Here is a 143,841-nt window from a genome sequence, read left to right as displayed (position 1 = left end):
AAAGTGAGTCATTACCACACAGTCGTTACATACAGGTCGTCATACAACGGTCGTCACGGCCCGAGTCAATCATCAATCCAAGTTTTCGGCATCTCGCGCAATCATCGTCCGAACTCACTCGCATCAAAACTCATCGACCAGTAGTCGAACTGTTAACCGCTAATCGCAACCGATATTAGTAACCGCGAGTTCTGCGCATCAGTGTACACAAAGAATATATGGTTAATAAATATTTATTGTTAAATATATTCGAGTGTTCCTTGGACACCTATCACGACCTAATCACCGCACTTCTATATGATTGATATGTGCTTATGGAATTCATATTGTCTATACAAATTGGAAACGAACAAAACAATATCAATTGCAAAATTTCAACTGAAATTAATAGATAAAATTTGAAAGAAATATCAGAAAAAACATCCCGTCATCTTATTACACCCGGAAATAATTACTTATCAAGACTCAACGGAAGACGTTTTCCTTCACTTTATGAAGCTACAGGAAAAGAAAGATCACGAAGGTGTGTTGTGTGTGCGAAAAATAAAACAATAGGAGATGAGAATCTCGTTATTAATGCCAAGAATGTGATGTTGGGTTGTGCGTATTTCCATGTTTCAAAACATATCATATTAAATTAAATTATTAATCACTGTATATTATTCTTTCATTATTTTCAATTATTGGTCAGACTCTTTATACCCATTAAATAAGTTTATATCTTTTATGTAGAAATTATAAGTATATTGTTTTAAAGAAAAGTCCCTTTTCTTTCAAGATGAACTGTCCACGCGCAATGTGTACAGTTTCGGCGCGGCGTCCAGTTCAGTGGCGGCGCTACGGCGGACCGAACCGGCGTAGCGAAAGGATTAATATTCAATACTTATTATCACAGCATTATAGCGAATTTTTCCTTAACACTTTGACTGCCACGCCAAAATCACATGTTTTGCTCAGGACGCCACGGGAGTATTTTTATTATTCATAGCAAATAATGGCAAAATAATAATAAATTGATGATGTAAGACAACATTCTTCCCCAATGGACCGTTTATCTTATTGGTGGTCGCGGGTGACGACCGTGGCGCCTTGGTAACAGTTGATAGCGACATATTATAACAAGGCTTCGTTTATTTCAACAAACCATTCGCATTCGTTATTTCATCGTAAGCAAAACGTCCAGAATATATTGTTGAAACGTGTAGAAGATATTAGTAAACGGTATTTGCTCATTCTATACATAATAATAAAGTATTTTCACACTTCTAACTTCAATTATATGATTATAAAGCAGCATTTACGATTATTTTCTAAGGTATGTTTATAATAATATTTGTAGTGAGGTGTAATATGTTTGTGGTGATAGTGCTACTGCCGGCTGTAGATGTCGAGATAGGTCCTGCTGCTGGTGTAGATGTCGCTGGGGTACGGTTGCTTTTTTTCTTATTTACGTATCGTGGAAGAAAAATTGGACTCCGGTCGCCGGGATTTGAAACCCGGGTTGCGAACGTTCGTAACTTAAGGCGCTAACCACTGCGCTGCCGACGTCCGACAGTAGTTGGTGTCGAGTGCCGCTACAGTAGATTACCCCTCAAAGATATGAATACAAACACAGGGCACCGTCAGATGCAAGATTTGTTGTCATTTTTTTTTATTGATATTCTAATAAAAATGTTTAATTGTTCAATGGGGTACTTCTTGTTTCAAAGTATCTCATCTGTATCGGTTATATTCAAAATGCCCTAACTGTCAATTTTCATTCAATTTTTACAATTGTAAGAAGTTCAAGCGCTCCGGTCACCAATGACCACCGTGGCGTCATAGGAGATACCGTGGCCGGTCATATATGACCAACATAGCAGTCAAAGTGTTAACATAACAATTGAATGTCGAACGAAATTTTGAACATCGATAAAAAGCGACATGTTATACGTGTGTATGTATATATAAATTGCAAAATATGTTATAGAACTCTATTACCAATAACAAATGTTTTCTATTACTTTATATAAATAAGATATAAGGCATAAAACAATACATAAAAAAAGAAAATACGAGTATAATGAGGGAAGATCCTAAACCTGCTGCTTTTTTCACTCACTTTTTACAATTGTTTTAGATCATAATGGTCCGTAAAGCAAAAGATTTATAGCTTGGGAATGTCATAGAATTAATATTATACTTACTCATCAGGATACTTATCATTGCACATTACATGTAGATCAATTTGTGCATACACTTTAGCTGGACCTGACATGCCTTTCTGAGGCATCAAAGTGATTACTATGTCTAATGGTTGCCATTTCCGTCTATTTTTTTCATGACGTAAATCGCGAAGTTCATCTCCAAAAATACTCTATAAGAATATAAACCGCCGATTTTAATAAAACTTAAGAATGATACATTTTTCGAAAAATATTTGACACGTATGTTTTTTAGATGCCAGCATTTATGTAAGTAGCCTCCAATGTTGGAGATTGGAAATATATTTCATGGGTATCTTGCAAAATATTAGGTTTAGGACAACTATACCCACGTAAACATTGCTCGTATTTAAATAAGAAATTTATCTACGTAAACAACATTAAAAGGAGTATTTGTTTGTAAAATATAATAAAAATTATATTGTTAATTTTTTTTGTAAAATACTGATACATTTTCATGAAAATTTACATACCGTACTCCAAATTATTGGTACAACCCGAATCTTTGTATAAAGTTCTTTGTAAATCTGTAAAGAATGTGATTCCCTGTTTAATTTGTGTATAAAATATAACCATCGACTCTAAAGTTTATGTATATCATAAATCATAAATTTTTAAAATAGTTATAATAAAAAAAAAGTAAAATGCACATAACGGTCCGTTTTCGGTGGAAAAAAGTGCACTTACGATCTTGTAGCATAAATTTGTTATAACATTTTATTTAATATTTATTGTGCAATCCTTTCTTTTATAAGAACTTTCAGACGATTATACATTGAATGTACTAATTTTTAGATTCTTCTTTTTTACATTCTTCAAGGAGTAGTTTCTTCAGATATAGCTTAGACGTAATATGATGTAATAGGATTTAGGACTGAGAACTGTGAAGGAGTCATTCAGATATGCGGCGTATTAAAATTGATCCATTGTCTAGCAATATAAGTTGTGAGTCTGAGATTATTATCCTGTTAAAAATAATAATCTTGTCCTAAATTTCATTTTCCCACACTTTTACTTTAAAATATTTAAATAATCATATTTGTCCATGGTATTTTCAATAAAAAAAAATCTCTCCTACATCAGATAAGTGCTCCACTATCCCCGTGTTTGATGGTTTGAACAATTTTTTTCATCTAATCTAGTATTCGATTTTCTAACTAAAACCCGTTCATCACATTGAAAAATAATAAATTTATTTTGGTATGTATTTTGTCGGAATGCTGTATTTTCGTGCATATAATTAATAGCGAACTCTAACAAATTTTTTTTAATTAATTTTACTAATCCATGGTATCCATCTTGCAACTCTTAGTTCATATCTAATAGTTTTGAGTGTTCTTCGAATTATTACGGGGTGCATTTCCGTATTAGATTCGTTTTTTACTATCCCAGCTATTTCCGAGAATGTAGTTTTAGGTTATTTTTTTATTATATTTCTATATTCTATATTCTATTTCTGAATAAGATTTTCCTTGTTTGTATAAATTTAATACAATCTTCCTTTCAGCAGTTTTTCTTCTTTTTACAAAATATTCTAACTTTAATAAATGACGATCAGTTTGGATGGAAAAACTTCCTGCGATATAACAAGTGTGCTAACATTGGAAATATTTAAGTAGAATACATGTTATAAAAAATTTTTAGTGTGTCAATATTTTACTGAAAATTTCAAAATTGTTTCAGTCAAAATGAATGTGTGTGTGTATTTTATTTTTTCTTTATTATAACTATTTCTAAAATTCATGATTCATGGTATACTTGAACTTTAGAGTCGACAGTTATACTTTACAAAAATATTAAATAGAGAATCACATTCTTTACAGATTTACAAAGAATTTCATACAAAGATCCAAACTGTGCAAATACTTTTATTTGACACTGTATATAAACTTCAAACGTTTTATACAAAATACATTTAGTTTTACCATATGTTTTGTGTGCCAAAATATGTAATAATGTGCTCTGAGACATGTGAAAGCCATAAATATTAACATTAAATGTAAATACATAAAACATTGATCAGTACTCTGATATTCAAACCATAGGAGTATTAACTTTTACTTTTAATCGTTACTTTAAACAAAAATTGAATTTTATATCTAAACAAATCCATATAAATACATTACAGTACAGGGTCAAATGCATTTAAAAAGAAAATGTGGCTTCTAGTGGATTTTTATATTCTTAACTAACTATTTTAATGGCTTTACATAAATCAATTATAACTTCTAATTCCCACAAAATAATCCAAACTAAATTTTCATGCTTAAACTAGAAGCAAAATTAGTAATTTTAAATAAAAACCAATAAATAAACATGATTTATATTCATCTTCATTATTTATGTTCTTTATTAGCTTTAAAGATACTCTTGAAAAATATGCTATAGAAATAAAGGCATTGATTTCAAAATATTTTTCCATGTTAGTATACAAAACTGTAATACAATTGACTATTCATTTTAAAAATTAAATTATCAAAAATTATTTATATAAATGATATTATTTAACTTCATGTAAAGATCAAATGATTTCCTATCAGTGTATATGTGTGTATAATAATCACAGTTATGTATATGTTATAAATAATATAAACAATATATAGACAAAACTTAAGCAGTATAAATAAAATTACAATTCAGAACCAATTATATTAATATAGATATATATTCCTTCTCCAATTTTATTTGTTATAATGTAATTTTATTTACTATATCATATTAATCCATTTATGTTTATATTCATATTAAATTCGAACATATTCATACACTACACTTATCGGAATACATTTATATTTATTATACATCCTTCATTTAAAAAAAAATACGAACAATTTGTAGGTACATGCATAAAATACGAAAATCTGAATCTTTATCTATTCATAAATTACATAACAAGTCATATAAAATTTAATTTACTAGAAATAAATGTGTATATTCCACTATGATACAAAAAACATACAACATTAAATAAATAAGTTCTTATCTATTTATATCATGACGTACCTTCAGAACCTCGATTTCGTTTTTCTGCCGATCTTTAGACGACTCACAGGACATATTTTCATTATTTAATTTTTAAATACTCTTCAAGAATTACGGATAGCTTAGTTTAACTCATTGTTTAACATTTAACCTCAAACTTTATTACAGTGATCTCAGCGTACAATTGAAACTAAACACTAAACACTCACTGTTTAAATGTTTTCACATTACTATTCACTGAAAATTCTGTTGAAAATATGATTCCACATATTTTATAACTTAAGAAAATACCAAATATAATCTCATGTTTTGATTGTGTCGGTATTAAACAAGTAGTTTAACTTAACGACAAGAATAAAAATACATAATACAACTGCTCAGTGTTCACCAATGAACCACAAAACATATAACCTTTTAGTAGAATATCGAGCACGTGATTACCATTTCAGTATTGCGCGAAATTTGAAATATCATAATTTTTGTATTTCAATTATGTACATACATATATTATTACATATTAGTAATTATATATATATATATATATAGTAATAATATAAAATCCAGAATAGACATAATACTAAATTCAGAATACATTTTCAAAGAACTATCGTTTTTTACTCTATCTATGTAATTGTTGTGTTCATATAACATTTATATGAATGGATATTTGTGGAAATAAAAATTTATAATAAATTTATATAAGACCACATGAATTAACAAATAAATATAATCCCCAAACCAGTATTTAGAAAGCACAAATTTTAATTTTATTATCTGAACAAGAAAACAAATTCAATAGTATAAGGTTAATTGTATCAGATTTCACCTATACTGTATATTAATTATGATTTAACTGTTGTAAATATGTATATCATTCTAAAATTAATTTTTGTAAAGTACTTTTTCATAAAATACAGTTTATAAACAAAATAATTCTCAAAATTTTACAATTTAAAGTTATAAATGTTGATAATATTAATTTATATTTTAACAGTAATTTAATTTATGGTTTATAGCTTATATTCTGAATGTATACATAAAAACTTATAAAAATATAATTACATTATAAAATCATGATGTTAATCATCTATTCGACATTAATCATTAATGACCAAACCTAACATAACACAACCTATCTTTTTCTCCTTCATTTTGTGGTTTATGTAGTGTGACAAGAAAAGTATTCTAATGTCAAGAATCTTCCAAAACCGTGTCCTCTTATGCAAAAATAAAAGATCTAAAGTTTTAAACAAATACATATAAAAATTTTGTTTAATTTTGTATCAGAACCCGAATGTGTCACTATAGTGCGTTGGCAAAATTTGGATAACGATTGTTCTATAACGAGGTTGTGTACCTCGTCTGTGATATAATTTTCCTTTTGTTTACGTAAAGGTTGAATAGTCGTAGCAAAATGGTTCTCGCAGATTTAGGTCGTAAAATAACATCTGCGCTTCGATCCCTCAGCAATGCAACTGTCATTAATGAAGAAGTAAGTATTTCCACAGTAACATAACCTTCAAACTCATTTCTATACATCTAATTAAAATTGTAACATATGTTAATTTATGTTATTCAATAAACGTTACATTATAAACATTTCCCAAATATTTTCTAAATGTAATAATTTCTTAATTTTATAAACTTGAAAGCTTATAGCATTCAGTTTACTTAAAAGCCAAAATAATAATTATTAAATTAACTATTAGTCAATAGAAATACCTCGACATTTTATACTATTATTTTATATTATGTTTATGTTATATTAATTCAAGAAATATTTATGTACATATTTGTATGTATATATGTGTGCATATATGTATTTATTTGTGTAATATTATTGTATTTACATGTATTGTTTTGAAGTAAAATATTGTAGATAATAAAATTTATATATACATGATTATATATCACAAATATGGGTTTTATATTATGATTATGTATTAAATTTATAATTTATATGTTGAAAATATTTTTAATAAAGCAGTATTTTTATTTTTTGTGTGTATAAAATTTTTATAAAATAACATTTATAATGTTTCAATACAATAAATATTTTGAACATGTTAAGTCATACATTTATATAAATTTGAAACAATGAATTTTTAAATAATTAAAATTTTTTAAATTAAAAGTTTTAATTAAATTGTCCAATCTCGTGTTGGTTGACATATTTTATTATATTTAATATTTACATAATTAAATAGAAGATTACAAGATTGTATCATTTTTAGGTCCTGAATTCTATGCTAAAAGAAATATGTGCAGCATTACTTGAAGCAGATGTTAATATCAGACTTGTCAAAAAGCTAAGAGAGAATGTACGTCTTGTAATTGATTTTGATGATATGGCTGGTGGCCTTAATAAGAGGAGAATGATACAGAGTGCTGTATTTAAAGAACTTGTAAAGGTAAGTTGAATGATTTATTTATTATTTGAAACACTGAAAAATGATTTTCTTCTCTATTGTTGTAATTAAGAAATATTGAAAGTGTATTCAATTCATTTTGTTACAGCTCATTGATCCTAGAGTAAAAGCATATCAGCCTATTAAAGGACGCCCAAATATAATAATGTTTGTTGGATTGCAAGGTTCAGGAAAAACAACTACTTGTACAAAACTTGCTTATCATTATTTAAAGAAAAATTGGAAAGCTTGTTTAGTTTGTGCTGATACTTTCCGTGCTGGTGCATATGATCAAATAAAACAAAATGCAACAAAAGCAAGAATTCCATTTTATGGAAGGTGGGTAATAATTTAAAAATTATTTGTTACTGTTCATCAACAAATTAAGTATAAGACACAAGTAAATAAATTAGTTTTATGAGATATAACAGTTTTTATTTTTATACATACTTTCTATGTATAGTTTCTAATTTTATTCCTTCAAATAATGGATAATTCTACAAAGATTTTAATGTTACAAAATAAATAGTGTAATAGGACAAAACAAATTTATTATTTAGTTATACAGAAGTTGATCCAGTTACAATAGCACAGGATGGTGTGGAAATGTTTAAAAAAGAAGGTTATGAAATTATTATCGTTGATACTAGTGGTAGGCACAAACAGGAAGAGTCTCTGTTCGAGGAAATGCTTCAAGTTGCAAATGCAATTGTAAGTAATTTAATAGTTCTTATCTCTTGCAAACATTTTCTAATGAACAAAAATTAGCAATAACTAATTTATGAAGTATCTATGTCAATAAATAAAAATTGTTATTATTTGTAGCAACCAGATAATATAATTTTTGTAATGGATGCAACAATAGGTCAGGCTTGTGAAGCTCAAGCAAAAGCTTTTAAGGAACGTGTTAATGTCGGTTCTATCATTATTACAAAACTTGATGGACATGCAAAAGGTGGAGGTGCTCTTTCAGCGTAAGTTTTCATAATTTGTAAATAGTTTTTCTAAGTTTTTATGAAATATGTTTGAAAAAGTTCTTTTGTAGTACCTTCATATATTTACTTATTCATATCATATACTTTTCTTTAAGTAGTATTTAAATTATATTTACATTCAAATAATACTATGGATAAACAATGTTTAATTAAGAATCAGTAATATAAGTAATAATTCTTAATTATTTAATAAAATGCAATTATAAAACTGATATTTGTATTACTTATAAATTCTCCATAAAACAGTTAATACTTATAAAAGAATGTATTATTTTATACTAGTGTTAAAAATCCTTTTTCAATGTAATGAAACTTAAATTTTAATGTAATATTATAATTGAATTTGGGGATCAAAGAAGATTTATCTTTGTAACTATTAAAGGTTTTTGATATTATGTAAGTATATTTCTATAGGGTCGCTGCAACACAAAGTCCAGTAATCTTTGTAGGTACAGGGGAGCATATAGACGACTTAGAACCATTCAAAACAAAACCTTTTATTAGTAAATTATTGGGTATGGGTGATATCGAAGGACTAATAGACAAAGTGAATGAATTAAATCTCGATGATAATGAAGAACTACTAGAGAAAATCAAACATGGACAATTCACTTTGAGGGATATGTATGAACAGTTTCAGAATGTTATGAAAATGGGGCCATTCTCTCAGTTAATGGTAAGTTTTAGTTTCTTCTTTTTTTCTTCTGTCTATTTATAAATTTCTAATATTTTTTAAAAATTTTATTTAAATTTGTAAAGTGTAAAGAATGTAATTTATATATTTTTTACTTATAGTTAAAATATGTTATGGATATATATTTTTAATAGAATATATACTTAAATATTTTTTATATAACATAAAGGGGATTTTTTGTTAAACAGGGGATGATTCCTGGTTTCAGTCAAGACTTTATGTCAAAAGGTACAGAACAAGAGTCTATGGCAAGACTAAAACGCATAATGACTATTATGGACAGTATGAATGACTCAGGTAATATTCTTTTAATTAAATTCAATTATCTGTTTAAGTTAATATTATTGAAATATGAGATTTCAACATTCATGCACATTGTTATATTTCTATGAATATTTTATTTGTGATAAACAAATATAAAATTTGTCAAAAATGTTGAGAATAATAGAACTCAGATCTTTCTGATATTATGTATTCTGTAGCCATAGTTTTAATTATTTTTAAAGTAGTCACAGCAAATAAGTTTGTTGCATATAATTTATATGGATCCTTTTTTTCTCTTATATTGCTTATTTTCTTATATCGCCCACTGTATATTTTTTAAAAATATAATATTTATATTATAATATTTTATATTTTTTGATCATATTTCGATTATTTCTATATTTTTTTAAATGAGACACTTTATATTACAAGCATTATAAAAGCGCATATTTTTACTGCAAACAATAAATTGAGTTAATAATAATATTTTACTATACATAATGTACTCTTAATGTTATTTAACATATGAATGTACATTGTAGAAAAAATTGCTTTCAGCTATTTGTTTTTAATTAGTAAAAGAAATTGTTTCATCAACGAATCTGGGTTATATATTAACACAAATATATTTTATAGTTATACAACATTCAAATAAAAAATAAAAAAATATTAAATAAACATTTATAGAATTGGATAACAGAGATGGTGCAAAATTATTTAGTAAACAACCAGGCAGAATTATAAGAGTAGCACAAGGTTCTGGAGTGACTGAAAAAGAAGTCAAAGATGTAATTACACAATACACTAAATTTGCTGCTGTTGTAAAGAAAATGGGTGGTATTAAAGGATTATTTAAAGCAGGAGATATGTCCAAAAATGTAAATTCGATACAAATGGCAAAGTTAAATCATCAAATGGCAAAAATGATGGATCCCAGAGTGCTACATCAAATGGGTAAGTAATATTTTTATTAAACAGTGCTTAATAATTCATATAAAGTTAGCAAATTTTGAAAGGAATGTACAATTCATTGATTTAATGTTTATGTTTATTTTCATATTATTTTTTAACATATGCATATTCGTAATTTATGTGTTTATGTGTATATGTATTGTGTGTCTGTATTCAAGTGTAACTAAGCTTTACACTTGAAATATTTACATTATAGCATATTATGTTTGTACTATTTGAATAAACTAATTAAAAATAAATATATGGGTTTGAATATTAAAAAAAGCATATCTATATATATCCTTATTATATTCTTAATATAATAATATATATAAAATCGCTACATTTTTTTATTTCATTATTAAAATTTTTCTTTTCACAGGTGGAATGCCAGGATTACAAAATATTATGAAACAATTACAACAGGGTGCAGCAGGGGGACTTGGAAATTTAATGGGTGGCTTTGGTGGAAAATCGTGAAAAAAGATTTGTTAGGCAATGCTTTGATTACCTTTGATATAATTCTTTGTTAACCTATTAATTGCAGAAAATGATTTCATTCGTCATTCGAATAATAATTCCTTTATTTAGAGATCCTCCATCTTCTATCTATAGTTTCATTTTTGTTACAAATAAATTATCGTGCAAACTATCATGTTTACATTTGCAACGACTAAATCTGACGTAATTGAAATCAAATTATCTTCATTATTAATTTTAAATTTCATAATTATAGAAGTTTCCTGTTAAAGGACAAATCGTTTAATAAAATAAACATTATTTATTTATAAAAAGAAGGAAAAAGTGGGGAAGGAAAGAGAACAAAGAATTTAAAGCCTATTACTCTATGATGATGATCTCTTCAAAATTTTTAAAAAGTTTAAGAAAAATTTTATGTTTACAAATCTTTTTCAATGTGAAAGAAATAAAAAAAGTGATGTTCGTTACCATGTGTATGTTTCCTATTTTTTATTCTATGTTTCCTTTGTGTGTATGCTTCCTTTCATTTCATTCTTTGTTTTACACAGATATAGAGTCCTATTTATCTTAACACTTGTTAGTATCTCACTTGCTTTTTATTGTAAGCAGAAACATCAGAGATCTGACCACACGGAGGCTGCTGCATATGGGGACTGATGTCCCATCCACTCTCTTTTTATGTACAAAGATTAATTCATTTTTAAGCAATTCTCTCTTTGGTATGTGTTTGCAAGACATTTTCATGAACTCTTGATTATCTCGCAAACAAAGAGTAAAAGAAGTTCGAAAAAAAGCCGGTGTGGTAAACTAAGAACCGATATTGAAATATAAATTATTTTCATAAAATTTTATATTCTTATTTTTTAATTTTATGTATATTCTTTATATATATACTCTTAATTTTATATTCTATATTAAAAGTTTCTACTTGATAAAATGTTACAAATTATTTTTTTTATTGTTATAAATTAATAATTTAATTGTCGTTAATAAATAAGTATGTAAAAGTTTATTTTATTTCGATGTGTACTTTACAAGAGTTCAAGTAAAAATGAGCTCGAGCGAATTTGTTTTTTAATTTATCAGATGATTGTGTGTACGTGCCACGCTTGAAAATCTAAGCCTAAAATCTCCCCTTAGCGGTGTCATATATGGTAATAAGTAATTAATGGCTTTTTGTAAAAAGATAGATTAATATTAATTAATATTAATCTGTAATATAGGAAGGAAGATTTGCAAAAACCTTCTGGTGCAGAGTACAATACAAAACAATACTCAAACCGAACTATATGACAACACTGAAAAGAAAGAAAATAGAATCATTATCAAAATAAACGAAAAAGCAACGTACAAAGTATTAATATAAATCTAATGAACTGAAAGAAGAAATTAAATTAAACAAAAACAAGGAGGGGAGAGAAAAAATGAGGAGATGCTGAAGGGGAGATACTGGAAATCTTAAGTTAGGAAAAATAAATGAACAGCACTCCTCCGTTTTAAAACTAGAAGTACAGAAAAAATATCTCTTGCGATAAAGTATTGCTAACTGGTGGGAAGGAGATTTTATTTAAGTCAAATATACCGGTAATTCTTACCAACTTAGTCATCTCATGTTATATCAATCAAAGATTTAATAAGTGTCGAATAAGGGTAATTTTTGTATCTTGATATAGCTTGAGAGTGGAATACCTCCTCTTTCTACCTCTTATAATTTAAAAAATTCTATTTCAAATTATTTATACTCTTGTTTTGACGTATATTTAAAATAACATATTTAAAGATCATCCACCAGATCTAGCCCCATAAGCTAAACATTCGAATGCAGATTTTATATAAATTTTATCTTACCCCGAAGTTTAACTATATATATAGTATATAGCATATATATACTATACTATATATACTATATACTATATACTAAATATATATATTATATAATACAGAAAGATTTATTATTAATATAAAGGTGAAGAACTTTAAATGTCCTATTTATTCTGTCATTGATAGATATTCTTCATTTCATCTGATCATCCAATCGAAAGTAATCTCAAGATATTTTGTTTTTTCAGATCAGAGAAGCTGGTAGGACCAAAAATGTACAAGGTGGTATGCCTTTGACAAAGTTCGTCGAAAGTTAACGATCTTTGTCGTGAAAAATACTTTTTCCATTATAACACAACCGAATTTAATAATTTCTAAATTTTTATTGTAAATTTACGTTTTCGACAATTTATTACCATAATAATTACTATAATTCTTATATTTTTTACAAACTAAAACTATATATTTCTGAAGTATTAGTTTTTAACTTATGATTAGAACAGTGTTAATTTATATTAAATGCCAGTTTATGACAAAAATAGTTATACTATAGTAACCAAACATCAAGTCGATCAGTAATCAAAAATGATTATGCTGTGATGATACGTGCACATTCTGATTTTTATCTTCTCAAGTTAATGTCAACAATCTAAAGTTAATGTGAGCAATAACAGACTTTAGGTTTCCTAAAGGAAAAAGAATTTATACAATATTTCAAGTTGTAATAATTATATTAGAACGTCAATACATATAGATCGAAGAATGACGATTATTTGTTTTTGTACTTTTTATTATTGTATACTAAATGAATAATAAAATATTGCAGACTAATTGATGGATGTCATAGCGTTTCTTGACCGTCGCGTCGTTTAAGTTGCATGGACGTAAAATTCGACATATGTAACTTTTGTGATTACATATACATTCATATACACTTTCATGTTACAGTACATTAAACGAAAGCTTGTCTGACTAGGCTCTAAGTTACGTATCATTTTCCATGCGCCCTTAGCGCATTTTAGTGAGAAAAGGGTGGTTGATACCTAGACGAACATGAGGCTTCAAAATAATTAGAAACAGGTAACGGAAACTTTCTGAATTATCTGTTTTCATCTCATCTCTTATCGGCTACCGTTACGTAGTCTTTCATATAGATTTCTTACTTTTCCGAGTTGCATTCTTAAAATTTCATAACATAGATAATTTTTACACTATTTAACATACAATAATTACAAGAAAAGATGTTGTTATATAAAATATAAAAAATGAAAAATTATTTATTCTACGGTCAGGAAACAGAAGATACGCAACATTTATATCAGACATGATAATGATATGATAAAATATACAGTTAAGTTGAACATTTAAATTATTTCCACTGAAAGTAAAAAATAATGATTAAGAAGGATTTATATGATATCAGGACACGCATCTGGCAAACTCTCCCTAAGCTTGTTTAGAATGTTATTTCAAGATCATGATCATCTTACTGCATATTAATATGATTTGTCTTCTGTAACGTGAAGTTATCTTACATGAAAATAACTGTTATACGAAAAAACTGTTGAATATCGTATTATATGTACATATATATACATAACTATATATACATTTGTATGTTAATTTAAATATTAAAAAATTTGAAAAATGGCATTTCTTTCAATAATACTTTTATAAAGTAACGATATAATATTCAATGCAATATTTTCTAAATTTTGATACATAATATAGAAATTTGGATGTTACATCACGTATTTAAAGTTATAGAATGTTAATGTTTGTGCCATTATTCATTTTTTTAAATATTTTTTAAGCAAAGTAGGAAGATATTATAGAACGGCAAGTAACAAAAATGTACATTAAATTTAGTTTTTTTTCAAGTGAGAAAGATTTATTCAACAATCGAGAATGTAATAGAAGCGTTTAGCTTGTAGGTATGTACAGGGTGTTCAAAGATTATTTGTCTCGATCATTATAGAGTTATTCTACATCTCTTGATTGCTGAAGATCTGCAAAAAAGTAGCCGTAAAATTGACCTTGATCTTGCCAGTCAATCTCGAGAAGAAACTTGGCTGAAAAGTAGAAATGCGAGTGAGGCTGCTTAAATAGCAAAAAGGAAGAAAAGAAAAAAGAAAGAAAGGAATATATGAGTTATATTGGGTATAATGATGGATTTAGAGTATCTAAGTATGTGAGACAATAGATGCTGCCTCGGACTGCAAAATGTAGGTAAACACATTTGAAACGAAGTGAATTCGGAAACCAATGAAACTTTAACGTTTTATTTTTGAAAGAGCGTTTAAGGTACGACCCATGGTTCTTCTGCATTTTTTTATCTTCATAATGAGCAGACTATAATCCAGTAAACAAAAGAATTGTCCTTGAACTTCAAGATCATGGTCAATTTTACGACTACTGTTTTGCAGAACATCACCTATCCAGAGGTGTAAAATAACGTTGCGATTATCGTGACATATCATTTTCGGACACCCTGTATATGTATAAAGATAAGAAAAATCAAGCAAAAGATTGCGGAGGATGGACTTCGTAAAAAGTCACTTATTTTAAAAGTCAATGCCAAGAAACGTTCGGCTATACGACACATAGGTATATACATGTATATGCATATATATATATATGTATATATGTATATATATGTATAACGGATATATTTACATATAACAGACGATAGTTTGAAAAATGTACACCGACATGAGTCAACATTTAAAATTCTTGGTAATAATAGAGAATAATATTTAAAATTGACAAAATAGTTATTCTTAAGTAATTTGATATGTTAATGACGAATAAATATGCATATAAGATCTAATAAAAATTTAAATTTTGTGAAATTAGTACGGCTACAAATTGTTAATATGAAAGAAATATGTAATTTTTTTTAAGAATATAATGTACCTAATGTAAAATCGGAGAATCGTCCAAATCCGAAAGGACAGAACTGTGTAAAAATAAATAAATAAAATAAATAATTAGAATAGCTATATTTGTTAGAAATTATAATGTTTCTATCATCATAAAATTATGTGATTAATATAATGAAATTTGAATTATTACGTACGAGCATTATTTCTGACAATAAGAAAATACAACAATTTTATATCAATACCTTAAGAAACAGAGAATTAATAAATACTTACTAATAATAAAAATATTATTATTCATAAATAGTATAATAAATTTTGACAATAACTTATTTCTTTTATGTTTGTTTGCATTCTAGCTGTTGCAAAAGTGTAAGACAAAAAAAACAGATTTGACTTGAATTTTATTACTTATTTACTTATTTTATTGTACACACGTATGTTAACGAAAAGCAGTAGTCGTTTCATCCGAATATTATATTTTCGTGAATTACAGAAATAATTCAGATTTTTGACTAAAAAAAAGTAAGCGCATAAATATTTAGTTTTCAAGTGAATTAAGAAAATACTATTTTGTCAATTGTAAGGAAATTTTCGAAGAAGATAGTTCAAAGAAGGTGGGCACAAGGTTGCAATTGCGATTGGGATGGTAGGGAGATATTGAAGATTGGCGAATCGATATAAAAGAAGAACGAATACTAAAGCAGCGCCAGTTTTATTAACTTTCTTTTAGGTATCACGTGGAAAAGTAAATTCCATTTAGTGAATCGTACTCATCACATACGGATCTACCGAATAAGTAGGTGCCATTGTTTCTAATCTTGATCTACTTTTGAATATTCAATTTTATTTATATCAAATCAATAAAAATATAGAATTATAAAAATTTGGCTATTAAACTAATATTCAAACTTTTACCAAAATTATTTGCAAAATTTATTGGTTTATAAAATTAAAAAAAATAGTCAATTTTTTATAATAATATTCTGCACAAATAACATAAATTCTAAATTATGAAATATCTAAAATACCTTAATTATTACATTGAAAATAAGATTTATCTGTTTTCCATCTAAAATAATTATTTTCGTTTCTTTTATGCTATTTTGTATTTTGTGGTTAGTACCTTTCCTTGTTATATTAATTTTCTGTATATAATTTTTTCATTAATTTTTTGTAATTCTTCATCTTTACTTTGTGTAATTTGTTTATCTGTGTTTCATAAAAATATTAACGTCAACAAATATATCATCACGTTTTATACATTACAATTTTTTAGTGTATTTTTTATATAAATATCATTTTTTCTTCATCCTTTGGCAAAATGAAAGCTATTTATCGCTATCTTCTGTAATTTATTTTGACAGATATGTTATACAGATTTAACAACAAATCACAACGAACATATAAATTACCAACAAATTTTTGTTGCATTGTTCATTTAAAGAATATTATCGTCGATTAATATACAATATTTTATTTATTCAAAGTACTGATATACATTCTTTTTAATTAGAATTATTTTATAAGAGAATTGTTTATTTTTAATACACATACGGAAATTCCAGGATGAACAAAGAAACACGACGTGTATATTTTTCTGAATTTTATTTTCATAAATGATTATTAAATATAAGGTAAAACTAAAAAATATAAATTTATAATTAGCAATGAATGTGCATAAAATGAAGGTATTCTACGTTGATATATTTGATTGTAATAATTACTATTAATTTGTTAAAAAAATGATACATACATATGAATCTTATATTATGTATCTTAGATCAAAATTTTGAACGTCCGTGACATTTAAATCTTTTGGTTACACCGGCTACAGTTGTAGGAATCGAGTTTTTAATTTTTGTGATAATTTTTAAATAACTACATTTTTATAAAAATAACTACATTCTTGATACACGTTAATAGATTATAAACTAGTGAGGAAATTAGCTTTCCAATATAATGTTAGACAAAGAAAGCTTTTGGAAATTGAAATTTATTTAGTTTCTTCTAAATTATTCATATTTATGTACATAAGTTATGTTACAACATACTTGCAAATATCCGAAAAGGATATTAACGAAACTCCCCATCATCCATAGAAAGCAAATTCCATCAAATTAAAGAGATAGTTTAATTTATTTGTATCTGTTTGTTCATCGAAAAGATTGTAAAATTTTTTAAAATGGTATTTATAAATAGTAATTGCTAATAAAATAGACGAAGAAATAACTACGAGGAAGGGAGAAAGGGAGATAGAGAGGCAAAGTGAAACACTCTCGAGGTCGACGAAAGAATGACGTGAGCTCCAAAATATCATTCTTGGAATGTAGGACATTAGAAAAGTAAAAATCAAGAATCTCTGTATGTGTGTATTCCTTTCTCTTTCGATCGAGACGATGTGGCCTGGATCAGCTATTTCCGGGTGATGGGTCTTCCTTTTTCCATAAATTAAAATTAATGCTTTTCACCACTTTGCCCAAACGTCAGCATCCTTATACATATACAACATTTTCTTCGTATTTAGTCATGGAACGTGTCAGTCTTTTATATTTACTTTCAATTTTCTTATTATCTCTTTTATCTTATTGCATTTATTTATTTTTTTGTCTTCATGTTTATGTATCTTATATGTAATTAATTCTAACTCTATTTTATCTTTTATAATGTTAAAGCATCTTGACTAAAGATTACAATTTTTTGCCCTCTTACATCGCTCGTTTTATAATCTTTACAGACATACATAGAAGAAACACAAAGAAAGATGCTTGTCAGGTCATTAATATTTATTGCTATTATTTTTTCAACAAATGGATTGCCTTACTCGCCTCAAACCAAAACTCCTTACACAGGTCTGTACATCTGATATTTTAATATTTATGTAGTTCTATGCAAACTATTAAGGAGATATCTCGACAGGATATAAGCTTTCTTTCCTATATTTATACGTATTTATTTATTCAAAACAAAAATATTACTTTAGAAATTATCGTATCGATCAATAATGATTTACTAAATGATTTTCTTATACATAGCTATGTAAAATCTAATATGAAATACTAAAAACATGACTTTCTTGAGTATTTTTTTTGGCCGATTGTTTTGATATTTCTTTCAGTTTACAGAGATATCTCGTCTTTTCTCGTGTTAAATCACTTTTACTTAATGTAAATTTTTATATGAGATGAAAGTTAAGTTTTGTATTGCTGCTGTTACCAATCGTCTTTTTATTTGCGTAGCATATCAAAATTCTGAACAAAAATCCATATTTCAAATTCCCGAACAACCAGAAGTAATATTTCAACCTCCTGAACAACAACATGTGGTGTTTCAAACACCTGAACAACAAGAAGTAATATTTCAACCAGAGCAAGATGGTGTAATATTTCAAAATTCTCAACAAGAGTTGATATTTGAAAATCCTAAACAAGACACCAACCAAAACCAAGTTTATCAAGGTCATTTTGCTTCCGATGGTTTAAAATTCGCGGAACAAGACACTGATCTTATAATTAGCTGTATTGGATTGAATAGAATTTGCGTTAACAAAAAAGATTGTGTAAATGGTTATATTCACTCAAGTAAAAGTACTACTTACTCTTCATTCATCAAGGTAAACTTATTCGTGAACTTTTTCAAGGTATTACTACTATCTATAGTATGATGCAGTTCATTTAAAGAATTTATAATTGTTATTTTAATTACAATGCTTTCATTAATCTAGTAGAAAAAGTTGGGATACAAATATTCCTGTTTCTTTTTTAAACGTTACTCCGTAATCTTAGTTTTAATAATAACGTGATAGATCGTTTTCTTATTGCTTCAAAAATATGAGAAATTTAATTTTAGTCCATTAAAAGCTTTTAAAAAATTGTACAACAATATTTTTCGTAACAGATTTTAGATTTTACCTACATCAATCATTAACAGATATCATTTTCTTAACATTTCTCTTAATAGGCTCAACAATGCAGAGTACATGATCAAGTTTGTTGCACAATTACAAAAGAATTTGAAAGGAATTTGAAAACATCTGGCAAAAATGTAAAAGATAATTCTAATGATATAAATTATCAAACTGAGCAATCATCCACAAGCTATAACCAGGTCGCAGTAACTAAAGAAAGAAATGAGCCAAATATTTTTGGATCTTCTATACAAAGTATATTAATTTAACTTTCGATTTATTATACACAATTGATAACGATAATATGCAATAACAGCTTATATGTAATTTTAAGCTTGAAAGTGGCTACAACATATACAACAAACATATATGTACATATATGCACAATACCACATATACATATGTACACGATATAGAATTTTACAAATTAGATTTTAATTAATGAAGGTAAAACGAAAAATGATCTTGTTTTCCTTCCAACAGCAAATTACTTTTTACAGTAATTAAGAAAAAATATATTGTGAGATTATTAGCACAATCCGCTATTCGTTTAGAAAATATTTGCTGTCCTACGTAACTAAGAAATTCGAGAAAATAACAAATTTTATATCTAGTACAATAATAAACGTTAAAAATAACGTGTTTATAATGACATTGCTGAACAGGATCAGATACATCTTAAAAGAGATTTCTAACTAAAAAGCCATCAACCTTGATGCGTTCCATTTCTATTTCGAAATTCTGTCGATATAGTTGATATACTAAAATGCTCAAACTAGGATTGTCGCTATCCATATTTCTCGAGAAAACAACTCGTAACATGTTATAGCTTATTCTATATTCATAGTTTCCTAAATGTTATGCAACCAAAGAATACCTATTTTAGCAAACCGTATAAATTATTCAATTTCTTAATTTTCTGGTTGCTAAATAAAATAATTTGTATCATTAATATTAGTTGTAACGCAATGCATGAGATAACATAATACTACTATGGAATATCTTATTGCGACAACAATTTAATAACATTCTTCATTGAAATATCAAAATATTTAGGCGCTTTTGCAATTCCGACCCATGTGCAGCTTGGATGTGCAGCAGCGCTTATATGTGTTGAAGAGAAGTTCTGCACTATGGACGGAATGATCAGTCCAGAGCCTGTTATTCTGTCGGAAAAGCAACTTCTTCGACGTGTGCCAATGAGTGTGAGTAAAAATTACCGTGAGTAAAAATTACCGATTAAAAATACCGCGAATAAAAATAACAAATATTCAAAATGTAGAGTTCACAACGTCCAGTCTTAGGGTGCCCTCAGGTGATCAATAATATTGTCAATATTTCAAAGTTTTCTACGAAAATACAACTTGTCAATAAATATTGACAATATTGTATTGATAATACATATTGATTATATTAGTTGAGAACCTTGAACATATTGAACATATATTGACAAGATATATTGATAGACCGAGGACACCTTTGCAGATACAATCGTACTTTGACAATGACTTCAAGGAGTTATAGAAAAAGATTAAATATCAAATAGAGAAATGTAATACAATATATATAAATATAAATTTTGCATAAAAATTCTCTTGTCGAAATATATCTGTAAATATATTTAAAATTGAAATATACCGATAAACGCATTGTTTTAAAATTATACTTGCAACATAGTGGTACATAAGTACTACTATTATATTTCAGTAAATGGAACACCGATGTAGTATAAAATTTATACTGATTTTAAAATTATTTTCGAAGGTAAAAATATGTAGTAATATTGTAATAGTTGCATTATAATATAAATAAACAATACTCATTTGGATATAAGAACATTGAAAATACAAGTAAAAGATTTATTAAAGAAGTTTTTAATTTAGGCACAGAATATTTGAAGATAAATATTTTTATTGAATTTTCGAAACTTAGCTTACAAGAAACGTTCTTATACTTGTTCATAGAGTTGCAAAAATCCTGATAATGGAATAATTGGCAAATGTTGTCGGGATCCAAACTACGTAGATCCTTGGCCAACAGGGAATCTTCCGGCAAATTACTCCGGTGGATTTGACGAACAAGGATTTCCAACGTTTATGAATGTTGTAAAAGTAAAACTACCCAATACATCTGTAAAAACTACTAAAATACCTGCAAACAATCGCAATGTAGAGTATTCTAAAGAAGTTGAGCCCATATTAATACCAGAAAATTCTGATATTTCTACGAAAAAAGTATTTTTAGTTCCTCCAAATACGGGCACAGATCACAGAAGTAGTTTTAACACGCCAGAAACAAGACCAAGATGTGGTATTAGAAATAAGGTAAGTATCTTTAAATAAGTGTCAGTAAATGCGACAAATTCTATTTTCTTTGTGTCAATTTTTATAACGAAATTATCAAAACCGACTAAAAAATCAAATAGCCGAAATTTATATAATATAAAAATTAAAAAAATGGTAGTAACAATGTAAATCGAGTTCCTTTTCATGCCCGAAGGGCTGAAAAAATAAACTATTACTAACTATATAAACTATTATTCTTACTATTATTATTATTAAATAGAAACAATAAGTGTATATCATTTTATACATATACATATAATTAAATATACAATAATGTTATGACGTTATCATCGAAGGGCAGTGCAGTACGTGTCAGAAACAAGCTATGGTAAACTCACAGAATTTCTTACCAAAAGCTTTTCTTACTGAATTTCTTACGGGGAGACTTTTCACCACGATAAAACTCGAAATTTCATTTTGAAACACAAATTAATAAGATTTATGAGCTAGATGGCGACATTTAAATGTCAGGTGATTAAGTGTACACATACATACAAAATTACAAATATTTTTATAAGTGCACATTCAACTTGTTTTTGTAAACAACCAGCAGTAGATTGTATATTTTTGTGTTTTCAATATATTTTCACCTTCGAGAAAATAATGCATCGCACATAAAAACCATATATTTCTATTCTTATAATTATCAATCCGTCCCCTTGTCTCTTCTAATTTTGCTATGAACGAAAATTTATTTTGTACATTACAAAATATTTTTATTGAATTATCATTAAATTGTAATATCTACATAAATTATCACAATGTAGAATACTTTTATTATATAAGCATATGCCATAAAATGTAAAAGCAGTATATGTAGAATGTATTCCTATTTCAATTTTCTGCGAAAATGAAATAAAATAAAAGAAGAAACTTTCTCATTTTTATGCGAACTGCTTCGTAAATGTACAAGTACATATGTATCTATGCATACTACATTAAAGTCATGAAATTCAAACATGTGTAATATGTGTAATGTGCGAAAGAGTCAAAAAATGTTAATTGTTTTTTCGAAATATGCTTCACTTTATTTTCAACGAACATCTCAATTTTATTATATCGTATTTGATTGTAATTATAATGCTTCAATATTTACACACATTAATCGAGTCGTATCTTTTAAGAGAATGTAAATTACAATAATACAGAGAACAATAATTGGTGTAATAAAACATTCGAAAAAAATTAGGATATCAATAAAACAATTTAACATATTACAAGTACGTTATTTATTAACATAAGAAATTGAAATATGCAACAATATGAAACAATTAACGCTCTGAATATGAATAAATAGAAAATGTTTTAAAAAGGATTGTTCTCTGTTGTCAGGTATTAAAACAATCACAAGGAACGGACTCCAAAACAGTTTTTGCAGAGATTCCATGGCAAGCGATGGTTTTACATTTAAAGGAACGGAAAATTCTCTGTTCTGGTGCTCTAATTGGAACTCAAGATGTATTAACAGCAGCTAATTGCATCTACGGGTAAGCATACTAAATATAAAAACAGGCAATAATAATTAATTACACAGATCAAAATATGCCTAGAAATATTCATATATTTTTCTTGTATTATTTTCCCCAGAAATTTCAGTTTCACTTAAAAATTTTGTTTGGAAAATAGAAGAAATAAAAAAAAAATAATATTTTCATAAACTAATAAATATATATATATATATATTCGTTTTACTTGAATTTTTAACTTAAATTTATTGATAAAAATGAAATCTGTCAAAAAATCTCAATTTATTGTATATTTTCGATAATTTAGCGACAATTTGCTGTTACAGAACAATATCTCAATTAAACACAGGTTAACTTCATCATAACTTACAAATTACACATTAGGAACGGTACAACAAATCGATACTGTTATATAATTATATAATATAATAATATTATATAGAGTGTATAAGAGGGGAGGTAGATATATAAGAAAATAGAGATAGACAAGGAAAAAAGTTTAGATAGATATAAGGGAGGAGGCAATAAGGTGATAACGCCATAAGACTGATAGAATGTAAAAAGTGTAATGGGTAAACGAGATGTAAAACCGAAAGCTCGTCCAAAGCCAAAAGGCACGCACTAAGTAATAATAATAATAATATAATAATATTATATATTATAATAGAAGTTTATATAATGTATTATATATTATATAATATATTATATATTATTGTTATTATATTACATAATATATAATATTTCATATATTATTATATATTATATAATATATAATATTTTATTATATAATATATTACATTATTATATTATATAAAATTCTATAGGCCACTATACATCTTAGCAGAAAATTAGCGAAAGATTGAATATTCTATAGATTTACAAAAACTACTTGAAAGTATTCATAGTAGAAAAGGACAAAAAATTTTCCGAAAACGGATTTGTGAAGCTACTCAATAAACAGTAAAAAATCATCGAAAAAAAGGAAAGTGTATGCATTATTCAATAAAATGCAGATTTTATGAATCATGAAAATATTTTATCTTTAAAATTTTTTTAAATTTCGTAACGAAATTTCCGAATGATCCACCCACAAAATTTAAGCGAAGAATATAGCATAGTCACCATATTTGGAAAGGTGTACGCAACTTCTGATTAAAATCTCTAAGAATATAAGAACATATACAAATGATGTAACCTAAGATACTTATAGGCATTTAAAATTCAGATACATTTTTAGAACTATTATCAAAACATGACCGAATATTACAATATACTTTTATTAAATAAAAAGTATTTTTTCTGTTACAAATAATGACCTTTTTCATGGTACATGGATGTCGCGTTTTCTGTTGCAAGTGAAATTTATTTTTTACAGTAATTATATTTATTAAGATTCGTTATTTCCTGCATTTGATTATTTAATTTTAATATTACTGTTTGTAAGATATATGTAATTAGCTTAGAATAAACTGTTATCATTTTATTTTCTTCATCAAAATATTTTATATTATTATTAAAGTCTGCTGCCGGAAGATGTTTTGATAAAATTGGGAGAATGGAAATTGGGGTACGAATTAAAACATGAGGAACCATTGCCTTTCCAAATCATCAATGTATCATCCATCAGTGTACATCCTTATTATGAAGGAAAACCTGGAGAATACGACCTCGCAATGTTGCATCTAGAAAATCCCATTATTCTCGATCGTCATATAAGTCCCATATGTCTGTCTGATTCAAAGCATTTACTGCAAAATAATAAATTGTGCATTGCCACCGGTTGGGGAAAGTCCATTCTTCAAGGTAATTAAGCGAGGAATATATTATATTTAAATAAATAATTTACACATAAATAAAAAGTTTATCATAATAATGTTAAAATGTTTATCATAATAATGTCATTTCTTTCATAATTCCGATTCTGTTTTCGAGTACAGTCTTACATAAAAATGTTATTATTTTTGTATATATGTTACTGTATACATGTTATTATGATTATATTTATTTTTGAGAATCAAGATAACCCGGAACTTAAACCAAATTAAATGATTAAGTACATAAATATTTCTGTTTTAGCGCATTATGCTGGTGCAATCATGCATGCAATTAGCATGAACATACTATCCAGAGAACATTGCAAGGATATGCTATTACTAAGCACAAATCTTGGAGTTAATGTTACAAATGGGACTATCTGTGCTGCACCCAAAGAAGAAAAAAATAATATTTGTGACACAGATGTTGGGGGACCTCTTGCTTGTCAAAATGAGCATGGTGTTTATGAATTAAGTGGAATTTATAGTCAAGATACAGGATGCTATCCATCAAATCAAGTAAGATAATGATATTATCATATATTACTGAAGATATTACTATTCATATCTACATTAATGTTATTAATTACAATAATAAAGAAATAGAAAAAGATATGTTTCAAATACTGTTTTTGTATTTTTGTGTTTGTTGATATAATTACTCATATTAGTTATAGGTATTAATTAATATTCGAATATCATATGCTACTTTTATATTAAATTAATAAATCAATCTTAATATATTTTATTTATTTCTAAAATTAATAAATTTTAAAATCAGAAATAGATAAATACAAATTCTCTGTTTTATATTTTAGGTTGCTATGTTTGCTTCATTAGATGTAGCGTGGCTAAAGAAAATCATGTCCAACTCTAAAGTTGGAGGAAACAAAATAAATATCAAATATGATGCAAACAATGAAAATTCATCGTCAAGTGATTATAGGAAGAGCACTTTGGTTACAGATAATCAATATCTACCTCCACATTAAAATTTATTGACTAATATTTTTTTTCCTTAATATTTAATACCCTTTATCTTTTTGTATTATATAATAATTATTAATAAAATTGTTATCCTTGGGAAGTATCTTAGCATAAGAATTTACAATTACATTTTATTCTACTTTACAAATTACTGTTAATCTTATATATTGGGTAATAGTTTTAGGAAAAAAATAAAAGATTAATTCTGTAGCTGTTTGAATTAATACATTACAATCCTGTCATCCGAATCACCTCTAAATTGATTTACTAGTAACTTAATATATTTCAAATGACTAAGTGGACATTTGTTTCTTTGCTTTTTTACAAACTTCTATAATATGTATGAATTTCTATACAGGATAATGGATATTTCTAATCTTTCAAAAAATAGCTTATACCACCACTCAAGAGTTTTTCTCATGAAGGAATATGTTAAACTATATTGGTCTGCTTAATCAACACCATCCATAAAATTTTATGTAATATAGAATATTAAATTTTTCTACAATAAATTTAGTATCATCCTATAGTATCCTTTTGACAGAACTTGTTCCACCATTGTTCCAATTTGCCAACATTGCTGTAATCTGCTTATTTTCCAAAACCAGGATCAAAGTATTATTTCCTTAACACTTAGCCAACCGAACGGGGAGATCTCCCCTCTGTGAAGAACATCGCTGGGTGACTGAATGGGGAGATCTCCCTTTTTGACTTTAACAATGCATTTTCTCTTTTGTTGTTATTATTAGTCATTGTTTACCTGGAATTGTTCCCAATTAATTGCGCCATTTTTTCTGCTTTTATAAAGTACAGTATATAATAAAATACACCAATTTAGTGGTGTTAAAATTAATTTAAAAGTTACATTATCAATTATGACTAAATAAAGTTATAATCGAATGATGTCACACTGTAAAAAAATATTAAAATGCATTATGAATTTTTTATTTCACGTTCAAGTCGTGTTATTTATCTTTAGTCATCTTTAATGTTTTTAATTTTACCTATATTTTTTTATACTTTTAGTATATACTTTTAATTTGATGTTTCGTATAAACAATATATGAAATCGTTAAATAAAATTATTACCGCAAAATATAATTAACCAATTAAATAATTTTTAGACTTCTTTGTTTTTTAAGTAGTGAATATTAGTCCTTGATATTTGGAAAAATGCGCAGTAGACAGCGTATAGGTTAGCTTGTCCGAGGGCGGTGGAAACGCGCGGTGAAAATTGCTCACTATGGCGCGCGCGGTTGACTAAATGTTAACATGCTACTACAGATGTTTCATTCTATTTTATCTTTTATGGCAATCTTTTTCTATTTGTTTGAATATTTTCTTTAAATTTGTTTGGTTAAATAACGCTTCATCTTGTATAATTTTTTGGGCAAAGAACAGCTTATATAATAGTCACTGAACATATGGTATTCTTGAGAAACTGGGGCTTTATCCAATAGCGTTTTATACAAGAGTAAAAAAATTCTAGTTGACACTGGAAGATCAATTCTTATCAACTGTTCTGCTGACAACAGATTATTATCGAAGTACCACAGTAATGCAAATGTATCCTGTTTCAGAGTCTATTATTATTTTTATTTCTTATTTTCCATTTGATTGGCTCCTCTGGGTTCTAGGTAATAAAAGAAACTGTCTCTTTGTATTTCACAACTACAGAGATATTCTCACCCGGCACAAAATAAAGCAAAAATTTTGAGTTTATGTATTTCAAATAACAACTCAACTCTTCCCTGCAAACAAGTTCTTATGCTTCATCTTCCTTTTGAAACTGTCATCAAATGAAGTATCCAAAAAACTTAGGTGAACCTATCCTAGGTAAATGTATTGGAAGAAAAAATCCGACTAATATCATTTGTTAATCAATATCCTTGAATATTGGAACCGATGGCATTGTACCTATATGTATAATTACTCCAATGGGAATCCATAGATAAATCTAACCTAAACCTAAGCAATATCTAATCTGCATCAAAGAGCACAAAACAGTCATCCCGAAAACTAAAGCCGAGCAGCAGTTATATGTATAGGGAAAAGTTGTTCAAAATCATGATCCTGATAACATATTTGAAAATCATTGAACGATTACCATAATAATTATAATAGTTTAAAATACAATATAATAATAATAATAATAATAATAATAATAATAATAATAATAAAGTAATAATAATATTAATAGAACAATGCTGTACTATGAAATCTAAAAGAAACGACTGTTTATTTTAGAGTGTTTTCTCTTTATATACAAAACAGTGACTACTAGTGCAAAGTATAAGATAACCTATCTGGTACTTATAACAGCTACAAACTACAAGTTGCAACCTATCATTCTTTCCTTCGGTCTTAGTTACAAAACAAAACGTTAGATATCGAACCGTTGCTTTGTCTACAAGAAAACGTAAAACCAGCTATTGTCGCCTCTCGATTCTGGAATGCAAAGAATTAATACCAATCAAATGCGTAAAACAGTTTAACAATAAACGACCGAAATTATGATAAGAGACATTGTGACACATTGGTAGTTTAATATATATATCATAATTTGAATAAAATGTATATATGTGTATGTACCATCTTAAATAAAGCTATATATGTAATCACTATTGTAATTTATCATTGGATATTGATTTTTTAATTTACTAATTTAAACCTTTTCATTATTAAAAATCTAAATTTTCCTATCTTAACAACATTTCATTCCTTTATAATAATATTTTATGGATTTAGAAACCTGTCTTGTACATATATATGAAAACAAAATTTGCAGATATAGTATTTCCAAATAAGTAGCGATTAAGTTAAATATGCAGTTAACTGTGCGTCTAATTGAAATAATATGCACCAACAGTATCAAACTTCATTTATACTTCTTAAATTCATACTTTCAGTGGCGCCAATTTGGTGCAACTGTGTCCACTTTTGGTACTAAAATATTGAATCCTTTTCTCTGCTATCATCCGACACAACATCTATTCAAAAAGACGTTCATTTAATGACGAAAATCATGTACCTGTAATACAGGACGACGAAAGATTGAAATACTTAGTAAAAAATTAATTCTACTTTTCGTATCATCGAGTAACGCTACTATTAAACATGGATAAAAGAAAGATGTCGTGAGTACTTTACCACCCTTGCCTAAACTTTTGCGTTTTAAATTATTTCTTTACTTTAAAAAAATTACGTTGTTTTATTTCAATGGAAATTAACATAAATTTTTCCACTGAATTTGGTGCATATATTTTAGGAATTGAAAATCTTACAAAATTAGAAAAATTCTAGGTTATTCTTCTATTCATTCTTGTATGTTTTAATCTCTATTTATTTACTTTTTATTTTAATTTGTTTGCTTTAACGAAAATAAAAAATGATAATTCTATCAATTGACAGTTTATTCTTTAACGATAAAAATATGTATTTACTAGGTTAATTTGTTGATTTGTGCATACTATTTCAACATAAGTTTGAAGATGACTGTCATTAAAATTAATTTAGTATTTTATCTTCAAAAACGTCTTATATTTAACCAAATAAATTAATTTATTTAAATTTTAATATGAAAATTGAATGTTAATTGCAACTGTCAAATTTGCAATATATTTCTTGTACATTTGTAAAAATCAATATAGTGAAATAAAAATTTTAAACTGTGAAGGAAGTACAGGTTTTCTAATATCAAGAACAATTATCTGTTTTAAAATAAATTATAACTCATATTTTAATTAATTAAAATCTTTTAAAGTATATGTTAAATAAATTATATGTAATAATATGTTAATTAAATTTTTTTATAAACTCATCTATACAATTAGATTAATATATTAATAATAATATGATTTTTCTATGACAAGAACCTGGATATTTTTAAATATCTTCTTTATTAAAATTAAATTTCTATTACATAAATATATTATTTTATAAGCAAAAAGACTATATATGTCAGACTATCTTTTTTATTATTCCATATTATATATGGGCTACAATAAGTTAATCTTATAGTCGTAAGTTTAAACATTTTTCAATGTAATTTTGAAAATAATCTGTGCTAATTGACAAGTTATGTTTAGGATAGAAATTGATAATTAATTGATTCATTAACATCTTATTTGTTTTAGGACAGCAGGAGATTCCCTGTATCAAATATTAGAAATTCCAAAAACTGCCACTCCTGAAGAAATTAAAAGGACTTATAGAAAGTTAGCATTAAAGTATCATCCTGATAAAAATCCGAATAATCCAGAAGCGGCAGATAAGGTAGAGTTTGATACGATACATTAGAAAAGATTAATATTAATTATATCCATTTTATTTTAATAACAAGCATCTGTTTAACACTTATTTTATTTTAATTTGTCAATAAATTGCAATCTTCATATTTGTATGAAAACAATTTCTTCTTACTTTTCCTATTTTGAGGAGAAATTGCATCTTTTCTTATCATTTGCTTCCAATTTCATATAATTACAATTTTTAGTTGTGAGAATAAGTATGCAATTTAACTTTTAATAGAGATGTATATCTTGCTTTTCATATAATAGTTCTATAATTTCCTTAAAAGAGTTCATGTCTGCTCCATAAATTGAACAGTATCCAAATATTTTGTCATAGAACTAAATATGATAACATTTGTTTCCATCCAACTATGTTTTAAAGCCTATTATAATGACGTATGCATATTTAGATAAATCTTATAAATCGGATATGGAAAAAATTATAATTATTACTTTAATCTAACCCAATATAACTATGTAAAGTTCATCTCTTTGAACATAATTATGTTTCAGTTTAAAGAAATAAACAGAGCACATGCTATACTAACAGATTTAACTAAGAGAAATATATATGATAATTATGGATCTCTTGGATTATATGTCGCGGAACAATTTGGTGAAGAAAATGTTAATGCATATTTTGTAGTCACTTCTGGTTGGTGCAAGGTAAGTCTTTATTATAATTTCTAAGTTTTTCTATAAACTAAATATTATTTTAATATTAGCTTTGATTAGAATTTGATAAAATTTTATTAATAGTAATATATAATATGCAGATGAGTGACTACAATGTTTTTTATTTGTTCAAATTTATAATATTTTCGTTTAATTATGATATTAAGAAACTTACTTTTCGAATTCATAATTTAAATCTTCGATGTCAATATCGTGCAACTGATTATATGTTATAAGTTTATAATTATCACATTAATTAAAACTAAAAGGATTTTTTATTTGCAGGCACTCTTCATATTTTGTAGTCTGATAACTGCATGTTATTGCTGTTGTTGCTGCTGTTGTTGTTGCAACTTTTGCTGTGGCAAATTTAAGCCAACACCACCAGAAGATAGTGGAGAATACCACAATTTACAGGTAAGAACTTATGTTTCCATTTCTTAAATATTTTATGCCATGGACAATTATATTGTTTATTTAAAATGAAATTAAAAATATTCTCCATCCGTTTCAATTAATTATCAAATATTAATTGTAGTTTATGTTATCGTATATTTACTAGGAATCTACGAATATAAAAAAAAAGAACTTTTTAAAAAATCCATAGCATAATTATTATTTTTGATAAATTAAGGAAATTATTTTTAAATATATTTTATAATACAAAACATTATACTTTTTTAAAATAAATCAATGTTTATCAATTCCTTGAAGTTACTTAAATTAATGGATGATCAAAATAAAAAATATAATTTCAATGATATTTTTAATATATTTTAGCTTGGAAGAAAATTATATAAGAATTAAAATTCTATCACATACATAAAAATATAAAACATTTTCAATCTTTTAAGAGATTCGTATCTTTTTATATTTTGTTCATTTGCAAGAAAATCCATATGATGTCTCAAAGTAATTTACAAATGTTGTTGTACATAAAATTTGTATTTAAAATATCAAATTATATAAAACCTAATATATATATATATAATACATAATATATATAAACATAAATAATATATATAGTAAAGCCTCATTAATTAATCGTCACGAAATACTACTTAATTGATCAGTAGTTATCCTCATCTCTGGAAAATTCCCCCATGATTCTATCGATTTCGGTTACCGATTTTTTTCGGATTCGTATGACACACCCGGAAGCTAGATAACTGTGTTGTGTAACTTGATACGAAATCAAATGTCTATGAGATAATATATTAATTTAATAATGAATTTTTTATTTATGATCTTTTTTGAATTACATTTTTACTAACGTATATGGGAGATCTTTATGATTTTTTCCTACGCTTGGCAAGATAACGGACTGTATCTGTATTTAAAGTCAAGTCCTAGTCATGATAATTTGTCGCCGAATGGTGCCAATGTTCAAGACTTTAGTGCATAGACATATGTATATATCTATGAAAAAATAACGAAAATGCGTATATGATAAATAGAAGTATCGTAAAATTATGTTGTCTTTGTGACCAAGCATTCTAGAAAAGATTGATTTTTATTGATCGTATTTCATCTTTAATGTGACATTCTGTATAAACATAAAATCTGAAAATTAATAAAAATATAAATGTTTTGTTTGGATTGTATCAAGTATCCAAATATTTATGCATGATAGTGTACATCTGTAGAGCTATCCTTGGTGAATAAATATTCATACAGGGGAGGGATTAAATAAAATATTACATAACTTTTTAAAAATTCTTGCAGGTACCGATTTCATTTTTCTTTTTTCCTTTCTTCTTTCTTTTTTATTTTTTTGATTAAATGAAATGGAACAATCATCAATAAATTTTTTAATATTAAAGGGACAATTTTATTTAAAATACTTTTATCAACAACATAAATAACATTTAGTTGATGCACTCTTTCATATTCTGCACAATTTGAATTATGACGAAAAATATTTTACTTAAGAATTTTTTTGAGAAGGCAAACAAAGAAAAATATAGCTGAAAAACATGCACTATGTATGTATCCTGAATATTTTTAATTTGATTATTCTTCTTTTTTTTTTTTTTCTTTTCCATTCTGTTTATTACTTCATGTCATTTAACTTCTTTTAGAAAATGATGTGCCACATTTTAACATACTTATTAATCATATATGAATTATGTGTATACATATATAGTAAGAAGATATTGAGATAATATATAGAGTTTTGAATAAGCTCGTTTGCTCACTATAAGTACATATTCATTTCGGTTTGATTTATTAGTTTTCTCCTTACATACAATATTGCAAAAATTGCTGAAGGAAGGTGGAGTATATATTTATGTGGTTGATATGAACGCGACTTTAAAATTATATCCTTTGCTGTCAAACTTTTTCATCTCGCTTAAACAATAGTATATTATTTTTTACATTTTTCATAAAACTATCTAAAGCTTATTCTAACAAACAAATGTATTTATTTTGGAGAGATAAGTTAAAAAACACTAAAGTTTGCCATTTTTATAAGAAGAACCATTAACATGTTTATTTCAGAAATTATTATTATTTTTTATGTTATATTAAATTCTGAATGTAATTGTTTTGAAGTTTTATAGTTTTTCTGATTGTAATTTTACAAGGTGAAGTCGAACGGGGCAACCGTGTAGGTAGGGGCTGATTCAACATGAAAAAAATAAGTCTAAATATAGAACAGAATTTTTTCATAAAATGATTTGTTTTTGAGAAAAATAAATTTGGAAATGTATTATGTAGGTGTAATCAGACCAATTTTTAACTAAATATGTTTTCAATTTTTATTCTCTTGAAAATGATGCCATAAACAGAAAATTTCCATTTTATATTTTCAACTTACTTTTGCATGTAGAATAACGCTGATCGTTTACTAGTTGGTACTTAATTAAGTTTAAGTATTGTTGATAAATTTCCAATCTTTAGTTTCTCGAAAATAAAACATTATATGAAACAATTTTATTCTGTATTTTCGACTTATTTTCTCACGTGGAATTATCATCATCCTGGTTGTATGACCCATCCGGTCTTGCCTTGTAAATTCTAAAACTAAATGCCGATTCGGATTAAAAATGTACGTAGTGAATGTGTTAAACTTAAAAATAACTCTGAGTTTTTCCCCTAAATACTTTGTATAATTACAAAAAAAAAAAAATACAATGACAATTCATATAGGTACATGATGTTCAAATCCTGGTTGTAGATATATGCAAGGATTTTCATCATATACAAACAACAATTTATTAATTAATCTAGAAATTCAATCAATGAATGATCAAGAGAAAATATTATTAATTTATTAATATTTTTAAATAGTTGCCTATTTAAAATTTATCACTAACCCTATTAAAATTATCATCTGAAATATCTCTATCATATAATATCTGTATAATTAAAACTGTATGAAAATGTTTTTTACGAGAATTACATAGTTTTATGGAGTAATGGTATGATAGTAATATGGTAGTAATATCTTTACTCTATAAAAATTTATTAGCTTGTCCGAAAAGTTTCTTTCGTTTCATAAAGTGATAACAGATGAACAACAATTTCTGTTTTATATTATTTTATTGAATTAGGTATCATCCATTTCGTTATATTTCTACTATTATGTTCGTGCATAATTCAATAAACTAATATAAAATAAAAAATATTGTGCATCTATTATTTTCTTATAGAACGAAAGAAACTTTTCGGACAACCTAAAAGATTGTATAAAAATATTAAATCTTGATTACTACATATTTAATTCTAAGACTTCTAAGATTTATGTCACTATTTTATTGGAGTTAAGAACAGTATAATACGTGCCATTAAGAAAATAATATTTATCTTAAATCTGAAAACGTTCTACCCAAGGTCTACCCAATTGTCAACCTGTTGTTGTATAATATTTATAAGCAAACATTCTTATATTTCTAATTTGATCAAAGTCAAGTATGTAATAAATGTTAGCCAATTCTTGAACTCTAAGAACAATAAAGAGATAATATTTACAATATTCCTCTCTATATAGTTTATAACTAACTATCATATTAGTTCTTTAACCAACTTTTCATATTATTAAAAACAATGAAATATTATTTTTGACGGTCGCGTTGAATGGATATTTCATACAATTATTCTGTGTCTGATATTGAGTAGTTATTTAAACTTTGATGTAGAGTATGTTCCATCTGGAAATCAATTGATTATTTTGTTTCAATTTAATGGTGCAACATATAATTCTTCAACCATTCTCAATGTTTTTTAATGATGTTTGTATCGTTAATAGATTTTACTTAGATTTAAGTATACCCTTGTAAATACATGTTAAAAACTTTTGATCATATTTATTTTAAGAAATCTCAAGGATAGGTGTATTTTTTGGCTCTTTAGATATCTTAGCCCTCTTAAATCTGTGATAATATCTAGTAGAAATCATATACTTAGATATCACAATATAATTTAAGCATAGAATATTAGTTTGAGAAGGTTCATTAGTAAGAAGGTAAATTTATAAGATAAGCTTACTCTACATGTAAGTTTGCGTAAAAGTTTCTAAAAATGATTTTTAGAGCTTTACGATTTTTATCCTTAATTACAAAGTAAATTACATTATTTTATGGCACACAATTTACAGTTGCACTAAATATCTCTCATATAGTAATATAAATATAGTGATATAAGTTAAAGAGATGCAAAGAATATTATACAAAATGTTAGCGTGATTTAGTATCACTTACATCTTTTTTCAATAATTTACAGTATTTAAACAAAATTGATTTTAGATATTCTTCTAGATACAATTCTAAAAATGAAACGTATGAAATTTTTTAAAAACTATAAAGATAGATTTATTATTAAACATCATTATGTATAATATATTATTAAATTGTGGGATAAGTAATGTCGTTTTTAAACTGATCTTTTTCATGAAAGCTTCTGTTAGATAAGAAAATTTTGCAATATGAAGATTGATAGTAGATGATAAGAATTTAGTGGATTTCTATGAAAAGGATTTTTTGACTGTTGAGCCAAATGATCCCAGCATTCTTGCATGTGATTTATTTAATTATTAGCATTAGTTATAATTCGTGTTAGTTTAGTACAAATTTATACAAGTTATTTACTAGTATAGTACAAGCCTCTGTTGAAATATATTCATTGTTTCTTATCCAGTTTCTAGAAAAATTTTGCATGGTTTTTTAATCTTGCACGAGATTAGATATTATAATTCTTTAAATTGAAGCTTATTATTGTATAATATACATTATTAATGCTTGGCAAAAAGCTTCATTATTTTATTTTGACAATTAGAAGTATGAAAATTGGATATCTACATAGCTTATGCATTACACAACTGTGCCTTTTCTTCGCTAAGGGACGTATGATATATCTTTTTTCATATAGATTACATCGTCATCTTGCAAAGAAATGTTAGAATAAGGTGATAAAAAGTGATTAGGTGTTTTTGTGAGATGGTTTAATTAAATACGTTTACTAAAGAAAATCTATTTCCTTTAATAAATATTAGGTTATCCCAAAAGTTCCTTTCATTTTATAAGGAAATAATAGATGCACAATATTTTTTGTTTTATATTATTTTATCCAATTATGTATGATCCATTTTGTCCCAATAGAACAATTCAATAAAATAATATAAAACCAAAAGTTTTGTACATCTATTATTTCCTTATAAAACGAAAGGAACTTTTGGGACAACCTAGCACATCTATTTAAAATGTCAGCGAATTTCGATTTAAAGGAATGGTACAACAGTAAAACATACATGCGTAGTTACATTTGCAGAAAAAATGTAGTTTTCAAAATATAAATCATTCATATTTTATTCTGGCAGTTTTTATTTTACATTCAGAAAAGATGACTTGTTTTAGTTGTGCGGATACTATACTATACCTAGTATACTATAGTATGTAATCTTTCATTAAACGTTTGAATGTAGCTCATTTTCTTTGCTTTTCCATTTATCGTTTTGATATCTACAGTATACATATTGCAATATTTTTTAATGTAATTTAAACCGCTGTTAGCGAATCCTTCTTTCGAATGGCAGAGTATATAGAAAATATGTGTTAGCCATATTTCTTTCCCTCCTAATAAATTTTTTGTTTAATATGGAAACATTCTTAGTAGTTATTATCTTTTTTCATACTTTTAGCAAGTGATGTTCGTACTTAATCTTTCTGAACCAAAAAAGCGACATTACTTATAACTTATAAGAGCATGTAACATTCAGGAATTGTTATTGATTGTTCTTTTAAAGTAGAGCATAACAATTTTTAATGCATACGTTTTATTACTACAAATTAAAATCACGGTTTATTTTCAGATTAGCCATATAATGATATATATTTTATTAAATACATACAATATTTCAACTACAATATTATGATTGAATCATTAAATTTAATCTTTAACTTTTATATAAAATAATATATTATAAAATATCTTTTATTTTTACAAGATAGAATCTCAAACCTAGAGGTTAGGAAGAAATGAAGCTTATGAAAGAGAGACAAGAAAGACAGAAGTTTCGAATCCGTAATTTTTACGAAAATTTATGATAGTTATCAGAGGGTTACTATAATGTTTAAATATATATATATATCATACTTATGATAATTGTAAAATTATGTAGTATTATAAAGTTTTACAATGAATTTATTGATATTTGAATGTTTCATTAATTATTGTAAGAATTAAAAATTTTTTAATGTTCAGTTCTTAAAATTACTTTGTATAAAAATACAACAGCATAAAAGTACTTGGTTATTTGTTAATATTTGAATATATATATTAGCAATATTCAAAAAACACTTGTCAAGATCGCAACCCATTCTTGTGAGATCAAGTCTATTTTATAAATACATACACACCTATAATTGGTTGTATGCTTTTCATTTTAGGAAGGGTATAGAAACTATAATAACACGAGAAGTTTTATTACATATATCCAAATTAAAATATCGTTTCATCCTCCTTCCGAAATTAAGAAATCATGCTTCGTTTCGGAAATGTTGCACTTTTTTAATTTTCAAAAATTACGTCTTCTTATTAACACTGGTTTTACAGATTTACGAGGACAAGAAAGTAATATTTCTTTTTCTTTATTTCTCGACAATTCAGTGCACTTTTAATATAATTGATTATTTCCTTGATCAGTCATTTCATATTTGTCATACATCATCGATCTGTAATTTCTGAAATCTTTCTAATTTAGCCTAGCATGCACTTTTTATGTCTGCCTTTTTTTTTAGAATACGATAGATTAGCGGTTTTGTTTACGTTGTTGTTGTATTGTAGCGGAACCAGAACCCAGAGGCAAATGTCGTGATGAATCAGCCCAGAGGCCTGGTTAAGGTAAGTTTTTTTCCAGTATCAGTGGTTCTTAGTCCTCTAATTTTATTTAAGAAATGTGACTGAATTTTGTTTTAGTTGCGACAAATGTTGAGAAATCTTGTTGATAATCATGAAATATTAGAACTTTTTAATAGCGAACATAAGTTTTGTTCTTCATTAATCGTTAATAATCGTTTATGCTTGTTAAATGTTATTTTTTAATTAATTTCAATCGTGCAAATTGTTTTTGTCTCATGATACAGAATTATATGTTTTCCATTTTATATTTGCATATAATTTACGAAATTTAAAAATCGTGAGTTCGTTACGAAAACACAATATTTATAGTTCCATTTAGTACATTGATATGTTTTTATACTAACTTTTAATTTCTAGTGACTTATAATAGGATTTATAAAATAAAAATAAGATTACATCATAAAAAGAAAAAGAATATATTATGTATTATAACAGGAGGAAATGAGAACCATTGAGACAAACATTTACATACAGAATACATATTGTTCGTTTCTCGATCATTTTCATACCAGCTTCTTGAACATTTTCGTTTCTTCTTTCATCATTTTTTTCTGGTCTCCATACCGGAATATACAGAACGAGAATTGAAGGTTTGTATGCATTAACTAAAGGGAAACATGATGCTTTAAGTTTGATAAACAGAGTTTGTGACTGATATGAGTGCTTTTTTATTTGAACTGACTTTAAAATATAGACTAATATCAATAAAGAAATTCTAAAACATTAGGCATTTCGCTTTACAAAAGCTGGTTTTTTATGTAACATTTTAATAATTGATCATAATTTCACAATAAATGAACTTTAATACTTTTGCAATTAGATTACCTTCTCGTAATAATATAATTTATTTAATTATATCAATGTTTCAGTGATGTTTGTATAAATGATTGCTATATTCTGTACTCTTTTTATTTCTAGATGAAATTGTAAAAATGTTAATTACCCTACGATTTCAATGATTTTTGAATATCATGTAAAACTCAACATTTTGAACAACTTTTTCCTATATATATATAAGGAGTGTATATGTATATGTATAACTCGCTTAGTTTCCAAGAAAAACTTCCGGCACAATTACGATGTACTTTTACCTAGATGTGCGTTTGTGACAGCGTATGCATCAGTTAGTTGTTGGCCGCCGACCACTTATCTTCTATTTACAAACCAGAGTCGGGAAAGCTTAAAAGCCCCAACCACATATGTGAGACTGCAAAAATGTGCGTTATAACTCGATTAATTTCTTCGGCTGCCTAACTCCTAACCTAAACCCAATACATTCATAATATTTACTTTTAGTTGAGCTATAAACTATAAAATTATAACAGACTCTTACAGCCTCGCATATGTACGTTGTGTATAAGGCCTTTAAAATCGCCCAACCTTCGTTTAGAAACAGAAGATAAGTGGCCGGCGGCCGACAGCCGGCAACCAACATTGACGTATACGTTGCCAGAAGTGCACAACTATAGGCAAAATCCATTGTAGTGATACTAACAGTTTATCGCAAATATTTCAAATATATATATATATTTTATATTATAATATTTATATTATAATATTTATATTAATATTTTTTCTATATATATATATAGGAAATTATAAATATTATTCAAAATATCGATTTCTACAACTAATCCAAAAATCATCGAAATCGAGGGGAAATTAACGTTTTTACACAATGTATTTCACTTTACATAAGTTACATTTTCCATACATCTTTTTTCTGTTTTTGCAATACCGAAATTCTTTACAATTTATCTACGTAAACACTAGGTAAATTCTTATATTCCGTACGGGGTTAAATATTACGTAGACGATTTCTCCATTAAGGAAGCGTCTATGGTGAGCTCTATCGGTCTATCATGCTTGATGAGTACCATTCCTTAATCGAACTGTTAAATTACAACAAGATCTATTTTAACTTTTTTTATCACATTAGAGATTGTTGATTTACGTAACTAAAAATATTTCAATAGAATGAAAGCCGGGTAGTAAACCAGATAACTGATTTTAATTTAATCTGTCTAAGCCTTAATCTGTAATCCGAGATGATTTCTGATTATTTCTTGTAGAAAATGAAACAGAGACCCATAGAAAGAGTTTTAATTAGAATCTAATTGTAAGTGAAATAAATGACTCGCTAATTTACATTAAGTGCCAATCGATTCAAAATATCAATCATTTTATCTAAAACAGTTTTTGTGATTATTTCCTCATAAATTATAAACGTTAAAATTTTGAAATAGCGTAGTTTGATCGAGTCATGTTGCACGCTATACATAGTTTTTAACGATAGGAAATATCATTTATATCTATATATGATTTCTAATTAAAGAAAGTATAATGTATATTCAATTTTTATGTCTTAAAGGAAAAATTTTGCAAATAGTGACAATTTTCTATGAAAACCTACTGCAGTCTGAACTAATTAAAATTTGATATTCGGCGTAAAACCATAGTGACAGCTTCAAATGAACTGTTATTAACATCTCATCTTAATACATAGATTTATTGTATTTAATTAGTCATGAGTGTCTTAGAGCGTAAAGCGACCTTTATTTATCTCGGAGCATGCCTGTAGACGTGGTCTTATACGTGACAAACTAAGTATCGTGATATCAACTCACAATCAGCAGTTTTAATCCTTTCGTTCTTAACGTTAGCTATAGTCACCAATTATCACACATTCACTGTATTCTACCAGTGACTTTAGTCACTCGTTCAAATTTTGTATCAATTCACAATTTTAGTTAAGCAGAGCATAGCTTGTTTTTTTCCAAGATTTTCGATATCCTTTTTTAAAAGTTGTTTTGTTTATGTCATAACGATTGTGCGAATAACTATTTGAATAAGAAATTGTTAATTTACATGACATAATAAAGTTACACTTCAAATTTTACGCTCTGTCCGCGATGAAGTATACATTCACGTCTTGACTACTCTGTACAGTGATAGAGTGTTCGTCAAATCCGTTCTAGCGGAAATTTAAAGTAGTAAAATAACGTTTTAACATCTAGGTGTACGAAAAAAATGCAATTGTTAGGTACAGCGGTAGCTATATATATATATATATGTCGGAGATGTAGAGACATCGAGCATTTCTTTTGGAATACTTGGGCTCAAGGTGACGTAACTGGTCGCTGAACGTAGCCACGGTCACGGGTTGAACGTTTAACCTGACAGAAGAAGTTCCGATATTGAGGGACACGCTGTATTTACGGACAAGCCCCGGCTAGGAGCAATGTCGGCTCTATGCAGGACTGCCTAGCAACGGCGCCTGGAATTTTGTTGATATTTCTAATCAATATGTAATTGACAAATGAGATCCAGGCAGTCTTTTATAGAGATCTCCTTGGAGAGTTTACGGATATCGGGGAATCCGTCTAGAAGATACCAAGCGATACAGCTAACGCAATTTGCGATTAATTGATTGCTAGAAATAAATATCGATGTGGTATTTCATTTTTAAGTTCCACAAACATGGAAAATTCAAATATATTATAATAGAATCTTCCAGAAGGCACGATTTCCTTCAGAACTCATTTCAATTTGTTCGCATTTTCTTCGTGATGCCATTTCATGGTATTTATAGCTTATTAGGATATATATAGTTATTCTATAGTTACATATATATATAGTTATTAGGATCTCAGCCGACGTCAATACACAGGTACCAATTGTTGGGACTGGGAAGAAATTTCACAGTGTTGGAGGAACTACCTCCATAATTCCTGAGAACGCTTTACCTCCTTTTCATAAAGGGTGATTAATTATTGTTTTTCGGAACACAGGCTGATCAGCAACCTTAAAAATTCTCAATTAGGAGGACGATTCCTGGAGAGGGGGGCTGAGATTAGCAAGATAGTTTCGAGTCAGAGTTTATAATCAAAGTCAAAAGATCACCTGTTAGAGTCACTTATCTAAACCTCAATCAGACCGTGACTCTCAGTGGAGAGTCTTATGCAGTGCCAGTCAGTATTGGATGGTCCATCAAGTATAAACGGTACTCGTTATCAGTTGTCCGAGACCACAAAGAATCTGCTCAAATCCATCGAACTGAATAAGTTTCTGACTCTAGTACAAATTATGATTTAACATACTAAGCGACAGTTAGAATGACCAACATAAACATTGTATGACTATGTATATCGTCCGTTAATACCTTTTAACACATGGTCTTAATACTACTGCAATATTGTACTGATTAATACTGCTGTTAGCCAAGACTGATATTGATGAATTCTGGACTGTAAAATCTGTGCAGATGGTTTCAATGTAATCGAGTTTTGAGATACTGAGCAGTACGAAAGTACCAAGATTTTATTAATAGAATTAACTAGTGCAATTCCTTTTAAAAATAGTTCGCGGACAGTTGAATATAAGAAAGACATATAATTTAATCCGTCTTGACGTATATATAGGATGGTCCACATAAAGTGTTACAGTCGTTTTTTTGGAAATCATAACTGATATCGATTAATTTTCTTTTTAATTTCAATGATACGAAAGGGTTGATTATTACTTGGTGAACAAAAGATTTTTTTTGAGATGATTGCTAGTGTACTAAGGGGAGACACCTTCATTTTTTTTTTAAATGAAATGCGATATTAGTTTCTATCTATTTAGATAGTTCTTATGAAACTGAATAAATTTACTTGATGCATTTTCCGTTATTCTGTATAATTAGAGAGCTATGACGGGAAGAAGTAAAATTTATTTTATTAAGTGATCGAAATGATGATTGTTCACTTCTAAAGATTTATTTATTCTTTGTATGACATTATTTCGTACATCTGAGAATATTGTTGAAGTTATGGTTTTACAAACATATTATATTCTTCTCTTTATATCTTCTTTTGTGATAAATGTTATACTTATAACTTATAAATGTTTAAAAGTAAACGGTCACTTTTATTTCGAATACTTAATAAAATGAATTTTATCTCGGAATAAGTCTACTTAAGTTTAAATTACGCTTCGATGCCTCCGCGTAGAGTCTTTCTTTAGATCTTCCTTCCCTCGTAACTCTTTAATTACGCAGAATGATGAAAAATACTTCAAGTAAACATTATCTAATTCCTCAAGAGTTAGCTGAATGGACAGAAATTATTATTGCATTACATTTAAAAAAATGAGGAAAAAAACAATGTCCCCTTGATATATTAGCAATCTTCTCGGAAAAATCTGTTATTCTCCAAATAATAATCAGCCCTTTCGTACCATTGAAATTAAAAAGAAAATTAGTCGATATCAGTTACGGTTTTCGAAAAACCGGCTTCTAATGTTTTATGTGGACCACCTGTATATAAGTCTACTAGTGGAAATTATAATTTCTTACTGATTGTTGTTTTACAGGAAGAGGAGAGTGATGACGATGCGATTACAGCACAACCACAGGGTGGCCCGCAAAATAATTCGACGAATCAACAACCCATTTTCGCCATGCCTCCACCAGCCATGAGCCAACCGATCACTACCGTCGATGAGAATACAAATTTGAACAGGGGTGCTGAAAGAGTTATTTACACAACTGGTATTACAAGTACTTAAAATATTAATGCACGTTACCCAGCTGGTCACAATTTTTCTTATTCAGTTTTAGCTCTATTTAAATACTTTCCTTTTGTCTTTTGTCTTATTATTTCTATGCTTCTAGTGAAGCGTATTATCACATAATATGCAACAGAAATATAAATGTATTAATTTTAGAAAATATTGCTTGAATTCATAATTTAATTGCTGTGCAATTTGCAGAAACTTTTATATTATTATGAATCTTTCATCGCTAACACAAATTTATATTCAGAATCTTTTAATATGAAACATTAAAATTGTGGGGAATATTTGCATAATATCAAAATGAACTAATAATTTAATAATAAAACAAAATCTTCTTTCAACACAAAACGACTCACTTACAATTTTAAACAAACATAGGATTGTATTCGGTGATAATTGTTAATAAAATTTTGTAAATTGGTGATATATTCACCAAAGTACCATAAAACATAACTTTTACATTAATAAAACCCCGAAACTGATACAATTTATATCAAAACTCTAAATCTTAAAAGTAAATCTGTCGCTTATTCAAATTTCTTTATCTTAGGAAAATTTTCTATTCATTACGTAAGGAATTTGATTTTATAGATACAGAAAAACAAATTTCCATAAAATTTTCATTCCTGCGAATAATATTCTAAGGCTTTATTTTGAATGTTGACTTTTGGTCTGACAATTATAATCGTGATAGTTTTTGGCTGTTTTGGAAGAATCATTTACGGTCGTCTTTTGACGAGTGATTGGTCTTGAAATTACAATAATGTCTCAGAAAACGCAACTTTAAGGAAGCCAAGGAATTGTAGCGTTTAAAGCCCAAGCATGTTTTCTTATTTCTTATCATTCGATCATATGCCATATCGTCGACCCAAATCGGCGATCATATCATATTGGTGTATTCCATATTTATATAACTTATTGTATATTAATCACAATCATTTTTCATATTTCTTGTATTGTCACCTCTCGACTTTTTCCAGCGAAAAAGGTATAACTTTTTAATCGCGGTTCGTAGACGCAAGACGACTATAAACACAACTTTTAATCCATATCCCTCATACGTATGCGACTGATCAGTTTCCCGGCAAAGAGATTCCATTTTATTCCGAGGCGTAAGCAGCTGTATGGGCAGTATAACGGCGAGACGCCAAGAAAAGTCTTGAGCTGGGATGTTGTTGATGTGCACGCGGTGATAATTACAATTGGAATTGTCTCGTCGAACGTAGATCACTTCAGAAGGGATAGGCAAGTAAAAGATCTTAACAAAACGTCAAGGGAAGAGGTGGCCTTCCACCTTTCTATGTAACCGCGATTCACTTGACAGGTTCGTTGCGGGGTACATATACCGGGAGACTAATGCACGGCGACAGCAGGTTCGCGAAATTGTCAGAAGAATTTACACAACTGCTTTTTACGTCCCGTTTGCTTAGTCTTCGGTATGAAAACAATATCACACTTATAGTTTTTAGGATAATATAACGTGTTGTGATCCTTTATTATCGGGCGATCTTGTGCGATTCATCCTTACTATGGTTGGATCACTGGATTCTGGTTAAAAGATTTTAGTGAGCGCGGTAGATATCTGATAGATGTAAGGCGATTCTGAATGCTTTTTCAATTACGAAAATAGATACTAGTCTTATTGATACTTGTTGTAAACAGTACAACTATTGTTTGGTATATAAGAAGAATCGCAGTGTAACTTACTCATACGTTGCGAGTAGTGGCCATTTACGTTCTTCGTGTATTTCTCTGATTAAGGCCCGTAATCGTATCCGTGACGACCGTCTTTCTTTCTTGATTCAGAAGTGTATGTATTGTGTATGTATTTGACTTTGCCTTTGGACGTAGCGATGTGTCTCTCTCCAGAGTAAACACGCGTGCACGAACAAACATTCCCCACGATGAAATGCGATCCTAGAAACTATGACAACTCTGTCCGCTACAATATTTAATGATTTAAGAACAGCATTAAATTTAAAAATTGGTGTACAAAATTCTTCCAAGTACGAAAGCCGCATACATATAATGTTATACGTACATACTTTGTTTCACCTTGTGGAATACCAAGAATTTTATGCTTTTACCCTCAGCACAGCTTCGTTTACGATCTTTTCGCAATGACTACTTCAAAAACCTAGGAACAGAACTATAGCAAGTCCCGTGTTAGGAAACTAAACCTCTCGCAGCTATGATTTTACTTGTAGAGCTCATTAACCTCTTAGGCACGGCTGAATTTTGTGCGGGGCTGTTTCTCTGTACGACAGAGTTTGACGCGAATTACGCGTAAACGATATAAATACACAGTACTGCAATATGTTTCTTATTATTTAATTTATACTTTACAATTTGTCCAGCTGGACATTTGGTAAATTTTTCTAACTTTATTGCTAAATTGCATGTGGATGGCTACCCCCAGCGGGATACCATCTTCGAGTTTGTCTATTTTATTTCTTTAGTGAGATCAGTGGGTTGTTTCTTCTTTAGTCTTCTTTTTATGAGAGTTTTGCTCGCTTCAGCAGCCGGCTGGTTTGGATGTGTTGTCGTTCTTCCCTTGTATCTTTTTTGCGTATCTGCCGATTTCTTTTTTGACCGTTGGTATTTTTAGGTTTTTGCGTATATCCTCGTTTCTGACATACCATGGGACGTTGACTATTGTTCTGAATATCTTCGATTGTAGGGACTCTAGTTTATTTATGTGGCTCATTGTTGCTGTTCCTCATAGTGGTATTCCGTACATCCAAATTGATTTTATTATCGTTTTGTAGATTTTTAGTTTATTTTCCATGCTGAGTTTAGAGTTCCGACTAGTTAACCAATACATCTGTCTTCTTTTTATCCGTATCTTGTCTATAATTGATTTCGTATGTTGCTTCCGTATAAGTTGTGTGTCTAAATAGATTCCAAGGTATTTAACTTACCTTGTTTGTGTTATGTGCGTGCCATTCAATTGGATATTTGGTGGTTTCCATTTTTGTAGTGTAAATGTAATATGGTTGCACTTGCTGGGGTTTGCTTTTATTTCTTTATCTTGTACTGCAATATATAACGGATAATTCTGTTCCCTACGCAAACACATTGGAATGAAAATTTTGATAACTAAATTATAATTTTTCTTAAAGATATGTTGAATATACTGTAACTTTAATAATTTACTTTAATAATTAATAATACAATTTAGTGTGATATATTTTAAAGCACAGTATGACACATAGATTCACGTCACAATTTTCACACTCTAGCGCGAAAAATTATAAGGATACGGATCGGCATGTTAAAAAGAGCATCCAATAACGGTACATTTATATTAACGAAAAGCAATAATTGATACCTGATACTGGCGTATCAAAAACAAAGATTATATATTCTGTCTGTATATTGTTAACACTATTGTAAAACGTTGCGAGGACAAAAAAAGTGTGAGGCAAGACAAATGAAAAATACACTCACAAAAAATCATTTAGTTCAAACGGTGAGCGTATAAGTCAGTAGAGTGAACCACTGTAGTAGCGCGTCGTAATATAAGATGACATCCGTGAAAGCCGTTATAGTGGTGTATAGTGCCTAGGAGGTTAATGCAGATCCACACCATGTATAATTATTCTTAACTGTTGAGCTTCCATGAATTTATAAAATGTTTACTTCCTCGTTCAACCTTCTAAACATTCCTTCAGATTTTACAAGCCGGAATTTAAAGTATACGGTGTACAATTTCAATTATTAGTTTCAGTTTTAACTTACCGCTGCTCCAATGCTGGATTCCGGATGGTGGAAATTTGACAACACACATTGAGAAGTTAGAGGTTTTATTCATAACGGGTAACTGCGCGCGGTTCTTATAGCCTAATGGTTAGGATAAGTAATTAGATCAGGACAGCGGTCAGGGAGAAATGACGAGAAAAAAAGGGTTGAAGTTCGGGATAATTCAGGAAGGAAAAACAGAGATTAGGGTGTTTGTTGCAGTATGAATAAGAAGTTGATCATCCAACATCTCCCCCCTTTTTGTTTGGAGATCGTAGTTTTAATACTTAGTTTAAATTAATAGTGCTTTAAAAAAACTCGTAGAAAATTAGTAATCTTCAACTGTGTGATATCTTTCGTAACAATAAGGTACATGTAACGTAACTCGATATTTTTTACACCCCACGTTGTTTCATTACGTTTCTTATTTTTTGTACATACTTTACAAGTTTTTATTGGATTTTTTTTCAATGACGTGGAATCTATATGTTTCAGAAAATGACCTCAATGTTGCGCGTGTAGTCTCATTGGTATATCTCCGTTCGATAATTGTCCTCGTCTTTTATAATCTTGTAACGGTACGTTTTGTAATAATGCTTCGGCTATTTGAAGTCTATACTCGGTGTAATTCTGTTTCTTTTTCATATTGTTTTTGTTGTACAGAATATATGAATTAAAAAGTGTTATATCAAATATGTAAAAAAAGATTTTTCTGTAGCCTTTCAAGTATTTCCTTATAACAGGGAAGCACGCTAATATCTGATCTTGGCGATTAATACCAATCATTCCCCTGTCATAATCAACAATACATTTTGGCTTGAAAGTAGGGTTTAGTTGACTTCTGTTTTGTTCAGTCATTTCTACAGTTTCGTGCTTTGTAGAAATAATATGAACGTCTCGTATATCCTTCAACTTCAGCACTAATATGCCATTGCAGCTTTTCATTCTACATTCCCCTTTTTTTAATTTTGCTTTAACAAAATCTCCCGGCATATTTTTTCTATTAAAATATACTATCCCAACAGCATTTATTCCATTTTCAACTAAAGTTAAAAACAGTTTCGGTGAAGAATACCAATTATCTATATACAAAATGCGTCCTTTATGTAGTATTGACTTTGATAACTCCATTACGACACTTTCTGATGCACTGTAATCAGAACTTGTTTAATCCTTAGAGTACTGAATATTCGGAGCCTATGCCATCCGTACGGACGGCACGCTACCAGCGTTGACGATCGCTGTGGACTGAATACTTTTTCGCTATACTGAATTCTGTTGATTGACTATTCAAAGCGCAAATCGTAATAAGTTGTAGCAATTCTTTTGCGCGAGATTAGATGATTCAAGAGCGTTATTTTTTAGTATTAATTATTTATTATAAACATTGAAATTTACAATAAACTAGAATTTGGGTAGTAAACTAGAAAACAATAAACTGGAAAACTAAATTTAGTAAATATAACACAAGTTAATAATTTAGTTGTGCATGAAAAATTTCAAAACAATCATCGATACGTAATCCGACATCGCATTTTCTGTCGTTCCTTCTCTTATTTTTCACACAAACAACACATTTTCTTCTTGATAATTGTGTTGTGCCGGCACGATTATTCTACCAAATGTCCAAATTGGACAAATTGTGAATGCAAAGTATTAAATAAAAAAAAAAAAGAAAAGACAGTTTCTTCGAACGCAGCATTAACATTGAAATGCATTTATATTTATCTCACACAAACGTAGTAGTATTACTTCTGCGTAGGTGCTCGGAAAAATTGACAAACGCATATATGCGTCCTTAGTCCACACCGATGACTTTCGCCAGACGCATATATGCATCCATAGCACTCTAAGGGTTAATCATTACCTGAATATATTTTAAAATTATAGCAATAGGCCGATGATGACTCGCACAGTTTATAAAATTTTATCGCAAATCTCTTCGAGAGATTAAATTGTTTATAAAACATGCGTCCCTTAAATTTCATTAACGATTTATCGATCGTGATGTTCTCTTCCATTACATATACTTCCTTGAATTTTTTATTAAAATAGTTTACCACAGGTTTGACTTTATGTAATTTATCCATCTCGTCAGTCGTATCGTTATTTACAAAATGGAAAAACCTAGTGATTTGCAAAAATTTTTTTAGTGGCATAGTTTTTCTGAATATCGGTGTTTTTATAATAACTCTTTTAGATCAGTTCATCTGAATTTTTGGTTTTTTAACTTGAGCTACTACTATGCATAATGCAAAGTATATTTTAGTGTCGTTACAATTTACAGGGATCCAAGTCTCATCAATATTCTTTCTTATACTATTATGCGCACATATTGCGATGTGTCGTATTGAAACACTCCAAACAAAGAAAGGGTGAACCAGCACAATCTTCACAATATGTCACTACCTTTTTTACTACAGTCTTTTGCAGTCCTTCCTAGCTGTTTTGAGTTTTTTTGATAACATATTTTACAAAATCATCTGACAATTCTAACCTCTCCCGGCATTGCTTTTAATTCATGACGTGGTTTTCTCAATAAGCTTTCACGTGGAGAAATGAAAACCTCACTTTCATTATCATGACATTTTGTTAAATACATTATTACTTTCATTCTGAATTCGGGATTTCGAATATTTTTGCGAGTTATCTCTTCTATTGCTAATTTCTTATACCACTTTAAAGTTTTACGCAGTGGTGAACTACATGTTATCATTTGGTCAGATAAATCGACTGATGATTTTTCTAGATTGTATTCCACAACTATTTTTGGTTTCTCATACGAATAGAATTTTTTATGTATAGTAGTCATTTCTGCTGAATGTCTCGTAGAAAGCATCAATACAGTCTCTTGCTCTTTCACTTTAAATACTGTTATACCTTTTTTATTTTCGCGAGCAGTAACTTCCTCAAGCTTTAATTTTTGAGACACTACTTCTGTTGGACTTCCTCGCCGATTTTTTTGTACCCACTAAATGTGTGTTCATTGTGATTAATTTTCCCGCCAGATCAACGCTTGTATACCAATTATCTGTGCAGATAGTATGGCCTTCATCCAATATATATTTGCAAAGAGACAGTACAACCTCACATGATTTGTTTCCTGCTATTTTATCTCTTTTCTTCTCTTTTCCCGTGTATGTTTGAAAAGAATGAGTGTATTTTGCACCACCGCATAATTTAAAAACTTTTATTCCGTATCTGTGACTGTGTTTCAAATATCGTCGAAATGGCACTAATGATTCACCTACGCATAATATTTCATCTGGATTGTAATATTTCTTAAAATTACTGTTTCATATATCGATAATATAAATAATTTTTGACAATCTAATATTAGGATCATTTTCTTCGTTATTACTAAAAGTAACGAACCGCAAAAATCATTCTATATATATGTGGTGGATATCAAACGTGTTGATTCAAATGGCGAAAAGAATGAATACTTGTGATAGTCAGTATATTTAAAAATCACTTTAAGTACAACAATACAGAGTTAGTATAATACGTCTTAATCGTGGCTCGCTCAATGCTACTCGCTATAAAAATACTAGATAATAATTGTCCTAGAGAGCATTTTCGTCTATTTACTATACTGGTCAGGCAAGTACCGGAAAGTTTGAATTCGACTCCGGTTGACAATTGCACATAGCGGCGATATTGTTTTGTCCGGAGTTTGTTTACTTTTATATCTCGTACATCGAAACTGTGTCAATGCTCCGAGGCAAAACAACAACATGAGTCACTCTCGATTCGAATCGTCCTATGACTCATGTGCCGCTACATATATATAATAATTACGCAAATGAATTTTATCGCACTAGTTCCATCCATATAATTATGCCAAAAAACCGTTTTATTTCATTAGGATTTGTTTCAACCTATTTATCGAGACGACTCGATCGCTGTTCTGACATTATTTGCGCAGCATATATATTCGTTTGATTCGCAATAATTTGGAATATTTCATTTGTAACAGAAAAAAAATAAAAACTATGCGGTTCAGTATGATAAAAAATTTCAGAGTGATGTGTATTGACTTTCTGTGAACTCGAAAATGTGATCTTCGCTTGATTGGCCAAAGGAGTATGCCAATTTGTATCACACTACTCTTCTTGTGTACTATTTTCATCATTACCGACATCTTCAACTTCACTATCCGATTCAATTCGATGGCGACGTACTGAAGATGCTATTATCATATCAGATAAACATCTCGAGGAACTGTCCTCTCTATCTGACAGCACTCGACATCCTTTGGAGGGATTTGGTAAAAATGTATCGTCAGTTGAATTGCTTGACGCATAATCTTCATTTGAAATCATATTATCTTTAAGGGCTAACTAAAAAATTAAATAGAAGATATTGAGTGCAAAAATTTTTATAGCGTATAAAAGTATAATAAACTCTTATCTGATTGTTAGACGCAATTAATTATTTTTTAACACAGAATTAATTAGTATTTAGTAACGCGAAGAAACAATATGAGATAATTGATAGTCGCAAAAAATAAGTGAATCGCGCGAAATCGAACTTCAGCGCCACAGCGATTGTCACGTGGAAGACACAGGAAATCGTAAAATTAACAAATCACCGGTTGTCTCCTCACGTCGTAACGTATTATTAAATTATTTCGCGGTAGTTTGAACGTTTCGTAGGTAAGGCGAGAAATTCGAACTTTAGATATGATACTGTATATAAAAATTTATTACACAAATCCAACAGAAAATCCAATAGAATGTGGATTTTGAGTAGGTTTATATCATAAGGTCCTGGGCCCTATGAAGGGGCTACCGCAAGGCGCAGCTCAGAAGCGCCCATCCTGCCACTTTCCTCTGGGCCGTGGCCCTGCAGGACGTTTAGGACACAGGGCCATCTATTACCACTTTATGATTCTTTCACAACTTCACAGTCGCGGCAGCGTGAATGGAAATTGTGTCATATTCGACAACGGATTTTATAGTCGCGAGTGTAAAAGAGATCTAGATGCATTGCTAAACTCAGATTGATACAAAAAGATCTGTATTGTTTTAGCTTCATTTTAATCTTTAATAAAAGTTAAACACTTAAACAAATGTATATATAACTCGAGACAAGATCATATTTCATTCAGCCAAGGACTCCAGTAATAAACAGATAGTCTATGGAGATACTTGGAATTAATATATGTACTCAAATGTCTTAGACCAATTTTCACCTGATTTTATTTACACACATTTTTACTTATAGTAACTAACTTAGATATTATTTGTATCAGTAGTTACTATCTGTATATAAGTGTGTAAGATAAAAACGATGGAAAAGGTTAACAGTAGAAAATACCTCAACTATATTTTGTATATTTCTGATAATTGGATGGCCAAATACCTATAGACAGTAGTATGGATATGTTTGGAACACATCAATTGTACTCTAAATTGTATATACTTAGATGTGTCTATCTTGGGCTTGCACGTTTGGCTTGATACAAACTGTGTTCTTTGAGGCCTTATTATAATAATAAACCCTTACCAATGTATTAAATAAGTTAAAATGTATCAGCTAAAAATATCAAATTTTAAATATTTTTATTCTTCATTATTGTGGTTCTTTTTTAATTTAATGCACTAATTTTGAAACAAGATTCATTGTAAGACCAAGAGTCATTACTATCCTTACTTTTCTGCGAATTCAGAAAATAAAAAAGATTTTCTTTAAATAAAATAAGCTTTGAATGTACATATTAACATTTCTAAGATCTGTAGTGGTGGAAAGTATTTCCATTTAGTTACTAACAAAATAGTTTCTAAAAGTTATTTGAATACTGCAATATTGTACGAACTTGAAAGAAATTTATCTCAATACATATCTCCATGAAACTGTAGAAACGCTGCCTACCTTCCAATTTCAATGATTTTTAGATATGTTGTAGAAGTCAATATTTTGAACAACTTTTTCCTATACATATAACGGTGGTGGATTCGCCTGGTTTCCGAGATATTCGCAAAGAACTATCGGACCACTACAATGTATTTCTGCCTATAGTTATGTGTCTATGGCAGCGTATGCGTCAGTATTGGTTGCCACTTATCTTCTATTTATAAACGATGATCAGCGATTTTAACACTAAACCTACCACTATCGGTCAATTTGGCCGTTTTTAAATTTTTGTACAACTTTCACATACTTAAACATTATCACATCGCCATCAAATTATATAACTTTTCTTAAAATATGCGTACAATATATATTTTGTATATATCGTATATTTATTTCATATACAATATAGTATATACAATATAGGTATACAAGAAGTCTCGGTAGGTTTAGTGTTAAAGACAACATTCAACTATGTAATAAAAAAACTAAGTCACCCGTTATATATATAGAAAATGGTTATTCAAAATATCAATGTCTACCAACATATACAAAAATCGGCGTTTCTACAATTTCATCTATATTTTTTTTCAACGAATTGCTACGTATTATTCTTTGAATCATCAAATTGATGCAATGAACTATTGGGCTCTTGTTCCCACATTCTTTGTGTCAGTATTATCAATTTCAGTTTTACGGTATTTTAAACATCAAGCAATGACACAACAAGGTATATGCTTGCACAGGACGTATCATGTATTCTTATGTAGCAATAAATGATACAGTTATATTATGCTTTATTCCAGTAAATATTTTCTTAATTTTAAGATATTTTATTTTATTTATATCACTGTAGTTATTAAGTGCAGAAAATAATTTTGTGCTTTTTTCATAATTATTATAATAGACATTTTTTGTAGCTATATCTGCCCAAAAATGCTTAAATATTTAAATAACTACACTCAACACTTTTATATCCGTAGAAGTCGATTTTAAACAACTATTAAATTCGGCATTAGTAACCACAAGCTATTTCGTGGATGACAGCTAAAGCCAATATTGCCTGGAATGGAAAGAGTTAGACTAAATCTTCGATATTCTTTGTTTACATCTAGCAAGTGTTAAGATTTTATTATATTGTTAGGCAAAACAAATCGCTTTAACAGTCTCAATATAAAAACAAAACAATGTCTATTAAACATGTTGTTTGTAGTAATTGTATTTACATGTTTTTTAACAATAGCATAAAAATGACAAAAGGCAATTGATGAAAAAATTTTTAATAATTTTGATACCAATGAGACGTATAATCAACAGCACAAAACTTTTTCTACGCCTAATATTAATATTTGACGCAAGCATGTGTTTTTAAGTAAGCATTAAGCAAGCATTTTAAGTAAGTATTAATAGTATAAAGCTAAGTAAAAGTGTATAACTGTATGTATGTACATATGTGTGTGCCTATATACATACATTGAAAAGTAATTGTAAATTTAAGAATAATTTGATGTAAATAGTTGCTGTAGGACTCTTTCCTTTACTGAATAGATATGCCAATTTAATATAAGTAATTATATAGCTGCACAATGTTAAATATTTCTCTTTTATTATCCTATTATCCAAGTGATTTTTATTTGTTAAGGAATAAAATTATTCGTCATTAAAAAGAGAGAATACGTAATCTTTTGTTTTTTGCTGGTGTTTAATTTAAATATATTGTTTTTTATTTGTTATGGTGCATTATTATTTCTCCTTGTTAAATGTTATATACATCAAAACAAATACGAAAAGTGATATGCAAATATGTCGATTGAGACTTATTTCTCAAGTTACAAAAGCAATCGAATTTTGCACTATAATTCAGAATCGTATTATCGAAGTCGTGTTACACAAAAAAAGTCATTATCACTAATTTGATTTCTTGTGATTCTCGGCATGAAGGCAAGTATGTATACAATATGCTACGTCAAATGCTTCTACCAAGCTTATTGAATGCAGAAATCAAAATAAGGAATATTAAATGCAAGTGAGAAGAAAATTTTCGTCAGCTGTTCTACAAAGGTCTTGACTTGTACAGCTAATCTTTGTGAATATTGGTAAGTAGGGAGATCGATTGTAATGCAGCGATTTATCTACGATTTTAAAAAATTATCTTGCAGAGCTGAATATCGTAGAACCTCCTGTACAATGTAAGCTTTTAACAAATTGCATAAATATTACTTCGTAGAATAGAAAGTTCTTTTATTATAATACATTCCTTTATATATTGTATTCCATTTATAGTAATTTGAATATGATTAATCGCGTATCTAAAATGATATGATTACTTTCGTAGTCTCGAAAGTTCTTTAGTTGAGGGGCCCTACTGGACGAATGACCCTCTGCGCTCGGCAGAATCTGTACGATGACGCAGGGCAGATTGCGTGTGTCAGGAATTTCTAATGAAAATTAAATTGTTTACAGCTTGAAAAATAAGTCTTAATTGATATTTAAGCACGGAGTGCAACAAAATATTATATGATACAATATTTTGGTATTAAAAGTACTTCAAATATGTCATTCATTCTCATCATTTTCATTGTCATTCTTATTTGAAATATTAGTAGATGATGCATCTTTATATAAATGTATGAGCAATTACGTTTTTATCTCTCTTAAACGTTGTTTAATTACTATAATATTTATTTGTTGGATATAGCTGCCTCTACAAATCCCTTCGTTGGAGCAAACGTTGGTACAACTAGCACGACTGCAACAAAGTGGTAGTCACCAAACGATAAAAATACGGTAAACGTATAAGCGTTGGAAGATTTGTTACATAACTTTTACGGGGTGGATTTTGATCTGTGAGTAGTGTGCAAGACATTAAAAGATTATTGGAAATGCTTTTTGTAAGAAATTAACTTAATTATCGTCAAATAATTAAGTTACAGAAGTTAATTAAGTTATGCACTTTAAAAGTTTTTTATTATCGCATAATCAAATATTTAGGTTTATATCTATTGAATGCTTTAATATTGACATGATAATAAAGTGATATATAGTTCAATTCTTCTTGACATCTCCAAATAATTTAATCAATGATATATTTGTCTATAATTTAGAAGAGAAAAAAAGTCAGTACAATTAAAAAAATGAAATGACATAAATATTAGAAACAAAAATTACTAATTTCTTCCTAATTTTTAAATTTAGCAAATTAAGACAGATTTAACAAAGACTTAGTAAAGTACATGGGATATGAAAAGTGATATTAATATTCATATGTAAATCCACCCCGTTTTTACAAATAGACAAAACAAAGAGTGGCGAATAAGGATCTCGATATATAAATATTTAATTCACAAATTCTCAATTATTCTCAAAATTGAAATCAATATTTAATGATAAAAATCACATTTTGTTAATGCATGAAATACGTAAACAATGGTACATGTACGCGTGAATAAAAATGGCTTGAAGTTACTAGAAAACTTTTTTTTGTTAATTGATTATATTATTATATATTGTAATTAGTATGACAATAAGTTATACATTAATCCAGCTGCTTCTTCAAAATATTTATTTTTAATAGTAATCATATCCTGCGAAACAACAATGTACATACCGAGAATGGATTCATTACAAAGTGGAACTTCCGGTCTTTATTAGGATGATGTGAAATTAATGCACAATATTATTTTAATCGCTTATTGTAGCAAACGAATTTACAAATTCAATACCAGTTTCATAATTGATTAAAGACCTTATATAAGAGTTTCATACTTTTATTAAGTAAACGCATTTGAGTAGGATGATTTACAACAAAAGGTATTAAAATAAATTTCAATATTAAAACTTCGTAGTAAAATACGCAACAAATTTGGATTTATAATGAGTTCAAAACATATTTCATAATTTTTACTTCTTAAAACAGAGAAAAAATTTTTTTTCATTCATACGAAAATGAATATATAAAATTAAATGAAAACAAATAGTATTCAATAATATATTAACATTGATATTATGTATATTAATATACTAAAATGTATTAAATATATATATACGCATTTTATGTGTTGTTATTGTTATGACATGTATTCACATAAAATATAAATGGATATTTTAGTAATTTTTACTATCTTGTTGTCATGTATAAACTATTCCATACAACGTAAAAATAATAGTACTATTATATAAAAACTCATTTTAACTTTTATAGAATAATTCGTTTCCGCATTTAATGTATTTAACCTCCTAATTCTTATTTTATAAATGTAAAATAGAAACTGTATGTTAGTTGTATTTTTTAACGATTTTTCTATGTAAAAACTGTTAATATTTACCATTAAGCGTGAAAAATGATGTAGTTATCTTATCACAGATGGTAATGTATTTCTGAAAAATTTATTAACTAAAAAATTATTTTTTATCGATATGTATAATTGTACAATTATATACAAATTGCATTAATTTTACAACACCCTAATGGTAACCAATAGCAAATTGCAACAAATGTCAAAATTTAGTTTATTTGTAATTAAAATTAAGAATATTATATTTTGCTCTGCTATTCAAAGAATCATATTATTATATCTGTAAATATTTATGCAATGTATTATGAAGTAGGGAATTATAAAACTTGTGTCATGCAGCTAATGTAGCTAAAACAGATCACCAAAATGTTTAGCTTTTGAAAATGGGATATATATCTAATCATTAAAGTTGTTTGATATGGAGCTTAGAACCAAATTGGTAATGTGTTTTATTATTAGTAAATTATTAAGTCAAAAGCAATTCAAGCCTACCATAATCTTGTAATAAAATACCACGTTTTCACATTTATACTGTATGTAGCCATAGACCACAATTATCATTTCAAATCATATAATTGTGTATATAAGGTTTATGCATTTAATACTTTAGTTCAATCAATTAAAGGGTCTAGTAAAAAGTGTATTGATTATGAATTATGAAGTATCAATTTGCTGTACTCTTAATTCACATCTTATAATGAGTAATTATATTTGTCTTGGCATACAATACTTTATTACAAATGTAATTTATAAGTCAAAATTTATTTTTGCAACATATTCCATATCAAACAATTTTTATTTATCATTTCTTTTACTATCTCCATAAATGTTTAAATTATTTTGATGACTTGTTTTAAACGTCTACATCTGTATGTATTATGTATGTGTAGTATAAAACATCATCTGTAATATGTTTGTACGTATGCACATATATATGTGTATGTATACAGAGTGGACTGTTTATTTCAGAATTGAACTAATTCTGAACATATGTAATTGCATTTCCTAAACTTTATTGTATCAATAATAGCAGTGAATGGATATATATTAAATCATAATGAAATTCTGCACTCTGTGCATAGGTATATGCATGCATACATATATACATATAATTTATTGTTGAAGAAGTTGTAGAATAAATTTTGTGCGAATATAATCTGTTATTTGTGCATATGTATTCATATACATTTATTTATAACTTGGATAATATCCAACAGTTATCAATCCTTAATATTTATATTTAAATCTATCACAATCGGAAGACAGTGCTTAATTTATAGAAAATTAAAAAGAAGAGATATTAAATTATTCTTTTATGCTATTTTTTTTCAATTGTTCCTTATTGATGTATTTATCCTATAAATTAAATGAAATAAATTCTGCTACAAATTAATATATATTTTATACTGTACTGCATACATACAAGTATTGCATATAATGTAAGTACAGATAACATGTTCCATGTTATAAGATACAATATGATACACAAACTGCAAATTGCAAATAATTATGATAGAGGACTTATCCATTATTAAAAATTACATCTGTTTCCATTCCAATTTTTTAAATATGATATTTTTATTGTTGCTATTGCCATTTTACTAATTATTGTGATAAATTAAAACAAACCACAAAGATCAATTTTGTAACTATAGATTACAAAATTATAATTTAAAAAGTTATAATAAAATTCGGAATTATATACCATTTATTGAATCTAAAAAAATATGAATGATTAAGAATTTAGTGATAGCAGATATGTATTATCATCTCTTCTAGTAATATAGAAGTAAAACAAATATATAGCAAACTTACAACTTATTACTATTTTTCTGTATATGTGCATATCATATAGAACTATAAATAAGTTTCCAGAAAACTTGCTTTATGCTAATAAAGCTGATGCACCAGGTGTGTAAATTTGTACTTGACGATCTGATAACTTATATATATATCTTGCTACTTCAGACCAATTATATTTTGTTCTAATATCATCCATTTTCCAATTAATTGTTATATTTCCAGATACATCACTAGAATATCCTGTTTCCAGAGGCTCGATTTTAACAAATAAATCCGCCATGTGTTTAAGCTCATATGCAAATATATTAGAAACAGAATTTTTCGGCTCATCTTTATAGGTGTGTGTTACAATACAAAGTTGAGATTTATTATGATATTCAACAAGTGATCTTAAATATCTTACATAATATGTAGATTCTCTCAAATTACATCCAAAATTATAAATATGACTAAAATCATCAATTATAATAGTAACAGGTTCATTGTTTTGTACTATTTTGTCATACTCATTTTTAATAGTTAAAAATATATCATGAATAATATTGTTTGCTGTTTGTTCACATATATATTCCATATTAGATACAATAAACTTCATTGGTTCTATAACTGTAACTTTACGTTTTTCTTTCAATAACATAAGATTATAACCAAATTTCACACCCATATTATGATAATGATTCATTGTATTATGAAATAATATAAAACATATTGCATAATTATTTTTTAATGCATTACATATAACACAACTCAATAAAAAGCTTGCATTACTATCATGTTGTTCTTCTATGCAAATTAATTTTCCATCCATATTTACTTTATCAATGCCAAGTATGTTCGATATTGAATCCATTATATTAGCCATAATTCATATCAAATATAACAGAATATTCTATTTCCAAATGATTTACAAATTAACTACAAAACAAATTTATGTTATTATATCTTCAGACCAAATTAATTTCAATTATATTTCAATTCAGATTTCAGACGTATATTACAATTATTGGTTATGCCTGTTACATTTAAACATCGTCGAATATGATAAATATTGCATTTCAATTTACTCAGTAATTAGTAATTTCTTATATATAACGTAATAAAATCAGAATATAAATTTCACATCTTATTAGATTGAAATACTCTATAATAATATGAAACACATGTTTCTGACTAGCCTTCAGCACGAAGTAGAAATTTAAGGTTAGATTGAACTGAATTGAGATTGAGATCTAACCATAGCCGACTCTAGGATCGGCTGTCTCTCTAGTTGAAAATAGGGCAAAACAGATACGCTGTTGCCGTCTTTGTTCAGTACGACTGGTACTGGAGTCGACTGGAATCTAACTGATTAAGTATCGATTTGTTACGACCAACGGCGCGAGTTTTTAAAGAAATTTTGATACATTATGTTGAATTAATATACAGAAAAATAAATTTTAATATTTAACATACTGTAATTTTAGTAATTTAATATTAAAATTAATGTACATATAAATTATAAATTAACTAATAACAGCCAATAATATTCCAATAGCACATTTACAAGAATTCTACAAACATATTTGCATATTATTATTTCAATACTTGTTGAACTTTGTACAAATAATGTATTTCTGCAAATTATGTAATGGATCGTTACATTAATAATTGTATAGTTATAATAAAAGTTCATAAAAATCGTTGGAAAGTAATATAAATAAAAAAACATCCATAAAAATTTTAATCGTATAAAAATATCCTAGCGTTAATCAAATAATATGAAAATGCAAAAAGATGATTAAAGACTAACAAATAATAACGACATTATATATGTATAATATATAGAATACTACCGCTTATAATGTACATCTTTTTGAAAAATAATTGCAACATGTATATAAATACTCAATTTTTTTTATACGAGTCTTTTTTTTTACATTTCACATAAATATGGGTATATAGTATTTATATACATATAGATTCATATATAAAAAATTTATGTTTTCTAATGTCCAAACACTTGTTTGCAAATAATTTTTAATTTTGCTAAGAGAAATATAACCATTCTTAAAAGTAAGCATATCGATGAAAAGGAGTTCCAGTTTCGACAGGAGGTGGTATAACACGTGGCTATCAGCTGATGCGTGCGCGTTCACCAACTTTCCAGCACTGTTAACTGATTTTGGACATTACGTCAGTCAGAGTTTAGATATTGCCGGGTATACTTACTAATCAAGAATAATTTGAAAGTTCTATTAATGATACAATTTATAGTAAGTAGCTTCCTTACATTATACTCTATTATTCATTCTTTTCCTTCATTTTTTTGTCTTTATCTTATCTATATTTTTTTGTTATTTTGATTTGTTAGTGATTATGAAAGATTACCATAATTATTTTTTAATTCTTATCATTAGAAATTAATAAAAAATAATCTCCATGTGGTAAACTTTTACGATATAATTAATAAGTTCTCTTTTATACTTAATTTACTGAAGATATCATATGTTTATATTAAATTGAATGTACAAGTGTGCACAGAAGTAATACGGATGTTCTACTTACATACCGCTAATAGAATTAATTATCAATGTATCCTGATTAAACATACTTGACACACATATATATGCGGTATAAATATAGCTTATATAATGTTTCGTAACAACGCTTAAATGAAATCATTTAAATTTTAAATTTATGAGACAAATCGAAATATATGTTCAAGAATCATCAAATTTTTATGAAGATAATTATGTTAAAACATTATCATGATTATTTTATATGTTAAAGTATATTAATAACAAGTTATTTAACTATAACAATTTTTAGGCGCTATGTATATATAATCAGTTATAAATATGTGAATTTCGTAAAAATGTTCCAACTTTTATTTAAAAATTTGCGTAAATCTTTTTACATAAATGTCTTAAATAATTTATCAATTAATAATTGTGTTTTCAATTTAACTTATTGTTTAAAAAATATTATAATTAAAATAATCATCTTTTTCTTCTAGAAGTATATATGCATACACACATAACTAAAAATCACGCGAGCGCGCGCACAAACATGACGTATATGTACATTATAATTCCTTTAATATCTACAATAATTAGTTTATTTTTTAAGAGTAGTAATTACATATCACATTAATATTATATATACTATATATACTTTACATATATATATCAATAATTAATTTTAGTACTTTAAAAATTATTAATAGTTTAATCATTCACTTTCTTAATTTATGTATGTATATATTTTACATATGTATACATTTTAATTTATGTATGTATATATGTATAACTCATATATATACAGTTTATACATATATGTAATCCTAAACCAATATGTAAAAATATAAAAATAAGTAAATGTGTTAATTACATTTTATTTTAAGTAGTTTCATTTATTAATTATTTATCAAATGTCTCATTTTTACTTGTTTTATGAAAGCATAAAACACAGAAAACATGACTGATAAAACAAAAAAAGTGTCGCGGTGGTATTTTGGTGGGCTTTCCTCTGCAGGTGCTGCTTGTGTTACTCATCCTTTAGATTTGTTAAAGGTATTTTTATTACTAAATTCATAAATAAATATAACATAAGTTTCAACCCCTCTTTTTTTATGATTGTAATTAAGTAATTAACAATTAAATATACTAATTATATTTTGAATTTCAAATATCGTGTTAAGCAAGCTGTGAGCTTTATAATTTTAAAAAAATTTTGTGATGTACTGAAATGCAATAGCATTTCATTTACACACCACACATTTATAGGTGCACTTACAAACACAACAAGAAGGCAAGCTATCTATAGCACGATTAACTACATCTATAATACAAAATCAGGGAATTTTAGCTTTGTACAATGGATTAAGTGCTTCTCTGCTTCGTCAACTTACATATTCTACAATGAGATTTGGAGCATATGAAGTAAATTTAAATTAAATTAAATTAAATCCCATTATATGTATTATTTACTTATAATATCTATTTTCTTATGATTTGATTGTATATTTATCTTTTCTATGTTACTATTTGAGTTATTACATTATATTACTCATTTGGATATATTATATTTATATATATAGGTAGGTAAACAAACATTTGAAACATCTGGACAATCATTATTATTTTACCAAAAATTATTATTGGCTGGATTCTCTGGCGCAGCTGGTGGTGTTCTTGGAACACCGGGAGATGTAATTAATGTACGCATGCAAAATGATATAAAACTTCCATCACAACTAAGGCGAAAGTAAGGGTCTAAGTTACTATCTTAATTTACTTTTGCTTTTGTTATTTAGTAATAAATTTTATTATAGTTATAAGCATGCTCTAGATGGAATAATACGAGTAATTCAGCAAGAAGGAGTAAGTCATTTATTTAGTGGATGCTCTACAGCAACATTAAGAGCTGCATTAATGACAATTGGACAACTGAGCTTTTATGATCAAGTTAAAATTATGTTGTTACAAAGTGGTTATTTTAAAGATAATCCTATAACTCATGTTGTGTCAAGTGTATGTGCAGTAAGTATATTTAAATAATATATTCAAATTTGGAAAAGAGTAGTAACCATAAACATGGTGTAATTCAAACAACAATTTTTTTTTATTACATGAACTTTAAAAACATAAGATATTATGTAACAAACATTATTATTATTATTATTTCATACTATTTCATATAATCATATGTATGTATTACAATTCATGTAAATGTAATAATACATTTCATATAAATTATATATATACAGGCTTGCAGTTCTTTTATACAATGATACTAATATAATAACACAAGATTTATATAAATAGTAGTAGATAGTAGCAGATAGTAGTAGGCAATACATACCATATTATTTTATGCATTCTCAGTTAATGTTTTATTCCTATACAAGGGTGCTGTAGCTACAACTCTTACACAACCTTTGGATGTTTTAAAAACACGAGCAATGAATGCTAACCCAGGAGAATTTAAGGTAAAAATTTTTATTGTAAAAATAAAATTAAGTGAATAACGTAGTATTAATGTAATAGAGATTTATTTATGTAATGTTTTATAGAATTTGATGGATCTATTTTTGTATACTGCTAAGCTTGGACCATTTGCATTTTTTAAAGTAAGTTTCTTTTTATGTATTGAATTAGTTTTTCCTAGATACTTCTATATCATAATATCCTAATAATGGGAAGATTATAGTATGTCTGAGTAAACACATTTGAGATAAATTAAAGATAAACGTTTAGAATTAGTAATTAGAGAAAGCTTTTTATAGATTTTTTAGAATAATTAATTTGGACAGAAAGTTTATATTTAGACATTTAAATTCATCATAATAATTAAGAATTAAAGTGATTTTGTATACCCTTAGAACCTTGTACAGTTCCTGTAATTTATAGCTTTCTTTTTTCCTACTTAACCTTTTGATCACTGAATGCTTGGAGTTAAATAATCTATATAAATAATACACTTAATTCAATAGGCATATATATTTTTTAATCACAACGTGTTCAGTTAAATTATTACTCTCCATTGTAAATGAAACATCTTTTTTTACTTTACATGTAGTTTACAGTAATGACATTGATTGAATATATTTATAGAAGAAATTAGTTATATATGTTTCAGATAGTTTAATAATAGTTGTTTTACTATTATTAAATGCATAGTCATGACATAATTATATAAAGTGTAGAAAACGTTTTGTATCTGTTTGAATTTAATTTTTATCTCTGCATGTATTTGCAATGCAATAAGAATATATATTTAGAAGTGCCAAATTGTTTATCCATAACAGAATATTCGTTTTTATTGATATATAAAGGAAAATAATTCATGTGTACATCTAATCTTCTAATGAAACTACATATGTATCTACTTAAGAAGGAAGATTATGTATTCTAAGTTTTACATTTTTAATCTATTTTATATCATAAAGTATTTATGTTGTAATTATAATTTTCTTAATTATATGATTCAATTTATTTATATATATCATATCTAAATGTGTTTATTCAAATAATAATCTTTCTGTTAATGTATTCTTATAAAACAAAATTTCAAGCATATGAGTTTAAAAATATATTGATTATTTTATTTTAGGGCTACATACCTGCATTTATCAGATTAGCTCCACAGACTATTCTTACATTTGTCTTGTTAGAACAATTACGATCTAATTTTGGATTCTATCCTTCGGATGTTCCAGTATCATAGAATTCAATTAACTGTCTTGAATCCTGAAATATAATATTCTTCTGAAATGTTCCATAGGAGAAGAAATTAGGATATGAAAGTAAGGAATAAAAAAATGATAAAAGTGTTTGTCCTATTTGAAATTGTCCAGTTGCAACTATTTTTGTACGTATGTACAAAATCTTACATACATAATTTTTATTAATACTATTATACTATAATATATATATTATATATACAATGTATATATTGGTAGTCTTATACATTATATATACAATATATAATATATATAATGTATAAGGCTACCAAACTGATTGATATCAGATTTTTTGTTTTTGCAATTACTAAAAATATGCAAATGTTTTACTTAGATAGAAACATAAATACATATATTACATATATTACATTAATTTTAATGAAGTATATATATGTAGGTGCATATTAAAGCTCAGTAGATCTAGTGTCAAAAATTGATTTGTATATCTATATATATATTGGTAAGTATCTTGTACTATTGTATGTACATCATTCTATTTTTATAATAATTTATTAATTATAACGATCAATTTTTTTTAATAAAAATATATATGCTGAAATTTTGTGATAAAGATAAACAAATTCAAATAGGACAAATATTATTTTTATATGTTGAGTTTATTGTTACATTTATGCCTAAGTTTTATGAAATATCTTTGGTAAGTATTTCACACTATTACAATCTTAATTTTCAATAGTATATAAACTGTATTTATACAAATATTAGGTGATACTAATTTTTGTTATTCCAATAATGATATTTAAAAAAAGATAAGTATGATATTTCCTGATTAAATGATACTATAGGCATTCAGAAATTAGATAATCAGATAAAACAAATATATATTTATTAAAAATGATTTGAACCTTCTTGCACTTATTTTCACAAAACTTAGCCAATTTTTGTTTTCAAAAATAAATAAACTTGTTCTATATATGTGTACTACATACCATGTGTCTAACACATATTCAAAATAATTAATATAATCAGGATATTGTAATATTCATATCATAAGGAATATTGTAATTGTATTACTAATTTAAAAAACTATATAATTATAGTTATTATCTTATTTTAAATTGGATACATAACAATCTTCTGATATATAAAAACATTCTATAAAAATATGATTATAATTATGTATTGGGGTATACACAAACTTTTATATATATGTATATATGTATTTTATTATATAATATTTAAATTTACAGTAATATATTTTGTTTACAAAAATATTGTTTCATAATTGTTAATGCACAAACTTTGAAAAACAAATATTTTTCTAATTTATATAATATGTATATGAGAATGTATGTATGTACATATATCAGCTTATTTTGTAAATTATTTTAAATTATTTAGTAATAAAAATAATATTTACAAATTTATATAAAATAAAATGTTATTATATACATGTACAAATCCATCATTTGAGAATTACGTAAGTTCACGATTAGTATTAGTTATAAAATTGCAAAACAGGTACAAAATTTTACTAACGATGTAAAATACTGAATTATAACATGATGTTTTGATAAACCTTTACACGATAGTAAAACATCGGAAACTAAAGCTGACAGTTGAAGATTTAGAGGCAGAGCGCCGACGATTAATAGTTCATGAGATATTTAATATTGAAGTTGCCATCTCTTTTTTACGTTTTGAAGTGAGACTGCGTCTGTTAGAGTTTACAGTGGATGAGCGTTTTAGGTTCTGACTTTTGACTTTCTGGCCACGTTTTGAGCTCTGAGTTCTGACGAACTAATTCATTCGGACGAATGAAACATCTGAAGGCCAAATGTATACGTATAAGGATCTATCTACATAATACATATGTATATGCATATTTCATTATATGTTAGTGATCTCACTCGTATACAACCGTGCTCTGTTGTATAAGCACGTATGTATTTGTAGAACTACGTTGCATTGTACTCACTATATCCTGTAATCTGTAACCTACACTCATGACCACGTACCCTCATAACTCGCAACACATAAACCTGCCTACGAAGGATACGACTATGGCACATAACGTTAGCAATCTAGTCTACTGATATTTTCGTTTATCACTATATGTATATACTTACTGTTAGTTTGAAAATCAATGCCAATCGATTATACCAAACCAATCACTAATGAACTAATAACAATCCCGGCGGTTGATGCAACTCAAAATAATAAGAAATGAACGAATGAAGATTTAAATTATGAATTAATAGTCTTCTGTCATAATATTTTATATTTATTTATAATCTATTTTCTCCATTAAAAACAATTTATATAAAATAAATAAACAACTACCACATAGTAACAATCACATATGTACGCGTACTATAGAAAACAACTTTTCTATTTAAAAGTTTATACAGCTAAATTACATAAATGCAACTCGTTAGTTTTCGTAATTATTCAAGAATTTCTTAGTAATTTTCAATGTAATAAAAAAAAATTACTTCTTATATATTTAATCTATTTATAACATTTTTATATCCAAATAAAAGACCAATAAAGAATGTTAAATATAATGAAAGCCACAGGAAATACAATTCTGCTACGTCTGTCAATCCATTGAGCAATTTCTTGTGGAGTCATTGTTGTAAAATTATGTAACTGTGCAAGAGTTGCTCTTCGTTGAAAAGGTTTTGGTGATGATGTACTATTAACAGTCATAATGCTCCCAATAGAACATTCTTGATCTTTATCTTCTTCAATTTTAACAGAAGGAATATTGAGAGTACTTGGAAAACTCTGCAATATAAAAGTACAGTTGCTATGAAGAATGAATACAGAACTTACGTATACTTTGATATGTTTTCCTATAATATATTTGTATATTTACATGCACAGTAAGGTAATTTTGACTTGAATAATCTTGTTCACTGGTGTTTGCATTATCAAGTGATGACCAAGACCGTGATCGTTCTAATCCTGTAGTGTTCTTTTGAAATTGTTTTCGAGCCAGTTTTGGTGTTAACGTTGATTTTAATATGTATTTACTATTTACCTTTTTCAAGGGAACATTTTTCCTAAACATAATTTCAAAATTATTAATAACCAGTAAGTGATGTATGAAGTATGAGATTTCATATTTGTAATATCCATATACAACATATACATACTTCCGTCGATAAATTGTATTAACAAAAGCAAATTCAACCATTGCTGCAAATAAAAATATTGTACAACCCAAAAACCATATTTCACTGGCTTTTATATAAGAAACTTTTGGCAGAGAGTTCTCTACTTTGGATGCAAGAGTCATAAATGTCAAAATAGTATTTGTTCCTAGATACAGAAATTTTAATTAATTATTTATCTTATAATATCAACACCCATAAAGTAAGTTATACACCTTTTAAATATATCACCTAACACTATTCGTGGAGGACTCGCATCCATATGTAACCAAAAAGATACCCAAGAAATGACTACTATTAGTATAGATGGAATGTAATAGTCCATCATAAAAAATCCCATCTCGCGTGCTAATTTAAATGTTATACTAATTGAACTGAAATTACCAGCTATAAATACAAATGATTATCAATTAAAATAGTTTTAAGATATTATTTACTACATATAACAAAAATACATGCCAAAATGACCATAATGTTGCTGCGATGTAGTATAAAATACTTCTGATGTGTTAACCCATTTGTCAAAAAGCTTATATTCAGTTAAGTGTAATTCGTCTGCAAGTATGATTGGATCTTGGTCCCAATATAACACCATATCATGCACATTGTGTGTCCCTGTAGGTAAAAATTCCATTCATTCCAAGGAGCACAGTTGAATAAAATAGCTGACATTGTAGTAGTACAATAACTATGACATCCTACAGCTTTCAAAGACAAGAGGACATTCTTGTACATCAAACGGAAATTTCTCCAAACGAAGCCCACAGTTAAGAGTAGCTTGCAACCTATAAAAGTTTATATATCACGTTTATTATGCAGATAAGATTATATAAGGATGAGTTATGTATTACATATTATGTTATTATTTTTATTGTGAATACAATGAAAGAAAATTATAAAAGTAACATTATATGTAACATTCAAAATTTGTTAAATCTTAATATAATTTTTACTTTTAAAACAAGCAATATTGCAAGCTTTTAACTTTCAACAATAGAGCATCTTTTAAATAATCTCTGATATATATTAGACAGTAAAATTAAAGGATCATTAAATTTTCACTAAAAAGTTGTTGATTTTTTAATTGATATAACTCTGTAAACAATAATCATACAGTAATTAGCATGAGTTCATGTTGGAAGGAAAAGTATCTTCTCATTTCAAAAATTTTGCACAATCAAATGGAATTTAATATTTTACAACACATCGTAAAGCCGATTTTGATCGGCTTTCCATTTATACAGATTGTATTATTTTATATTAAAATGAACAAAAAAATATATAATTAATTTTATACTATTACATGCCATAAAATATGTGTTGCATGTTGTACATATTTTTACATATTAATCTTATTTTGAATAATTGAATTCTAACTTTTAAATAATTCAGTAATAAATTATATTTTTGTCATGATATAGTTCATTAAAATACCTATTTAATTGTTTATAGATAGTTTAGTTTACTCTTCCTGCAACGTAAATTGGAAAAATTAATTTATAATCAATTAAATATTGCAACAAATAATTGCAACAACATAAATATTACTGTAATTAAACTTTTATTCAATGAACTAAAAAGATTTTTAAGTTATACAAATATTATATTAAAATTAAAATAAAAGAGCATATTAAAAAGTGCAGAATAAAGAATAAACTTATAATAAATGATATTTTTTAATCATTTTTTATTACTTTACATTATGTTTTTATTGCTTCATATTTATGCTAATTTTACTTTATATTTGAATTATTATAAATTATTATTAATGAATAAAACATAAAGATGTTGAATGAATATTATATTTGATAACGTAATATATTATTTTTAAAATATTAAGTAAATTTATATTTACAAACCTAGTATTCAGTATGACCATGCCTGATGGGTCTATTGAAACAAGTATATCTTTCACACTATTTCCCATTATAGCAGAACTGGGCTCATTAGAAACATATACAGTAGGTGTCCAAATTAAATCATGCGCAAATTGTCCACCATATAGTTGATTTAAATATGGAGCAATGTTTGAAAATTTTAACCTGTTATCCAGATATCTAAATTGCAACATCATGTGTACATCAAATTGCTGTAAAAAATATTTTTATATATATATTTATAAAGGATATAAAACAATATTATTATTTTATAGATGTACGCAGAACAAATATTAGAAATTATATAAGTTATAAAATATAATTATAACACAAGCTACCAGTGTTTTTGCCATATTAGATCTAATTGTATAAATATAAGCCCTGGTATATATGTTAATTGGGTCTGTAGAATTAATTTCTCCTGGTGGTCTAGTCATTTTATCATAACGACAATTATTTGTCAATTCTTGTAAAAGTTCAGTTTGTGTCATAGAGCTGCTACTACTTAATATTGGACAGCTCTCTAATCTGTAAGAAATTTATGTAATTTCATATACACATAAAAAGCTATGCCTCCAGAAGCTTAGTAATATTATTTAAACTTCTAATAGTAAAAAGTATTAATAATGTTATAAAAAAGTTCTGTAAAAAATTTATAAAAATATATATAATATTATAGTTGATATTTTAATTAGTAGTACCAATAGTATATATTTGTTAGTGATATTTAGTTATACTTCAGTACGTAAAAAGATAAAACTGCTTTCAAAGAAAGTCCTTGAATTAAAATTCCAGACGTTACTAAGTAGTAAGAATAGTTCATTGTTGCTTTGTACTAATGCTGGTGACATAATGCAATGCATGTGACTCTACATTATAAAAAGAATTTCTTTGTTATTGCAAGTTGAAATATTTCTGAAAAGCATAGCAATGATAGTTTACTATGGATATATGATTATTTCATGAAATAAATATGAATAAACACAACTAAAATAAACTTTATAAACAGATATGAAAAATATATTATATTTCATAGTTTATAAGATAAGAATAAGTATAGATAAGTACCTTAAAAAATTATAAAATTTTTAACCTATTTATCATATTTTGTTTATAATATCATTAAGTATCATATTTTATCATCTACATTATTTATTCTGATATTTAGTGTGACAAGTAAAAAATTTTTATTAACTAATACGATCGAATATTAATGCTCTAATCAAGACTTTAATACCAATCTCAACAATAAAATCTTATCTACCACATGAGCATATTAATTTATGACATCAAACATTTAACTGTTTATGTAAGTTATCAATATTTTTCTTCATAAAATTGCGTATCATGATTCAGAATCTTTTTTTTCTTCTGATGTACGTAATTTAACGGTATATGCATATACATGTAGTATAAAACAGTTTAATTGGTTGATGAAATGTAATATTGAATATAATACATATACTTTATTTTCACAAAATAAGAAAGAGAGAGGGAGGAGTATGTAGCCTTATTTTATAATTAAAATTTATTATTAATTCAACATAAAAATTATGAAAGTTAGAAAATTATAAATAAAAATGTAATAATTACTGCAATTATAATTAAAGCTATAATAAATATAGATAAATTATGGAAGAGTAAAGATACTTTTCTTAATTTATCTTTATTTGTAAATTACCTCATTCATGCTGTTTAATCATACAATAATTCAGATATAGATAAAATAATATAAAACTGTATAAATAAAATAATATAATATATAATAATGTTGAAAATATAATTTCAATAATTTAAAGATTAATGTAATCAACTTTGAATACTAATGTTTACACAAGTGTTTCAAAATTTAGTTATGTATTTGCATACAAAATATACATGGAAATAGATAGCACTTATAAATATTTTTAGATATTTTAAATAGTTATGCATGCAAATAGATAGTATTTATAAATATTTTTTACAAAATATGTTTTTTTTTAGACTTTTTAGTGTCCAAATTAATTAAAAAAAAGTAGCTTTTTACCACTATTTATCCAGTGCCACAAAAATTTTTATATACAAAAATTATATTAAATATGTATTCAGTAATATACATAACTAAATTATAGTTTTGGACATTTTATAATATATACTTTATTAGGATGAAGATGATGTCTTTTCATGATACTGATCTGTGCTAGTAACTATATAAAAATTTGTATTTATTTAAAATTGTAGAAAATAAGATTAATATGTAGATTTATTTAAATAAATAGCTTCATTAAGCTTTCAGTAAGTTAATAAGCTTTACTTAAACAAACTTTTTCACATAGATATAAAATTGAGTGATATTTCTAACTACAAGACTAGAGTCACTAAATTTAATAAAAATTAAAGGAATGGATTTAATTAAGTATAACTTACATAGCAGATGTATTTAAATGTAAAAGTTGTAGTATATAAATAAAAGACACGAAAGAACAAATTCTTCTTAAGGCCATCTTACGTTTCCTGATGACTTATCTGTTTCACTAATAAACTTGGACTGATTCTTTCTTGAATATACATGCATGGTCTTGAGTAAATTAGCTAGAAACCAAATATTACCCAACCATTCCTCCCACTTACAGTATTCTTTTATAAAGTGAACACTCAGGTGCTTGTATATAATACTAAGTTGGTATTGTACACAAGGTATACAGAGTATGTTGAAAGTACCATACCATAATAAAAGAAGTCACGAAATTTTGTACTTTCTTGAAATATAAGTTTATATTATAGTTATAATAGAAAAAAACTCTTCGAAATTTACAAATATTTTGGTATGTGCTGTTCACATATTAAATAACTAACACTGCTATCTACAAAAATTCTCCATCTACATCCATTTACTATAAAAAGCATTCACATACATACACATGTGTGGTATGTAGAAAAGAAAGTTATGAAAAATAAAGTTACGAAATTTATACAAGTTGTTAGTTATACATTTAGTTTATATTTATGGACGTAATACGTGGTTTCATACGATTGAGAGTATAAGTAAGTAAATGTAGATTTTGTAACAATTTTGTAATTCTTATATAATGGCGTTCAGTATATGGTATCACAGATTCCAATGTAGAAGTTAATTTTGTTTGGAATTCCAAATTTTCCATTTCCATCATTAAAGCATTTATGACTACCTATTAATCATGAACATTACAGAAACATGTAAAATTATAATCAAATTTCTTATTTGAAGGAATAACATATTCAATTATGTGAAAACTCACCTGAGCAACTTGACAATTTTTACTATTGACATTCCATGTAACAGCACACTTCAATAACTCTTCTTTATAAATTGGTTTTAAGTCACGAATTGTTTCTTCAAAGTGGCAATTATTTTCCTTTAAAATGGCTGATAGATGAAAAATAAAAAACATAAGAAGAACGAAAAAGTTCCCGTTCAATTATTAATTTACGTAAAATGATTCACTTTATCTTCACATGTAACATTAACTCTTGCCGGACAAAGTTCGATTATTACCCGGAATTGTAATATTGGAGAGACCAATACCACAGAAATTACGTCCGGAAGGAGTTAACCGTTAGTGACATAACTACTCTTTTTCTTGAAAATTTACTTTACATAATATTAAACATTTCAATAACAGTTCCACTTAACAAAGTTTATTTTAATTAAAGAGCTCAGTGGGAAAGAAACACCTTTTCCAAAATAAAATAAGAAAAAGGAACGGATACATAAGATCTTTATTTATCGAAAGAACTTTGGTTGAAACTTCTACCGTTTTTATGATTATGTATGCTAATGTGTTTTAATATTTAGGAGCATATAGACTTAATTTGACTTTAGCTACAATTTTTTAAAATTAAAGATTGTATTGCTTCATTATTCTGAGTTCTCTAATTAAAAGTAAAATATCTTATCAATGGTTAAGTTTAAAGACAATAAGAATATATGCATATAATAAGAAATAAGAAGTATATTATATTTTAGAAAATGTTAACCTTTTTCAAGATCCTTTTTAAAACTTTCTTGTTCATAAAAAGAAGTGTGCTATTTAATACTTTCTTAATATCACGCAAATCTATTTTCCATATAATGTATAATTTAAGATATTTATAGTTAAGTGAATCATCCAGTATATAATTATATAAGAAGTTATATTAAATGATGCATGCTTATATTGATAATACGTAATTAAAACTTACTTTCTACAATTTTGAGAACTTGGAAAGGACGTTCTAACTTTAAAGCTATGTTTAACGCAGATGTTAATTTATTTGCTTGTAGTAAATTTGCTAGTTTTTGTTCTTCCAATGCAAGTTGTTCTAATTTCATTGCAGCTTTTATTTTATTTTCTTCAGTTACATCTTTCCAAATAACTAGCAATGAATCGCTTCCACCACTGATAATAGTTTTCTCATTTTTACTAACTACAATTAAAGTATGATATAATAAATATAATATATTAATTGAAAAACGTTAAAATAATATTCACCTGCGAGTGTCCATACGCGACTCTCATGCTGTTCTAAAGTACATGCACATTCGGATGTCTTAATATTCCAAAGCTTCAAAAGACCATCTCCACTTGCAGTAATTATTTGCATTCCTCGTGATAAGAATTCTGCTTTTAATACTGACGATTCATGGCCTTCAAGAGTCTATCATACAGAAAAAATTATCAATAATGATAAATATATATTTTAATAAAAATAATTGAGTTATACTAATTTAATAACAATTAGTAACAAATAAATAATTATAATTACTTTTAAACACTGAAGTTCTGTCAGCGACCAAAGTTTTATTGTAGAATCTGCCGATGTCGTCAAAAGTACCTGATCTATAGGTGAAAATCGAACACACCAAACTCCTCTACGGTGACCACGAAATACACCAAGTAATTGTAAATCATCTGCAGACCATAACTATAACATTTAGAGTATGTTTCAAAGTATTTTTAACAGAGATAGTTTCTTAAGTAGTGCATTTATATTGAAATGAAGTTGTATACAGTATTTCAGAAGCTAATGATATATATAGGATTTAGAAGACTAGTAATTAATAGTAAAAAAATTTAATACTAACATTATAGAGCAATATTATGCACCATAACGAATAATACAGTACATATAAAATGTCTATGAAGATATATAAAATAAACATTATATCCATATAAATATCCGTTCAATTTTCGAATATTATGTCTTATGTTAACAAAAATGAAATATTTTATCAGAGGATATTCCACTCTTCCCATTTAACACATTGACTGCCACGCCTGTTTTCAAAAAAATCTCTGTCAGGCCACGCGTGTAGCAGTACCAAGCGTTCTCTGCTCGTTACTCTCATCGACATTTTCATAATGCGAGTCGCTCAACTGGTGGTCTTACCTCTCATTTCTTTTGTTTCCATTCCTTCGCATTTGTTTCTCATTTCTCCATTTTCTAAAAAATCAGTTTGAATCTTGCCCGAGCAACGAATGGTATAACTTAAAATCTCTGCCCTAATTCGTTATAATGTCGAAAAGAAAAATTGAAAACTTATTTCTTAGTGAGTCAGATAGCAGTGAAAATTTCGGAAGAAGCATTAGACGCGCATGCAAACTATGTTATGCAAATAAAAGGCGTCGAATGGACCGAATAAAGACACAAATGAATTTGAAGAAAACAACAACTTATTGACCAAATTGTCCCGACCAACCTCAGCTATGTATGCTTTAAAGTTTTAGATTCTAAATAATTTTTTTAATAAACCATTTTCGTATTACTTTTATAACAATTCAACAGTTTTATTATTATGGAATATCTTTTCGAACACCTACGGTGATCCTTCGCAAGTAGTCAAATAAGCGACACCCGAATATGGGTTACGTGGCCTGACCAGAAACTTTGCTGACACCCGAATACGGGTGTCATGGCAGTCAACGTGTTAAAAGAAACATCCTATATTTTGATGTACAATGAATTTTATGTATTATACCTTAGCTGTTTTATCTTGTGATCCAGTAGCAATTAATTTATCATTTGGTGAAATATTCACGCTATTAATATCTTTTTGATGAGCCAATGTTGTATGAGCAACATTTAGAGAGCATGTGTCTGCAATCATTGAACACATAAAATAACACTAAGTGATAGAAATAATAATTTATGATATAAAAAGGTATTTTGTTTACCTTTAAAATTAATATTATTTGATAAGTTCCATAATTTAAGACATGAATCTTGACTGACAGAAGCAAAAAATTTTACAGACATTTGAGAAATTGCTACAGAACCAATGGGAGCAGTATGTCTAGTAGCAGATGCAATGCAAGATACTTTAGTTGTTTGTTTATCCATAAGCCATACTCGAATACTATTGTCCTATAAATTATGAAACATTATTAAAAATTTCATATATATTTCATAAATATTTTTTCTTACATTAAAGCAATTTTCGCAACTATATATATATTTCAATTCAATAATAATTTATGAAATGTATACAATATATACCTTTGCTGAAGAAATAAGTAAATAGGCATTTGCAAGTGTAGTAGCAAGAGATAACACAATATCTGTATGACCACATAGCAATTCGCAATTCATAGTTGAAATATTGTACAGTTTTATATCACAACTATTTGTAGCAATAGCTATATGACTCTCATTATCTCCAAGATATACAATATCTAAAATTTCATCACTGTAACCTACTAACTATAACAATAAAAATTGTATTCATTATAGAACCTGCCTATTATATAAAATATCAATTTTATTATTATTTTTAAAAAACGAATTTACCTGTTTCAGGCAATCAAATGTTTCTAATGAATGGATAATTATATTATGATCAACCGTAACTACAGCAAAGTTATTACTACTATCATTATAAAGTAAATGTATAATTGATAGAGATCCTGTTTCCTTCGCAGCTGATACCATGGAATTTTTTTGCACATATACTTCTTTACCAGTCTTCATCTCCCAAATTTTTACAACTCCTAAGGGAATTTGGATTACAAAATAAATATTTAATTATTATTTATAAATTTGTATTATTCTAAAAAATATATAAATTATATTTAAAAAAAAAAACAAAATTTTGGAACAGCCAAATAAGATGTAAATATTCTTGACAAAAAAATTGACAAATATTAATTTAATCCATATAAATATTGAAAAATGTATGATTGCACCTTTTTCTCCTGCAGCAGCAACATGTATAGCATTTTCATCTTTGTTATAAAAGGGTAGTAACATATTTTTAGGTATTATAAATATATCTTCTATTTCCTCATAAACTGGTAAAACTCGTATTGGTGATCCAGAAGAAAGATTCCATAAAATAAGTACTCTATCCCTTCCTGAACTATATAAAACCAATGTGCATTATACATATCACAAATTTTATATTTAGTAATATATAAGATAAGAAATGTACTTTCAATATATTACCTAACTAAATAATTCTTGTCCTTGAGAAAAGATAAAGAAGTAACTTTACTGAAATGTCCAGAAAGTATAATTTCTTCTTTACCAGTTTTAATATTCCATCCATGGATTTTGATATCATCGCCAGCAGCAAAGATAAGCTCTTTTTCAATATTTGGATAAAAAACTAAAATACTAAAATTATATTATATTTCACAAATTTTATAAAAATTCATATACTATACATTATATATCTTAAAATGATGTAATTGAAAATAGCAAAGAAATGAGCAATGATAGCAAAAGAAATGAGTGATCATAAAAACCAATTTCCACACAATTTGTTAATTTAAAATTTTACATCTGATTTTCAATTTTTGAAATATATTACAGAATATTGCAAAATTTATATGAATTAAAAGAATTACAGCATGTTTTACAGCAGTATGCATTCAGTGATTCTGTTCCATATGTAAAATAATAATGTTTGTTATAATAACTCAAAATTTGTAACATTTATAAAATTATTGAAAAATATACACATTTTATTAAAAACAAAAGATAATACAAATTATAAATCTTTAATATATCATTTAAATACATGCAATTTTTAGAAAATGTTTGCATAGTCACATTTCTCATTCAAATATATGATTTCATATTTTATTATGAAATATGTCTAAAATTTTTATAAATAATATGAAAATATAATATTTTGTTTAAAATGAATACCTTATTACTCCCTGAATTCCTTTTAGATTATGAGTACAAGTATGATGTTGTAAATTCCATAATCTGACTGTACCATCACTACCTCCAGAAGCCATCAAATTTCTTTCAATAGAATGAGCAATACGAACTACAGGACCCTTATGAATAGATTTCCATAGTTTAATTAATTTATTATCTGTAATAATAGTATGCATATTATTGTATTTAATTAATTATTCATAATAAAATTAAGTAATGTTATATATTTATATATTATACAATGTTATGTACCTTTCCAGTTCCATAATTTAAAAAGACCACTTTTGTGATGTGTAATGATGTTTAAGTCATTATTACTTGCAATAAATGTGTTGATTGTATCTTCCTCTTCATTGCTATTGCTTCCTCCCAAATAAGATATTACTGTACCACTCTTTACTGATAATATAGAAACAGTACCATATTTTTGGCAGAACATATATTGTCCATTTGTACTCCACTATAATGCAAAGTAACAATTAAATGATAAGGGAAAGAAAAATAAATAATATGTATTTTTTAGTCAACATACTTGAACATTTCCTCCTGTATAAAATGCACCATGTTTGGATTCAACTTCGAACCTGGAATTGAACATAATTAGCTAAATACATGTACACAAATCATATTTTCATACCAGAATCTTTTTCCAAACGAGGTTTTAATGCATAAATACATAGTATCTGTGATCTGAAATGATACTAGTAATATATGCTAATTATATCGCATATAATTCAATATAATGAATAACGAATGAATGTTTATTAAAATATTTCATAGGAAACAAATAGATATAGCATATCATATAAATAACATATTAAAACCTTCTTATTTAAAAGCATACAAATTTATTTAAATTTATATTTAAAAATATTTTCTTAGTGTCTTATTATTCATAAAATAAACTTAATAACGTTATTTTAAGAAATTATTAGGAATTACTCACGCTTCTTTTAGAATAACGGTGCTCATTTTTTATAAATTGCTATGAATATTTAATTATGTTTTTTAAATATGTACTAAATTTTATTTACATATCTTATCTTTAAATTGCGTTAATCGCTAACACACAATGTCGTAACACACGTGCACTATTCCACTAAATATAAATATATACTGGAATAGTAAAAACATGACAAAAATCTTCATGAAAACTATAGACCTAAGTGAGTATTTATATGTATATTATTTAGTGCTGTATTTAGTACTATGGGGAAAACCACATGAAAACCAGCCTTGAATCAAACTAAGAATACACATTTATAAAATTTTTGATATCCTAATAAATATCGTAATAAACTGGAGCAAATAACTTCTTTATATTTTGAAAAGTGTGAATGGAATTAATTAAAACAATCTTCCCTCTCTAGTTTTATCTAAACATGTAGTCTCTTTGGTAGTTACCGACCGTGGTTCTAAGCAAGTTTAAAAAATCGTACAATTGGTAAATCTTAAAACATTATAACTAATCTCTTTATGACGAAATTAAAAAACGAAATTTCTAGATTTATAAGGCGAATTCTTGAACTGTTTAGGAATTACATTAAAGCCTTAACTCTCATAAATCTTTCCTGCGTAATATTGTTTCAAGTTTGTACGTAGTTAGTTAATTCCATGCAATTTTTGCAAAGTACTATTTGGACACGATTGCGCTATCTATCGGTGAATCAGTAGTACTAACAAATAGTTAACTCTTCACCGATGCATGGCGCCACCATGTTTCCTTTTTAAGTATGAATGAAACTTTATCGTAAAAAGTATCATGGCGTCGCCGGTCTTTCCGGCAAATAGGTTGTGCCATCGTGTCTCACGTCTTTCGTACTAAAAGTACAGAATGACGGACGACGTGGTTGTTTTAGAAGATGCTGTTCACAGAGAAGAAGAGATAGCCCACTTTCAAGCTCCTGCAATTCAACATAATCCCGATGGATGGGGTCCTTGTGAGTTACCTGATCAATTTAAAGATATACCTTATCAACCATTCTCAAAGGGTGACAGATTGGGCAAGGTTCGTTGTAAATGTGGTTTCTTTTTCCTTTGTTTATGGAGATTCTTCACATTTTTATCTTATTTTTTGACATAGATATCTGACTGGACTACACCAGCTTTCCAAGATAAAAAGTTTCCCAGTAAGTGTTATCATTTATTTAACCTATACACTTCTATTTAACATTAAGTCATTTATTAAAAATAATTATGAATCTAGCTGATTATATTTTTATTACCAACTGAACTTTACTTTGGGGGATCAAAAATTGTTGACTCTTTTTTATTTATTCTGTAGTGTTCGATAAGTAGAATCATAAAATACAAGTATTAAGTTTAAGTATCTATCAATTCAAAAGTTCTGTGTATATACAACAAAGTATTTTGCAGTTGTTTTATACATTATGCACTTTGACGCCATATTGGTTTCTATCCGTAATTTGTCCAATTTAGGTTAGGCTTAGAGTTAAGATTAGGGTTAGGTTTTGGTCATTACATTGATGTAACATGTAAAATATGCTAAAATTATTTGGTCTTGCATACGTATAACTTTTGAACTGGTGGATTCCTAAACGTTAACTTGTATTTTTGAATAACATTCATCGAAGACTATCAGATGATATAAAAGAAAAGTCAATAATTTTTAATCTCCTTAGGAGTGTATATTTATAAGTCCTAGATTTATTAATTTGTTATTAAGGTTTAATCTAACTGTAATCTATCATAATTATAATCTAACCATAAAAAATAAGCAGAGATCTTCACTTTATACTTATTGGTAGTATATTAATAATTAAACAATGTAGATATTATTAATTTTGTTAAGGAACTTAAATTTAATATGTTTTACAATTCTAACTCTTGTTATTTTAACAAAATATAATAAACCATAAGTTATAGCCATATATAACATGAGAAATTTTTAAATTAAAATAAATTCAATTTAATTTTTTTCTTGAATTACTATTAGCTGATTAATACTAAGAAATCAATATTATTTATTAAATTCTAAAAGAATGTTTTCTTATAAGATTACTATAAATTTTTTGTAATATTAGGAAATCAGGAACATCTAATATTTGTAATATAAGACTTTCGTTTTCAATTAAATATCAATATAATACTTAATAAAGTATAAATTTATATTACTAACAGTTTTTTTTTATTTTAGATATGATTTTATATACTTCATTTCATTATTTTCAATTTTACTTCTCATATAATTAAAATCATTCTGTGTCATATAAACCTAATTCGTATTTATATATTATTTAATTAAAATAGTAAATTCAATATTATAAAAGACATTATGAGATTAAAAGGTAGTAATTCTTTTTCTTTTATATGAAAACTATAAGGTAGATCACATTACACCAAATTAACCCTGTGCAGACTACCGTGGCATATATGCGTTCTGCGTAAACCATCAATTTGACCAAGGAACTCATATATGTGTCCCACGTAAACACGTCGCCATGATCGAGAAATTCATATATCTCATATATGCATATATTTAAAAGACTCATATGTGTGACATTTTATTTATCCTGTGGAGAATCTGTGCATGTACATATGTCTAGAATTTGACATTTTGGAATGCTATGAACGAAAATCGCGTCTAAGCAGAAATGTGCGCTGGCAATTTTAAATGACTATCGCGGCAGCAGCTCGGCCTCGCGGTACGACTGACTTCGAACCGTTCCGTCCGCGAAGGGTTATATAATGATTAAATTAATAATTTTATATTTAGATTTTCCATCAATAAATTAATATTTTATATGCAGAAAATCTTCATTATTTACAGACAAATATACATCACAGTTTGGTTCAGGCAGCCAATATGCATACTATCATGATGAAGATGAAACGACTTTCCACTTGGTTGATACAACCCGTGTACAAAAACCGCCTTATCAACGTGGTGGCAGATTTCGTCATAATCAACGGAACTTACGTGGCCGTGGAAGCCAGCGTGGTTCGTTGAGCCAAATGCAACAACTTGGTAAATTAAAGCTTCGCGAGAGAGATCGTAAAGGACAAGCGAAACGTTGGGGTAGACAACAAGGTTTACGTAATCATAAAAATCAACCACCAATTAAAATTCGCGACGCATCCGTTACTGTAAGACCTGATTGGGTAACTATTGAAGAAATGGATTTTCCACGTTTAGCAAAGCTATCTTTACCTAGTATTAAAGATGGAGAAGATATTTTATGTTGCGGCTCTCTTGAATATTATGATAAAACTTATGACAGAGTGAATGTCAAAAGTGAAAAGCCACTGCAAAGAATTGATAGAATTTTCCATACAGTCACCACTACTGATGATCCAATAATTCGTAAGCTATCAAAAACAGAAGGAAATGTTTATGCTACAGATGCAATTTTAGCAACAATAATGTGCTGCACTCGTAGCAACTACTCTTGGGATATCGTAATCGAAAAAATTGGAGACAAACTATTCTTTGATAAACGAGATAATACTGAGTTTGATTTATTAACTGTAAATGAAACTAGTGTTGAACCTCCTCAGGATGATGGAAATTCTTTAAATTCCCCTAGAAATTTAGCTTTGGAAGCTACATTTATTAATCATAATTTTTCTCAACAAGTACTAAAATCTACTGAACCTAGATTTAAATTTGAAGAAGGAAACCCATTTATTTCAGAAGAAGAAGAAGGTGATGTTGCTAGTGTTGCATATCGGTATAGAAAATGGGATTTAAATAATGGAATTGTTCTTGTTGCAAGATGTGAACATGATGCTGTAATGCAAGGTCCTAATAATGAAATTCAATTTTTAACAATTAAGGCTCTAAATGAATGGGACTCAAAATTAGCCAATGGTGTTGAATGGAGGCAAAAATTAGATACACAGCGTGGTGCAGTATTAGCAAATGAATTACGCAACAATGCTTGCAAATTAGCTAAGTGGACCGTCCAAGCATTACTAGCAGGTTCAGACCAATTAAAATTCGGTTATGTCTCTAGAGCAATGGTTAGAGATTCTAGTAAACATGTTATTCTTGGTACACAGCAATACAAGCCAAATGAATTTGCAACACAAATCAATCTTAATATGGATAATGCATGGGGTATTTTACGATGTATTATTGATATTTGCATGAAACAGAAAGATGGAAAATATCTAATTATGAAAGATCCAAATAAACCAATGATAAGATTATATGATATTCCGGATAACACGTTTGAAAGCGAAGGAGAAGAAGATGAAGATGACGATGAGCCTGTTAATGATGCATTTCAGAGTTAACAGTTTTAAATTTTCTTAAACTTCTCTGAATTAATATGTTAAAAGTCACTGATTTGTACTATGAATATATACTGTAAGAAGGGAGGAAAGTGGCATAATAAACTGCTTTCAATTCAGCTTTTTATTATCTAATTCTACAAAACCTCTACAAACTAATTTCACATTAATATAAAATATTTATGTATTTAATTATATATAACATTATATAGTTAAATTTCATTTTATCCAATTCAAAGTTACATTTTTTATACATGTATTAATATATATATTAATTACTTAAGCATTTTCCTCATTTCATTTTCCTATTTTCTTTCAATATGATAAACATTATATTGCAACAAAACAACATTGATTTAATTAAATTTCATATAGATTTTGGTGATAAAGTACTTTTGCTAAAGTGCTTTTCTCTTACATATTGCCTTTAAATTACAAAATATTTGTTAATTTCTACTGTGATATGTAAGCACTGTCGTATACACAAACCTGGAAACTCTAGTAGAGGGTGTAATGCTCTTAATGTCTGGAGTTGTACTTTATAAATCGACCACTATAGAACGCTACAATCGATAAGTTAGCTCATATCTATATAAGTTCATATCTAACGCCACCCTTTGGTGAAAGTATTGAAAATAAAGAATATAAACTAAACCATTGAGCTTACTCTATAAAGTACTTTTCATAATTTTTCACTATGTATTTAAACTAAGTACATATACAATATTTCATTCAGTATAGAAAAATGTTTAAATTATTAAATATGTATTATTATTTCCAATAAAAAATTTTAATAAAATTATAACTTATAATTATAAATCAAATATGTATACATATATATAATACTTTTATATTTAATGCGTATATTGAATAGTTTGTTTTTAGTATTTCTTAATTCATTAAATAATTGTGTAATCATGCATCAACACTATCTATAATATATGTAAATAATATCATGTCCAAAATATTATTGACGATTAAAATATGTTAATATTATAAAATTCTTATTGAAGGTGTAGAATTATAGTGTGATTTCAGAGTTTACAAAAGTTTTTAGTAATGAAAAAGATATTTATATCATATGATATTTATTATAGATTAGTTCGACATAAAATAGTAATATAATCGTAGACAAATATACAACTATTCTTAGTAGTATATATATATATATATGTAAGTAGTATTCATATATGTAAGACAGATGTTGGTCTCTATTATCATTATAGTGGTGTCGCTTGTCCCTTTAATCAGGTCTGGGGTATTTCTACACGATGGCGTTACATAACGAATCTTAAGATTTCGATTAAAATGCTTTATTGCGAACAAACTGATCAACATCATCTGGTCACTAAAAACCTATCACTCACCACGGAAGTTTCCAGACCTGTATATACGACCGTGGACACACCTTATGACATTATTAAGAGTCTACCCTTACCACGGGACCTTGCCAGATCTGTGTATACGATCGTGTTATAAGCCTATGTCACTGATATACACATTAATGCATACATACATATAACACGTGTTATGTATCAGTGGCTTGTGCTATGTCCAATCTTTCGAACTTCGATATAGAGGGCCCTGTCAAATTCTTCTATATATGTAGTTAGCTAACAAAAAGAGAGACCGTAGAAAAATAATATGTCGAGCACGAATGAAAGTGAAATTAGTGAACGGTGGTAGGCAGTTCTCCGCCTGTTTACTTCTCACCTGGGCGTTGTCTCCTGGAGAACAAATATTACTTTCCATTTCGATACGCGATCATGGGTGATAATTTTATGAGGTTAGGTGAGTTAGTTAATCGATTTCTCTGCGGCTACTAATTTTCATAGTATTTCTTAAGTACCTAATCCTTTTTGTCATTGTTTTACGCACATTAGAGAACTATGAAGTGCTTAAAGCTCTCTACGATTTCAAGGCTACCTTCGCGAAAACCCTCAGCTTTCAGGAGGGCGATTATTTTATTTTATATCAGACCAATACCAAACAAAGAAATTGGTGGCAGGTCGTTAACAGAGACGGCCAGATTGGATATATTCCCTCGAATTACGTCACCACTGTAAAGGTATGGATCAGATTGTAGTAATAAGTATGTGAAGATCTTTAAGAATGAAATACATTCTAGGTATCATCTCAAGTATTGATCGAATTTCTGGAAGACTGCATAGGAAGTGTGAAGGCTGAAACTAAGAAACAGAGTGGATTACACTTAGACAAGAAGGATCTTCTTCTGAGATTAATAGAGAAAAAGAAACAAGCAGAATCTAGTAAAAAACCTAAGAAGCAAGCTCCGATGCCTCCAGACTTTGGAAATACAACACCTAATAAAGAAATACATTCATCACCTGTTTGTAATACTCAAGAGGGAGATATTAATACTGTTCAGAGTAACACCTCATACATGACAGCACAGACAACTGTGCACAGTAATACAGAACAGAAGGAAGCACCAGTTATCCCACAATGCCAACGCACACCTACAAATGATCAAAGGATGCAATCCCTTCCACATCAGTCTTCCTCTGAGTCACAGAAAATTCAGGCAGAAGTTCGTAAGAGTCCCTCTCAGAGCAATATCAGACAGACTCCTACTAATTCGCCTATAAAGAAAAAAGGTTCATTATGTGATATTAACTCTCATACTGCTTATCAGTTACTTGACCAAGTACGTAGAAATACACAATTAAGCTACGAAATGTCGAAGGTAGCAGTGACGGTAGTTGTTTCTGGATTGCAACAATTGTTGCCCCAAAATGTGAGCTATTATTTTGATGCCTTATTGCATCAGTTAGAAACACCATTCACGGTATCGCAAATGAGTATAGAGGAAACATATGACGCTAATAGATTGAAAGTAATCTTTACAGAGCTTACTTCTTGTAAGGAAGATTCTCAACAGAGAAATTGGATGCTTTATGAAGATGAATCTATTATTGTTGATTATATAAAAGAACTCACCTCTATATTGGTATATCATATATTTATTGTATTAAAAAAATTAATTATTCCGTTTCTATCAGTTAATAATTTGTTAATTTCACAGACTAACGCAGATGCAAATGTATCTAGATATGTTTTACAACAGAATCAATATAATGGAGTTAATATATTGATACAATATTATCAAATGGAACCAAGATGGACTATTAGGCAATTGCTCTTACAGTCGTTTGGAGTAATGTGTAGTCTAGATTCTGTGATCCTGACTATAATGTTAAATAGTATATTGCCTATGGAGTTAGCAAGGTAATATTGGGTAAGCTGTATTATTTAATATAACACTCTAATAATGACTTGATATATCTTTGAATATAGAGATATGAGGAGCAATCCTAGAAATGTAACAAAATTAAATTATTCTTCATTACTACTTACTATGATTTTTTCAATGGGTGAACCCATGCCAATTACACATTTGGGTGAGTAAAGTAGGTAATGCGTTATGTCTATTACATCTTCTTTCCTGACATTTTTTCTATATGTTACAACGTTTAATTCTGAGTTTTATTACAGAGCAATTAGGTTCGGATTTTATAGCATTTATTTTGGACTTAATAGAAAATCCACCTGATATGGATTTGGAAGATCAAATTCCGGATTTGTTTGTAAATTTAATACTATCATACAATTTACAATTCACAAATTCAGAAAATATAGTTCTAAATGCATTGAAAGAAAGATCAGTGGCAAAGAACTTTACTGAGAAGATTTTACTGTTATTCAATAGGGAAGGTGAGACAAAACGAGATGTATTTTACATGAAATAAACTGAAATTCCAGCAAACCTGTGATCTGTTACAGAGGATCCTGTGCGAATATTCGATCATGAACCACCGCCGCCGCATTCTGTGTTGAAATTATTTATCGATCTGTTCAACAATGATGTCACAGCAGGTCTATTCTATACAAATGACGTTAAAGTTCTAATTGATATTATATTGCGCCAATTGTATGATATGTTTCCTGGTGATAAGGTACTTAGAAATATATGTACATGCTTTTACCCCTCTTACAGAAATAAAAGATGTGACATGATTATTGACATTACAGCGCAGACAATACTTGGAATTATGTCGAAGAGTACTTCGTACTTCAAGTTATAATGAGCATAAGTATCGTTCAGAAGACCTATTAAAATGCTTTACAAGGTCTGTATTTGTCATAGTACTATTGCATCATAATCGTAACCATAACATAACTGTTATCACTGTCATAATGTAAAAATATATGTTGTAGAATATTTTGTGAGGAGACTGGAGAAAGTCAGGAAGATCAACAATCAGTACGCGAAATTAGCAATGAATTTCCTCATTTGTTTAAAATGTGACATTTGTTGTCACCTCCCAGTAATAAAAGCTTGGAGGATGATGATTTGCAAACTCTCGTATAAGAAGATTCCGGTACGTACAATGAGGAGGAGCGACGAAGAAAATCAAGTTACCGATCAAAACTTCTTTATTTTTCTAATATTTCTATTTTGCAAATATTTTGCTCAGCTACTATATCAAAAACGCACACACGACTCGCAGAATCTTAAGCGCATCAGATTATATTTTTTTCTCGTTTTAATCTTTCTAGTAAACAATACTATTTATTCTAGTTAAAAAAGGATACAAAAAAGATAAAAAAGACACATAAATCAACATTTAGAAATTATTATATATTGTATATACATACATATATAGATATGTATATGTGAGAAAGAAACTTCTAAGCATGAGGACCATTGGAAATAGCATATAGAATCATTCCAAGTACCGTGATAGTAGATAAATAAATTAGTGTACATGAAAGTAGTCTGACTGCACGAATAAAATATCGAATTAAAAAAGTATCTGAATTACTGCTCTGATATAATATTAAATAAAAGTTTAATTGCATAGTGGGAACATCTATAAAAGTTCTCTGTGAAAATGCTTCAACGCTCGAATAAAGGATTTTAATCCTAATCAAACCAGTTATTCTCTATTATCTCTGTAAATTGTCTAGTCCGCGTCTGTGCAAGTAATATTCTAAGTCATGCATTATTTCTTCAGTTATGTTTGATCCTCTCGTCAACACGCATTAACAAGTTTATAAACTTGTTTAACAAGAGAGAGAGAGAGAGAGGGAGAGAAAGAGAGTTTTGAGACTCTCACAATTACGACCATAAGATTTCTAGAACAAGTTGGTCGGAATAAAATTTCATAGTTTATTAGTGCCACTATTTATAGTTATCGAACTTTCTAGTCTATTGTTAGCTACTCTATTTTTTTAAAAGTATTATACTGCGTTATGTTTATTAAAATTATGACTATTAAGATGTCAATTACAAAGAAATCTCAAATTATTGTGATTATGAATCAAATGTTAAAGAAATAAAAAGTCTAGGCGATTAATGATTTGGTTTCGTTTTTCCTCCTGAACAATATTATGCAATATGTAGATTTTTAACTAAATTATTGTTCGAACATCTTTCATTAAGAAAAATAAATTTTAATATCTTTTCAATAGAGTTTTATTAACAACAAATAAATACTGTCGATGAAAAACTTAGTAGGCGCGATGCAAATGTATTGGGACCCGTATTGCAGCACTCGCTAAAATAGAAGAGAAATCTACAAACGAGGCCATTTTCGTGACACTGAAGACATTTCAAATCGTTCCGAGATCCGAAGAGCTAGAAGATAGAAGAACACGCGTCGTAACGTTAGAAGACATAACCATTGCACGCTTTTAGGCACCGTTCTCGTTTGCATTATAACTTTTTTGGGTTTTAAAAGACACGCAGATAATTAGTTTGAGAGTTGATCGCGACTGCCGCACTTGTATTGTCTTTGAGTCGAAACATTGACATGCCAGGATATTTATTCTCCGGTCATCATTTCCATGAACTCTGAAACAAAATATTTTACTTACATATTTTTAAATATTTTAATTAAAAAAATATTTCTTTATTTTGTATACTTAAAAATATACTTAATATACTTAAAAAATTAAAAATATTCTATCTAATGTTATCGAACAAAGTTCGTAAATGAAGCGAAAATGATACCACCCGTGAAAGATACGTATGATGAAGAAAATTAGTATATGTATATATGTGCCATCTAAATCACTTTATAGACTTAGAGAATATGTACATATATATAGTAACATGTGAAATATGATATGTCAGAGAAATATTAACAATTAGCAAATTTTTAATCTATCCAAGACAAACAAAGGAAGCAGTTATATTTTTCCTCGAATTTGTAAACACATTTGAGACTTATTTATTGATTCGTATATTTTGTGACTATTGGCAATGTTACATTGAAATAAATTATTGTTGATAAACGATGAAATATATTCGTCGTTCTAGGAAATGAAGAAAGATGCCAAGATTTCTGTATCAATGTTGGAATTGGGTAAGTGTAAGTAGTTTGTGTAATACGCAATCGTTAGAAAGTTGAAAGATTTTATGTAAAAGCTTGGAATATCCCACTATTTTGTAAACATGGATATTCTAAATATTAAATATTCTGTACATCTTCATAGTAAATCTTTAGAGTAGACGAAAAGTAAAAGAAATTCATTATAAGAAGAAATGGATTATTGTAACGGAAAAGATTCTAACAGATTTGAAGATTTAGAGCTATAAAAGATTACGCTAATCTCTTAAACTTGTAAGTAAGTAATAAAATAAATAGTGAAATAAGAGAGGTCGATGGTCCTGATTCGCCGATCATGTATAAATAAACCCCAATGTACTCAGCAGACAGCACGTGCGGACTCTCCAGCGTGATAACAAATGATATCACATACTATTTATTCTGTTACTAATTATACTTTGAAAACATTTATCAAAATGTTGGGTACGATTAATATGAATTTAAGAGTACTTCCAAAATAATAACTACACAAACCATAAAATAAAATAAGTCCAATTGTCAAAAAAACAGTCCACACTTAAATCTCCAGTCCACGATAATTAACTAACAGTTGTTCTATTTTTCCTTACCATCAAAGTCAACGGTGCCAGATCCATCAGAATCGATCTCCTCGATCATGATATCCAGTTCTTCATCCGTCAATTGGTCATCCAGTTCTCTGAGGATCTCACGCAAGCACGTAGTGGGTATGTAACCATTTCCTATAACAAAAGAAATCTTTTAATTTAAAAGTTCTAAGCGAGTAGTTTCCTTGAACATCGACCATTGCTTTTCAACGGATAGATTGAAAAATATAATTTATCGTTGTACATTAGTGGAGGGGAGGAAACGGTGAACGAAGTAGTCACATTAGTACACATCTGAAAGTCTTTGGCGTTGGATCATAATTCATGGAGACTTGGGTGACGAAACGAGCTCAATTCTTGGCCGTGTTCCCACAGGCGTAAGCCTTTTCAAATTCGGTCGGCTTTCATTTCCCTGATACGAAACGGAGAACGGCAATATTTTTACGCAGTGCAGGTTTCGCAGAATCGGTTATTCTCGGTCGGTCAATATATCTTTCTTTCTTCTTTCATGCCATTTTTCCTCTACCACTTCCATTCATTTTAATATCTAATTTATCTGAGATCCCGAATGATTATAGTAATGGATTTACGGCATGTATTGTTTGGTGTTAATGTTTAAATTTAAGACGCAGGAAAAATATGTATAAAAAATTGGTGAGGATGAAGAAACTGAGATGCAAGAATATCGGTAGATTATATACAGTAAAAAGTAGATACTACAATTATCAACAACAGTGAAATTGCGTGTTTTCAGAGGAATCTTCCTTGGCTCAGTCAGACAAACATCTTTCAAAATACGAAAACATTTACGAGAGAAACATGTTTTCGGGCTTCTTTCTGCGTCCCTTTCATTCTTACAAGAAGAAAACAAATTGCTTATATCTATGTTACCTATCCAATAAAATAGGAGATAATGAAAAGGAAGACGCCATAGAATAGTGTTACTGGGTAAAACATATATTTAGTTACCTTCTTTGTCGTAGAGCCTGAAAGCCTCTCGAAGTTCTTTTTCTAGGGCTTCCGCATCCTCTTCAACAATGAATTTTGCGGCTAACGTGACGAATTCTTCAAACTCCAGACGACCGGATTCTATCAATTAAAAACAAAATTCCATTCAGAAATTTGCGTTAGTTTAACTTATTGTTAAATTAAATTAATACATATTGTAAAATGACAAAATTTTAAATAAGCTCCTATAGTTAATAAAATTGGACAAACTGCGAATATCACACGAGTATCTGACAAAGATAAACATTGGATTAATGCTACGTACTGTCTGCATCAACTTCTTCGATTAGTTCGTCCAAAATCTTTTTGTTAAAAGGTTGACCCATCAATCTGAGGATATCGGCCACCATATCGGTAGGAATGCTACCACTCTTCTCCCTATCAAAGCTGTCGAACGCTTTGCGAAGGACTGAAAAAATTACGATTAAATATTTTTTTGGTGGAACGTAAAACATCAGGTTGAAGATAGTATGTATGTTTTAGGGGAAAAATCTGATTACTCGTAAGTGGTGTTTCACCGCGTTAAAATTTGTCTATGGTACGGTTACGAATTTAGAAACTGATGTTAATGCCCTTTCGCTCACGATTCTGGCTCAAAGCTTATTTAGCTTGATGCATCACGTTCACGCTGGTTAAAACGTTTATTTATCGTTGTTGACTGATAGTGTGAAGAAATTTTGAACTAATTTATGCAATTATTTATTTTTTACTGATCTTCTAATAATATCTCCTTTTAAAAAATATCCATTTCATTCAATATTCTTATGTAAAAGAAAAGCAATTTTGTGAGGCAGCCAAAAGTATTCATCTTTTTTTCTATGAGCTTTTCTTTTAACTTATATAAAATATACGTTTGTATGAATAATAATGAAATAAAAACTAACTAAAGAATTGCTTTGAATGGTTTCATTATAGATTAATAATATAATAGTTTTCCGTTCGATATTAGCTTGAAAAATCTGACGAATGCCATACATATTTAATAGAAGACAGATTCCTTCGTCTAGCAATTATAGCCCGGATGTTTCGTTTTTTAGAGACAGCGAAACGTACGAGTTTCTATTTTTCGATTCTATTGGAGAATCTTTCCTCTATTTTTACCGATCCGATTCTCTCCGATCGAATCGTCACACGATACCTCCTCATCACACTAAGGCGAGTAAGGCGGTTCTGCAGCTATACATAGGCAGCCTATACCGGCTGCCCCCGATTGAATTGAAGCGCAAATAAACTCTAGGAACGTGCCGTCCAAATAACTTATCTGAGCCGTTTATTCGTCGCTTCGTTTTTATCTTTCCTCTTAAAAATTTTAAACAAATTCTCTAATCAGATTATATTGAATCTTGATATAACAGAAAACTACAATAAAAATTGGATCCATGGAAGTCTTCCAAATCTTTGGGAAGTTCCCCTCTTGTACACGAGTGCTATATTTTCCCCCATTTTTACTATGTCGCCTTGACGTATGTCGAAATCATACGGTTCCCTAACAGAGTTTCTTTGTTCTCAGATTGGCATTCGAACAGAGATCATTCTTTTCTTGTTCGAAACGTAGTTTCTGATATAAAACTATGAACAGACTGTACCTACAGATACATCTTGGGTTACCTATATAGCGACGGTATGCTCCGGAATGATTAACCCCTTAAGAGGTACACGGTGAAATGGATAGAAATAACCTGGATAGGTTAAACAAGCTCCCTTCTCGTTGACGTGAAGGATTAAGCAACCGAAAGGGAAACATAAAGAAGAAACAGTAAACCTTTGCTAAATTTAGCACACGGTGTTCAGTAAACATGATACGATTTCGACGCGAAATACCGGAAAGCCAAGAATGGTGCGCCGAGTTGTATCGTGACACTTGTCAAAGACTCTGTTTTCGGATTTTTATTTCTGAATTTTCAACGAATTTTTGTGTTGATTTAATAACAGAAATCTTCCTTAGATGAATAAAAGGTTTGTTTTTATTTAAGAAAAATAACACAAAAGTTTTTACTTTATAATAAGTTACACATAAAGTTAAGCTTAGAAACAAACATACAGATATGCTTTTTAAGATTATCTTTAACCGCAACTTTCTCAAGTTAAAGACATAATCACTTGCGCCATTTTCCTTTAAACTCCTTATTCGATTTGAAAAACCTAGACTAGAGTATTGGTGTTGTGAAGCGTTCTTTAGATCACGAATTCATTTTCATAATTTAAGATTGAATTGTCACTGATCTCGTGGATTAAAGACTTTATCTGTTGTTAATTCGTGGTTATAGAATGTTAAACGTTAGGATATTAATATCTAATAACTGGTTGATGTACCTACCCGCAATTTGTTCAGGGGGAAGTTCGTCGGCCTGCAAACAGAAAAAAATGAAATTTGACATCCGTATCACAGATCGAGCGGAAAAAGGAAAGTTTCAATCAATCGTAAATCGATCTTGATCAGTTTAAACATCGTTCCTTTACTCTATTAGAATTAATTCGAAGAGATTTCCAAGTGGACGTGCATGGTTAACTTAGCGATTCTTTTCTTTTAGAAAATTCGTGCATTATTTCTGTCTTTTCTTAATGTAATTGAATATTACTTCTTTTGTATTATTATTATCCATTGTTACTCGATTAATACCAATGGTTGCAATAGAGTTCAAGTTGAAAAAGTTGTCCCGAGTTTTGCGACGCTTGGAACTGAACAAAGTAGAAACGATCGTGAATAGTCAGACATCGGGCTATATTCCTTCTTCCTGTCGATTTCACATTTCACTCAACAATTTTTCTTACATTCGTAATACATTCTTTTTGAACATAACGATAAATATTAAGACGCACATTATTATCTAATCCAATTCTAATTTAATTAACAAATGGTTATTTATTTTGGTTATAAATTAATTAATAAATCAACATGAGGAGGGAAAGCCCGAGGAAATTCGCCGTGTAAGAAACAATCACGTTTCCAAAACCTCGCATCTCTGGACCGATAATTTCCGATTTCGGTCACTGTTAGGTCATAACCACTGTTATTGTTTAGACAAGTAAAAATTAAAAAGTTCTAAAACAAAAATCAGAACAGGCCAGAAGAGATATTACAATGAAAAAAAGAGAAATAAAGAGAACAGAGAGAACAGTGGATGCAGATTGCAAGCACACCGCGGCAGAAGCGGAGGAATCAATGTTTCGAAGTAGTCGTTCTTATCAATTTACACCTGTTGCATCGTGTCTGATACATTTAACACGTGTAATTGAAGCGAACACATTCAAATGTGTTGAATACACTACTCGAAATAATTAGAACATTCGCTTTTACAAATTCCATGACAAATAAGTTGAAAAGAGAAACTTCCTGTTCAAATTGATTCTTGAATTACTCCGAGCAGTATATCTTCCAATTTGATAAAATATTCGAAATTCCAATTCGTCCGACGAACACGAGACAAGAGCGAAAAGTGAAGAATGAAGAGTGAAGAGAAACCATAGAGATAAGGCGAGGCACAGTGATGAATTAGACCAGAAAAAGAGAAAAAAATACAATAAATAAATAGAGAGAATATATAATAGGAAAACGTGTATGTTTACCAGGGCGACGACTTACGATATCATCAATAGAACATACCATGGTGGCGCGATTCTCTTTTTACTTTTTTTACTTTTTATTTTTTACTTTGAACGTTTTACTTTCTTTTTTCTTGTTGAAATTAACAAACGAATTTACTCATAAAGGAGGAACTTAAGAAACACTGCGGCTACGACAATCGAACACGACGAAAAAAAACCGTCGTGGAGAATGCGAATGATAAATTGATTATTCGCGACGAGAAAAATAGAAAATCGTGGCGGTTCTCTACGTTCTCTACGTTGTTAGAACGTAGGTGGTATGGTTGCTGTCTGTCGAACACTGTCACGAGGAACGGCCATCGTCGCGGTAATATTCGAAAAGGAGGATATAGCGGTTGCGTGGCGATGCCGGACCGCACCCCGCAACCTCCAGCCAATCGTCAGCTTCTTCTATCCGCTTCTTCACGGGCCTTAAAGCTTTTGGAAAGGCGCTTGCGCTATTTCTGGGATGCAGACGCAGATGATGCCGCGAGGCTCGAAATCAGGGCCGTCTTTTCGTTCCTCGATACTCCAGACTCTGACCCCCTTCGTTTATTCTTTCCTCCCGCGGTATCTCTAAAATCAGATGGATTCTTATTAATTGTATCTATATTCTGGACTATATCTGTACACGTACATAGTGACATGCATACACATATATATATATATTTTTTAAATTTTAAGTTTGATTTATGTTTAGGTAAACTTCTATAGCTATATAAAGCTTTAAAGCTTCATTATTTTGAACTTTGTAGTATTCTTTAAATTAACGGGGTGTTAAAATACTCGAATTCTTTACTTTTCAATATTATATAAACTATTTCAAAGGAAAGCAGAATACAAATCTCATTGCCTCTAGATATAATCATTGTAAACGGATTATAAAGGTGAGCAGGAGTTTTTTTTTACGAGGAAAGTATCGTGCAACATCATAAATAATTCAGGATTGAAATTATGTAGCAGAGGAGGTTGTAGCGAAGAAATTGTGACGGAATGAATTCCTTTTTAATTTTAGACGCGCGCTGGAACAACGTATTCACTTGATTCTTGTTCATTGAAACGACTATGTGTCGCGTGTATGTCTTTTTGAGAAGAGGAAAACGATATTGCTGTACCAGTACGAAAATAGAGAATGAAAATTCTGCGGTCAGCGTAAACGACAGTAAAACGACAAAGGCATACAGTGGTGAAATCGATGTGAAACTTATAGTTTGGAATTAAGACAAAACCTTCACTCTGCGACGAGAAAACAAAAGAAATATCATTGTTTAAAGTCTAAAGTACAATGTTATCCGTGATATGTTTACACGACTTAAATTAATTAGAAGAATTGCCCAAATTTCCTCTTGCTCAGAATGCTTACGAGCCTTCTATGCTCAAATTAATCTCATATACAATTAGTGAACTACTAAATTTCTCTATTCATTGCATAAGTTTCAAATTTCGATCGTACGTATTCAAATAAAACGGTCCGCTTTCTTGGTGCATGATGTAATTGTTTTGATGACAAGGGGAGTTCTAACAACTCATAAATTGTGTAACATTAGCTGACTCGACTGTTTGACGTTGAAATGCAGCGTGAACCTGAGATCGAACGAACAACAAAAATCTCATTGTACACAAAAATCTGAAACTGTTCATTTCTTCGAGATTTTGTCAACTGCAGATCAATCACGATAGTAAAACACGTAACGAGATAGTTATTGATGGAAAATTGCCGGATAATAAGATGAGTTAGGTAACCCGAATCATTCGCAAGAATCGGCGGGTTGTCTGGAAAAGGTGGTTCAACATTTGGAAAAGATCCAAAATGCACACAGCTAAGTAACACGTTGCATAGTAAAAGCTGTAAATTAGTAATCATCAGCGATCGCCACCATCCAAGCAACCATCGAATATTTAGTCTGGTTGTTTTTGGTAGGCTACAATTTTTGTTATTTCCTGCGTAATAATCGAATCTCAATTTATCCGAAGAAAATTGCTTAAATTACGTGAATATCACGTAGTGGCATAAATCAAACAAGGAAACTGATATGTCTTTGCCAAATGCACAATCTTGATTGTGCCAATATGCGTTTCTTACGTTATAAAAACCTTCGAAACGCATAAGTTTATTCCACAATATGCAAGCGTTTAAAGACATAGTAAAAGTCCTAATAAACATAAATCAATAAATCTTTTATCCCTGACAATGAGATACAAACTGTACATCATCGCACAATTTCTCATAGCAAACGATTAATTTAAATTACCAATTACATATGTGTATGTGTATATCGAAGTGCAGCGACTCTTACGCAACAAAATGCAAATGATAATAACACGGTATAGTATAAGTGAATGTTTACATTTTCACTTCTGCACAGGAATAGAATATACAATTTGGCGAGAGATTTTCTTTCGATGGGTTATACGCTGGCGCAAATCCAAGTTAAACAAGCAAATAAAGCATTAGAATGGCCAATGTTGGACTGCGTATAATGGATTACAATCTGCGATCCGTTATAATTCGTCAACTGCAATAGAACCGGTTTAATTCATATGAAAATATTTAGTCTCTTGTAAATGTTGGTAAACCATAATTCGAACTACTATCGTATCACAAATATTGTTAACAATGCTGAAAAGAAGGATTATGAAATTCTCTGAAAGATAAGCATACGGTCCATTGATTTCCTCAGCCGTTTTTTAGGCAGCTTGACAAACGTTGTAATCGGACAAATGATGCGAAACCAACATGATCAATTATTTTTTATGTAATTAAATATAAAGTACACATAATTCTGATGTTATTACAACACAGTTAAAATTGCAATCTAAGTTACGAAGACATGAAAATATTCTTTAATAACAATTTCGTTTTAGAGATGAATTTAGTATGGCAGATTAATGAAATTATCATAAATAAAAACATTTTTATTACATGTGTCCATTCACTCATGAAAATAATTACAAAGCTTCACACAGGTATCTTGGTAACTTAAATGATTATTATCATGCATTCTACACAGCATACATTTTATTGAGATCCAGTTGACAATAGCGCTAACAATGCGCTCGTTGCACCGACGGAAAATACATAATTTACAGCTGGTGTGAATGTCTTCAGAATGTAGAAAGAAGATACAATTACAAGAGCTAAGAATAAAGCATTATTGTAGAAAATTGAGAATGTTGTTGCTTCATAATCAGCTACTTCATTTTTCTTCCATAAAATCCTGAAAATTTGATTATTTTACATGTATTTCAGTTTTATATATGTACATATATATATTTATATACTTTGTACTTAATAATCTGTAAATAACAATCTTTTTACCTTTCATCCTTTTCCTTCTTGCTCATCTTCTTGTCTTCTGATAACTTTCTGCTCATTTCCTTCGTCACTGCATCTTCCCTTTTTACTGCAATCTATTAAAAAATATAAAGTCTTTTTCAATAAATCCCATAACATTGTGCTAATAAAACATTCTGTTGCCATTCTATATATACCTTATGCTTTAATACGAATTTTGTATTTTTATACGCGAGAGCAAGAGCATATGTGCTCGCTAATGTTACTAAAACGAAGGAAATTAAATTAGCGTAGATGTCAATCAAGTGAATTCTCCAAAAAAGCCCTGTAACAAAAAGATAGAGGTTATCTTCAAAAACGCTATAGTTTCCATGTAATTACTTACTTCCTTACAAAACCATAATACAAACATATACTAAAATTTATTATAGAATTTATAAATATCAACAAAGTAGCGGTATAAATCATATTTCTAAACATTTTGAGAATGTGTACTCACAGATGGGGATAGCCGAAACGATAAAAGCATTGCCGTAAAATAACGCTGAAGATTTTGTTGACACATTTCGCGAGAAATCTTGAAGAAGAAGCTCTTCTTCTTTGGTAAATGCTTTCGATTTTCCTGACATTATTTTATACCACTTTATGCTCAGATCCCCTCAATTTTCTCCAAAACAATCGTCACACTACTTCCGCGCGAATCGAAAATCTCCTTAGCGTTCTGGAACGCATGCGCATAAGCGGACTGTGTGGAGATTCGTGTGACAACGTGTCCACAGAAACGTCATTTCAATGAAAGCACAAATTCTGCCATCTAAAGTACTTTCTAAGAAGTTCCTTATCACATTTTAGTTGGTTACGAAGAAATCTATCATTTTCCACATTTAATCTATTTTCTGTCAATTAAAAAATTTATCGAGGAAATGCTATTACGTTTAGAAAACATTTAGAAAATTATTTAATGTATATGACTACCTTCTTTCCCAGGCAATATTAATATAAAAAATGTATATATAAGATCATCGATGATATCAGAATCTAGTGATATACAGATCATATCCGTAAAAAGATCTTGACCTCTCGACACTCATAGACTGAAGCTCATGATTATATAAATGAATCATGATCATATGAAGAGATCTCAGATCTCGACAGTCGTTGGGGAAAACCGACCGAAAATTGAATCATGACTCGCTGTAAAGAACCAACATGGAAGACGACAAAATTCGCATTCTTGCGAGACCGACAGAGATAAGTAAAGTATCTCTATCTCTATTTGAGTCATTCATGGCATGTCATGCAGGCGCAGAATGAGAACCTTCTTGCCCGCCATGTTTATTTTTCACAACTAGTCACGATTCAATTTTCGGATGATTTTCCCTAGGCTTCGGTATGAAAGTGTCGAAACCTGTTTATATGATCGTAGTCGAGACTAGTTGTGAAAAATCAACAATTATAACATAGGGAGTTCTCTAAAACCTTTATGCAACTGTGGATCTATTTATTTGTCTATTTAGTAACACGATCATATATACGTTTATATGACCGTGGTTTGAAATATGTCACTCACTAGGGGAAAGCATTCGCTGAGTGAGTCCTAAAAAATCAACATGGAGGGCCAAAGGTAGCAAAAAGGACGTTCTACGCATGCGTGACACATGCATATGTATAAATACTATCTAAAATCATGAATGTCTCAGACAAAGACACAACATAACTGCTAGAAGAAGACAGAATATATGTTGGTGTAGGTTCTTTTAGTCGTACGATTTACGGTAAGATGGAATTAGATCAACACACCTAATATTATCCAAGTAATCTTTTGTTGTAATAAAAGAAAAACTATATATTTTATCAAATTTTATACATTTTAGGTTTCTTCTTTAATAAAAATACCATATTTTCTGTAAATATATTTTTAAATTTGATTAATTTTAACTTGGAAAGGTTAGAATCTAACATTTTGTTGGCTTATAAAAAGAAATAACATTCATTTCCTTAGTTTTAAAATCGTAATAATATTTTATAAAGAGTTTAGCCCAATTATCGGTTATTTTTTGTTTGAAATTTAAGATTTACGAAAACGTGACATAACCTCTGCAAAACATGATGGATATGTTTAATAAAAGGTTACGATAATAGAAATAAATTAAAATAAAACTCTATTGAAACTTTATATACAATTTTGTCGACTATGCTAGCATTAATTTATTGTTTAGAATGAATATTCGAATGAAATATAAGTGCATGATTATTGTGCTATCTATAAATAGTTGTATTACAATGAATTTATGTTTATGTTCTAGATGACCAACACAAAGGAAACAAAAGAATCAAAGGCGAAGTCTCCGGAGAACAAAAATGCTCCTGTGGAGACTAAAAAAGCTGCAAAGAAAGGTCGGATTAGGCCTCGAAATTATAACTTAGGAAATGGTGTTTATAGGTTTAGCCGAACCCGTATGTACCACAAGAAAGCCATCTACAAATTTATTGACTCCAAAACTCCAAAAACTGTATGTCTAACAATATCACACATTCTATTTTTGTTAATGCTACTTTTGTTAATTTAAAAGTCTTATCTAGAAGTTCTTCATTTTTTAAGATATGTAGAGATATGTATTTGAAGTTCCTTATGCTTTTTACCTTTTAAGTAAATATACAGTGAAGATATATTTATTATCCAATCTGTTTATTGTAATCGAATATTGTTATAAAATAATGATTATATATTAAATTGAATGAAGAAAAATAGATAGCAAAATAATATAATTTCAATTTTCTTAAATGTTTTGAAATGGTATAAAGAACTATGTAATCAAGAAGAATAATATATTTTCATATAATGTTTATACTTTTTGATAAATGTTTAATTCTAAACATTTAATGGTAATTATAGGTTAAGCCTAAGAAACCAGTCACTATTGAAAAGAAGATTAGTGGTGACAAAAATGGAGAGAAACGTATTGTATTATTAAAGAAGAGGCGTGCAAACTATCCTACTGCAGATCCAGTAACTGTACACCATGCTAAGAAATGTTTCCGTGACCATCGTCGTTATCTGAGACCTTCCTTGAAACCAGGAACAATTTGTATCCTATTAGCTGGTGCTCATAAAGGAAAACGTGTTGTTTTCTTAAAGCAACTTAAGAGTGGTTTACTCCTAATTACAGGTGAGATTTATTTGAAGTTATTATATAGTAAAATATTAATATGATAAATTAAAATATCAAAATGTTTTTTAAAATAGGTCCTTTCTTGATCAACGCTTGCCCACTCCGTAGAGTTAGTCAAAATTATGTGATCGCGACTTCTACGCGTATTAACATTTCTGGTTTGAAGATTCCGGCTCACGTTAACGACGATTATTTCAAGAGGAAACGCGAGAAACGCGCAAAGAAGGAAGAAGGTGATATCTTCAGCAAAAAGAAGGACGAGTACAAAGCAAGCGACCAGAGGAAAGCTGATCAAAAAGTGGTTGACAAATTTGTGATTTCTGCTATCAAGAGAAACAAAGAGAAAAAGATGTTATTCACCTATTTATCAGCGATGTTTGGACTCAGAAGCAGCCAGTATCCACACAGATTAAAATTCTAATCTTTTGTGATTTGAATACAAATATATAATAAATACAGAAACATGAGGTAGATTTTTTATGACCTTGATTATAAATGTTCACAATTGTTCCAGATTCTTTTTTATTTTATTTGAAAGCTTTATTTATAATGACGAATGAAATAAGAAAATTTATAATGTAATAGAAGGTACAATAAAATTTTGAAATTTTAAATTTATTTTATCTTCTATTGCAGATTATATTTATTTTTTAGTAATTAAATATGTCTTATATGCATCAATTTTATATTCGTAAAATATATGAAAAGTGAAGTCTTTGTTACATAAGTGAATAGTTAAATTTTATGGTTTTATCAGTCTAAATAATAGTATTCACTCAAGTTCGGTTTTTCGAGTGCGCATGCGCGTCACGAACTGGAACGTCAAATACAAGAAGATCGAATAATATCATTGTGTTATGATATTGTAATATGTAAAATATGTTTCAAACAAAAATATACGTATATCTCCATACATAGTTTTCAGACTAATCCAGTTAGTGCTCAGCATCTGAGTAGTGACATCATTGTGTTAGATATAGCGGTGTAAATTCGTGCTCAGACACAAATGTCTATATGCATGTGACATGTCACGTATTCTCAAATGTCTTCTCCCAAAACCACTGAATATTCGGGCAATTATCAACGGTTTAACGATGATGCAAACATATCACTCGAGCAAGACATTTCACATCGAACATGCCAAAGTAAGTCGAATCAATTTTAATTATACTATTTTAATTCATTTCATTTTTTATTTATTCTTTGCAATGAAATTTCTGTTTTTTCACAACTATGTTACTTTTGTCATTTTCACTTTTACTCTTTTAGCTTATAATATTTAACAATCTAAACCTCATATTATATTTTACACATTTTTCTGGCATAATTATCTATAATAGAACAATGATATAAAATTTTGCAATAAATATATAATACATAATTTAGTTAATTATAAGTATAATGTTTGATTATCTTCATGATAAAGATAAAAAGAATTTATTTATTTTATATTATTTATTTTATTGCTGAAAAGTATCATTTACTTTTGCATTATAGAAATATTTATTTTTTATGTTTATTTCTTATTGTAGAATATGGATCTATACTATCATATCCTTCTGCAGAAAATCATGTAAACTCCTCCACTGAAAATGTAAGAACATCTGATCAAATCATTCATAAATTTGAAACAGATGATGTACATAGAGAAAACATGTCTGAAAATGCAGTACTTCCGTCACATGATTCAATCACAGATCATGATTTGCATTGGGAAATGAATTATCATGAGGCTGCAATATTTTTAGAGGTATTTATACATTTATATGTATATATACTCATATGAATAATTGAGTTCAAATTTACTTACAATAATGTTACATATCCATAGGAAGGTAAAAATAATGAAAAGTTTGATTCGCACCCAAAGCATCCGGAAGATTTGCCAGCATATCTCTTAGTTCATAATAATTGGTATTACGGGTTAGATCTATTAACTTCTCTTATACTTTTGGCTTTAGCTCTTGTAGAAGAGCCAGCTGTATCACTGTTTGGTGTAAGTCATTGATAAGAAAGTCCTTTTATTTTATTACAATGGTTATTTATATATTTTAATTTTAGATACCAGTGTGGGCGCATGGATCTATAGAACTTTTTGCTTTGATAATTATAGGTATAGAATTAGCTTTGAAACTAAGATGGATTGGCTGGTCAACAATGTTAAAACACAAGCGAACAATGCTGAAGGTAAAAAGAACTCATTTTTAGAATCAGATTTAATAGTCTGTAGTATAATTTTATTGAATTTCATATAAATCCACACGAGTTTACTGATATACATGATCTGTATATCCTAATTGCTTATGTTTACATCTGATAATTATTAGTAAATTGAATACCATTATGAGATTGAAGTACAGTTTTCTTTTATTACTTTGTCAATATGTCTAAGAACAGTGTACAATAAAATGGTTGTTTTGCACAAGACTGATACAAAAAGCATGAGGGTACTAATGAGGAGATAAGAAACACCACAAGTGCAGACTATTTAAGATTACATTTTTATTAAAACGAGACGCTGATAATTGCATTATTTGTTCATTTATAATATATTATAATATAATATAATATAATATATTATAAGTATGTTAGTGATTTTACTGCTACTGACTCATTATTATTATTGTTGTTGTTGTTGTTGTTATTGTATTATACTCATTCATATTCATATCTATTACACAATGGTTTAAAAGTAATAAACAGTCATGAAACGTTTGTTTGATATGGAATGGATAGATCAGAATAATTAAAATGAATCATTAATAAGAACCTAGTAAAAAAAATAAAATTATAAAGTACAGGATGATTCAAAATAAAATTGCGAAAATAACTTAAAATTTAGGAAGATAAATTAGAAAAATTAAAAAAAATTTATAATTAAGAAAATAATGCTTTGTTTCTTTTAATATGATAATTAGTACCTATAATAAAAAGCTCTTTTAATAAGAAGTAACAGCAATAATAGAAATGAAATTACCATAATTTGTAGTCATTTTGTAGTTACATATTTAAGATATCTTCAATTAATTATTTAATACAAGTGGAGACTATACATATAAATTATTTTTACAGTGTATCACATTGGTCATCATGTTTTTAGAAGCGATGACAGTACTAGTACGACAGTCATCGCATTTTCGTGTAACACGTGCTCTAAGGCCCATTTTTTTAGTAGATACGAAATGCTTTGGAGGCGTTAGAAGATTTATTAGACAAATACTTTTGACATTGCCACCAATTCTGGATATGTTAGGCTTGCTTTTATTTTTTATAACACTGTACACTGTATTGGGTTACTATATGTTTTCTGAAATGAATAGAAATTTTTGTACACTGCAAGACAGTTTTGTGAGCCTCTTTGTTCTTCTTACTACTGCTAAGTAAGTATAATTGTAATTAAATTTCCAATAATATTTTAAATTTTGGATGCATTTTATTGTGATTAGATATTAGTAACAATATCAATATTTAGTTTTCCAGATGTAATGATGCCATCATATTCAAGAAACAAATGGTATGCGATATATTTTGTATCTTATTTGTCTACAATGTTGTACGTAATGATGAATTTGATGTTGGCGGTGGTTAACGAAACATTTACAGCAGCTGAGCGTGATAAATTTAAAAAACTGTTTTTACATAAAAGGAAAGCATGTCAACATGCCTTTAAGTTATTAGTTTCGAAACAAAATCCAGATAAAATGCGATTTCGCCAATTTGAAGGATTAATGCGATACTATGCTCCAAATAAAAGTACGTAAAATTCTTCCAGATATACATTAAAGCTTATTTATAAAACAAAAAGGTAAGACAAATTAAATTTATTCCATAATATACTCCACTACAGACATAAGAGACATTGTTCTAATGTATCAACATTTAAATGCTTCTGGAAGTGGCGTTCTAAGTGTTGAAGAGTTTTTAAACATTTATGATACTATCATACTTCAATGGGAACTACAATACTCTACTGTGCCTTGGTATCACAGTACATCACAACCTTTGCAGATTCTATGCACAGGAGCACATGCAGCTATTAGATGGCCATATTTTGAAAGCTTAATGTGTAAGTTTAAAAGGAAGACAAGTTTTTATAATACTAATTTACAATTCATATACTCAATTATAAAATGTTTAGATATAACAATCATTGCAAATGGTATTGCTATGATAATAAGGATATTACAGCCAGGTGATAATGTTCATAGCACAATTCTATTTGCTGCATCTTGGGATACTTTTCTTTTCGGAGGAAGTAAGTAAACATAATATTTATAAAAGGTGTGTGAAAAATTATTTTAATGCTAATTTTATTTTATAGTATTCGTCACTGAAGCACTAATAAAAGTATTAGGACTTGGTACAAGACGATACTTGAGTTCCGGATGGAATCTATTCGATTTAGGGACATCTATAATGACACTTGTTGCAGCTTGTATTTTATCCCTTTTTCCTACAGCCACATTTTTTGTTCTATTTAGACCACTTCGACTGCTAAGATTGTTTAAAATGAAAAAAAGATACCGAGACGTATTTGGCACACTTGTGATTTTAACTCCCTTGATGTCTTCCACTGCAGTAGTCATGCTTGTTTTATATTATTTTTTTGCAATCATTGGGATGGAATTGTTTGCAGGATATAATATGCGAAATTGTTGCAAGTAAGTACATAAGTAAAATATCTTTTTTAATAAATTATATTTTTAAATTGACTACTAAATAATATGTATTTGTCAGAAATACAACAGTTGAAGACTTTTACAAATACTCTGCCAATGAAAGTACCGCACTAGGATATTATTACCTTAATACTTTTGACAACCTTATAGCCAGTGGAATGACCCTTTTTGAGTTAACGGTTGTTAATAATTGGTTTATTTTAATGAACGCATATGCATTTACTGTTGGGATGTATACACGAATATATTTTATGATATTTTATTTGGTGACAATGATTGTTTTAACTATCGTGGTATCCAGTTTCTTAGAGGCCTTTCGATTTAGAATACATTATAAAAAATCAACATCTAAACGTGATGGTAATTAATATTCTTAATTATTCAACATAAAATACAAAAGAAATATAGACTATTTCTTTAAATTTTTTTTGTTATGTTTAACCAAATTTGTACTTTTCTTGGGATTGTTAAATCTTCATTAGTCCTTTTGTATACATTTTGTTACAGAGGAAAAGATGCTACATGAAGAAGTGGAACTAAAATGGGACGAATTGCAATATATAGTAGAAGATTTTCAACTTTTGGAAAAATTACGACCTTCACTGATAGTTGGTGTAAGTTTTAAGTTTCAAAAAATATGTTTTTTATTATTCTGCAATTATATAATAATGTTGCAGGGAACTACTGTTTTTATTGGCTCGCGTCCTCGAACCAGAGAAGTTTTGCAAAGAAAAATGTATACAAATGAAATTACCGAATGGATTATAGAGGCTAAACAAGCAGAAAGGCAGTTTTTATCGAATGCTACTCATAGTTTAGAAGAAAATTATAGAGAAGAAGCAATTTCTGAAACAGATCATGTAGGATTAACAGACAATTTGCGACAAACACATCGTAATACATCAAATGTTGTATAATTGTAATAATAAATTAAATTTCATTGTATCTATTTACAATATAGAAGTATTGAGAGGTTGTAATATACAAATTTACAAAGTAATGATGCAGCAATGAAATTTTTTGCCAACAACATAAAATAAAAAAAAATATATTTAACTGATATAAAAGAAATTAAATATTTTCATTTCGGATTATGTTGCGATATGTAGAGACTCAAATAATTGATAATATTTTAAAAAATATTGCAACATAAATATAAATCCACTAAATCATATATCTTGCGTAAATAAAGCTTTATTAATATCAAAATTAACTTTTTGCTTTTTCTGTAGATGAAAGTACAATTTTCTTCATAAAGAATTATGAATCAATTTTTAAAATTTTTAATATATTCTATCCTAAATGCTTGTATTTAAAATTATTTTACTTTCTTTGAAATTGTGTAATTTTTATTTAATTCTTCATCATTGAACTTCAATTTTCATATTATTTTAACCGTTTGAGTCCCAAGCAAGAGTGATCGCGCTGTTTATATTTTGTGTCGAAAAGTCCCAATACATCTACGGACAACTGACGGTATTTTGTATTTCATTGTTATCTTCTCAATAATTTTTATTGAACAAAACTTGAAATATTTATAAACTAATAGCGCCGCTTGTTTCTCTTCGCAATCGATTAAAACAAGCACTATCGTGCTGTTCGGAATTTTTTGACCCTGTTTCTTCAAAGACCCCTGGGATTCAAACGGTTAAATGTGAAAAATTTTATTTTTTATGTTATAAATTATGTAAATAACTAAGTAACAAATATATATAACATTTTTTAGTTTTATATTACAAATATATAAAATTGCACTGTATAATATATAGGATGTTCCACCTAATTAACACTTCACAGCAGATCGGCAGCTCAGGCGCAGATTCTCCATGGCGCCGACTCTGTTTCAGTTTAGACTGTCGGGCGGGAGTATCTGTGCTTTTCGTATGCTCAGATAAAATTGGCTGCTTTCTACTATTATAAGATAATTAAATTGAATAAAATCTTTTCTTTTCATGATATTAATACTAAATTATATTTATTTTATCTATTACAACGGTTTTTAGTTCAAATGAGAAATAGTTATAGTCTTCGACGTTACTTATCTCATCGTCTTCTGAATCACTATATCTTAGTGGCAATAAAGAACCTCGCTTCCGAATAATTATATCACTGCCATCACTTTCGTCACCACTATTACTTCTTGAATAACTGTCAGGACAATTTGACAGATCATCTAAATAAAACTCTCCAATACCATTCTTTTCGTTCATCGCGAACGGTAAGTTTTTCAAATTGGTATAAAACTGTGGGAGCTTACAAAGCAACGCAACTGACGCAACTGAGCAAGGTACCTTAGTACTAAATAACAAATTACTGTTCATATAATGAGAAAGATTGTTTATCGCCATGGGAACCGATTAACTATAGGTAGGCTATAGGTCGGTAAGCGTCGGTGACAAAAAGCCGATTAATCGGCTATCGGTCGATAAAGTGTTAAAACACGCTATAAAAGATAGAAAAAAATTTTATTAGAAAAAATTACATGGTGTTGAATTATTGTCCGTAATCTGTATGTGTCCATTTTGAAAGTGATGCTTTCTAAAGATTTTAAGGTCATCTATAGTTTCTTGAATAGAATATTTTTCTATACATCAATCAATAGTTTTAACATTATGATAGAAATAAGATAATTATACTATCATGATTAATGATAAAGGAAAAAATGAAAATAGTTGAAATAAAAAAGATACTAATGAGATGACCATTAACATATATTGGTACTAAAACTGTAATTTACATTTTGTGTAAAAATTACAAGTACTCTTTATAATTATAAATAAAATTTATGTCACATTGAAAATATTCAGAACAAAAATAAGTTTATTTGTATTAATGTATGCAATATTTATAACAAAATTACTAATTAATTTGTACCCCAGGACCTCCCAAAGTCGTTAACTTGACAGTAAATCCATCTGCAATTAATTTTCGTGAAATACTTGCAATAGTTTCTGGTTGTGTATCTGGTAATAAGAGAATGTATGCATGTCCACCACCGCCAGCACCTGTAAGCTTTGCTGCCAAAGCATAATTTTGTGCTTCTGCACAAATTCTGTCTAAAGATGGATGAGAAACTTGACATGTGGCTAGCAGTCCTTGATTCATATTAATAAGTATCTGTAATAATACATGATAAGTTGTAAGAAGATTTGAATACATTTATAGATATAGAAAGTAATGACAACAATAACATTTTAACATATTGTTAATCACTTGACCAGACAAATGTTATTTTTCCAAATAACAGACTAATCTTTTAACTCTGTGAATGAAATATTACTAGTTATTCTTATTATAAAAGATTTTCTATAAATTGCTTTTAGAAGTATTTTACCCTACTTGAATTAGTAATTATTATAATAATTATTAGCAATATATTATATTTTAATAAAATACTTACCATTAATTGTCTGTACCCTTCAAGAAAATATTCATCGTCAGTAGAAACTGTTTTCAGTTTTTCAATAATTTTAATTACTTCTTTGGATATATTGTCTATAGAACTCATAATCAGATCAATAATAACTGGGTATCTATGTTTCAGTTCTAGTAGTCTTTCAACTAAAGTCTTTGTGCTTCTATTTACTCTTGTGTCTACCAGTAAAATTTTTAGAGCATGTATGTTACTTATTGGCTTTACATAATCACCCTTTTTGAATTCTATTATTGACCCATATGTACAGACAGAATTGTCTATTCCAGAGGGGTTTCCATGCATAATTTTTTCACAATTTAGAGCATACTTCGAAATAGTGTCTAAGATAGAAAAATCTAATATTTTATAAATATTTTTTTGTAAATGTGACCAATGTAAAAAACACGCAGCGAGACAAACTGCAAAGGAACTAGAACTACCAAGTCCAGAACCAATTCCCAATTCTGTATTTAAGTGAACTTGAAATGGTTTCACTTCGATCTCTTCCTTTTGCGTAATATAAATAAAAAGATAAAAGAATGCTTCCAGGCTTAACCTTTGTTGCAGATTTGCATAACTAATAATGGAGACAAATTCTTTTACTTTGTTATAAAATGCTTCATAATTTTCTACATGTTCCACATCTTTGTTAATAAAAAAGAAATTTTGTATTTGCTGTAGAGGTATGTTAATAAATAAATTTACTTTAGGAAAACATATCTTAACAATTTGTTCTGTTTCAGGTAATTCAGCGAAATTTAGAACTGTACGTAAATCTACACTGGCAGCAACAGCTGTTTTTCCATATACTACAGCATGTTCTCCAAAAAGAATTACTTTTCCAGGAGCAGACACTTTAAACTGAATCATTTTAAATTTCTCAAATCTAATTCGTGGAGCTATTAATGGAAATAGAATAATATACTTTAGAGATGATACAATTAAAATCAATCATAATTGAATCAATTATTAAATACCTTTTTATCATTTCCTTCTTTTCCCACTCTGCTGGTGTTAATGTCTTTTGCTTGAATGCATGAATTGTTTTAAGTTCTTCTTCTAGTACTGAATGTACTGACCTGAAATATTAATTTTAATATAGTATTTAAATAACAGCATATTATTTAAATTTCTTAGGACTATAAAAATGTGGTACCTATGCCGATGAATTAAAGATTTGCCTTCAAATGCACTAGAGACAATTGTCACAGAAAACTTAGCACCACAACCATCAGATTCATCTATGACTTCCTGTAACAACATTTAAAAATAATATGGACATTATTTAATACCTATAGTAACAAAACAATCTACATATTTCTAATACTATCGGGAACTTTATAATCTTCCTAACATAAAATTTATGTTAAATGATATATGTAAATATTTACTTTCAATACGAATAATTTTTAGCAAATAAAATTAGATTTGTATTATAAAAATATTATTGATATCCGTTAACGGATAAATTACATAAATTTGTGTTTCTTATTATTAATTATTCTGAAGTCAATCAATTCTTTTCCCTGTAACGATATAAGTATATTGTTACGAAGTTACCGACCACAAAGAGTTAAATTTGTATTCATAACATTGTTATGCTAATTTAGAAAAGTAGAATTCAGTAATAGAGTAAAGTTCAAATTTCCGTAAAGTATTGTATAAAATCAGTGCAGATAACTCATAAAAAAATGCGATTATCTAATGCTTCAGTAAAGGTGATGATACATATAAACAATATTTTATGATAAACAATATTTATATATCATAACGCAATATTCTTCTGAAATATTATCTTAAATTGTTGAATTATATTGAAAAAGAAAAATAATTAGTTTTTAATAATTTATTAAAATAATTTAATAAGGAGTATGGTAATAATATAACATAAATTAAGTTGTTTTTCTGATTTATTTCAATTTTTAATATTTTTCATATACAAATTGTTTGTAATTAAAGTATAAATAGAAAGCAATAAAGTGTCCACAGGAATAAACAGAAACTAATAATGCAAAAAGATCTGGATACCTCTTTGGAGGTTTCAAAAAACCACTAATAAGAGAAAGCATTATTATTCCTAGAATCGAACAATAAAATAGAATTATTTTCCAAAAAGATAGAATAGAACTTACAACAATAAAAATATTCTTATAATGTATCATATTTCTTTTTAATTTGGTAAATATTGATTTATTCTCATTGTTTTTTAGCTTTGCTTTAATTTGTCTTTGATTGGTTACAAGCACATTCTTTTTTAAATTAATATTTCTTAACAATTCGCTATTATCAAATACATCAGAATATGCCCATAAAACAAAAATGAAATAAAAGATTAATGTAGCCCAATATACCATGTACAAACCATCTTTTATAAATAATGGTAACATACTAAAGTGTGAAATTATTAAAAACCAAAAACAAGGAAACGAATTACTTGGAAAATACAATAAAACTGGAATTGCAACAAGTAGGATTGATTTTTCATGAACTTGAAACGAAAACAGGAAAAATGCTAATGCACAGTTAATAAGGGAAATAACGAACTTCTCTTTCTGTGGATTTAAGTATAGATTTACGCAACTCGGTGAAACTGCAAATGTAGTTGACATTAAACAAATTTTGGCTAATTCCTTGTTTGCAAAAGTATTACGCAATTTAAAAATCACATTGATTGTGCACCAAATATTAGCAACTTTATCTTCGAATACACCTCTAGAAACTGGAAATAATCGAAGAACAACACTTACAAATATTTCCCAACTTTTAATGAAAGGTAACCATATGATAAAAAATGTAGACAGTACTGTAATTGATATACAGAAGAGCATTACTAAATTAAACAACCAAAACCGTTCTTTCATAGGTGAATATTTTCCAAGTATGTAAAAGAAAATTGGCAGTGCGTGGTAAAGTTCCATTTGCTTATAGTTTAGTGCTGCAACAAATAAGATCGACCCGATAATAAACGAATTTTGAAGTATAGCTGTAACAGCACCAATGAACAGTCCTAATGAAAATGAATTATATTGAAAATGTCCATGATCTATTAATATTAAACCCGGATATATCAATATAAGCAAAAGATTAATATGTTTTTTTTTCAGACCAAATATAGACAGCTCTACTTTTTCAAAGTTTTCAGATACTTGATTAGTTAATATAAAATATATTATCGATGGGATATAAATCAAAATATCTACACAAAGAACACTGAGTCTCATAAAATATTTATGATTTTCAGATGAGAAACCTCTAGATTCGTGTAACTTTATGTAAGAAGAATTGATCATATTGGCAACATAGCCCAGCACTAAACTATGATAAGCCGTTAATGGTGGATAGTCTAATCCCCAATACTGTAAATCATTATTTGTTGTATTTATGTACCATTTTTTAATTGGCACATTTAACGTTATTTCTTGCCAATGCCGTTGGGCTTCATAGTCTCCAAACATTGGAGGCTTTCCTTCACCGCTGTAGGAATGATATGTAACACACCATCTCAAAAGAAGAGCAAATACTGAGATTAACAAAATCTGTGTGTTTTCTTGCATCATATATGTTGAGTAAGCTTCAACAGCTTATATTTTCAAGCATGCTCTTGATTAATAAATATATTTCAGAAATAACATTTAGCTACCTAGGTTTATATAGAAAATTTAAGGTTAGAATGAAAACAGTAGAACGAAATAAAGAATATATACGAAGATATGATGAATCATACAAAATACATACCACGTGTGAAGCGTTTAATTCTTTGATTAATTTGTTTTTTATATAACTCTCAGTATATGACATATTTAAAATTAAATTTCTAATCTTGATTTTAATTCACCACGCTTTCAAATGCGAGGAAATAAGTTATTATATATTTATTGATATTTATTTACTTTAAAATTAGTGTAGTTATTTTGATAAACTTTGCAATCATAAGCAGCAAATGTATGATAAAATATAATACTTCTTCTTTTATTTTTTGGTTATATGACTTTTTTTGGTTTGAATGATCGTTGAGTTCAAGTGAACGTCATGGTACATTTTTTGAACTCATTCGCATAATTTGATATGATGTTATCAATTGATTTTCAATATTTCGACTAATCGAATGATTTTAACATTTTGAAAACTATTATCTTTATGAGCCTTTTTGTTATTTTTGGAATTATTTCGCAATTGTTAGATGAAAATTAATGTCTATTACCTGCAGGAACGTCGATATTAACAGAACTTCTCTGTGAGGCAGTTTTACTGACATAAAAACGAGATTAAAGTCTATACAGTTACATATTTTTCAAACTACGAACATTGCACATTGCAAGCAGACTTTTTATCATGCATGTATTCCTAGAAAGTTATTTAATTATTCTAATACAAAATAGATAAGGATTAACACATACCATTTTAGATATCAGTTTATTCATTCAAATACAGTTATGTTACAAGAATAAAACTGACTATCTGTTACATTAATTTTTTTTGCTATTCATATAAATAAATTTTAAATAAAAATTACGAACACAAAAATTACCGTATGAAACATACATTTTCACAAATTTACTATATAACATATCTGTTTCTCGCACTTAATTTCTTGTATTTCGTAAGTTGCTAGTAATCGACATCACGCTTCGATGTAAAAATACAATTCTTTTGTTTCAATGCAGTTAAATACTATTAAACATCAACTCTATTTAGAAAATTTTATTTTCTAAATAAATGTAATAATAAAAATTTTACTTTTATAATAATAGCTAGATAGAAAAGAAAATTCACCGTTTTTTAACAACCCATACTATGTACGTATATAATATGTACTCACATTATTGTATGTACATGGCACGTTAATATTGTCTAATACCTGATTTCAGGTACTGCAACATCTTTATAACAATAATAAATTATTTGTAACAATTGCATTTTATAAGGTTATTAATTTTTCTGTGAATTCTTTTATTGTTGATATTAGGAAGAATTGTTCACTTTTGCTTAAAATTAATATTTTTGCCTAAAATATACTCATTTAGTTAACAAAATAGATATTAAATATTATGCATTTTTAAAGACAATTAACAAGATATAACATTTTTGATATTAGATATATGTTCACTTTGATGTAACATAAGTAAATAATATAATGTATATAATTATCTTAACTACATAAGCTCACAATATTGTAAAATCTGAGCTATTTCTAAAGCAATCTTCATACAAAATTTAAATATTTTAAGATAAATATATTATCAATTTGAATAAATTTAAGTACAACATACAGCAGGAAATAAATTTCACTTTACTTGTTGAAATCTACGATAATAATATAATTAATAATATAATAATAATATAATTTGTAACATATAATTAGAAAAAACAGAAAGAATATTATATCTAAAATTTAAAATTAGCTAAATAACCATACTATACTATAATTAGTTATGTTTACAATGCAATAACTGCAATTATAGTTATATCAATTTACAATAAAATCATTAACGAAAAATACATACACATATACTATCCATTTGATAGCTAATATTAACACTGATTGTTTTAATATTTCTTTCATAGAAAGAATCAATTTTAACTTATAACTGCTTGAATATTGATAAATTGTTTGTGTTTCATGTTTGTAAAAAAAATTTAATTGCCATTGTTTTATGAGAATAGATCACATGAATATCATTTAATGAAAATATTAGGAAGAACAAGTTTTATCCAGTTACCTTAATGATATTACTTCATTTTATTGAATGTGTCTTAAGATTTTAGAAAAGCAATAATGCTTCTGTACGGACATATGTACATTAAATATATATTATAATGCATATAATATTACATATATATTAAATATACATATGTATAATAAATATATATACATAGCACATTGATATGCAGTTAGAGTGTAATAAGCAGTCAAGCAAAATAAATATTTGTTTTCTCAGAATGTAAAATGTCCATTTGTATATATATATTTGATAAATGTTATAGTAATTTAGTGATCTTTGTATATTTATCAGTCTATTATCTATGTCTATCTTTACCATACATAACACAATACAGATTTGAACTTGTATGGTTTTTCAAGCATGGTACTATGAATAATGAGTAAGTTTGAAAGAGATCTGATAATATTAGAATAGAATACTACTTTTGGCTGTGAAGAATTATTTCAAGAATTTCTTCATCTGTTTTGTTTGATATTGCATGCTGTACTGAGCAGTTTCTGCTTTAGTGATGAGAGAGTCTAACTTATCCAAATGAGATCCCATCTTTTCATTGAGATTGATTGTTTTTGGCATTACTGCGTTAGTTTCTGTGTTTTCTATCTGTTTCTTGTCATTGGATAATTCTACTATCAAGTTTTCTTCACTCATAGATGTTTCGGAACCAATATCTTTTGTCTCATTATGGTTTCGTTCAATGAATTTACGATTTGGTGTGTTGTTTTTGGATCCAACTCTTACTTTCAATAGAGTACCCAAACTGCCACAAACAGTCTGTAAAATACTTTCATGTTATAAAGTTAATTTATATAATATAGTTTATATAATAATAAATTAGTTCAAGATGTTAAGAAATGCTTGTTATACTTGGCAATGATTGTTTAGATATAATCATTAAAGTTGTTTTTACTAAAAAATAATAAATAGAAAATGAATGTCATAAAATAATGATATTAGGTAAAAGTGTTTAACCTTGAATCTGTTAATCTTCTTCTGCGTAACACTGAGAATACTATTTAATTCATCTAATCCACCACCTATTCGATGCGCAGCTTCATTAGAAGAATCCAGATTCTATAAATTATATTAAACTGATAATATATTGTCAAATTATTAATTTGAAATTTGTGTAAGAACTTTGTTTTAATTAATTACATTTCAAATAAGAGAAACATAGAGGCTAAAAAGAAACTTATTAGCATTAAACTTACAGTAGTAGAAATTAGAACTCATTAACACTGTACTTATAATGCATAAAAAGGTACATTAATTTGATTTTTGTTTAATAAAAGATAAAATTATAATTACTTCGATCACTTCATCTTTATCATTATTAATATTCTCGGCTTCTATTCTTTGGGTCTCTTTCCATTCTTCTTCGCTAGGTATCGGTAATCCTAACAATTCCGCCCTTTCGCACGCGTGAATGTAGCTTTGAGACATTTTATCAAATGTCTATAGTCTAGTTTTTTCTACTAAATACTAATCAATAATATATAAGAATAGACTTATTTTATCCCGTTTTAGAGATATTAGAATTGATAGAACATTAGAAAGACATGAGAACATGCACAACTTGAGGAATCTGTGTTCGGGTAAATTGTGCGCACACTCCGATAGAAAATAAGGTTTTTAAACATTATAACAGACATTAATAATAAAAATCTAGGGCATCCTAGCCATTAACAATAAGATTTAAGATGATTTACATATATATATGGATCAGTGATTTAATAATTTTGAATGGATTCATAATTTCAAAAATAGTATGATGTTTTTATAGAAAAATAGATTAAAGAAGGAATGGATTAAAAAGATATAAGTTTACTAATTGGAATATTATTCAATTATTACCCATCAGAAGAATTTAATTTATTATATTAAAATCAAATAATGATAATTTGCTTATTGTGATATTTATGATTAATTTTTAATAAAGTTTTTTCTTAATTAAATCTAGATCAATCATGCGATGTTCATCTCATCATGAAAAGATTTTTCAATATTTAACATAATTTAAATAAAAAGAGATAAGTTGTAGAAATTTATATAATTCCATTCTATTTCTCATATTTTATATTTTGCAAAGATATATTTAAGAAATTCTCTTTCGAGAAAACATTAAAAAATAATTTAATGTAATTTAAAATAAATTATCATTAGTAATTACTAATACTAATACTTAATATGCTGCCTCGTACCATATATGTACATCGTAAATAGATTAAGCTAATGTAATTTAAATACCTTGCTAGAACATAAATACGATAGATTAACTTCTCGCAAGCTGAATAAAAACTTTAAGTAATACTTCCTATATCGATCATTACAAAGAAAATTTCTAATTAATTCTAATTTATTTTAATTTATATTTCATGACATTACATAATGCATTACATATTCAATTATATAATGTAACTTTTTTATGGATATGTACTTAATATACTATATAGTATCATACATACGGGGTGTTAGACTACAGGTGCAAATAAATTTAAAGGATGATTCTTGAAACCAGACTAAGATAAAAGTCAAAAATAAAAAGACTGCATTTTCGGCTTGGTTGTTATTGACAAAATATCCCTGTGCACGATCAAACCTCCTTACATGAACAAAAGTAGAACAGCTCGAGCAGCGGGGAGCACAGTGATCTTCAAACCGAACGACGCGTAAGCTCCAGCCACAGGTTACCTCGTACAAGTCGTAGGTCGATAGTCATAGCAAATGACTTTATGATATTTTGAGTTGTAAATTGTAAGCAGAGAGGAAATTTGTAAGTGATAAATCTGTATGCGGGGGCTCTTGGAGAAAACCGAAGCCTGAGTATTTGGAATGATGTTATAAAAATACATTCATTAATATATGATCAACTACAAGCATTTGTATATAAACAGATGATAAAATTTGTATAACATGAACTTCCCTGCATATATACATGTGGTTATAATAGTTCACGTGAATAGTTTTTTTTGTGAAATGTTCATGGTTATATAAATTTATGTTTCGATTGCTTTTTTGATAAATTTCATCTGTTTGTATGTGCAACCTGTACAAGTGTATTGTCAGAATAACATTGCATTACCTATCATGTATACATTAAATTACATGTGTAAATATTTTTATATTACATATTATATTCAATTTATACATTTATGTAATTTAAGTTTGTTTTATTTATGGTATATATTTAGTTTAATATGTAAATCATTCTTAAAGTAATTAAATAACTTTACATTAATAAAATGAACTACATTTTACTTTAAATTATAACATGTAAGTATATATTATTTTTATGTGAAACTGCTTTACTAATAAGATGCAAAATAATTTATAACAAAATACGTATAAAATAATTCAGATTTCCAAAATTATAACATATGATGTAATTATTCTGAAACAGAAGTTCTCTTAACTGAATACAAACCATAGACACAGATCCTCCAAATCCTGTATGATTGTCGCTATGTCACAATCACTGTTGAATGATATGCTGTAATACTTGAATGCAGCAACATATGGTTTGTTCAAACTTAAAATGCATTATGCATTTTTTATAATTAATTAATAAAATTAATTTATAAATAATTAATAATTCGTTATTTGTGATTAAAATTACAGATATGTTTATTTTATATGTAAATCTATTATCATTCCTAAATTTCATTGCAATCAGTATGAACTAAGTTGAAATTATCCCTTCTTAGTAAGATGTGCATATAAAAAACTGTATGATACTTATTATCATGCTTCAGAACTTTTGTTTTGACAATTACATTCACTTTTATCTCTACTCTTGATTGAAAAAGGTCACAGACATAAAGCTTGATATGACATCAAAAGAACTGAGTTTAGGACTTAAATATGTTAATTAGAAACTTTTTAATTCTCTCAATAGATACTAAGATTACATAATCTTAGAACATTCTTTTCTAACATTTTGTATATTATGATATAATTCATAACAGTTGATCAATAAAAATAAATAGTAAAAAATATATAATGGATTACATATATTTTCAGGAAAATTTTAGCAATCGTATTATAAAATGTTTGCAATGTTTGCATTTACGTAACTATAATAGGTATCATATTCAAAGGAGCTTCAGGATCATTTCTCATAGTTATTTATGTAGTTAACACATTTATCGGAATAAAACATAAACATGACTCAAGATGCAAAAAAATAAGTGTTATCCATAGAAGAAAATTTGCATTGAACCATATTAAAAATAACGAATAGGAGTTATTTTAGGTAAAGAGCATGACTGTTTGCATTAGAGGAGTTTGGATAGAGTTATATAACAAATTCTCAACAAAGTGATTGTCCATAAGAGCTAATAGCTTAAGGCAGGAAGGAAATTTCCTCTCTGAGTCTACTTATATTGTTAGTCGAGTTTTTTTTAGCTCATTTGATGGCTGGACTTCGGTTTAAGGAACATAAAACTTTTGCTTTTTTTATTACAATTTAACAGTTTCCAATGCGTTGAAACGAAAAAATGAAAGTCTTAACTTTAGGAATCCAGCGGTTCAAAAGTATGTAAATTTGGGCGTTTTTAGCGTACTTGGCAGCTTACTTTGACGCCATGTTGTCTTTATTTACGATTTGTTTAATGAGTAGAGCTGCTGGTTGCAACAACTGCAGGTGGATATCGACCATATTGTAGCGGGATTTTTAATCGTGAGTATTGGATTAAGTTTGGGGTTAGGTTGGGGTTGTTTTATTCTCCGGCTGCCGTTAAGCGGCCGATTACGCTAGTACAAACTAATGTTCGGTGAATTTCAGTTTGCTCATCTGTGAGGACCAATCAGATTACGGATAGAAGCAATATGGCGTTATATGGCGACTAACCCGTAAAATGTGCTAAAAATGTTCAGTTTCACATATGCATACTTCTTAAACGGTGGAGACCGTGCTTAAGACTTGCATTTATGTTATATACGTATAATTATATTATGTATCCATAATATGCATATTAATGTCATTATATCAAACAAAATCTTAATCGGAAATATCTGTTTTAAAGCCGTAACTATGATAGGAAGCTATATGTATAAATATAAGACATTCCTATTTGTTACTTAATTTTATCCTTATAACCTACAAAACTCTTGCAATTATATTTTAAACCTAATCATAATATTACCTACTATAACGCCTACTATACGTAATAGCATTTCTTTAACTTATTGTTAATGCAATAAAAGAAACTGAATTTCAAGTAATACAAAAATCCAATAAATGATTCCTTTCATAAAGATTGTATTAAATGATTATCTAATCTCATTATTTAAGAAAATAAAAAAACTTATTTCGTTAAATTAATGTATAACAATCTAAATAAACTATGTAATAAACTATATAAAATATGTACACATATAACATATATTTAATATTTATTTCTTATAATGTAAGTTGAGATTTAAAACGTAAATAATTTTCAAAATAAATATAAATATGTATTTAATATATATAAAATAATGTGAGTATAAAATTTGTATAGATAAATAAAAAGGAAAAATATATTGTCATTAAATATAAAAATATACATAGTTTATTTATTGAGTAGCAAACATAAAGATAATAATTAAGGCTACATTTATTAGTTTCATACAAGTAAAAGGAATACCTAAAGTTTTAGTTTTATAGATATATTTAAACATTTATTGAAGTTTACTCTTACAAATTTTTGAAAAACATTCTAACTTAATATATGTACATATAATTTTAGTAATTATTTCATAACATACACCATGTGATAATCGAAAAGTATTTATTTTTTATCATAATAAAAGATATAATCATATATATATATATAAATATGTAATAATAATGTAGTGTTATATGTATAATTTAAAAAATTACCGTTTGCAATTTCTGCTGTAGTTTTTATAGTTAAATTTACAATTAGAGTAATATATCATCATTGTGAATTAAATGTTATTAAACTGATTATTTTGAAATGTGATTAATAATTTCATAATTTATATAGTACTAACTATATTTCTATTGAAGAAAAAAGTTATAATTTTTTATGAAAACATTACATAAAATTAATGAAAATGAGCTTAATAGGGAATCAGAAATCTATAGTTGGTCGTACATCGTGTAATATGTTATAGATCGAAGACCTTTGATTTTATGAGCGCTCACGCCATTTTTATTTATATGTGGTGGGGGGTAACAAAGTGTGCAACATTGTCCGTAGGATTTATAATTATCAAAAGATTGATGAAAAGGAATGCTTAATTTTGCGATGTACTTGTAATACAAATTGTGATTATTTGTAAGATAAAATCATATTCTACGCGCAACGTATAAAGTTATTAATGCAATTGCTGGACCTTCGTGTTACTGGTGTCAACTACAGATTTTTCTACAATTACAACTTGGATAAAATGGATTATCGTCAAAAGGTAAGCACAAATATATTATAATAATTAATAAATGAACATAATTTATTATTTAATTATTAATTGAATGTATAATGTATATAACGTCGTCACAAACTATATGTAATTGATACCCAAAAATTATTTAAAAATTAATAATGCATAAATTAATTTATAATGTTTTTTGCTTCGATAGTGACTAAACTTGTTTATATATATATCATCAAAAAATATTGTAAAGGAAGTACTGTTTATTATAATTTCGTTTAATTACTGTTTGTTAGGAAATGGTTTGTGTAAACAATTTTATTATGTTGATATATATAATAATGGTATCGTTATATTTTATTTTTAATGTTTAGAGTAATATGTAATAAAATATGTAATTATAAAATTATGTAATTATGTTTATTATTGAAAAATTTTAGATGTGTGTTTCATATATTGAAATTAAATTTATTGTTTCATGTAGATGATTATACCTTCCCAACAAAATACAAAGAATGATGATGAGGATGATGAAGATTTGGAAGCTTTAAGACTTGCAGCTCTTCAATCATTAAGGACTAAAGACACTGTACATAATAAAAAGCAACCCCCACCACAGAAAACTATTTCAGATGTAATACAAACATCTCATACATCATATAAAGGTCAACGGCCTTTACGAAGAGGATATTTTCATAACCGAATGCAACAGCGACAGAATGGCGTAAGTTTTTAATTATACCTATAATACTCAAGAATTAACATTCTAGAAATTTTGTTAGCCCTAATCTGACTGTATCTAATTTTTAGCAATCAGCTGCTATATATTTTTTAGCAATGTGCGTTGAGATAAAATAATTTATAAATATTAATTTATATCGTTTATCAAGTCATTTTAAATTTTTTACTGTGAAATTTATCTAAAATCTACCTAAGACAATAGAGGTTTCTATATGTTTTATCCAGTCATTATTGATGTTATTATCCATTACAGGAAAATGGAAATTTTTTATATAAAATAGAAGATAGAAAAGTATCTTTCATGTTATATAATATTTTTTACATTTGTAAATTGATATTTATACAAAAATAATATTAATGTTTTTAATTTTGATTAATTAGTAATTAAAAAGAAATATTATGTTATTAATACAATTATGTATATAAGATTATGAACAAAGAATAACATATGTCTTATAAAAATTTTATAAAGAATAGATTATTTAAAATTTAAATATTCTAATTTTGAAATAATGTAATGTATATGCTCCTTTTATGTAAATTCCTTTTAAAATCTTGCAAAAAGCAAAAATATTGAATAAGATTATGTTTTGAAGTTTATTATTATTAGAAGACAACTTTAGGTTGTAACATAAGTCAATTCGATTAAACTGAATATTTTTCTTTATTTGACCAGAGTTATTTATATTACAATCGAATATATAAAGTTTTGTATACTTAGGTAGTTTTGTGTACAAAGTTTCATATGATAGAATATTAAATATACTAAAGGTATAATATTTAAATATTATGCTTTAACTATGTATATCAAATAATATTGGTTTATTTTGTTAGTTTTAAATTAATGCTTTCAATATATGTATATATAACTGTTATTACAAAATAATTAAATGTATCAGTTTTATAAAAACTATAGAAGGTTTTACAAATCTTATGAAAGAATTATTTACAAATATTTCATATATAATAAATGTTAAAAAACATTTTTTTGTAAAATAGTTTTTGAAATTTTAAAAACATCAGTGTTAGTTAGTAATAACTTATTTCATATACAGGTGAATTTTTCTGGATTAGAATTCTTTTTTAGATATTTTTCAAAATTATCTAAAATATCGATTATTTTTTTTAAAAAAAGGATGGTATGATAATAAATTTTTTTATTTTTGGAGTATTAATATAGAATTTTTTGATTCATTTACACGCATATTTCTAAATTAATTCGTCATTTTCTATTAAATTCTTTTACATCACATTTCTAAATTAGCCTATTGCCCTAGATACCCTTCTCTCCTTGCTCTTTCTTGCTTGTTTTTATTCAACTTCCTTACCCAGTCTATAGCCTTGTGGGTTGTTTCATTACTATCTTCCATGTACTGATCCTCCATTCTACTTCCTCGCACTTATTTTCGCATTTTCACCTTTTTCAGTTTCCTTCCAGTATCTGTTCCGTATCTCCATCAATCCACATCTTACTTGTGCCAGCAATTGCTGACTTTCTTCTTTTCCTTCTCTACTTAAGTATTTGGGCAGTTGCACAGTCCTTATATACTTGTATCTTTGGTTATATTTTAATTGCATAATCTTTGTATTGCACCTGTTTTCGTATCTTTCTTTTAATTTCCTTGACATGCTTTCCTCTCTTTTCCTTCTTAACTGTACTCTTACTGTGTTAATCCTCTTCATTCTCAGGTATTCCTCTCTTTCCTCCATGAAGGGATTCTTTCACTAGACTCTTTTTCACCTTCCTTTTTACCTCCTCCTCAAATTTTCATGCTTTCACCCTTACCCTGATCCTCACTTTTTTCCCTTAGCCTCCTTCAACACTATGTAGCGTAACATTGAACATAACTAAAGAAGTGATACCTATGCAGAGATATGTTTCATCTACTAAATATTATGACGAGTGTTCTGTTTTCAGTATTATATATATTCTTTGCATATACATTTTAAAATTTTCTATAAATGCATAAAAATCTGCAGTCTAATCATAATATTATAACTTAATAAAAAACTAATTTAATTATACATTGTTTATATTGTTTATATACAAACAATACAAAATATAATTTTTCTATATATAAAAATATCTTTAATAACATGACATGTTATGAAGTTCTTACAAAATTATTGTTTAATGCATACTTATACTATAATTTTTTTTATTTAAAATACATACCATGAATATAATTCAATTGCACATAACTTTTGATATTTTTAGTGAAATTTGTTATATCAGATAGCAGATATCTCTATGTGTCTTTGCTTAACTCAGCTCAATTCATTTTCAAAGTCCTTATTACCTTGACTTATTTTGAAGTCTTTTTTTGATTATATTACAGATAATTGTTACTTTTAAAAATTGAAATTTGTTTCATTATGATACAAATTACAATCTAATATATTATTATTATTTATTTTAGTCCGTGCCTTTCGGCTTTGGACAAACTTTCAATTTGCATTTCTTACACTTATTTTGCTCCTTATATATCTATCTCCCCTCTTACCTACTCTATTGTATTGCACTTCCTTAGCTTATTCTTATTTCTCACAGCTAAAACTAATAACTAAAAACTATTGCAAGTACTTTGGTATCTCATCTTCGGTTATTTTTCTGTAATGTCTGTTATATTTGGATTCCCTTATCCTTTTTCCCTTCTCTTCTTTTTCTTTCTTCCTTCTTTCTTCTATAATTTGGTCTACTATCAACCTTTCTTGCTCTTTTCTTGCTTCCCTCTGTGTCCCTCCATTTTTCACCTCTTCTAGTTCCTTCTTTCTCTTTCTTGCTCTTTTCCCTTCCTCTCTTTCCTTTATGCACTCTTTTACCAGCTCCTTTTTCGATTCTAAGGTTTTCTCCTCGTACCTTGCTGCTCTTTTTAATGCTTTTTCCTTGATTTCTTCTAGCTTGCACTTTTCTATCAGTATATAGCTTGGTGTTGTCATATCTAAACCTAAGATCCATTTCACGTATCTTCTTTTTATCCTATCTAGTCTCTCTTCCATGTTCCAGCCCCATACCTCTGCTCCAAACAACACCACGCTCTCTACCAATGCTCCAAACATACAATCTAATATAATATACACAATATTTGATCTTGAATTTTGATGAAATTTTAGTTTATGAAGTCGAGAACTATTAATCAAAATGAATATTTCAGTATTTGTTGTTTACAATATGAGAGACATAAGTAGTTTGAATAATAGTTTAAATAACGGTAGCAATAAATACAATTATAAACAAAAGAATATAGATTAAATTTTTATTACAAATATTTAGATTATATATGAAGTTAAGTTTTTTTATTAGCAAATATTCTATGAATTTTATTTAAATATCACATATTGTTTACAGAATGTATATTATCAAAGTCCACGTAATCCAAATTTGATAGCAATAATTCCTGTAGATGAACGTCCTGTGCTGCAGCAAACTGATTTAGCTTGTTCAGTAGAAAAAATTGTTCCCAATATTGAGTCTTATTCTACAGGTATGTAAAAATAATTTAATATAAATAATAGTCATGTCTTTTATGTTTTCTCTTAAATACTATATAAAAATAATATTTTTAGAAGTAACAAAATTTCATCGTTTCAAAGATAATGGAAGTGGTTCCGATGAAGAAGATAATAAAGAACAAAAAAATACAGTTACGAAATCAGAAACTGTTAAGAAAGATAGTGTAGATGATAAAATATCCACAATGGTTGAAAATCAGACAGAAATTGTGGAAAACTTAAAAAAGGCTGAGGAAGATCAAGGTGGAGTCAATGATGATGATGATGATATCATTATAATGGCTGATCTTGAAGAGGAAGATAGCTTAGAGCGTTTAATGGATGAAATGGAAAGAGAAATGAATGTTGATAAACCGTCCGAAAGGAAAGAAAAGAAAAGTAACAGAAAAGAAAACAGAGAATCTATGAAAAAAGATGAGATAAATAGGAATATAAGCCAGAAAAACAGAACAGAAGATAGCAATATTCGAAAAGAAAGTTATAGTCCGGCACCAGCAACAACCATCATAAAAAATGAAAGACGATCTATATCTCCACATACAGTTAATCGAATTTCACAAAAACGTAGATCATTATCACCAAGATCGCGGTCAAGGAAGAAATCACCTAGAAGATCTCCTAGAAGATCACCTAGTAGGCAGTCAAAAAAATCTCAGCGAGAAATAACTAGGTATAGATCGCCTCGAAAGTCTCCAGTACGTTATTCTCCGCGATCACGATCACCTAAGCTTTCATCACGATCAAGATCACCACGATTATCACCACGTAGATCTCCAAATAAGTCTCCAATAAGATCACCTATTAAGAGATGTCTGTCTCCAAGAGGAAGATCTCCGAAACTTTCGCCGCATTCCAGATCTCCTAGACCAATACGTTCACCTAAAATATCCATAACTAAATCTCCAAAGTTGGCACGATCACGTTCTCCAAAATTTTCGCCATTGAGATTATCTCCTCAATCTAGGTCACCACTAAGATCAAGATCACCTAGAATATCTCCAAGACGAATATCACCTTCGCGTAGATTATCACCTAAATCAAAATCTCCTGGGTTATCCCCTCGAAGAGGATCGTCACGTTTAATGTCACCAAAAATATCACCACGAAGAATGTCACCGCGATCGAGGTCACCAAGATTATCTCCACGTAGATCACCATGGTCATCACCTAGGAATTCACCTCGTCTATCTCCTAGACGGAAAAGATCTCCAAGATGGTCGCCTAAAGAACTATCTCGAAAACATGGACCACGATCTATTACTCCAGATGGAACATGTAGTCCATCATATGCCAAGGAAGCATCTCCGATAATTAAAAGTAGGGTATCTCCAGAAATAAATCGTGTAAAAACAAAACATAAAGAAGAAAGTTTTGAAGATGCTACTATGATAGAAAAAGAAACTGTTGATATAATTAATGATCCCGTATTAGAAGCCAGGCGAAGAAAATTTGAATCTACAAAGCCCATAGATCCAATTAATGCAAATAAAAAAATTAAATTAAATAAAAAAGAAAATATAAGTAAGAAGGTAGAATCGCTAGAAGAAGGAGATATTCAGACAGTAAGAAAAGTTAACAAAATCACAGAGGATTATGATATTCAAGAAACAGATTTATGTTTAGATACTCATTACGAGTTTGAAGAGTTTGAACAAAGCATAGAAAATGCTTCTCCTATTGCTATTACGAGTTCTGTTAATTCATGTTTGGATTTAGAAACTCAAAATCTAGAAAAAGAAAGATCCTCAAAAAAGAAGAAGAAACGCGACAAGGAATTGTATCAAGTGGGAAAATTAAAAAATGAACTTCCTCTTTCTGAACGTATTGGAAAAGATAAGAAGTGTAAGAAGCGTAAAGATGTTATTTCGGATGGATCAAGTGAGGATATGGATGCCATTTTTGAAGATCTAGTAGTTGACAAAGAAAGTGATTTACGAACCGAGTTAAGTAGAAGACGAGCAGAAAGATTAAATAGGACAGTGCCAATTCAATCTGCGAGATTAGTACAATCTGCTTTTAAGGGAGTTGTTAATGAGTAAGTATTTATGATATACTATATGAATTAAATTTTCTACTACATAAACATAAAATCTTTCTATTTTTTTTTTAAAGTTAAAAGCTTCTAATAGTATATTTAGTTTGAATGGATATAATTAAATATCTTACGAAAATATGAAAAATGCGGAAAAATATTTCCGATGAAAGTTAGATGTTAAGAAAGGCAGATGATGTCAATATTTATTTGAATTTATGATTATCTTGGAACGTTATGGAAACATATACTTTGTTATTGTATATTACTATACCCAATATTGGAGTGTTTTCAAATTTCTACCTACTTGAGTCTTTTGTGTAAGTCATTCTTAAGATATAAATTTTCAAAGTTAATATGTTATTAGCAGTTATGTTATGTTGAAGTAGTTATGTATGATGTAAGAAGTCAGACTGGACAATCTTCTTGTGGTCTATATAGAGTGATACTCATGATGGTATGAAATTTAAAAGTTGATATCTTGAAAATATGGTTTGTGCAAGATAGTAATGAGTAATGTTTTGGAAATGTTTCAGTATTAGGTACAAGAATATGCAATAAAAAATATAAGTCTTTTAAAATTTAATTATGACTTTTCTGCAGTTTTTTAAGGTTGTCACAAGTCAAATAAATAGTAGCATTATAAGTTATTTTTCATGTCCTATAATTTTGGTCCAAAATATTTTTCCATATCTCTTTATATTTTTCAAGGTATTTAATTATCTTTATTTCCATAGGACATCTTGTATATTTTTTAAACTTTTACTTACAAAAAGATGTGTATAAATATTCTTGAGAAGTAGTATATTTATGAAAAATACATGTCTATATCTGATAAATTAAGATTAACATAATGTAGTTTTACTGACATGAAATATTGCTAAACATATTGAAGTGTTGCGTAATTATGATAACTGAGAAAAGATTAATTACATATATTTGAAAATACATTATGCAAAATCTCTGAGAAATTTAACTTCATTATATATTTTTGTATTATACATATAAATAACAAGTAGTTTTTTCTGAAATATTTCATAATTAAATTAAATAAAATGTACATTTTTTTTTAATACTGCTTTTATTTTATATTACATTTCTGTTTTTCTAATGAAATACATACACATTTATTTATTATCAAAAGTAAACAAGAAACTCTTCAATTTGCTTTGTTATTATATGGACAGTTTAACAAGTATGTTTACATAGTTATAAGTGATACTATACATATGTGTATAGAGCAAATATCTATATTTTCTTCTTAATATATATCATTTTGAAATTTTTAACATATTTTTGATATGAAAATGTGATCATTTTTTCAGAGTTGTCAAAAGTAATGCAAAAGTGAATCAAAGACATTTAGTTAAAGCGGATGAAAAAAGTAAGTAATAGATGAAAATTTCTAATTTCTATTAAACTTATATGGCAAAAGCTGTATCATTTGAATTTCCTCTAAATGGTTACACTTCTGTTGAGCAATGAAGTCACGAATGTGTTTTGTTTTAAAAGAAACCATAGTTCAATATATCATGATGCTCTGAAAGAAATGGATATCAAGCTAATGAACAAAATTCTTATACAAATATAAATGTTATATTATTTATACGAATTTACACTGATATTATAAAGAGAGAAGGTCTGTACATAGGTACCTACATATGTGTGTGTGTCAGAAGTAATCGCATAAACTATTTAACCGATTTGGATAATTCTTTCATTATTGGAAATTATATTTCTTCTAGATGGAGATAGACTATATTTTATTATTCTTGCTCTTCAGAGAACCGAACAATGAACATAAATGCGACTCAAGTTTGATTAACTTGGTTTCCATAGTATGGTTGCGCCTTGCTCGGTCGACAGCCGATAGTCATTTCCTACAAATATTTCTCGAATACTATTTACTATATTGATTTTCATTACAAACGACTGTAAATAATCTAGAATCGCTAAGTCAAATTCATGTCAGTTCTACGTGGACGATGTCGCGGGTAACAGCCAGTTCTTTATAAATTGTTGTACATGAATATTGCCAAACTTCTCTTGTTACTTGTGCCTTAATATAGTGAAAATCCCAATGAAATATCATAATGATATGAATATTAATGATAATAATATTATTATATGCATTTTTGACATAATAACGTAGGGCGTAATATTTAGAGGTGTAAACATTTAGGAACTTTATATACGTATATATCTATGGGATAAAAGTTAACTAAGCTATCGATTCGAAATTTTATTAACTGATTTTGACATACTTTACCCTTTAAAAAGTTTTGTTTACCATGATTTTTTATGATATTTGATATAATGTATAATTTACAAATTAAATTACAAATTATATCAATTATTCAAAACATACTTCATTATATCAGTTATTAAAAATTTGACATCAAACATCTGTAAATAGTACCATTTCACTAAAAAAAAACAAATTTCAATATTAGAAGTACATCAATAATTTTTTCTTATAAATTAATATAAACGTTCCTTAATTTGATATAATATTTAAATTTATTTTCTTAATTCACATATTTTCATTTTGTAGCTAATCAAAAAGAAGTTCGACGGGTTACGGTTCTTCATAGGTCAATATCTGACATACACGATTCTGAAGGTGCGTATATTTTTATACTACTTATTATTATTATTTTTTTTTTCTATTACTTATTATATTGCAAATTTTTGTATATACATGGTCTTAAGTAAAAAATTGTCCATTTTGAAAGAAGATCATAAAAGTATTAATTAGGTACCAAAGTCAAAAAATTGTATATAAAATATATTATAAATTTCGTGTTTCACTTTATCTGAAAAATAATATTTTTTTTAGTTTATAAAAGAATAATATTGTGCGTATGTTACAAATTAGTATGCATATATATGAAACAAATTTAAAATATCATTCTAGTATGTATTTTCACATAGATACTGATTACTTATGAAAATGTTTAATGGTTTTCTTAGTTCATAATATAATCGGTGTGTAAATAAGTTAGTTTTTGATTAGATTTAGTTTCACAAATTTTTGTTTAATGTGTTATACATATTCTTAATAATGTCGTTTTATTTTGTATGTCACCATAATATTCATAAACATGATTTCATAATATTCATAAAAAAAGAACTGTTCGTCATTCTATACAAAATGAATCAGTTATCCATCTCCGATAATTGTGAAAATCAGCATGATCTATGTTTCGTGATATATTATAACTTTTTTCCGAAATATTTTTCTGTACCTATCTTTGATATTTTGTTCAAGTATTTGGTCATTTTCAATTAAATCAGTATAATTATTCAAATAGTATTTGATTTGTGACTAAATCTAATTTGATACTTTAGATACTGTTAAATACTCTTTATAGATTTTTCTCTGTTTTAATATTTCGAATACAAAATACGATGTTTTTTATTATTTTTATGTAATAATAAGATAGGATAAGTTTCATTTATTGGATAAAAGGGAAAATAGTATTGAATGTGAACTGATGGCATAGGTAGAATATAAATGATAATATGCAAATATCTTTCTGTATTCTGAACAGAATTGTTTCGATACCGCATTATAGTTAAACGGATGGGATATAAATATCAGTACGTTCACTTATTCTTCATATGTCGATGTCTTACATATCGCACTCTTATTTCTGAACTGGCAATTAAAAAACATTAGTTTACTAAAAAATGCAGAATTATATATGTTACGGGCGCAATCTGCAGGGCAGAAGTGACAGAATTGGCTTTGCTCGGGCAATGTCAGTTGGAGATTTTTATACACTCTATCCAATACCGATACATATATACCTCGTTTTAAAAGGAATGGTATGACTGAGATGAATAAAACAGGAACAACTTAATGCGACGCTGCCTACGTGAGTTTATTATTGTCTACAATGTCCATTTCAGGCCTGACAAAGTTTCCAAAGAAATAATAATTCCTATTACTGCTTTGTACGAAGCACTAAAAGCGAATTCACAGTAGATCTGTTTACAGCACGTTCTATAAGCTCGGAAAATGATGAACTTGCGTGGTTTTGCTTTTACATTCGTCCGTAGTAACCCTCCGTATCCTCGGTGTCGCAGCCACGCAGGAAGTCAGAGCCCGCTGGTCTGTGTTCTAGCGAGGGAGAGGGCATAGCTTCCGATAGCCTCACGTGGCTTTGTTATCTCTTCTTAGAACCCAGGTAATCGCAATCGCAAGATGTCAGGACCGCTGGCTCACACACCGTGCGGATGAGGGCTTAATTTATAGCGCTCTTAAGTTTGACGCCTGCTTTTCCATAGTTGAAGGTGACGAAAGACAGGCGATCACCCCGGGCGTTCGAAATTCGCCTTTTCTTACTGCTTACCTAGTGGTGCGCAATGTTAATTGTGCTCATATTATTGGTCTACGTTTGCTATTCATTTATTTCTTCGGACTATACCAGGTAGCGGAACGATGTGTAATGCTGACATTGCCGGTTTTGTATTGTAAAGTCGATTTTGTATCTTCTGCTGATTGCACCCGTATATGTGCACATAACATAATAACGTATTTTATTTTGGACAGCATGTTTTTCCATTGGCCTATCTTTTTATTCAAACTTCCTTGTTAACACTTTACTGACCGCTAGCGGTTTAACAGCATACGCACGTCCGACCGGCAGCTCAGGCGCAGATTCTCCCTGGCACTGCCTCTGTTTCGGTTTAGACTCTCCAATACCATTCTTTTCGTTCATCGCGAATAGTAAGTTTTTCAAATTGGTATAAAACTGTGGGTGCTTACAAAGCAACGCAACTGACGCAACTGAGCAAGGTACCTTAGTATTAAATAACAAATTACTGCTCAAATAATGAGAAAAATTGTCGGCGACAAAATGTTGATTAATCGGCTATCGATCGGTAAAGTGTTAAAACCAATCATTAAATTTCTTGATCCTATTTCGTTTTCCTAGTATACGTTAGAAAGTCCTTATGTACGTACATATTTACAAAATAGTAAAGTTTTAATTTTGGATAAATGGCTTAAAAAAGACGTCTTGAACAAAATTTACTTGTTCCGTGATGTAGATTACGGAAATGATACATTTTGCTATGATATTATTTGAAATTTTTAAGTCAACTCTACAAAACATAAATAAAGCAACACATATTTGAATTTTTTAGAATCCAGAGGATTAGGAACTCGAAATAATTAGAATCGGTCACATAATTTTCTAGATGTAGAAAATACAAATATATTTTTAATTATACTGGTCATCTTCTAATGATACAAATACATTTTAGATAGATTCCAAAGGTACAGATGAATATTTTTGTCATTTTGTTACGTTAGCGAAGTAAATTAATTTTTTTAGTTTTGTACATACACACAAACTTTAATCAATTTCTTCAAAGTATTCAATATTTTGAACAGTTTATAGACTGTATATGTTGATTCTGTTATGTTTTGTTTTCAATATGTTCTATAATTATTATGGAAAAGCTTAGTACGTAGACAATTAAAAACTCATGCTGAATAAGGATACTACATAGGCATATTTTTAAAATTCAATAACTAAGAAGATATTTTTAATCACGTTATTACTTTATTGAGTTTGATATGTTAATAAGTAAGTTTCATATATGCAATTTATTTTTTTAACTATTAGTTCTATGATTATTGATATTGCATTTAGGAAAGGAAAACACCAAGGATAGACTTAACTACTTTAAAATTACATTTTTTGGAGAAATAATTATTTTTTACATATTTCATTATGTTTTATATTTATGCAAAATTTTATAAGAATTAACATGTATAGATTGAAACATTCCTTGCATGAACATTTGTATAGTATATTTACATGGTTTATATATTTAGATACACTAATAGTATATTATAATGGTAAGTAATAATATAAAAAGAAACAAATATATAAATTGTTTTCATTTTGTGTATCTTTTATATAAATATATATCTGTGTTTTTTTCACAGATGAAAGTACTCTAGATTCAAAGGTGCCTGTGCGTTTTAGACTTGGTCTCAATAAACAAGTACAAGATACCAGGGAGTCAAAAGTTTCGCGAAAGACATCTAAAAGACAGGGTCGCAAGGTAAACCATAAAATTAATTTGGCCGTAACAAATACAGAACATATTTTATAGTATAAAAATTATACCTTACAACATGTACATAATTCGCATATTCTACATCTTTTAGAAACATAATACTTACACATAATTTTGATATTGTAACATTTCAACTGCTTAAGTTCGCAATGTGCTAGTATTTTTGAGTTGTTTGAAATTAAGTGTATTGGATATTTTGAATATTATTGTTAACTATTTTCTTAAATAATTAGAAACATAAAAATTCTCGAATTAAATAAATGTATGTAGTTTAGATTTACAGTAACACATTCATCCAGAAACTTTTTTGTCGTAGCACGCATAAAAAGTATTAAGGAAAACAATACAATTGATTTTGATTATGATAAATGATCTGTAATATTAGGAAATATTTTATCATTTCTAAAGATACAAATATATATGTTAATGTTTAGCATTTAAATAGTTGATTCATTTTTTTAATAATATCATTTTCACGTTATACGACGCAAAGAATGATTAATAATTTTAAATATTTATTTCATATTGCAATTCTTGTATACATGAAAATATTAAACATATTTCGCTTTAAAAAAACTTGAAAGTACAAAATAAATATTAATTTTTCATCAAATGTAGTACATTTTATAATATAGTGAGATATATTTAAATGCATAATCAACAAATTTATTTATAATTCATATTCTTTTACAATTATATCTACGTTCCTCTATTTTGTTATTACATACCTATAATCTTATTATAGCGATCGTGTTGTAACTAAATGAAAGAATATTATTTTTCCCCATTATAATCTCATGACGTAAAAATAATATAATTAATATATTTGTATAAATGTTTATTATTTATATTTAAATAATTAATTGCATAGTTACAACTAGCTAAAAGTTTCCAATGGTTTCAAAAATAAAATTACTCCAAATAAATATTTCTATAAATTAAATATTTCTTTTAAATTTACAAAATATAAATATTTATAGATTAGTAGCAATTATGTGTATCATTAATTTTAAAACTGAATATTTTTAAGCTTAATGGATTCGATATGCTTTCAAACAAGTTTCAAAATGAATGTACAGTATTGTTGCTGCGATTAGTCCCCTTTTTGTTTTTATGTTTCATTACATAATATTTCATAATTTATTATCAGTCTATTATTTATTAAGTATGATATCTTTTAAATAGAAGCATTAATATAATTTAATAACACAACCAAATTTTGTAAATAATATGAAAAATTCAGAAGTAATATTTAATTTTTAAATAATTATTCATATTTTTTTAATTTAAAATAATTGTATGATGCTTTATGACATGTATGTCAAATATATTTTATATAACCACATATTTTATATAGCCTAAAAAGCAGGCTATGATTATACTACAAATGCTTAAAATGTTCGAAACATTTGTTTGTATTATAAACGTTTCATTTTATATTAAGATGTTTTTTAGATCTATTATTTGTTTTCTTTTGTAAACAAAGAAACATTAGGTACAGCGCTACACATATTGGAAGCGCGGATATACTAAATGTAATGGTTTCAAATGTGTATTAAAGATACATGTGTATATATGTAATTAAATAAATATCTGTTTTAATCCGCGTAATTTTTGATATACGAGTACATATGTATTAACATATTCAGATTTTGTATTTGAATGCATTGTATGTTTGTATCTGCATTTATGCAGACAATTTGCGAAAAGAATGCATATGTGATATTTTAGGTTGCAAGTAATAATAAAAAACAATATAATGTCGGTTTCGTCCTGTATAAATGATGAAGGCAAGCATAAATAAATACCTATCCAACAACTTCAAAACTTGCTAAAAAAATTTAATGATATCAGCAATATCGATTGTATCAGAACGATATTTTTCAAGCATGCTGGAAATATTGTTACGATAAAAGGGAACCGTCTGTTGTCAGAAAATGTTAATAAATTAATTCTTTTTATACCAAAATTATGTTCGTTTTTATTACTATCTGCAACCTAGAATATCATATATTTGTTTTGCGAATTACTTGCGTAAATGTGCTTAAACAGTGGGGTATTTTGTTATATACATATTAATAATCATACGAAATACGATGGAACGTCTATTTTCGTCATTAATCCGTCCTTGAAAGAACGGAGGAATATAAAGTAGACTTTCTTTTATAAGAATTAATGAAACAGGAAATAATCTGTTCTCAGCCTCGAATCGGGTCAATAAATGATCTTAATTGTTAAACTTAATCGTTGTACGTACTCGTACTCTCTTTCACTGCCTTTCGGCATTTAATATTAGTTTAAGTTCTTTTGTTATCTTAGTTATCTTAATTTAATTGCGTTTTATGACAATAAACTCAAATGGTTTGTTCATCACTCGCCTCCTGTTTTGAACATGTTCATTTCGTATCGTTCTTTTCATTCTTACTCTTGACGTATCGTTGGTAATCTAACACCCGATTCCGAAACAACCAATTCCGAACACTCTCCTTCCTTACAAATATTAGGACTTGAGAATTAAGAAGATGCTAGCCAAAGCTGAATGAGAAACAAGTGACTACTTGAAGAGCATAGCGCGTATTAGATCACCTTAAATAGGTTTAAGAATTGTAGGTCCAGAAAATATCTACATGCAAGGTCAAGGAAATATACTAAGAGATGTGTATTCAGAGGTGTATTCAGAGATGTATTCTATAAAACAGACGGCATAGGTCTAGAGCGACCATGCAGTAAAAATCTTTTGGTAAGGAACATCGGATTTTTGAACGAATATCGAAGCATTTTCTTGCCGAATGAATATGACGAATATTGGGTTTTACGAATATAAGGACGGACAAATATAAAGGTTTCACTGTATAAAATATGAATATGTTAATACATGTATATTCGTATAGTTTGATACACGAGTTTACTCACGTATTAGAAACTACATAGACTGAAGTACGAATATATTAATTACGATCTCTAGTATATACACAATACATACATATTATGTAGCATTGTAACAGCTTCAAAAGTAGTTAAAGCATTACAGGTATCCTCCGTATAACAAGGTAGTTGGGTTACGAAAAGATGTTGCCATGTTCAAACCCATGTTATGCGAAACAAAATAGGTTCCAAAAATTAACAGAAATATACAATTTTCTTTTCATAACTAAGAGAAATATATTTGTTAAAATAATCAATAATTAATTGAAAATATTACATATTAATATTATATAATCTCCATCACTGCCAAACACCATTAAACAAAGGAGTTTTTTTTCTTGCAAAATTGTCTTCTGAACTTCGTTAATTTATGTATAATTTCTGTTTATGTCAGTCATAAAAAATATTATCGATTGTTTACTAGAAAAGCTTTCTTATTGCGAATATCTTTCGAATGCAAAGGATTAATACTTTACGAACTAAAAATGAATTAAAAATTTCACTATTTAAAGATTCCATATGTAAATCTGAAACAAGACGCATGTTTGCTCGAAAGAAAAATATCGAATAATGGTGCTTGCACTTACAAATTTCCATTACATTCCATTCTATAAGACAGTTAGATTTCCCAATTTCTCGAACCGCGTTAACCAAATTCGTGTAGTATGAAAGACGGAGGATACCTGTATATAGCAGAAATCGGAAATAATTGTTAAAAGAAATTGTTAAGAAAAGTGGTAACTGATACAGTTCAAAATCATTTAACAAATATTGAATAAAATACTAAATTATTTTTTTTAATAATATTTACTTATGATGAAGTTAGAAACAGTTCATGTTATTTCACAAATTTAATTGAATATTATTTCTGCTTACTTATAATTCTCAATGAGAATTGATTGTAAATAGTCTACCAAATAAAAAAAAATTATTTCTGTTGGAAGATGATAAACGTACATATTTTTTTTTGTTTAGGAATAGAGTAAACGCGTGTTCTCCTGACATATTTATATGAAGAGTGCATAGCTGTTCATCTTACCTCCTATTCTAATATCATCATATGAAGATAAGATCTATTAAAAGTTTAATTGTATAAAAAATTGCACTCATGTAGAGGAGATATCTGTCTTATTTGACGTGTGACCTAACATAAAGATGAAAAAATAACATTCTTCTAGAAGACAATATCAATATTTCAAAATACTTTATGTATGATTGTATCTAATTATTTATTGTTAAGCATTATAGTAGATAGTTGATTACATGTGATTATAAATCATTTGTTGTGTTAAAGTATTTGTAAATAATTTACATCAGTCACTCATTTAATAAATAAGCATCATTAATAATCCCAAAGTCACCTTTTGTAAACCTAAGTATATTATTATTTTAAAAATTCTATATAAAAGAATCAATCAATTGTAAATAAGAATATTGTTAATAAGCGTGTGCAAGGTAAAAAATAAGTTGTATATCATGTAAATTGAGTTAATATTATTAAGGCACTGAATATATTATATAAAGTGACCTATAGCAACAGAAGAGTGATTTTATTAAAATATATTTTTTACACTACATAGTTCGAAAATAACAAACACGAATTTTTTAAGATAACTAAGAAATGCAGTGTATTTTAAAATGGCTTTTCTTCACTTGTTATTTCATACTTGAATTATGAACATACAGTGTAAATGATTATTGTATTTAAGCAGGTATAAAAGAGTGTATCTTTTTCTGCACATATTTAGTGCTTATGTGTAAAATTATGCTACTTATAGTATTATGATTCAGTTACTACAATTATACACTTTCAGAACTAAAGTATTCAGTAAGTTGCATTATTCTACATTTTCATTACAGTCTCTACTGTATTAGTAAAAAAGATCTATGTGATTCTTTTCTTGTATTTTACATGATATTAATTAAGACTCTGTTGAATAATTAGATCTTATTATTACAACTATATTTTTATGAATAGCATGTAAAATACATACTGAAAGTAAATTATTATCATGTGTTACCAATAAGCTGAGATAGTAGCCAATATACTTACAAATGTAAACTTAGATTATTTCAGATATTATATTGCATAAATAAGATAGCATACTTCATAGTATCTATGAAGGTGTAAGTGTTATTTTTAATTGAATAAAAAAATGATAACTACATTTATATGAACTTTTTTTGATAGAAATTTTGATATAAAAAATATTGCGATACCTCAGAATAAATTCAGAATACACGTAGGGATACATGGATACATGTAGGAAACTTAATTCTTTAAATCATCACATGCGTGTTATGATTTATATTTTGTTGGTCATATCATAATGATACAACTTTAAGAGTAGATTAAGAATGCAGCATAATGCTTTATTAGTCAGTCAAATTATGTTTCTCGTACTCTTCCACTTATATGCCTCTATATGCATATATTTTAAATACCAACTCCAAGAGTTGAATAGTAGACATATTATTGTTATAAATATAAAATAACTCACAAAAGACTTGCAATTGTTGAATTTATCTATCGTACAAAATGTGATACACAGCAAGACTTTTACAGTCTTATTAATAATAAGCAAATCACTTATTGTAGAATAACACAAGCAATTCTTCAAATTTATCTAAAAATCAATTATAAAATAAATATAACGTACGTTTTATTTATATAAAAATTGATTTTTAATATATTTTATTTTGCTTATATACCTTAATTTGTTTTCCTTAATTTTTACACATACTTTGGATACCTTCAACATAAGATAAATATCATACTAAATGTATATAATATCTGTGAAAATTTTTTTACGCATTTTATCTGTAAGTGTTATTCTATAATAAGACTGTAATTAATCTGTAAATTTAATTACTACTGTTACAATGTTTGGTTTATTTGTCTAATTTTTGTCACTATAGTAAATACAGATGGAACTGCATAAAATTTTCTTGAGTAATTTATAAACACGCATGGCGAAAATAAAAATCATTCGTGTATACATTTGCGTTTGGTATTCTTTTACATTACTATATGTTTATAAAATTTTACTATTATGTATATGAATGTATCACTGTGAATCTAATTTTTCCGTCCATCTGTAATTTGCTACATAAGTTATTCTTATTATTGCGTATGACTGTACTATTTGTATAATTATGTACTTGTACTTACATTTTTTTACAAAATAACATATAGGTTTTAGATTGTTTAGACATAACAAAATACAAACTGCAAGTATTAATATGAAGCAAGTTCAGTGATATTTAATTCATATATTATTTAATATAAATCAAAACTCTTATTTCAGAAAAGTATAAAATAAAATATTTTTTACTTAATTGGTTTAATTTTATTTTCCATTACCTTAAAATTTGAAAAGGAAAAAAAATACATATTATATGAAATATATGCACGATTGTAATTTTTAATTAAATTAAAAGATCACAACCTACATAGAAAATAAGAAAAAATGAAATGTTTTAAGTTTTTTCTATGTAGTTTTCTCTTATCTTAAGGAAATTATAATTTTTGAAAATGGTATCACTTAATATTAATTACATAAAGAATTTTATGTAGGAAACTTGTTTTATTATTTTTATAAAACAAATCTTGAAGAGACTTATCGTTTTTAAGTTACATGTAATTTAACTAGAAATTTAAATAACGGAAAATTTTTAAGCTAGGTAGTCGCTGTTCATATTTCAACATTAACTAAAATGCATTGTGTATAAAATTAACTTGGTTAATTAAAACGAACTTTTTTCACTTTTGAATACAAAATGTTCTTTCCCCGCTCTATAGCAATTATTTTTTTGTATTAAACCTTTTGCTACTTGTTATTTTTCTCTTGGAAAGAAATATGTAAGTTAGTGCAAAGAAAAGGAATTTTACTGAGAAGTTGACAAATTATTATATTTCGATGTAAAAAATGACAATATTTTATAACGTGATAAAAATAAATGTTGTGAACAGTAAAATAGATGTAAAATGTAATATAAATAACATTTTAGTGTATGCTATATGATACCAATTATAATAGATGCATATTTAAAAATAATTTCGTGTAAAAAAGATAATATTATGATACTTTCATGTTATTTGTATTTACTTATTGCTAAGTTGATTGTTTAACACAGTAAATGAAAAAAAAAAAGAACATAAAAAACGTTAATTTCACTTGTCCTTATAAATTTTGTAAGCCTTATTTTATAAAAAGAAACAGTTTGCATTTTTACATAAATTGTTTTTATTTAACACTTCTGTACAAAGTGCTAGGAAAGTAAGTGTAACGACCGTCATAGTAATTTTTCCATGTAAACGAACCTCTGTAAAGTATTATTTCTAGAAAAAACAAAAATAATCTAACAATGTACGTCCTTACTAAAAAAATCTTCATTGGAATATTAAATTTTGTTTCCTAAATTATCTCTTATTTCTTACTACTATACGTATTTACTACCTTTTGTTTCGCAGCAATTAATGATTCCGTTCACTCACCAATAAATTTTATAAGATTTATTATTTCACTAAAGATAAAGTGAATCAACATTATTATAATAACATAAAATAGTACAGATAAATACCACTCATTAGATTTTACCATCTTCTAAAAGAAAGTAACATGTGTTAAAAAAACAATCGCAAGTGGATATCCTAATAACATTTCGTAATTTTTTCATTGAAATATCTTCTCAGAACTAGTGCTTTTTGTTATAAACAAATTAATGAATCTTTCACAGGGAGTGACGAGTAATTTGATTAATACATTAAAAAATATCTATATGAATTATGATTCAAAAAAATTAATTTGACCTTCATATGACCTCTACGTATCAAGCTATAAAAAACTAATTATATAAAATTATTCTTTTCTTAAAAGTATATAGTTTTTATCTAAAGAACTTCCCGGTATAATTAACACTTCCAACAATATTTCAGGTTTTAGCTGTTCTAAAATCGACTTTAAGAACGAAGAAATTAATTTTTTATAAAGAATCGTGTTGGATTAAATTGGAAAAAGTCATATTTTGCATTTGATTGATTTACTTTTTGGTCCATGTTTATTGCATTTTATCTAAATAAATTTGATACTTTTAAGTAAGCATAAAACTGTCAGAACAACATAATAATGAACCGGTGAATATGAACAATTGCTTGTTTGCCTTCTAATTTTGATTATACATTATATTAAAAATCTGTACTCTACGTCAGCCTATGTTATAATAAGTTAAATACGTTGAATACAACCAATAGTCGTCACGGAAAATATTTCAGCATAATGTGCGTTTAAAGTGATATTTAAAATATAGACTAAGTAATGGTAGAGGTAACAATATAATTTGTTAAAATAAACAATTCTGATTTTTGCGTCTTGAAAATGATACCAAAATACATTCCATTCTTTTTTATATAGTATTTTTGCCATATTTCATTTAGGATTGTTTAGAGTATAATGAAAAAATATTTTGTCAATAAATATTTTATGAAAATTTGTGAAAAATATTTTATGATTCAAGGGGTGAAAAGAATTCACCTATGATTAATTCTGACAATTATTTGTTGTACAAATGATATAAGTAAAGAAGTGCATTAAATAATTAAAATTACATTGTATGTACATATTTATTTACATTTTACATTTTAATAATGTATACTCGAAATAGAACAAAATCACTTTTTAAAGAAAGATCGAATCTGAATTATTTTAAAACTTTTATGTATGTAATAATGCTGAATAAAGAAAGGTAAAACTTAAAAGTATATCATTTATAAATGACTGTATAATTAACATGTATCAATGAGCACATAATTGATTAATAAATGATGTTTTCACCTTTATTATATTATTTAATT

The 143,841-nt window shown here is 27.8% G+C and overlaps 18 protein-coding genes across 40 annotated transcripts in view; 9 read left to right on the top strand and 9 right to left on the bottom strand.

The window, feature by feature from the left end:
* LOC122573121 (eIF-2-alpha kinase GCN2) overlaps nt 1–5,716 on the bottom strand; it is a 34,373-nt gene extending 28,657 nt beyond the window's left edge. The window contains exons 1-2 of one of the 4 annotated variants that reach the window (XM_043739098.1): nt 5,208–5,714; nt 2,187–2,356 (exon numbers count right to left, since the gene is read on the bottom strand). In XM_043739098.1, the coding sequence (XP_043595033.1) occupies nt 2,187–2,356; nt 5,208–5,261 (224 nt within the window). In that variant the 5' untranslated portion in view covers nt 5,262–5,714. Of the gene's footprint in view, nt 1–2,186; nt 2,357–5,207 lie in introns of those variants that run through there. The other 3 variants (XM_043739100.1, XM_043739099.1, XM_043739102.1) reach the window with 3 other exon arrangements.
* A 594-nt stretch (nt 5,717–6,310) lies between these two features.
* On the top strand, nt 6,311–11,448 carry LOC122573124 (signal recognition particle 54 kDa protein). Its single transcript, XM_043739107.1, has 9 exons — nt 6,311–6,678; nt 7,421–7,597; nt 7,704–7,933; nt 8,155–8,305; nt 8,420–8,568; nt 9,004–9,265; nt 9,472–9,580; nt 10,235–10,501; nt 10,881–11,448. The coding sequence occupies exons 1-9, from the start codon at nt 6,601–6,603 to the stop codon at nt 10,976–10,978; spliced, it is 1,521 nt and encodes a 506-aa protein (XP_043595042.1). The 5' UTR covers nt 6,311–6,600; the 3' UTR covers nt 10,979–11,448.
* Nucleotides 11,449–15,944: 4,496 nt separating this feature from the next.
* LOC122572477 lies at nt 15,945–26,209 on the top strand. 2 transcript variants are annotated; one of them, XM_043737451.1, is made up of 10 exons: nt 15,945–16,480; nt 18,419–18,533; nt 18,921–19,294; nt 19,642–19,843; nt 20,645–20,793; nt 21,553–21,912; nt 23,266–23,420; nt 24,919–25,202; nt 25,476–25,732; nt 26,032–26,209. In XM_043737451.1, the coding sequence occupies exons 2-10, from the start codon at nt 18,446–18,448 to the stop codon at nt 26,203–26,205; spliced, it is 2,043 nt and encodes a 680-aa protein (XP_043593386.1). In that variant the 5' UTR covers nt 15,945–16,480; nt 18,419–18,445; the 3' UTR covers nt 26,206–26,209. The 2 variants fall into 2 exon arrangements, with proteins under 2 accessions (XP_043593386.1, XP_043593385.1); XM_043737450.1 differs by lacking the exon at nt 15,945–16,480 and having other exon boundaries at nt 18,240–18,533.
* Nucleotides 26,210–29,136: 2,927 nt separating this feature from the next.
* On the top strand, nt 29,137–59,154 carry LOC122572614 (dnaJ homolog subfamily C member 5). 4 transcript variants are annotated; one of them, XM_043737769.1, is made up of 7 exons: nt 29,137–29,337; nt 30,337–30,475; nt 31,006–31,158; nt 31,453–31,584; nt 38,452–38,508; nt 43,882–44,059; nt 48,322–48,630. In XM_043737769.1, exons 1-7 carry the CDS (start codon nt 29,318–29,320, stop codon nt 48,501–48,503), a joined length of 861 nt encoding a protein of 286 aa, XP_043593704.1. In that variant the 5' UTR covers nt 29,137–29,317; the 3' UTR covers nt 48,504–48,630. The 4 variants fall into 4 exon arrangements, with proteins under 4 accessions (XP_043593704.1, XP_043593705.1, XP_043593707.1 ...); XM_043737772.1 differs by lacking the exon at nt 48,322–48,630 and adding an exon at nt 47,810–48,315 and having other exon boundaries at nt 29,139–29,337; XM_043737771.1 differs by lacking the exon at nt 48,322–48,630 and adding an exon at nt 56,381–59,154 and having other exon boundaries at nt 29,140–29,337.
* Nucleotides 59,155–59,354: 200 nt separating this feature from the next.
* Nucleotides 59,355–61,130, bottom strand: LOC122572616. 2 transcript variants are annotated; one of them, XM_043737776.1, is made up of 3 exons: nt 60,779–61,130; nt 59,793–60,695; nt 59,355–59,694 (listed from the first exon to the last, which is right to left on the bottom strand). In XM_043737776.1, exon 2 carries the CDS (start codon nt 60,640–60,642, stop codon nt 59,863–59,865), a length of 780 nt encoding a protein of 259 aa, XP_043593711.1. In that variant the 5' UTR covers nt 60,643–60,695; nt 60,779–61,130; the 3' UTR covers nt 59,355–59,694; nt 59,793–59,862. The 2 variants fall into 2 exon arrangements, with proteins under 2 accessions (XP_043593711.1, XP_043593712.1); XM_043737777.1 differs by having other exon boundaries at nt 59,793–61,129.
* Nucleotides 61,131–61,874: 744 nt separating this feature from the next.
* Nucleotides 61,875–67,175, top strand: LOC122572612 (mitochondrial dicarboxylate carrier). Its single transcript, XM_043737768.1, has 8 exons — nt 61,875–62,032; nt 63,219–63,331; nt 63,545–63,700; nt 63,859–64,025; nt 64,093–64,300; nt 64,669–64,749; nt 64,834–64,890; nt 65,874–67,175. The coding sequence occupies exons 2-8, from the start codon at nt 63,236–63,238 to the stop codon at nt 65,985–65,987; spliced, it is 879 nt and encodes a 292-aa protein (XP_043593703.1). The 5' UTR covers nt 61,875–62,032; nt 63,219–63,235; the 3' UTR covers nt 65,988–67,175.
* A 1,052-nt stretch (nt 67,176–68,227) lies between these two features.
* LOC122572610 (pH-sensitive chloride channel 2-like) lies at nt 68,228–73,665 on the bottom strand. 6 transcript variants are annotated; one of them, XM_043737764.1, is made up of 10 exons: nt 72,089–72,526; nt 71,722–71,889; nt 71,359–71,548; nt 71,003–71,232; nt 69,846–69,928; nt 69,603–69,758; nt 69,375–69,530; nt 69,126–69,291; nt 68,846–69,032; nt 68,228–68,754 (listed from the first exon to the last, which is right to left on the bottom strand). In XM_043737764.1, exons 3-10 carry the CDS (start codon nt 71,509–71,511, stop codon nt 68,491–68,493), a joined length of 1,395 nt encoding a protein of 464 aa, XP_043593699.1. In that variant the 5' UTR covers nt 71,512–71,548; nt 71,722–71,889; nt 72,089–72,526; the 3' UTR covers nt 68,228–68,490. The 6 variants fall into 6 exon arrangements, with proteins under 6 accessions (XP_043593699.1, XP_043593696.1, XP_043593697.1 ...); XM_043737761.1 differs by lacking the exons at nt 71,722–71,889; nt 72,089–72,526 and adding an exon at nt 73,427–73,665; XM_043737762.1 differs by lacking the exons at nt 71,722–71,889; nt 72,089–72,526 and adding an exon at nt 73,427–73,665 and having other exon boundaries at nt 71,413–71,548.
* A 306-nt stretch (nt 73,666–73,971) lies between these two features.
* On the bottom strand, nt 73,972–80,359 carry LOC122572606 (transducin beta-like protein 3). Its single transcript, XM_043737758.1, has 15 exons — nt 80,133–80,359; nt 79,719–79,770; nt 79,439–79,646; nt 79,169–79,343; nt 78,461–78,631; nt 78,202–78,374; nt 77,807–78,006; nt 77,516–77,719; nt 77,194–77,383; nt 76,998–77,116; nt 75,785–75,943; nt 75,511–75,676; nt 75,221–75,445; nt 74,278–74,405; nt 73,972–74,187 (listed from the first exon to the last, which is right to left on the bottom strand). The coding sequence occupies exons 1-15, from the start codon at nt 80,156–80,158 to the stop codon at nt 73,993–73,995; spliced, it is 2,391 nt and encodes a 796-aa protein (XP_043593693.1). The 5' UTR covers nt 80,159–80,359; the 3' UTR covers nt 73,972–73,992.
* A 578-nt stretch (nt 80,360–80,937) lies between these two features.
* Nucleotides 80,938–84,561, top strand: LOC122572608 (eukaryotic translation initiation factor 3 subunit D). The gene is made up of 3 exons (XM_043737760.1): nt 80,938–81,194; nt 81,270–81,315; nt 82,977–84,561. The coding sequence occupies exons 1-3, from the start codon at nt 81,021–81,023 to the stop codon at nt 84,443–84,445; spliced, it is 1,689 nt and encodes a 562-aa protein (XP_043593695.1). The 5' UTR covers nt 80,938–81,020; the 3' UTR covers nt 84,446–84,561.
* An 860-nt stretch (nt 84,562–85,421) lies between these two features.
* LOC122572607 (NCK-interacting protein with SH3 domain) lies at nt 85,422–89,823 on the top strand. The gene is made up of 9 exons (XM_043737759.1): nt 85,422–86,233; nt 86,326–86,510; nt 86,571–87,413; nt 87,489–87,691; nt 87,761–87,864; nt 87,959–88,177; nt 88,247–88,419; nt 88,496–88,593; nt 88,682–89,823. The coding sequence occupies exons 1-9, from the start codon at nt 86,209–86,211 to the stop codon at nt 88,770–88,772; spliced, it is 1,941 nt and encodes a 646-aa protein (XP_043593694.1). The 5' UTR covers nt 85,422–86,208; the 3' UTR covers nt 88,773–89,823.
* Nucleotides 89,824–89,924: 101 nt separating this feature from the next.
* Nucleotides 89,925–96,317, bottom strand: LOC122572619 (troponin C, isoallergen Bla g 6.0301). 2 transcript variants are annotated; one of them, XM_043737783.1, is made up of 6 exons: nt 96,037–96,317; nt 94,750–94,780; nt 92,698–92,841; nt 92,394–92,513; nt 91,428–91,559; nt 89,925–90,320 (listed from the first exon to the last, which is right to left on the bottom strand). In XM_043737783.1, the coding sequence occupies exons 1-6, from the start codon at nt 96,037–96,039 to the stop codon at nt 90,292–90,294; spliced, it is 459 nt and encodes a 152-aa protein (XP_043593718.1). In that variant the 5' UTR covers nt 96,040–96,317; the 3' UTR covers nt 89,925–90,291. The 2 variants fall into 2 exon arrangements, with proteins under 2 accessions (XP_043593718.1, XP_043593717.1); XM_043737782.1 differs by having other exon boundaries at nt 96,016–96,154.
* LOC122572618 (translocon-associated protein subunit gamma) lies at nt 96,050–100,139 on the bottom strand. The gene is made up of 5 exons (XM_043737781.1): nt 99,812–100,139; nt 99,510–99,637; nt 99,337–99,428; nt 99,034–99,235; nt 96,050–96,593 (listed from the first exon to the last, which is right to left on the bottom strand). The coding sequence occupies exons 1-4, from the start codon at nt 99,939–99,941 to the stop codon at nt 99,037–99,039; spliced, it is 549 nt and encodes a 182-aa protein (XP_043593716.1). The 5' UTR covers nt 99,942–100,139; the 3' UTR covers nt 96,050–96,593; nt 99,034–99,036.
* An 867-nt stretch (nt 100,140–101,006) lies between these two features.
* LOC122572615 (60S ribosomal protein L6) lies at nt 101,007–102,947 on the top strand. Of its 3 annotated transcripts, none has more exons than XM_043737773.1 (4): nt 101,007–101,087; nt 101,619–101,825; nt 102,209–102,482; nt 102,560–102,947. In XM_043737773.1, exons 2-4 carry the CDS (start codon nt 101,619–101,621, stop codon nt 102,904–102,906), a joined length of 828 nt encoding a protein of 275 aa, XP_043593708.1. In that variant the 5' UTR covers nt 101,007–101,087; the 3' UTR covers nt 102,907–102,947. The 3 variants fall into 3 exon arrangements, with proteins under 3 accessions (XP_043593708.1, XP_043593709.1, XP_043593710.1); XM_043737774.1 differs by having other exon boundaries at nt 101,069–101,126; XM_043737775.1 differs by lacking the exon at nt 101,007–101,087 and adding an exon at nt 101,235–101,259.
* Nucleotides 102,948–103,126: 179 nt separating this feature from the next.
* LOC122572605 (two pore calcium channel protein 1-like) lies at nt 103,127–108,164 on the top strand. Of its 3 annotated transcripts, none has more exons than XM_043737756.1 (12): nt 103,127–103,630; nt 104,051–104,235; nt 104,317–104,481; nt 104,547–104,672; nt 105,558–105,865; nt 105,958–106,238; nt 106,333–106,551; nt 106,624–106,740; nt 106,807–107,146; nt 107,223–107,524; nt 107,672–107,778; nt 107,842–108,164. In XM_043737756.1, exons 1-12 carry the CDS (start codon nt 103,528–103,530, stop codon nt 108,079–108,081), a joined length of 2,493 nt encoding a protein of 830 aa, XP_043593691.1. In that variant the 5' UTR covers nt 103,127–103,527; the 3' UTR covers nt 108,082–108,164. The 3 variants fall into 3 exon arrangements, with proteins under 3 accessions (XP_043593691.1, XP_043593692.1, XP_043593690.1); XM_043737757.1 differs by having other exon boundaries at nt 103,129–103,630; nt 104,120–104,235; XM_043737755.1 differs by having other exon boundaries at nt 103,130–103,630; nt 104,018–104,235.
* A 1,693-nt stretch (nt 108,165–109,857) lies between these two features.
* Nucleotides 109,858–111,660, bottom strand: LOC122572611 (mevalonate kinase). The gene is made up of 3 exons (XM_043737767.1): nt 111,557–111,660; nt 110,565–111,478; nt 109,858–110,281 (listed from the first exon to the last, which is right to left on the bottom strand). The coding sequence occupies exons 2-3, from the start codon at nt 111,447–111,449 to the stop codon at nt 110,024–110,026; spliced, it is 1,143 nt and encodes a 380-aa protein (XP_043593702.1). The 5' UTR covers nt 111,450–111,478; nt 111,557–111,660; the 3' UTR covers nt 109,858–110,023.
* An 811-nt stretch (nt 111,661–112,471) lies between these two features.
* LOC122572620 (dolichyl pyrophosphate Man9GlcNAc2 alpha-1,3-glucosyltransferase) lies at nt 112,472–114,772 on the bottom strand. Its single transcript, XM_043737784.1, has 3 exons — nt 114,315–114,772; nt 112,861–114,219; nt 112,472–112,794 (listed from the first exon to the last, which is right to left on the bottom strand). Exons 2-3 carry the CDS (start codon nt 114,134–114,136, stop codon nt 112,502–112,504), a joined length of 1,569 nt encoding a protein of 522 aa, XP_043593719.1. The 5' UTR covers nt 114,137–114,219; nt 114,315–114,772; the 3' UTR covers nt 112,472–112,501.
* A 235-nt stretch (nt 114,773–115,007) lies between these two features.
* Nucleotides 115,008–120,880, bottom strand: LOC122572617. 3 transcript variants are annotated; one of them, XM_043737780.1, is made up of 4 exons: nt 120,862–120,880; nt 117,608–117,781; nt 117,272–117,373; nt 115,008–117,073 (listed from the first exon to the last, which is right to left on the bottom strand). In XM_043737780.1, the coding sequence occupies exons 2-4, from the start codon at nt 117,740–117,742 to the stop codon at nt 116,741–116,743; spliced, it is 570 nt and encodes a 189-aa protein (XP_043593715.1). In that variant the 5' UTR covers nt 117,743–117,781; nt 120,862–120,880; the 3' UTR covers nt 115,008–116,740. The 3 variants fall into 3 exon arrangements, with proteins under 3 accessions (XP_043593715.1, XP_043593713.1, XP_043593714.1); XM_043737778.1 differs by lacking the exon at nt 120,862–120,880 and adding an exon at nt 118,765–119,660; XM_043737779.1 differs by lacking the exon at nt 120,862–120,880 and adding an exon at nt 118,907–119,660.
* Nucleotides 120,881–122,436: 1,556 nt separating this feature from the next.
* Nucleotides 122,437–140,155, top strand: LOC122572429 (neurofilament heavy polypeptide-like). 3 transcript variants are annotated; one of them, XM_043737376.1, is made up of 8 exons: nt 122,439–122,713; nt 123,162–123,401; nt 126,768–126,903; nt 126,986–128,966; nt 130,289–130,347; nt 131,518–131,586; nt 134,929–135,047; nt 138,963–140,155. In XM_043737376.1, exons 1-8 carry the CDS (start codon nt 122,627–122,629, stop codon nt 138,966–138,968), a joined length of 2,697 nt encoding a protein of 898 aa, XP_043593311.1. In that variant the 5' UTR covers nt 122,439–122,626; the 3' UTR covers nt 138,969–140,155. The 3 variants fall into 3 exon arrangements, with proteins under 3 accessions (XP_043593310.1, XP_043593311.1, XP_043593308.1); XM_043737375.1 differs by lacking the exon at nt 138,963–140,155 and having other exon boundaries at nt 122,437–122,713; nt 127,013–128,966; nt 134,929–135,621; XM_043737373.1 differs by lacking the exon at nt 138,963–140,155 and having other exon boundaries at nt 134,929–135,619.
* Nucleotides 140,156–143,841: the final 3,686 nt, after the last annotated feature.

This window comes from Bombus pyrosoma, linkage group LG11 (genome assembly GCF_014825855.1).
Source record: "Bombus pyrosoma isolate SC7728 linkage group LG11, ASM1482585v1, whole genome shotgun sequence".
Classification (NCBI taxonomy): domain Eukaryota; kingdom Metazoa; phylum Arthropoda; class Insecta; order Hymenoptera; family Apidae; genus Bombus; species Bombus pyrosoma.
The sequence above is the reverse complement of the archived record's forward strand: the minus strand, read 5'-3'. Positions and strand labels throughout refer to the sequence as shown.

Excerpts from the sequence above, each read along its gene's own strand:
- LOC122572615 (XM_043737773.1), top strand. The coding sequence starts at position 101,619 with ATGACCAACACAAAGGAAACAAAAGAATCAAAGGCGAAGTCTCCGGAG. Across the intron at positions 101,826-102,208 it reads ACTCCAAAACTCCAAAAACT|GTTAAGCCTAAGAAACCAGT; the intron begins GTATGTCTAACA and ends TGGTAATTATAG. Across the intron at positions 102,483-102,559 it reads TGGTTTACTCCTAATTACAG|GTCCTTTCTTGATCAACGCT; the intron begins GTGAGATTTATT and ends TTTTTAAAATAG.
- LOC122573124 (XM_043739107.1), top strand. The coding sequence starts at position 6,601 with ATGGTTCTCGCAGATTTAGGTCGTAAAATAACATCTGCGCTTCGATCC. Across the intron at positions 7,934-8,154 it reads AGAATTCCATTTTATGGAAG|TTATACAGAAGTTGATCCAG; the intron begins GTGGGTAATAAT and ends TTTATTATTTAG. Across the intron at positions 8,306-8,419 it reads TTCAAGTTGCAAATGCAATT|CAACCAGATAATATAATTTT; the intron begins GTAAGTAATTTA and ends TATTATTTGTAG.
- LOC122572610 (XM_043737761.1), bottom strand. The coding sequence starts at position 73,503 with ATGGCCTTAAGAAGAATTTGTTCTTTCGTGTCTTTTATTTATATACTA. Across the intron at positions 71,233-71,358 it reads CTAATATGGCAAAAACACTG|CAATTTGATGTACACATGAT; the intron begins GTAGCTTGTGTT and ends TATTTTTTACAG. Across the intron at positions 69,531-69,602 it reads GCAACATTATGGTCATTTTG|CTGGTAATTTCAGTTCAATT; the intron begins GCATGTATTTTT and ends TTGTATTTATAG.
- LOC122572619 (XM_043737782.1), bottom strand. The coding sequence starts at position 96,039 with ATGGTATGTTCTATTGATGATATC. Across the intron at positions 94,781-96,015 it reads TATGTTCTATTGATGATATC|GCCGACGAACTTCCCCCTGA; the intron begins GTAAGTCGTCGC and ends TTCTGTTTGCAG. Across the intron at positions 90,321-91,427 it reads TGGCACCGTTGACTTTGATG|AGTTCATGGAAATGATGACC; the intron begins GTAAGGAAAAAT and ends ATTTTGTTTCAG.
- LOC122572429 (XM_043737373.1), top strand. The coding sequence starts at position 122,627 with ATGCAATTGCTGGACCTTCGTGTTACTGGTGTCAACTACAGATTTTTC. Across the intron at positions 123,402-126,767 it reads TGCAACAGCGACAGAATGGC|AATGTATATTATCAAAGTCC; the intron begins GTAAGTTTTTAA and ends TATTGTTTACAG. Across the intron at positions 126,904-126,985 it reads TATTGAGTCTTATTCTACAG|AAGTAACAAAATTTCATCGT; the intron begins GTATGTAAAAAT and ends TAATATTTTTAG.
- LOC122572617 (XM_043737780.1), bottom strand. The coding sequence starts at position 117,742 with ATGTCTCAAAGCTACATTCACGCGTGCGAAAGGGCGGAATTGTTAGGA. Across the intron at positions 117,374-117,607 it reads ATAAAGATGAAGTGATCGAA|AATCTGGATTCTTCTAATGA; the intron begins GTAATTATAATT and ends TATAATTTATAG. Across the intron at positions 117,074-117,271 it reads AGAAGATTAACAGATTCAAG|ACTGTTTGTGGCAGTTTGGG; the intron begins GTTAAACACTTT and ends AGTATTTTACAG.
- LOC122572620 (XM_043737784.1), bottom strand. The coding sequence starts at position 114,136 with ATGATGCAAGAAAACACACAGATTTTGTTAATCTCAGTATTTGCTCTT. Across the intron at positions 112,795-112,860 it reads TTCTGATGTATTTGATAATA|CAAAGCTAAAAAACAATGAG; the intron begins GCGAATTGTTAA and ends GACAAATTAAAG.
- LOC122572607 (XM_043737759.1), top strand. The coding sequence starts at position 86,209 with ATGGGTGATAATTTTATGAGGTTAG. Across the intron at positions 87,692-87,760 it reads TTGCCTATGGAGTTAGCAAG|AGATATGAGGAGCAATCCTA; the intron begins GTAATATTGGGT and ends CTTTGAATATAG. Across the intron at positions 88,178-88,246 it reads ACTGTTATTCAATAGGGAAG|AGGATCCTGTGCGAATATTC; the intron begins GTGAGACAAAAC and ends GATCTGTTACAG.
- LOC122572614 (XM_043737769.1), top strand. The coding sequence starts at position 29,318 with ATGGATAAAAGAAAGATGTC. Across the intron at positions 30,476-31,005 it reads ATCCAGAAGCGGCAGATAAG|TTTAAAGAAATAAACAGAGC; the intron begins GTAGAGTTTGAT and ends ATTATGTTTCAG. Across the intron at positions 44,060-48,321 it reads AAGAGTTATTTACACAACTG|AAAATGACCTCAATGTTGCG; the intron begins GTATTACAAGTA and ends TATATGTTTCAG.
- LOC122572616 (XM_043737776.1), bottom strand. The coding sequence starts at position 60,642 with ATGGCTAATATAATGGATTCAATATCGAACATACTTGGCATTGATAAA.
- LOC122572611 (XM_043737767.1), bottom strand. The coding sequence starts at position 111,449 with ATGATTCAGTTTAAAGTGTCTGCTCCTGGAAAAGTAATTCTTTTTGGA. Across the intron at positions 110,282-110,564 it reads AAGGGTACAGACAATTAATG|ATACTTATTAATATGAATCA; the intron begins GTAAGTATTTTA and ends GTATTATTACAG.
- LOC122572608 (XM_043737760.1), top strand. The coding sequence starts at position 81,021 with ATGACGGACGACGTGGTTGTTTTAGAAGATGCTGTTCACAGAGAAGAA. Across the intron at positions 81,195-81,269 it reads AGGGTGACAGATTGGGCAAG|ATATCTGACTGGACTACACC; the intron begins GTTCGTTGTAAA and ends TTTTTGACATAG. Across the intron at positions 81,316-82,976 it reads CCAAGATAAAAAGTTTCCCA|ACAAATATACATCACAGTTT; the intron begins GTAAGTGTTATC and ends CATTATTTACAG.
- LOC122572612 (XM_043737768.1), top strand. The coding sequence starts at position 63,236 with ATGACTGATAAAACAAAAAAAGTGTCGCGGTGGTATTTTGGTGGGCTT. Across the intron at positions 63,332-63,544 it reads ATCCTTTAGATTTGTTAAAG|GTGCACTTACAAACACAACA; the intron begins GTATTTTTATTA and ends ACACATTTATAG. Across the intron at positions 63,701-63,858 it reads TGAGATTTGGAGCATATGAA|GTAGGTAAACAAACATTTGA; the intron begins GTAAATTTAAAT and ends TTATATATATAG.
- LOC122572618 (XM_043737781.1), bottom strand. The coding sequence starts at position 99,941 with ATGTCAGGAAAATCGAAAGCATTTACCAAAGAAGAAGAGCTTCTTCTT. Across the intron at positions 99,638-99,811 it reads CGTTTCGGCTATCCCCATCT|GGCTTTTTTGGAGAATTCAC; the intron begins GTGAGTACACAT and ends TTTTTGTTACAG. Across the intron at positions 99,236-99,336 it reads AAGAAGGAAAAGGATGAAAG|GATTTTATGGAAGAAAAATG; the intron begins GTAAAAAGATTG and ends TCAAATTTTCAG.
- LOC122572477 (XM_043737451.1), top strand. The coding sequence starts at position 18,446 with ATGCTTGTCAGGTCATTAATATTTATTGCTATTATTTTTTCAACAAAT. Across the intron at positions 20,794-21,552 it reads TTCGACGTGTGCCAATGAGT|AGTTGCAAAAATCCTGATAA; the intron begins GTGAGTAAAAAT and ends ACTTGTTCATAG. Across the intron at positions 23,421-24,918 it reads GCAGCTAATTGCATCTACGG|TCTGCTGCCGGAAGATGTTT; the intron begins GTAAGCATACTA and ends TTATTATTAAAG.
- LOC122572606 (XM_043737758.1), bottom strand. The coding sequence starts at position 80,158 with ATGAGCACCGTTATTCTAAAAGAAGC. Across the intron at positions 79,647-79,718 it reads ATACAGGAGGAAATGTTCAA|TGGAGTACAAATGGACAATA; the intron begins GTATGTTGACTA and ends TTTGCATTATAG. Across the intron at positions 74,406-75,220 it reads AGTTCTCAAAATTGTAGAAA|CCATTTTAAAGGAAAATAAT; the intron begins GTAAGTTTTAAT and ends TTCATCTATCAG.
- LOC122572605 (XM_043737755.1), top strand. The coding sequence starts at position 103,528 with ATGTCTTCTCCCAAAACCACTGAATATTCGGGCAATTATCAACGGTTT. Across the intron at positions 105,866-105,957 it reads GTTCTTCTTACTACTGCTAA|TTTTCCAGATGTAATGATGC; the intron begins GTAAGTATAATT and ends ATCAATATTTAG. Across the intron at positions 107,525-107,671 it reads ATCAACATCTAAACGTGATG|AGGAAAAGATGCTACATGAA; the intron begins GTAATTAATATT and ends ATTTTGTTACAG.